The sequence below is a fragment of the Salmo trutta genome, chromosome 17, assembly GCF_901001165.1.
Source record: "Salmo trutta chromosome 17, fSalTru1.1, whole genome shotgun sequence".
Taxonomy (NCBI): Eukaryota; Metazoa; Chordata; class Actinopteri; order Salmoniformes; family Salmonidae; genus Salmo; species Salmo trutta.
The window spans coordinates 22812034-22926425 of NC_042973.1; the positions used below are offsets into that span (position 1 = coordinate 22812034).

The following is a 114392-nucleotide window of genomic DNA, read 5'->3' on the forward strand; positions in this document are numbered from 1 at the left end:
GAACTCGATGATCTTGATATAGCTCGTTATGGAATTATTCAGTTAAGGCTAGCACCTTTCTCAAGGTGATAGAACTCCAGCAAGATAACCGTTCGACACTATCATCGCTATCTAATTGAAATCAATGTATGTTGCAAATCCTCTATTGTTAACCTTAGCTAAATGTTCTCGTTGTTGGTGACACTTTGATTTGATACAATATTCTGGTATTCCCATGCTGTATTTAGGGTTCTGGGTAAAGAGGAGTACATATGAAGAGCAACCTGTTGTTCGGTTCCAGTACCAGGTTCTGATCATTGCAGCAACAAGCACTAGTGGTGACTATGTTGCGTGGAGCACCTTTCCCAATTTTAATAACATGCAAGGGACTAACCTCAGAATTCCTTCTATCTCGGTAAGTATGAATAGTACTATTAAGATGGTGCTTCTTAAGTGACACATAAAGATCACTCACTGATCTCTGGGAATGTTGTGAATGCAGGTGCGAGAGGAAGACCAGAATCAGGATGGGAAGTTGGACCGTTTGAAATTCCGACTTGACCTTCCCCTTCGGTCTGATGAACAAGTGTACAGCATCCAGCTACTACTCACCTTCTCCTACCAGCTGTTTGTATGTCATCGCCCCCCCTGGCCCCCTCATTCAGTCCGACACAATGTCCAATGCATCCACTATATCCATACAGTTCCTCTCACTACTACAGTCTCTTTTTGTATTTCACTTCCATCTGTCTCTCTTCTCTCTTTGCAGAGAATGTCCACTGTGGTGATGCAGACACTGGCCTTTGTGCAGCATTCCTCCTCAGTTCCTGGCTCTCAGCTCTTCATCAGTGGAGATCTGCGGCTCCAGCAGAGAACCCCACTTCCACACCGTGGTCTACACACTGTATACAATGTGAGGGCACATTCTCTCTCTGTATCTCTCTCACACACACAGACACACAACACATAAAGTATTGTTCATTGTAGACATGGCCCTTAACCACAGGTTTAGAATAAAATTACCCTCAATCTTTATATTAACCATTAGGTTACCTGACGCTGTATTAGTGGTAGGGGCAACTTTGACCTACTCCTGCTAGGACTTCAATGAGCACATGTAGCAGATGGGGATCTGTGAAGCTCAGTCTGCAGTCTGAAGTTTTTCCACTTGTGCTGCCAAATAGCTAGATTTATGATGGTGCGACTGGGAAGACGCTTCAGGGTTCATCGGTATCAGCCGAAACAGGTGGAAGTGGCGTGACATCCTTTACACACATACACCCCAACAGATTGTATAACAAAGTATACACTTAAACAAAGCTCCATCATTGTAATATTGACACTACAAGCATTTACTCCCAAAAGTCAAATATCGGTGTCATACTTCAGTCTACCTGAATATGTCATGACAGTGACAAACCTTACGTCCGGGAGTCTTAATCAAATCAAATTGTATTTGTCACATGCGCTGAATACAACAATACAACCTTACAGTGAAATGCTTATTTACAAGCTCTTAACCAACAATGCTTTAAGAAGTTTTAAGAAAAATAAGTGTTAAGTAAAGAAGAGAAGTACATTTTTTTTAATAAAAGTAACAAATATTTAAACGGCAACAGTAAAATAACAATAGCGAGGCTATATACAGGGGGTACTGGTACAGAGTCAATGTGCGGGGGCACCAATTAGTCGAGGTAATATGTACCTTTTTGGTAGAGTTAAAGTGACTATGCATAGATAATAAACAGAGTAGCAGCAGCATAAAAAGGGGTCTGGGTAGCCCTTTGATTAGCTGTTCAGGAGTCCTATGGCTTGGGGATAGAAGATGTTAAGAAGCCTTTTGGACCTAGACTTGGCGCTCCGGTCCACTTGCCGTGCGGTATTAGAGAGAACAGTCTATGACTATGGCCTTCCTCTGACACCGCCTGGTATAGAGGTCCTGGATGGCAGGAAGCTTGGCCCCAGTGATGTACTGGGCCGTATGCACTACCCTCTGTAGTGCCTTGCGGTCGGAGGCCGAGCAGTTGGCATACCAGGCAGTGATACAACCAGTAATCAATGTTTAAATACTGCTTTGTGTACTTAACTTATATTTTGTGTGCTTCTTGACTTATATTGTCCGCTGTTATAATCTAGGTATCAGTAATTGATGGAACAAGTCCGTTTGCAAGCGCATATGATCTTGCCAACATCATTGGATCCTATCAGGATAGAAACTGTAAGTGGGAATTCTCACTTGCCATGTTTCTATAAGTTGATCACTGTTGAGTTGTATCTGATTACACATAATTAGCCCACGTATGTGTTTGCCTGCTATTTCTTTCTCTCACACTTCCTCTTCCTCACACAGTGACAACGTTTCTGTCCTGTCCAAGTCCAGTATGGACTGTGGGCCGAGCTGCTGGTACTCCCTTCCAGATAAATGCTGAAGTCCGCTACCCAGTGGAGGTTGTCAGATATCCTTTACTGTGTGTCTGTGTGTGTATTGAAAAGAATTATGAAAATATACCTTTCACTCTGTTTGTGTTAGATGCAGCCTAACCAGTTTGACAATGCACGTGCTTTGGCGAGTTCACAAAGGCCAGACATCCATGTTTACTTTCCTTATTGTCTCTTTGTCTATATGATTTCTTGCACTGGTATCAATGTTATATTGAATGTTTAGTTTATCTAGGCCTACAAGTGCAGGGAAGACAAATATGATGATGATTTAGATTATTTATTACCATGAATGGCAAGGCCGCTGCTGCTAAAGAAACATGAGACAGACAATGATGGCAACATTAACAGTAATGATAATGGTTAAAGTAATTAAAGGATAATATATATATATATATATATATATAATTTTTTTTTTTTTTTTTTTTTTTAGTATTAAATTGGCAGAATCAGATGAACCTTTTACATATAGAAAGTAAGGGGAAGGGGGGCATGGCAAACACACACAGTATTTCCTTGACTGAGCCTCCACCTATCGGCCTGGGTTCTGGGAGATGATCAAATTTGCCTGGATCCAGTATGTCAGTGTGCTGCTTATCTTCCTCTGGGTTTTCAACAGGATTCAGACCTTTGTCTTCCAGAATCAGGTGCTGCCGACTGTACCTATACCACTCTTGAAACAGCACCACTTTTGATTCAGTGAAACTGTTCGCATCCAATACTGAGGTACTGTGGAGGGAAGAGGCCACATCACCAAACAACTTACAGTACAATGGCCAAATGTTCAGAAGATCAACACGCACACAGGATACAGTATTTTCCTTGCCTTTACATATACATTTACTTAAACATCACTAGTACACATCGCTACACACAAAAAGCATTCAAATATTCAGCTTCATCCGTCCTTTTACATCTGTTGTGCTAATGAACTGTTATGGAGTGATTGATTTTCAGTTAGCTATATAACGTTAGCTGGTGCTGTGTAAATGTTGAAAACAGATTTGTGATTATTTGTGAATGTGGAAAAGAAATGTCTAGGTTTTTTCTGAATCAGTTTTATTTTGTACATAGCTCTTGGCACTGTTAATAAAGCAGTGGTGGAAAAAGTACCTAATTGTCATACTTCAGTAAAAGGTAAGATACCATATAGAAAATGACTCCAGTAAAAGTGAAAGCCACCTAGTAAAATACTACTTGTGTAAAAGTATTTGGTTTTAAATATACTTAAGTATCAAAAGTAAAACAAAGTATAAATCATTTCAAATTTCTTATATTAAGCAAACCAGACGGCACAATGTTTTTTTAATTTACAGATTACCAGGGGCACACTTGGACACTCAGACATAATTTACAAACAAAGCATTTGTGTTTAGTCAGTCCACCAGATCAGAGGCAGTAGAGATGACAACGGATGTTCTCTTGATAAGTGTGTGAATTCGACCATTTTCCTGTCCTGCTAAGCATTCAAAATGTAACGAGTACTTTGGTGTGTCATGGAAAATGTATGGAGTAAAAAGTATATTATTTTCTTTAGGAATGTAGTGAAGTAAAAGTTGTCCAAAATATAAATAGTAAAGTACAGATACCCCAAAACACTACTAACGTGTACTTTAAAGTATTTAAAACGTTAAAGTACTTTACACCACTATAATGAAGTTGTATACGTTTGTACTTTTTCTCATTTTCATTCACTGATGAGATCAGATCGTGGGTAGTCTATATAGTCAGAATAAATACACAGAAGGGTGGAACTGAAATGCATTGATCGACGGGGCTGTAGTGGAGCAGGCCGAGAGCTTCAAGTTCCTTGGTGTCAACATCACTAAGGACCTATCATGGTTCAAACACACCAACATAGTCGTGAAGAGGGCACGACAATGCCTCTTCCCCCTCAGGAGGCTGAAAACATTTGACATGGACCCTCAGATCCTCAAAAAGTTCTACAGCTGCACCATTGTGAGCATCTTGATTGGCAGCATCACCACTTGGTATGGCAACTACTTAGCATCCTACCGCAAGGCGCTACAGAGGGTAGTGCGTACGGCACAGTACATCACTGGGGCCTATAAATCAGGGCCAGAGTGTCAGAGGAAGACCCTAAAAATTGTCAAAGACTCCAGGCACCCAAGTCATAGACTGTTCTCTCTGCTACCATACAGCAAACGGTACCGAAGCGCCAAGTCTGGGACCAAAAGACTCCTGAACAGCTTCTACCCCCAAACTATAAGACTGCTAAACAATTCATCAAATGGCTACCCAGACTATTTGCATTGAACCCCTTTTTTTGCACTGACATTCTTGCACTGGCTCTATGCACACTCACTGGACTCTACCCACAGTCTCACTACACTGACACTCCAACACACACTCACACACTACATACCCTCACACACACAAAACACACAAATGCATATTAACGCCACACATGGACACACCTTCACACTTCATATACGCTGCTGCTACTCAGTTTATTATCTATCCTGATTGCCCAGTCACTTTTACCCCTACCTACATGTACATATTGCCTCAACTACCTTGTACCCCTGCACATTGACTTGGTAGTACTCCTTGTATATAGCCTCGTTATTGTTATTTGATTGTGTTACTATTTCCTTTTTTGTCTTATTTGCTTTATTATTTTTACCTTTTAACTGCATTGTTGGGAAGGTGGTCGTAAGTAAGCATTAAACCTGTTGTATTCAGCGCATGTGACAAATATAATTTGATTTGATGAAAAGTTTTTGTCAATAGTATTAAGCCTTATCTGAGTCTAGATCACAGAGAAGATCTAACCAGTAACCTGTAGTGACGTCAGACTGCATTTGTGTAAAGCCACTGTCTGCCACTTGTAGTAGTTGTTATTTGAATGTGTACATTGACAGCTAAAGCTGAAGCTTGTAGTATTCCTGTTTAATTCATAGCTCCACTTTCGTCCCTCTACAATATGCTTACATTTCAAGGTGTATTAACATACCTGTTACAATGTCAGGCAGGGGTGAGGTATCTTTTAATGCCTTCTCAGTTATGTGATATTTTCATCAGACTAGGTTGGGCTCTGCACACTGTCTGTGTGCTTGTGTGTGAGCTTAGTGATAGGTGTTTGGGTGTGTGTGTTTCTTGAAGGATAATTTAATTCAGTTGACTTGTTTTAGGTAAGTGTGTATTTATGTGTGATTAATGCCAAGCTACAGTTGAAGTCAGAAGTTTACATACACTTAGGTTGGAGTCATTAATACTCGTTTTTCAACCACTCCACAAATTTCTTGTTAACAAACTATAGTTTTGGCAAGCCGGTTAGGACATCTACTTTGTGCATGACACAAGTCATTTTTCCAACAATTGTTTACAGACAGATTATTATCACTTATAATTCACTGTATCACAATTCCAGTGGGTCAGAAGTTTACATACACTAAGTTGACTGTGCCTTTAAACAGCTTGGAAAAATCCAGAAAATTATGTCATGCTTTAGAAGCTTCTGATAGGTTAATTGACAACATTTGAGTCAATTGGAGGTGTACCTGTGGATGTATTTCAAGGCCTATATTCAAACTCAGTGCCTCTTTGTTTGACATCATGGGAAAATCAAAAGAAATCAGCCAAGACCTCAGAAAAGAATTGTAGACCTCCACAAGTCTGGTTCATCCTTAGGAGCAATTTCCAAACGCCTAAAGGTACCACCTTCATCTGTACAAACAATAGTACGCAAGTATAAACACCATGGGACCACGCAGCCGTCATACTGCTGAGGAAGGAGACGCGTTCTGTCTCCTAGAGATGAACGTACTTTGGTGCGAAAAGTGCAAATCAATCCCAGAACAACAGCAAAGGACCTTGTGAAGATGCTGGAGGAAACAGGTACAAAGTATCTATATCGACAGTAAAACGAGTCCTATATTGACATAACCTGAAAGGCCCCTCAGCAAGGAAGAAGTGTCACGACTTCCGCCGAGGTCGGTCCCTCTCCTTGTTCGGGCGACGTTCGGCGGTCGACGTCACCGGTCTTCTAGCCATCGCCGATCCACCTTTCATTTTCCATTTGTTTTGTCTTGTTTTCCCGCACACCTGGTTTGCATTCCCTCATTACTCGTCTTGCATATAACCCTCTGTTTCCCCCCATGTCTGTGTGTGGAATTGTTATATGTAAATGTGCACTCCAGGCTGGTTTGCGCCGGGTTATTGTAACCCGTGTGTGTTTAGTTGTCTGAGTGCCGTGTTTTGTTCGCCTCAATAAAGGGCTCCGTTTGCTACCCATTTCTGCTCTCCTGCGCCTGACTTCCCTGCAGCCAGTTTCTCACCCCTTTTCAGAATTCCACACCCGTATTATGGAGTCAGCAGGAGCAGGTACCCCTGGTAGCGGAGTCGAGGAGCGTGTGCAGCGGCACGCGGCGATGCTTCACCATCTCGGCGCCACCATGGATCGCGTCGACCAGACGATGGACCGCTGGGAGAGACAGGGAGTCCCTCCAGCGCCCCCACCAGCACAACAGGGGTCTCCATTACTCACCCCCTCCGCACCTGGTTCCAGTGGGATTCGTCTCGCACTTCCCAGGGAGTACGATGGGACGGCCGCACGCTGCCAGGGTTTCCTGCTGCAGCTGGATTTATACCTGGCGACCGTTCACTCGGCTCCCTCGGGTCGTGAGAGGGTGTCCGCCCTCGTCTCGTGCCTCTCGGGGAAAGCTCTGGAGTGGGCCAACGCTGTGTGGGGAGAAGGAGATGCGGCGCTGGACCACTTCGAGGATTTCACGTCTCTTCCACCTGAGGCAGGGGATGAGAAGCGCCCAGGAGTTTGCGATGGACTTTCGGACCCTGGCCGCCGGCGCGGGATGGAACGACAGGGCCCTGATCAACCACTATCGCTGCAGTTTGCGCGAGGACGGCCGTCGGGAGTTGGCCTGCAGGGATACCACCCTCACCTTTGACCAGCTGGTGGACCTGTCCATTCGGCTGGATAACCTGCTGGCTACCCGCGGACGTCTAGATCGGGATCTGTCGTTTCCATCCCCCAGCACCACCGCTCTGATACCCATCGAGCTGGGAGGAGACCGGAGGAGGTTCCTTCACGTGCACCATCTGTGGCCGTAGAGGTCACACTGCCGGTCGGTGTCAGGTTGATTCTTCTGGGGGTCGAGGCAGCAGACAGAGCACTCTGGCGTCACCCCAGGTGAGCCGGCACCATTCTCACCCAGAGCCCTCTGTTGCACACCTGTTTTTGCATGTTACTTTTCCTGAGTTTTCCCCGCATTCCCAGCATAAGGCGCTCGTCGATTTCATAGACAGGTCATTCGCCCATAGTTTAGGGATCCCCACTGTTCCAGTGGCTATGCCCTTCCCAGTTCACGCCTTAGACAGTCGACCAATAGGGTCAGGGTTAATTGGGGAGGCCACCGCTATCCTGGGCATGGTGACGCAGGGGGGTCACAAGGAGAGAATCAGTCTCTTCCTCATTGACTCTCCTGCGTTTCCCGTGGTGCTAGGTCTACCCTGGTTAGCTTGTCATGACCCCAATGTTTCATGGCAACGGAGGGCTCTCACGGGGTGGTCGCGATGGTGCTACTATGGTGGAAAATCCAGACCAGGTCTCCACCGTGCGCATTCCCCCCGAATATTCCGATTTGGTTCTCGCCTTCTCCAAGAAGAAAGCGACTCAATTACCACCCCATCGTCGGGGGGATTGTGCGATAAACTTCCTAGGATACCGCATTTCCACCTCAGGGGTGGAGATGAAGAGTGACCGCAGCCGTGCGTAATTGGCCGACTCCCACCACGGTAAAGGAGGTACAGCGGTTTCTAGGGTTTGCCAATTACTACCGGAGGTTTATCCGGGGTTTTGGTCAGGTAGCGGTTCCCAATACCTCATTGCTAAAGGGGGGTCTGGTTTGGTTGCAGTGGTCAGCTGAGGCGGATAGGGCTTTTTGTCACCTAAGGGATCTGTTTACCTCGGGGCCCGTGCTGGCCCATCCGGATCCCTCTTTGGGGTTCACGGTGGAGGTGGACGCGTCCGAGGCTGGGATAGGAGCCGTGCTCTCTTTCACCCGTTTTGTGTTCACCCTTTCTTACAGACCAGGTTCCCAGAATGTGAAGGCAGACGCACTGTCCCGGCTGTATGACACAGAGGAGCGGCCCATGGATCCTACCGCCATACTCCCGGCCTCCTGCCTGGTGGCGCCGGTAGTATGGGAGCTGGATGCAGAAATTGAGCAGAGCCCGCTCCCCTCCAGTGTCACGCTGGGCGTCTGTACGTTCTGTCTGCTGTCCGTGACCGGCTGATCTATTGGGCTCACACGTCACCCTCCTCTGGTCATCCAGGGATCGGTTGGACAGTGTGCTGTTTGAGTGGGAAGTACTGGTGGTCCACCTTGGCTAAGGTTTATGTTTCCTCCTGCTCGGTGTGCGCCCAGTGTAAGGCTCCTAGGCACCTGCCCAGAGGCAAGCTACACCCCTTACCTGTTCCACAACGGCCTTGGTCGCACCTGTCGATTGATTTTCTTACCAATCTCCCCCCTCACAGGGTAACACCACGATCCTGGTTGTTGTGGACCGTTTCTCTAAGTCCTGCCGTCTCCTCCCTCTGCCCGGTCTCTCTACGGCCCTAGAGACTGCGGAGGCCTTGTTTACGCACGTCTTCCAGCACTACGGGGTGCCTGAGGATATAGTGTCTGATCGAGGTCCCCAGTTCACTTCGAGGGTCTGGAGGGCGTTCATGGAACGTCTGGGGGTGATGAAATGCCTATGTATGTTATGTTGTGAATTTGAACATGAATTATGCCCCTATTTAAGATTACTCTGATGTTTTTCGTACGATGTACCCAATGATTAATGAAAACTTGTTTTGTAGGTCTATGTCCTCATTGTGGTTTTACAGACGTGTTTAATACGTCTTATTTACACACTTTATTCGAATATTTATGAAATGCATATTGTTATATTTGGTAGCACTTATTTGTTTTTCCTTCGCCTCCAACCCCTTTCGATGCGTGGAACGGATGTGGATGGGGCTAGGTCTACATAAGGGTGCTTTTAAAGTACAAATGCTCTGACGAAGGCCATGAGGCCGATACGTAAGCTTATTAAAGATCAGTGATACTATCAAGAGCAGTGTGCGGTTTCCTTTTTCTTTCATCTACTAAAGAATGCCTCTCTTTTAATTCAAATGGGCTTTTTTGATTTGGGAAGTGGTGTAAAGTACTTCAGTAAAAAGTATTTAAAGTACTACTTAAGTATTTTTTGCGGTATCTGTACTTTACTATTTATATTTTTGACTACTTTTACTCTACTACATTCCTTATAAAAATGATGTACTTTTTACTCGTTACATTTTCCCTGACACCCAAAAGTACATTTTGAATGCTTAGCAGGATAGAAAATGTTCCAATTCACTCACTTATCAATAGAACATCCCTGGTCATCCATACTGCCTCAGATCTGGCGGACTCACTAAACACAAATGCTTTGTTTTTAAATGATGAGTGTTGGAGTGTGACCTTGGCTATCTGTAAATTTAAAAAAAGAAAATTGTGCAGTCTGGTCTGCTTAATATAAGGCATTTTAAATAATTCGTACTTTACTTTTGATACTTAAGTATATTTTAGCAACTACATTTACTTTTGATACTTAAGTGTATTTAAAACCAAATACTTTTAGACTTTTACTCAAGCAGTATTTTACTGGGTGACTTTCACTTTACTTGAGTCATTTTCTATTAAGGTATCTTTACTTTCACTCAAGTATGATAATTGAGTACTTTTTCCACCACTGGACATGGGAAACCTGTTTACATTGCCAAAGCAAGTTAAATAAACAATAGACAAAAGTGGGAAGACACAAGACATCAACAATAAACTATTAGACTTGAACAATAAATACTGCACTGAAAAATTATTTAAAACGGTAAAGACATTTCAAGTATTATGTACAGTGTGTACAGTGTACAGTGTTTTAGCAAGGTGCAAATAGTAGGGGAAGATAAAAAGATAAATATTGGTGGTATTTACAATGCTGTTTCTGCTCCACTGGTTTCCCTTTTGTCATGGCAACGGGCCACAAATATTGCTGCTGTGATTGCACACTGCGGTATTTCGCCTAACATATATGGGAGTTTATCAATGTTTGATTTGTTTTCAAACTCTTTGTGGGTCTGTGTGATCTGTAAGAAATATGTATCTCTGTGGTTATACATTTGGAAGGAGGAAGTGCAGCTCAGTTTCCAGCTCATTTTGTGGGCACATAGGCAGACCTGACCGTCGAGGGAAGACAGGCTATGTTCCTTTTGATGGTGTAAAAGGTCCTTCTTGCCTTGTCTCTTTAGATCGTTCACAGCCTTGTGAAAATTACTTGTGGTGTTGATGTTTATGCAGAGGTAGGTATAGTTCTTTGTGTGCTCGAGGGCAACAGTGTCTAGAAATAATTTGTATTTGTTGTCCTGGTTAATGGACCTTTTTTGGAACACCATTATTTTTGTCTTACTGAGATTCACTGTCAGGGCCCAAGTCTGACAGAATCTGTGCAGAAGATCTAGGTGCTGCTGTAGGCCCTCCTTGGTTGGGGAAAGACACCAGATCATCTGCAAACAGTAGACATTTGATTTCCAAGTCCAGTAGGGTGAGGCTGGGTGCTGCAGACTGTTCCAGTGCCTTTGCCAATTCATTGATATATACACTGAGTGTACAAAACATTAAGGACACCTGATCTTTCCATTACATGGACTGACCAGGTGAATCCAGGTGAAAGCTATCATCCCTTATTGATTGCACTTGTTCAATCCACTTCAAATCAGTGTAGATGAAGGGGAGGAGACAGGTTATAGAAGCATTTTAAAGCCTTGAGACAGTTGAGACATGGATTGTATATGTGTGCCATTCAGAGGGTGAATGGGAAAGATAAAGATTTAAGTGCCTTTGAACGGCGTATGGTAGTAGGTGCCAGGTGCACCGGTTTGTGTCAAAAACTGCAATGCTGCTGGGTTTTTCACACTCAACAGTTTCCTGTATGTGTCAAGAATGGTCCAACATCCAAAGGACATCCAGCCAACTTGACACAACTGTGGGAGCGTTGAAGTCAAAATAAATAAAAACCTAGGGGATAGGGGGCAGTATTTGCACGGCCGGATAAAAACCCGATTTAATCTGGTTACTACTCCTGCCCAGTAACTAGAATATGCATATAATTGTTTGATTTGGATAGAAAACACCCTAACGTTTCTAAAACTGTTTGAATGATGTCTGTGAGTATAACAGAACTCATATGGCAGTCAAAACCCTGAGACAAATCCTGACAGGAAACTGAAATCTGATGTGTGGATATCACTTCAAACATTTGCCATTGAAACACACAGGGGGTTATGAATCATTTAGCACTTCCTATGGCTTCCACTAGATGTCCCCAGTCTTTACAAAGTGGTTTGAGTCTTCTATGGTAGAAACTGACCCAAAGAGAGGCTGTTGATATTGGTCACAGGGGATGGGCCATTACCATTGTGACGTCGGCGCCCATGGCTACTCTCCCTTTTCGGAACGTTTTGAAAGACAATGCAACCGTCCCCATGGAATCTTATTGGAGCTCTAGTTGAAAACGGCCAAAAGATTTATGTTATACAACGTTTGACATGTTTGAACGAACTTAAATATATATTTTTTGCTCATTCCTGACGACAAGTCCGACGCACATGGTACATTTTCAGTAGCCTTCGGAGCGCGCTAACACTATTGGGACATAAATTATTAACTTTTTCGAACAAAACTACATTTGTTATGGACCTGGTATTCCTAGAAGTGCCTTCTGATAAAGATAATCAAAGGTAAGGGATTATTTACAATAGTATTTTTGATGGTTGATCGTTCCAAGACGGCTCCAACATGTATAGCCTAGACTATTTTTCTGGGCATACCACGTCGTTTATTGCAAAGTGTGATTTCCCAGTAAAGTTATTTTTAAATCTGGCAAAGCGATGGCATTCAAGACATGTAAATATATAAGTCTTTGAATGACAATATTACATTTTAACAATGTTTTCGAATAGTAATTTTGTAAATTGTAGCGCTAATTCACCGGAAGCATTTGAGGGAAAAGATTTTCTGAACGTCACGCGCCGATGTAAAATGCTGTTTTTATATATAAATATGAACTTTATCGAACACAAAATGCATGTATTGTGTAACATGATGTCCTAGGAGTGTCATCTGATGAAGGTTGTCAAAGGTTAGTGCTGCATTTAGCTGTGTTTTGGGTATTTGTGATGCATCTAGTTGCTTTGAAAATGGCTGTGTGATTATTTCTGGCTGGGTACTCTGCTGACATAATCTAATGTTTTGCTTTTGCTGTAAAGCTTTTTTGAAATCGGACGACGAGGTTCGATTCAGGAGAGGTGTATCTATAAAACGGTGTAAAATAGTCATATGTTTGAGAAATTGAAGTTATAGCATTTATGAGGTTTTGCATTTCGCGCGACGCGATTCCACTGGCTGTTGATTAGGGTGGGACGCAAGCGTCCCACTGGCCCAGAGAGGTTAAGAACAAATTCTTACTTACAATGACAGCCTACTTGTAAAGGCCCCCCCGGCTAAACCCTCCGCTAACCCGGACGACGCTGGGCCAATTGTGTGCCGCCCTATGGGACTCATGATCACGGCTGGTTGTGATACAGCCCGGGATTGAACCCGGGTCTGTAGTGATGCCTCTAGCACTGCAATGTAGTGTCTTAGACCGCTGCGCCACTCGGGAGTTCCAACATCGCTGTGGAATGCTTTCAACACCTTGTAGAGTCCATGCCCTAACAAATTGAGGCTTTTCTGAAGGGAGTTGGGAGGTGAAACTCAATATTAGGAAGGTGTTCTTAATGTTTTGCACACTCAGTGTGTATTGAAGAGGGTGGGGCTCAAGCTGTATCCCTGTCTCAACATACGGCCCTGAGAAAATAAATATGTGTTTTTGTTGCCAATTTTAAGTGCACACGTGTTGTTTGTGTACATTGATTTTATAATGCTGTTTCAGTGAATGGTTAGTGAGGGAGGCCCTGCGCTCTCGCTTCCCCAGTTTAGTTAATTTTCATTCCAATCTCTTTTGCATTAGCGTAGCCTCTCCTGTAGCCTGTCAACTATGTGTCTGTCTATCCCTGTTCTCTCCTCTCTGCACAGGCCACACAAACGCCTCACACCGCGTGGCCGCTGCCACTCTAACGTGGTGGTCCCAGCGCAAACGACCCATGTGGAGTTCCAGGTCTCCGGCAGCCTCTGGAACTGTCGGTCTGCGGCCAACAAGGCAGAGTTCATCTCAGCCTATGCTACCCTCCAGTCCCTGGACTTCTTGGCGCTGACGGAAACATGGATTACCACAGAAAACACTGCTACTCCTACTGCTCTCTCCTCGTCTGACCACGTGTCCTCACATACCCCGAGAGCATCTGGTCAGCGGGGTGGTGGCACTGGAATCCTCATCTCTCCCAAGTGGACATTCTCTCTTTCTCCCCTGACCCATCTGTCTATCTCCTCATTTGAATTCCATGCTGTCACAGTCACTAGCCCATTCAAGCTTAACATCCTTATCATTTATTTCCCTCCAGGTTCCCTTGGAGAGTTCATCAATGAGCTTGACACCTTGATAAGTTCCTTTCCTGAGGATGGCTCACCCCTTACAGTTCTGGGTGACTTTAACCTCCCTACGTCTACCTTTGACTCATTTCTCTCTGCCTCCTTCTTTCCACTCCTCTCCTCTTTTGACCTCACCCTCTCACCGTCCCCCCCTACTCACAAGGCAGGCAATACGCTTGACCTCATCTTTACTAGATGCTGTTCTTCTACTAATCTCACTGCAACTCCCCTCCAAGTCTCCGACCACTACCTTGTATCCTTTTCCCTCTCGCTCTCCTCCAACACTACTCACTCTGCCCCTACTCAGATGGTATTGCCCCGTCGCAACCTTCGCTCTCTCTCTCCTGCTACTCTCTCCTCTTCCATCCTATCATCTCTTCCCTCTGCTCAATCCTTCTCCAACCAATCTCCTGATTCTGCTTCCTCAACCCTCCTCTCCTCCCTTTCTGCATCCTTTGACTCTCTATGTCCCCTATCCTCCAGGCCGGCACGGTCCTCCCCTCCTGCTCCGTGGCTTGACGACTCATTGCGAGCTCACAGAACAGGGCTCCGGGCAGCCGAGCGGAAATGGAGGAAAACTAGCCTCCCTGCGGACCTGGCATCTTTTCACTCCCTCCTCTCTACATTTTCTTCCTCTGTTTCTGCTGCTAAAGCCACTTTCTACCACTCTAAATTCCAAGCATCTGCCTCTAACCCTAGGAAGCTCTTTGCCACCTTCTCCTCCCTCCTGAATCCTCCTCCCCCTCCCCCCTCCTCCCTCTCTGCGGATGACTTTGTCAACCATTTTGAAAAGAAGTTTGACGACATTCGATCCTCGTTTGTTAAGTCAAACGACACCGCTGGTCCTGCTCACGTTGCCCTACCCTCTCCCCTACCTCACCTCGCTCATCAACTCATCCTTGACCGCTGGCTACGTCCCTTCCATCTTCAAGAGAGCGGGAGTTGCACCCCTTCTCAAAAAACCTACACTCGATCCCTCTGATGTCAACAACTACAGACCAGTATCCCTTCTTTCTTTTCTCTCCAAAACTCTTGAGCGTGCCGTCCTTGGCCAGCTCTCTTGCTATCTCTCTCAGAATGACCTTGATCCAAATCAGTCAGGTTTCAAGACTGGTCATTCAACTGAGACTGCTCTTCTCTGTGTCACAGAGGCTCTCCACACTGCTAAAGCTAACTCTCTCTCCTCTGCTCTCATCCTTCTAGACCTATCTGCTGCCTTTGATACTGTGAACCATCAGATCCTCCTCTCCACCCTCTCTGAGTTGGGCATCTCCGGCGCGGCTCACTCTTGGATTGCGTCCTACCTGACAGGTTGCTCCTACCAGGTGGCGTGGCGAGAATCCGTCTCCGCACCACGTGCTCTCACCACTGGTGTCCCCCAGGGCTCAGTTCTAGGCCCTCTCCTATTCTCGCTATACACCAAGTCACTTGGCTCTGTCATATCCTCACATGGTCTCTCCTATCATTGCTACGCAGACGACACACAATTCATCTTCTCCTTTCCCCCTTCTGATAACCAGATGTCGAATTGCATCTCTGCATGTCTGGCAGACATATCAGTGTGGATGACGGATCACCATCTCAAGCTTAACCTCGGCAAGACGGAGCTGCTCTTCCTCACGGGGAAGGACTGCCCGTTCCATGATCTCGCCATCACGGTTGACAACTCCATTGTGTCCTCCTCCCAGAGTGCTAAGAGCCTTGGCGTGACCCTGGACAACACCCTGTCGTTCTCCGCTAACATCAAGGAGGTGACCCGATCCTGTAGGTTCATGCTCTACAACATTTGCAGAGTACGACCCTGCCTTACACAGGAAGCTGCGCAGGTCCTAATCCAGGCACTTGTCATCTCCCGTCTGGATTACTGCAACTCGCTGCTGGCGGGGCTCCCTGCCTGTGCCATTAAACCCCTACAACTCATCCAGAACACCGCAGCCCGTCTGGTGTTCAACCTTCCCAAGTTCTCTCACGTCACCCCGCTCCTCCGCACACTCCACTGGCTTCCAGTTGAAGCTCGCATCTGCTACAAGACCATGGTGCTTGCCTACGGAGCTGTGAGGGGAATGGCACCTCCGTACCTTCAGGCTCTGATCAGTCCCTACACCCAAAGAAGGGCACTGCGTTCATCCACCTCTGGCCTGCTCGCCTCCCTACCTCTGCGGAAGCACAGTTCCGCTAAGCCCAGTCAAAACTGTTCGCTGCTCTGGCACCCCAATGGTGGAACAAGCTCCCTCACGACGCCAGGACAGCGGAGTCAATCACCACCTTCCGGAGACACCTGAAATCCCACCTCTTTAAGGAATACCTGGGATAGGATAAAGTAATCCTTCTAACCCCCCCCCCCCCCTTAAAATACTTAGATGCACTATTGTAAAGTGGTTGTTCCACTGGATATCATAAGGTGAATGCACCTGGATAAGAGCGTCTGCTAAATGACGGAAATGTAAAATGTAAATATTTTTTTACCCAACACTGTGTGCCATCAGTTTGTATAGCAGACCCTCATGCCAAATTGAGTCAAAAGCTTTTTTGAAATCCACAAAGCATGAGAATACTTTGCTTTTGTTTGTTTGTCAATAAGGGTTTGCAGTGTGTACATGTGGTCTGTCGTTGGTAAGAAGCCAATTCGACATTTTGTCAGGACATTGTTTTCACTGAGGAAAGTGAAAAGAAAAGGATACAATCTCTCTCTCTTTCTCTTTCTCTCTCGCTCTCTCTTTCTCTCTCTCTTTCTCTTTCTCGCTCTCTCTCTCTCTCTCTCTCTCTCTCTCTCTCTCTCTCTCTCTCTCTCTCTTTCAGTGACACAAACATGCTGTCATTATTTCTCTGTCCTTCTGGTCCAGTACCAATGTATTAGCTCATTTAGCTTGGCAGCCAATTCGGCTGGCCAGTTCAGCAACAGTCCCACCCACTGTAGCTCAATAAAACACTTTATTTCCTTAACTTTCTGCTCAATATTACATTTTTCAATTTCACCACCAGAGAAGGTGTGATGTGCTCCCTTCTGTAAGGAATCTTTGGTGTGTAGTTAAGAGAGATTTTTAACTCAGTAATAGCCTGATATGCTTTATTTCAATCTTCCAAACAATGAGCAGCACAGAATGTGAGTCAGGAACCAGCGATCAGGAACCAGATGCATCCTTTGTGAAGGTGGATTATATTGTGGAAGTTAGTTGAAACTGATCAATCAAGTGTCCAAAATAAGTCATAATGAACCTGTCTATGATCAGAATTATATTAATCTGTGACATTTTAGGTCAGAGTAACCATCCTATAAAGTTGTGCCCAAGGCTATGCAAATAATGCGCATCAGTAGCATATTGTGATTTATTGTGATTTGTGAATTCCAAACAGGCAGTAACAAAGTGGTACAAAAGTTATATTTTATTTCATGGTTATTAGTTATTAAATACCAAATGTTTAGGGGGGATATTAGGCCTACTGAGCCCAATAACTCCCTGATGAAAGTCAATTAGTCTATAATCTACAGGGTAACGCAGTAATTTAATAGGATCTGTATGAGCTCACTTCTCTTTATGCACTGCCTTTCCAACCCAGGAAAGTTTACTTGAAAGGGTTTTAGGTAAGAGATTCCTATGCCACCCCTCTCACCCCTGCTGTCCCCTGCCCATCCCACTGTCCAATGTGGTCTCAAAACCTTTCGTATTTTCCTGTACGTAAATCTGGGATATTCCATTTGGTATGGTGCTTTAAGAGAGCACACCACTTTGTACAGCGCAGCAGATTCACATAGCGGGCTTAGTCTGCTTCAGGTAATGGGCGAAGGTTTGCTGCAATGTGTGTGAGAGAAAAAGCTGACACCAATTTACCCCTGTATAACATAGGACTATAATGTTTGACATAGCATCAAATTTACATCAGGTTTCAAAGGACTTTTGTTTTTTGCATTATATGTTATGGTTCATATGGTATGTATTAATTTGTGAACATCCATCATTCATTTTGTATGATATGTTAGGAATTACAATTCATATGATAGGGTACGAATTGCAATTCGTACCATATGTTACAAATTTGCTAAATGTTTAATATTTTATGAATTTGCAAAACGTATGCTATATTACGAATTCCAATTTGTTGTTCCTAACGTTAGCTTGGTTGCTAGTGGTTAAGGTTAGGAGTTGGGTTAAAGTTAGGGGAGGGGTTAGCTAAAAGGGTTAGGGGAAGGGTTAGCTAAAAGGGTTAGGGTTAGGGCTAACATGCTAAGTAATTGCAAAGTAGCATAAATGCTAAAGTTGGCCATGATGAGATTTGAACACACAAACTTTGGCCTGCTAGATGTTTACATTAGACGCCCACCCATCTACTTTGACCAACCACCCTATTTTTTAAGTAACCTTCTGTCTTATGTAACCATACCAAACGTAACACACCATACACTTGGCTGTGTCCCGGATTTACGTTTACTATGTTACGTCTAGTCTATGAGACCAGTCTGCACTGCCAGGCGCAGCTCTCATGGCCACGTTTCAAAACTCTTTGTAGGCTACGCAAACTAACACTCTGAAGACAGTGGATGTTCGCCTAAAGACCGTGAATGTAATATAACAGTTAGTTTCAGAGCTCTCCTCACTCATTGCGGTCTCGTCGCCCAGCAACACAGCGGAGAAGGTAAAGTATTCCAGCTAAAACTAACAACTGGGACTGACCAGCTCCGACAAAAAAATATTTTTAACGACATTGTTTTATGTATCTGTGGGACACGGTTAACTGATCGCTGTTGGTAACAGTGTTTGTCTACTGTTGTCTGGTATGTAGTTCTGTATGATATTGGATAGTCCGAAGCTACGGATTGCACCCCTACAGACGGCTTAATTTAGGCTAATGTAGGTGAGTTCCATTCAATTTCAGCACATTACTTAAAAAAAAATGTATTCGGTTCTAAAATTAATACAAGGCCTATCTAAAGAATAATTATGTTTTATTATGTATTATTATGTATGAATACATATATACAGTATATGTATTATTATATAGGCATATATATTCCATAGAAATGATGTTAATATGTCCTAAATGTCGACTATTCTTCATTAATTTTAACTGTTCGATGAAGAAAATGTGTAGCATGCACTTGCCCATTGATTTTGGGACCTGTACCCCTTGCCCAATTTACAGACATAGCCTCGACCAGACCGACAGCGTCATTGCATCAATGCTGCATAATACATTCTACAGTCAAACTTTTTTTCATTATGCAATCCAACATTTTTAGTAGATATGTGTAGTGCTATTTTGTTTTAGGTGCCGGGAGCGCAAATATATTTTTTAATTAAGTCATCATTTCTCAATCAAAGTTTGTACCATCAAATGTATTTATAAAGCACCTTTTACATCAGCAGATGTCACAAAGTGCTGTACAGAAACCCAGCCTAAAACCCCAAACAGCAAGCAAAGCAGATGTAGAAGCACAGTGGCTAGGAAAAACTCACTAGAAAGGCAGGAACCTATGAAGAAACCTAGAGAGGAACCATGCTTTGAGGGGTGGCCAGTCCTCTTCTAGCTGTGCCTGGTGGCGATTATAAAAGTACAGGGCCATTAAGACCAGATCGTATTTTTCAAGATGTTCAAACGTTCATAGATGACCAGCAGGGTCAAATAATAATCACAGTGCTTGTAGAGGGTGCAAAAGTGGAGTAAATGTCAGTTGGCTTTTCATAGCCAAGCATTCAGAGGTCGAGAGAGCAGGTGTGGTAGAGAGAGAGAGAGAGAGAGAGAGGGAAAGAAAGAGAGATAGAGAGGGTCAAAAATAGTATGTTCGGGATAAGGTAGTATGTCCGGTGAACAGGTCAGGGTTCCATAGCCACAGGCAGAACAGTTGAAACTGAAGAAGCAGTTGAATATTATAATGGAATATACATAAAAATGCATCCTCCAATTGCAACATCTGCCTATACTCACACATATTGTCTCAAGAAAATGTTATATATTTAAAACCCTCAATCACCAAGTTAGGCATACTTCATTTCAAAATAGGCCATCATCACTGTCAATCCTGAATGATAATTCTTCACATTTTACCAGTGAATTAGAGCCGATGGTGTTAACAAACTATTAGCCTTTCTTGTATTTATTTTGTTTTAATCAAAACATATCTTGCCTAGTGGCACACACTGTTGAGTTATGGCCGCATGAGAAAATAAATGTGCCTATTCAACTTCAGTTAACCATCCTAAAATCTCACCAGAAATTAGGTGTTTTTGGTGTAACAGTAACGTTATAGACCTACTATGCTATGCTATTATATTTGGTTTTGTTATGTAAAATACTCATTCATCATTATGTGATCTTGCAGGACACTTCAGAATATTTTTTCCTGAAATATTTTTACCAGCTCCTTGTATTCTCAAATTGAAAAAAGGCACTCCAGCAGCACTACATCCCTGGATATGTGTCCAACAAAAGTTAAACATTTACGTTTTGTTACTATTTCATACAATTTGATGTATACGTATGCACCACACAGAACACACTGCAACTGCCTCTGCAATGCAATGCTGCAAGGCTAATGCAGCGTTCCATTGGAAATTAATGTACTTCTGGTGTACCAAAACACAATGACGCTGTCGGTCTGATCAAGGTGTTAGGCACTAGGCCTATATATTACATCAATCAATCAATCAAAATCAGTAGATGTCACACAGTGCTATACAGAAACCCAACCTTCAACCCCAAACAGCAAGCAATGCAGATGTAGAAGCACAGTGGCTAGAAAAAAACTCACTAGAAAGGCAGAAACCTAGAGAGGATCCAGGCTCTGAGGGGTGGCCAGTCCTCTTCTGGCTGTGCCAGGTGGAGATGATAAGAGTACATGGCCATTAAGGCCAGATCGTTCTTCAAGATGTTCAAATGTTCATAGATGACCAGCAGGGTCGAATAATAGTCAGTGGTTGTAGAGGGTGCAACAGGTCAGCACCTCAGGAGTAAATATCAGTTGGCTTTTCATAACTGATTATTCAGAGGTCGAGATAGCAGGTGCGGTAGAAAGGGAGGGTCGAAATCAGCAGGTCTGGGACTAGGTAACACGTCTGGTGAGCAGGTCAGTGTTCCATAGCCGCAGGCAGAACTGTTGAAACTGGAGCAGCAGCACGAACAGGTGAACTGGGGACAGGTAGGAGTCATCAGGCCAGTTAGTCTTTAGGCATGGTCCTATGGCTCAGGTCCTCCAATAGGGGAGAGAGAGAGAGAGAATTAGAGGGAGCGTACTTAAATTCACACAGGACACCAGATAAGACACCCACTTTGCCAAAGTGCAGCCCCCATAACACTAAAGGGACATCAACAGACCACGAACTTACTACCCTGAGACAAGGCTGAGTATAGCCCTCAAAGATCTCCTCCACCACACAAGCCAGAGGGGGCACAAAACCGGACAGGAAGATCACGTCAGTGACTCAACCCCTAAAGTGACGCACCCCTCCCAGTGACGGCATGGAGGAGCACTAGTAAGCCAGTAACTCAGCCCCCGTAATAGGGTCGGAGGCATAGAATCTCTCCCAGTGGAGAGAGGGGAGCCCGACAAGTAAACAGCAAGGGCGGTTCATCTCTCCAGTGCCTTGCCGTTCACATTCGCACCCCTTGGCCAGACTACACTCAATCATAAGATATACTGAAGAGATGAGTCTTCAGTAAAGACTTAAAGGTCGAGACCGAGTCTGCGTCTCTCACATGGATAGGCAGACCATTCCATAAAAGTTTAGCTCTATAGAAGAAAGCCCTGCCTCCAGCTGTTTGCTTAGAAACAATAAGGAACAATAAGGAAGCCTGCGTCTTGTGACCGTAGTGTACGTGTAGGTATGTACGGCATTACCAAATCGGAGAGATAGATAGGAGCAAGCCCATGTAATGCTTTGTAGTTTAGCAGTAAAACCTTGAAATCAGCCCTAGCCTTAACAGGAAGCCAGCGTAGAGAGGCTAGTACTAGTCAAGATTCTTGCAGCTGTGTTTAGCACTAACTGAAGTTTACTTAGTGGTAGCCGGAACGTAGAGCATTGTAGTAGTCTAATCTAGAAGTGACAAAAGCATGGATTAGCTTTTCTGCATCCTTTTTGGACAAAAAGTTTCCGATTTCTTTCAATGTTGCGAAGATGGAAAAAAGCTGTCCTTGAAATATTCTTGATATGTTCGTCAAATGAGACATCAAGGTCCAGAGAGGTCCTTCACAGTTTTATTTGAGACGACCGTACAACCATTACATAGCTGACAGGTTTGCATGTTGGGTTAGTTATTGCACACAAACAGAAATTATTAACCTTTTACTCATATTTCACTCTGGTTAATGTTTTACATGATCAAGGAACCACACATGATTTGTTCCTGCCAACCAGTATCACTGGTTACTTTATCTCAGCTCGGTGCAGTCATTTCAGACTTGCAGTCTTCATAACTAGAATACTCATCTGAAAAATAAATAAAACATCTATTCGTACAGAGTAGACTACTTCCTATTTAGTTTACAGTAACAAAACTGTGCTGCACTACACATTCCCTAAGAGACCAGAGCACCCAGGAAAATTTCCACAAGCAATGAAAATGTTCTCCACATACTCTGCCATTGCAGAGATCTGTACATGGAAAATGTTAACATCATGTATCCAGCACGCTACATTTAGGGCACTACCAAATCATTGTTTTATCCAAAGCTTGGAAAGAAAACAAGTAAGCGGCCAGTATGATGCAGGAAAACTTTATTGAACAGGTTATATTTACTTGACAGTACTATTATGTCAGTCATTGCTCAGTTATGACAATTGGGTACTTTTTCCATCCCAAACAAAAAGAAGAAAGAGGCCTTTTGTAATGCAGAGAAGACCTTTTACTCAACGACATACTTATATTACAGAGGTAGGTGCAGATCAGCATATCTAAATCATACAACTGGTTTTCCTCACTCAATATCTTTTACACACACATACACACATACATACACAAATACACACATACATACACACACAGACACATACATACACACACACATACACACACACACACACACACATACATACACAAATACACACATATATACACACACATAGACACATACACACATACATACACATACATACACACACATACATACACACACATACATACACACACATACACACATACATACACACACACACAAATACACACATACACACATACATACACACACACACAAATACACACAAACATCACACACACACACACACACATACATACACACACACACAAATACACACAAACATCACACACACACACACACATACATGCACACACACACACACACACACACAAATACACACAAACATCACACATACACACACACAAATACACACAAACATCATACACACACATACATACACACATCACACACACACACACATACATACACACACACATACATATACATACACAAACATCACACACACACACATACATACACACACACACACACACACATACATACATACACACAAATACACACAAACATCACACACACATACATACACACACACACACACACACACACACACACATACATACACACACACACACACACATACACACAAACATCACACACATACATACACATACACACACACAAACATCACACACATACATACATACACACACACACACAAATACACACAAACATCACACACACACACACACACACACACACACATACATACATACACACATGGGCATGATGTGATTCTCCCCGTCCCTTATGGCGGGCGAGGAGAACCCCTCTGACTGTATAGATGTCTAAGTCGACTGTAACTCCTCCAGCTCTTTCCCTACAGTAGGTAGCCTACAATGTTCCAAAATGGTTAATTGTTCATTGTTGTCTCATTGTTCTAAAACTTTATCTCATGTTCTTTATCTCATGGTCTTTATCTCATGTTCATGTTTTGACATGCTTTAAGATTGTAATTTTGAAAACTTTTTGAAAACTTTTGTCTGCATGTGTGAAGTTCAGTTGCAAAACTTAAGAAGAAAGATGGCTTGTGCTAAATCATTGGTTAGATAGACAACAGTGGCATCTACTGTCTGCTGTCAATGCTTCTGAGCTTTCTCTCTTTCAAATAATAGACTGCAGTGCAAAACAGAAAGAGAGAACAGACTCTACTTCAGCTCTCATTTTAGATGAAAAGCATTATGCAATTCCTGTACAAAATGTAGTGTCCCAGCTGTGTTTTACAAACTGCAAATCATCTGCTCTCCTCCAGTGACTTAGCTATACAGTGGGTATCCACCCCCCATGTTGCATTACAAAGTGAATTGAAATTAATTTAATTGCAAATTTTTGTTGGTCATTGATCTACACAAAATACCATAATGTCAAAGTGGAAGAAACAATTCTAACATTTATTTTGAAATTAATGAAAAATAAAACACTAATATACCTTGATTAGACAAGTATTCACCCCGCTGAGTCAATACATGATAAAAACACATTTGGCAGCGATTACAGCTGTGAGTCTTCTTGGGTACGTCTCTAAGACCTTTACACCCTTGGATTGTGCAATATTTGCCCATTATTCTAGTCAGTATCTTTCAAGTCTTGCCATAGATTTTCAAGCAGATTTAACTCAAAACTATAACTTGGCCACTCAGGAACATTAACTGTCTTCTTGGTAAGCAACTCCATTGTAGATTTGGTCTTGTGTTGTAGGTTATTGTCCAGTGTTTGGTGGGTAAAGCAGATTGAAGCAGGTTTTGCATTTAAGCCCATAAATATTTTCCTTTGCTGTGTTTTTTTCCCCAGTAATACTTTAGTGCCTTGTTGTATACATATGCATGTTTTGGAATATTTTTATTCTAAATATTTGTATTCTTATTTTCACTCTGTTACATAGGTCATTATTGTGGAGTAACTACAATGTTGTTGATCCATCGTCAGTTTTCTCCCTTCACAGCCAATTAACTCTGTAGCTGTTTTAAAAATCACCAATGGCCTCACGGTGACATCCCTGAGCAGTTCCTTCCTGTCCAGCTGCTCAGTCCAGAAGGACGACTGTATCTTTGATGTGTCTGGGTGGTTTAATACATCATCAACAGCATAATGATTAACTTGACCATGCTTAAAAAGCTATTCAATGTCTGATTTGTTATTGTTACCCATCAACCAATCACTCCGCTTCTTTATAAAGGTTTCGGAAAGCTCCCTGTTCTTTGTAGTTGAATCTGTGTTTGATATTCAATATTTGACTGAGGGACCTTACAGATTTTGAATGTATGGGGGACAGAAAAATACATAGTAATGTCAACCCCTATTATTTGTAAAGAACAGGAAGGCCTGCATGTTGTTTATGCGCCCAATTCACTGCTTTATTGACAATGTTTCTATCAGCAACTGTCATGTGACTCCACACCACTCTTCAACGATGAGATGAACTACAAGTTGAAGGCTCTTGTTGAAAGTGGAGACATTACGCAAAAATAATATGAGTTCATGAGAGTAGACATTCCAATCACGAGCGTTATCCATGCCTTACCAAAAAATTCTCAAACGATTGGATAAGCCACCAGGGAAACCTACTGAAGAAATTGGTCTTCAATAAAGACTTAAAAGGTCAAGACCAAGTCTGCATCTCTCACATGGATAGGCAGACCATTCCATAAAAATTAAGCTCTATAGGAGAAAGCCCTGCCTCCAGCTGGTTGCTTAGAAATTCCTGGGACAATAAGGAGGCCTGTGTCTTGTGACCGTAGCGTACGTGTAGGTATGTACGGCAGGACCAAATCGGAGAGATGGGTAGGAGCAAGCCCATGTAATGCTTTGTAGGTTAGCAGTAATACCTTGAAATCAGCCCTAGCCTTAACAGGAAGCCAGTGTATAGAGACTAGTACTGGAGTAATATGATAACATTTTGGGGTTCTAGTCAAGATTCTAGCAGCTGTGTTTAGCACTAACTGAAGTTGATATAGTGATTTATTCGAGTAGAGAGATCAAGGTCCAGATTAACGCCGAGGTCCTTCACAGTTTTGACGTTGTCACGACTTCCACCGAAGTCAGTCCCTCTCCTTGTTCGGGGGGCGTTCGGCGGTCGACGTCACCGGCTTTCTAGCCATTGCCGATCCACTTTTCATTTTCCATTTGTTTTGTCTTTGTTTTCTACACACCTGGTTTCTATTCCCCAATTATATGTTAATTATTTAACCCTCTGTTTCCCCCATGTTTGTGTGCGTGTTTGTATATAATGTTCAGGTCGTTACTTGTTGGCTGGTATTGTTTGCCGTGTTCGTTATTACGCCCGTTATTTACGAGTGACCGGTAATTTCGCGCACCTTTTAGTATTTGTTTTATACTGGTGCTGTTCGTGGAATAAATTACCTTGTACACTCATCTCTGCTCTCCTGCGCCTGATTCCATGCACCAGTTACCCACAGCCTGACAGAAACACGCACCTCAAATGGAGTCAGCAGGAGCAGTTAACCCAGCACTAGGGGTTGAGGAGCGCATCCAGCAGCATGAGGCGATGCTACAACATCTCGGCACCGCCATGGATCGCGTCCTACAGACGATGGAACGCTGGGAGAGAAGAGGAGTTCCTCCAGCGCCTCCACCAGCACCACCAAGGACACCACTGATCATCCCTCCTTCACAGAGGGAGTACGATGGGAAGGCAGCGGGATGTCAGGGTTTCCTACTCCAACTGGAGCTTTACTTGGCGACTGTGCACCCGGCTCCTTCGGGCCGTGAGAGCGTGTCCAACCCTCATCTATTGTCTCTCAAGGAAAGCCCTGGATTGGGCCAACGCCGTATGGGAGGAACTGCCGGTCGGTGCTGGGGAGGTGTAAAAGGAATTTATATCTTTGATGATAATAATCAATAATCAATTCGCCTTGACTAATGCCCAAGGTTTGTAAGACAATGGGTTAAAATAATTAGGCAAGGACTCAGCTTTCTGCAAAAGGTATCTGTAGCTTTTATTCAGAGAACGTTCTCCCGTCCGGATAACAAAACAGTCATTATATAGTTCTTGCTTTCTTACGCACATGCATTTACACACACTGTTGGTGACCTGTCTCCCCCACAAACTTCTCACACTCTTTATCACTCCCCTGATCTCGCCTGTTTCTTTCCCTCAAGATAAGAAATGCTTTGAAGCTTCCACTCCCAGGAACATGTGTCTCCTGGTGTCCCTCGTAATTGCATATACACATTCCTTTTCCTATCACATGGTTCCTGAACTTTCTAGAACTAATCAAACTTATCTATCCCTACATTGATCATTACATTTATTATTCATTAACCATTCTGTATGACTAATAATTCATCATGGTCTATTGATTCATTTACCTTTAATAGATAATTCTCTTATCAATTGGTTGCTGGGGAGGTTCCTCTAGGAGTCGAGGCAGCAGACAGGGCACTCTCGTATCACCCCAGGTGAGTCGGTACCAGGCTCACCCAGAGCCCCCTGTGCGCACATGTTATTGTTTATTCATTTTCCTGAGTTTTCCCCGCATTCCCAGCATAAGGTGCTCCTAGATTCAGGCGCAGCTGGGAATTTTATTGACAGATCATTTGCCCATAGTTTAGGGATCCCCATTGTTCCTGTGGATATGCCTTTCCCTGTGCGCACCCTAGATAGTCGACCATTAGGGTCAGGGGTAATTAGGGAGGCCACCGCTCCACTGGGCATGGTTACGCAGGAGGGTCACAAGGAGAGAATCAGTCTCTTCCTTATTGATTCTCCTGCGTTTCCCGTGGTGCTGGGCCTACCCTGGTTGGCCTGTCATGTCCCCACTATTTCGTGGCAACAGAGGGCTCTCACAGGGTGGTCACGAAAGTGCTCCGGGAGGTGTTTAGGGGTTTCCGTCAGTGCTACTACGGTGGAAAGTCCAGACCAGGTCTCCACCGTGTGCATCCCCTCTGAATATGCCGATTTGGCTCTCGCCTTCTGTAAAAAGAAGGCGACTCAATTACCACCCCATCGACTGGGGGATTGTGCGATAAATCTCCTGGTAGATGCAGCACTTCCTAGGAGTCACGTGTATCCCCTGCCGCAAGAGGAGACGGCGGCTATGGAAACATATGTCTCCGAATCTCTGGGGCAGGGGTACATTTGGCCCTCCACTTCACCTGCCTCCTCAAGATTTTTTTTTTTTGAAAAAGATGGATGGAGGTCTGCGTCCGTGTATTGACTATCGAGGCATCAACCAAATCACTGTGAGGTACAGTTACCCGCTGCCAGCACGGGGTGCGCTTCTTCGTAAAATTGGATCTCAGGAGTGCTTACAACCTGGTGCGTATCCGGGAGGGGTACGAGTGGAAGACGGCATTTAGTACCACCTCAGGGCACTATGAGTACCTCGTCATGCCGTACGGGTCTTCCAGGCCTTTGTAGACGAGATTTTCCGGGTCCTGCACGTGCAGGGTGTAGTGGTGTATATCGACGTCATTCTGATATACTCCGCTACACGCGCCGAGCATGTGTCCCTGGTGCGCAAGGTGATTGGTTGACTGTTGGAGCATGCCCTGTACGTCAAGGCTGAGAAATGCCTGTTTTTTCAACAGTCCGTCTCCTTCCTAGGTTACCGCATTTCCATTTCAGGGGTGGAGATGGAGAGTGGAGGTGGACGCGTCCGAGGCTGGGATAGGAGCCATGCTCTCTCAGCGCTCGGGTACGCCACCAAAGCTCCGCCCCTGTGCCTTCTTTTCGAAGAGGCTCGGCCCGGCGGAGCGAAACTATGACGTGGGGGACCGGGAGTTGTTGGCTGTCGTCAAGGCCTTGAAGGCGTGGAGACATTGGCTTGAGGGGGCTAAACAGCCTTTTCTCATCTGGACCGACCACCGCAATCTGGAGTACATCTGGGCGGCGAGGAGACTGAACCCTTGCCAGGCAAGGTGGGCCATGTTCTTTACCCGTTTTGTCTTCACCCTGTCCTACAGACCAGGTTCCCAGAATGCTAAGGCAGACGCACTGTCCCGAATGTATGACACAGAGGAGCGGCCCATGGATCCCACTCCCATACTCTCGGCCTCTTGCCTGGTGGCACCGGTAGTGTGGGAGCTGGACGTGGACATTGAGCGGGGGCGTTACGTCTGTACGTTCCGTCTGCTGTCCGCGACCGTTTGATCTATTGGGCCCATATGTCCCCCTCCTCTGGTCATCCGGGCATCGGTCGGACAGTGTGCTGTCTTAGTGGGAAGTACTGGTGGTCCACTTTAGCTAAGGACGTGAGGGTTTATGTCTCCTCCTGCTCGGTGTGCGCCCAGTGCAAGGCCCCTAGGCACTTGCCCAGAGGGAAGTTACAACCCTTACCCGTTCCACAACGGCTGTGGTCGCACCTGTCGGTGGATTTCCTAACAGATATTCCTCCATCACAGGGTAACACCACGATCCTGGTCATTGTGGATCGGTTTTCTAAGTCCTGTCGTCTCCTCCCTTTGCCCGGTCTCCCTACGGCCCTACAGACTGCGGAGGCCTTGTTTACACACGTCTTCTGGCACTACGGGGTGCCTGAGGACATGGTATCTGATCGAGGTCCCCAGTTCACGTCAAGTGTCTGGAGGGCGTTCATGGAACGTCTTGGGGTCTCGGTCAGCCTTACCTCGGGTTTTCACCCCAAGAGTTACGGGCAGGTGGAGAGAGTGAACCAGGATGTGGGTAGGTTTCTGCGGTCGTATTGCCAGGACCGGCCGGGGGTGTGGGCGGCGTTCATACCCTGGGCAGAGATGGCCCAGAACTTGCTCCGCCACTCCTCTAATAATCTCTCCCCCTTCCAGTGCGTACTGGGGTACCAGCCGGGTTCTGGCGCCGTGGCATCAGAGCCAGATCGAGGTTCCTGCGGTGGACGACAAGTTTAGGCGCTCGGAGGAGACATGGGACGCCGCTCATGTGCACTAACAGCGGGCTGTGAGGCGTCAGAAAGTGAGCGCAGACCGCCACCACAGTGAGGCCCCGGTGTTTGTACCCGGGGACCGGGACTGGCTCTCGACCCGAAACCTGCACCTCCACCTGCCCTGCCGGAAGCTGGGGGACCATTTAAAGTCCTGAGGGGACTGAACGAGATTTGCTGCAGGTTACAGCTTCCCCCAGATTACCGTATTAACCCCTCGTTCTATGTGTCTCTCCTCAGGCCGGCGTTGGCTGGTCCACTCCAGGAGTCTGAGGTACGGGAGGTTCCTCCGCCCCCTCTGGCGTATGCAGTTTGAGCCATACTGGACTCGAGGCGTCGGGCAAGGGGCCTTCAGTACCTCGTGGAGTGGGAGGGGTACGGTCCGGAGGAGAGATGCTGGGTGCCGGTGGAGGACGTATTGGACCCTTCGATGCTGTCTCCATCTGGATCGCCCTGCGCCTCGTCCTCCGGGTCGTCCCCGAGGTTGGTGTCGGAGTGCTGCTGGAGCCACGCGTCAAGTGGGGGGGTACTGTCACGACTTCCGCCGAAGTCGGTCCCTCTCCTTGTTCGGGCGGTGTTCGGCGGTCGACGTCACCGGCTTTCTAGCCATCGCCGATCCACTTTTGGGGGGCTCGTAGCACTCACCCATCGCCTTGCGGGGGTGAGTGCTACGCCAGTATTCATTGATGACATATTCCTTCTATTCCAGGGCACAGCACAGGAACTTCATACATTTCAGTCCTTCATCAATACAAGCAGAGAACATCTGAAATGCACTCTCACCTTTGATGTGCATGGAACAAGTTTTATGGACATTTTGATTAAGAGGGAGGGGGTTGCTTTAGCACGGACCTATACAGGAAGCCAACGAATGAGAATTCCCTGTTATGCGGAGATAGGGAGGCTCTTTTTCAGAGTTGAAGCTATCAGCCAATACAGTCACATACACAGGATTTGTAGAACACAGTGACTATGACAAAAAATCTCACTGTCTGGATGAGCGCTTTAGACAGTGGGGTTAACCAGAGGATTGGCTGCATGGGTCCGTTACAGAAATATGACCCAGGATGACAGCTTCACTCTCAAACCACCCTGCCCCCCTGACCAACGAGTCCAATGCTTTTTTCAATACCCCCCACTAGGAAAACAGTTCGACCACGTCATTAAAAAAACACTGGCACATATTGAGCACTGACCCATACTGGAAAATACTTGTAAATAAACCAAGCAGGTAGTCTTCAGACGCGGCCCCAACATCAGCTAAATGGTGGTGAGGTCTGATCTTCCACGGCTACCATGTAGCACCTTCCTAGACAATGTGTCGGACGGTAATTACAGATGTGACAGATGTACCCAGTGTAACTTTATGAACAAATGTTCAATCACCCCAATACGCTTACCCAGCATGGCTGTCACAGCATCACAGCACAGCTATCACAGCACAATGTTCAATCACCTCATTACGGACAAGGCCATTCAGATTCAGGGTTTCATCAAGTGTTCTATAAAAAATTTGGTATACCTTATCAAATGTATTTCTGGTTTATGCTATGTTGAAATTAAACAAGCTCTTACAATGCATAGCAGGATAGGAGAACACAGGAGTAATATCAGGACTATTGATCAGAGAAACCTTGTGGCTGCGCATTTAATGTTTGACCTGGTCCACCTGGCAAAAAAATGGCTACAGCCCGCAACCCTCAGTACTGGGGACATCATGGAAAGAATAGTGATTGACCACTACATCCCTGCCTTACCTTACGAGTTAAAGGTTGTCAGCCTGGGCAGTCCCACCACAGCGGACGGAGTGGTGGACCTTGTTGAGAGATGTCGAGCAACTGAAGAACTGCTCAAACCCAGTCGGCTGGACAGAACCCCCCCCCCCCCCCCCCCGAAAGGGAGGCCTCAATGAAGGAGGAAGGAAGACATCTCAACTGCAGACTCCCCGGGATTGGAAAGGGGAAATCCAAAGAGGGGATGGGAAACTTGGGCGTGTTTTCCAACATGAAGCAAAGACAAGTAATAGAGGGGTGGATACTGACATCCGAGAGTGCTATTGCTGTGGTGAAATTGGACACATCGCATGGAACTGTCCCAAGAAGGAGGAACCCATGCAGGTTGACATTTCCAATCTACACCATTGCCATTTCATGCTGCCCATGTCCAAGCCCTCCGCCACCCACCACACCTCAGTCGGGTACAGGTCCAAGGGAAGGAAGTTGATGCTCTTCTAGACTCCCGGAGCTTGGTCTCCCTCATCATGCCTTCACTATTAACCCAGCCGCAGAGAACTACCACTCCAACCATGGACATCACCTGTGTACACGGGGACACCAAAACTTACCCAACCGCAGATTTAGAGATTAACACCACCAGAGGGCAGTTCCGAAGTAACCTAGGGTTGGTTGAGAACCTACCATACCCCGTGCTACTGGATCACGACTGTCCATATTTCAAGAATTGTGGAATGGACTACAAGACAAAGGAGCTGGCTGTGCCAGTAATAGGGCATGCCAGGCATCCTTCACATTTTCCAGTGAAAAGAAAATGAAACCGCTACCAAACAACTCCCTGACCTATGAAAAGAAAATTAGCAAGTTGCTACTTACCTGCCGATTTCCGTAGCCGACACTCGAGTTCTCCTGGGAGAAGAAGGGGAAGGAAATGACTAAGAGGCAGGTAACCCAGTGGGGATAAATGGGCCAGAAATGGTGGAAGGGGAGGAACAGGAAGCGCAGGCCGAAGGGCTTGGAAATTCTGATGCCAATGACATGTTCCCTCCTGAGTTAACACAGTATAGGGGAAGGTTTGGTACTGCTCAGCTGGAAAACCCCACACTACAGAACGCCAGACAGAATGTCAAGGTAATCGATGGGGTACCTGTAAATCCTACTCATGTCCTCACCTTTCCCCATTTTTCAATGAGAAACCATCTCTTATATACCAGTACACAAAGTCCCATGACGTCACCGTGGAGCAGCTGTTGGTTCCTACCCTGTTTTGGCGTACAGTGCTGACCCTGGCCCATAGCCACTTTGTTGGGAGGACATTTACAGATAGGGAAAACACAAGAACGGGTGTTACAACGTTTCTTCTAGCCGGGGGTGTATGCGGATATGGTAAGGTATTGTCAGGGGTGTCCTGATTGTCAGAGAACCTCACCCCTCCCGGATTTACTAAATCCTTTAATCCCATTGCCATTGATAGATACGCCATTGGATATAATTGCTATGGATTTAATTGGACCCTTACCACGGTCGGTAAAAGGGTTTCAACATATACTGGTCACAGTTGATTATGCCACCAGGTATCCCGAGGCTATCCCCTGCATAGTGCCAACACCAAGAGCATCGCCAGAGCTGCTACAGATGTTTTCCAGGGTAGGTTTACCCTGAGAGATCCTGACAGACCAAGGTATGGTGTTCATGTCCAAGGTGACGAAAGATTTATGTAAATTGCTTCAAATCAAACACTTGCGCACATCTGTATATCACCCCCAGACCGACGGCCTAGTCGAGAGATTCAATAGAACCCTGAAATCCATGCTCAGACGGACCATTGAGTGGGATGGGCAAAACTGGGACCAGCTGTTGCCATTTTTGATGTTTGCCATAAGTGAGGTACCCCAGGCATCCACTGTTTTTTCCCCATTTGAGCTATTGTTTTCCCACAGGCCCAGGGGATTGTTAGATGTGATGAAGGAGAACTGGGAACAACAGCCCAGCCCCCACAACACGGTCATAGAACACATTGAAGACATAAGAGAACACGTTTACCAGAATAAAGGAACTGAAGATTTCAACACGGAGTGAACCCCAAAGACCAAGACTGGGGGACTATCCACTGATGACAACGTATTTACTTTGTTTGAGTTTTGTGTATCAGGAACACTGCCGGTACCTGATCTTTTTTTTTTTTTTAATTGGGGGGGGTGGGCTCAAACTTATTAACCTGTCTGGGCTAGGGGGCAGTATTTTCACGGCCGGATTAAAAATGTACCCAATTTAAACAGGTTACTACTCTGACCCAGAAACTAGAATATGCATATTATTAGTAGATTTGGATAGAACACACTCTGAAGTTTCTTAAACTGTTTGAATGGTGTCTGTGAGTATAACAGAACTCATATGGCAGGCAAAAACCTGAGAAAAATTCAAGCAGGAAGTGGAAAGTATGAGAATTGTAGTTCTTCTTTTGATTCTCTATCGAAGCTACAGTGTCTGTGGGGTGACATTGCACTTCCAAGGCTTCCATTGGCTGTCTAAAGCCTTCAGAAAGTGGTTTGAGCCTTCTCCAGTCTCTGGGCAGAGTATAGGAGCTCAGTTACTGAGTGGTCTGCCTAGCAACAAATGGATTGGATATGCGCGGTCATGCGAGCACGCCGTTCCTTCTTTTTCTTCTTGAATGAATATGCTATTGCCCGGTTGGAATTTTATCGCAATTTTACGTTAAAAATACCATAAAGATTGATTTTAAACAGCGTTTGACATGCTTCTAAGTACGGTAATGGAACATTTTGACTTTTCGTCTCTTGTTCCGCGCTCCCGCGTTATGCCTTTGGATAAGTGATATGTACGCACAAAACGGAGGTATTTGTACATAAATATGGATTATTTCGAACAAAAACAACATTTCTTGTGGAAGTAGCAGTTAAAAATACCATAAAGATTGATTTTAAACAGCGTTTGACATGCTTCTAAGTACGGTAATGGAACATTTTGACTTTTCGTCTCTTGTTCCGCGCTCCCGCGTTATGCCTTTGGATAAGTGATCTGTACGCACAAAAGGAGGTATTTGTATATAAATATGGATTATTTCGAACAAAAACAACATTTCTTGTGGAAGTAGCAGTCCTGGGAGTGCATTCTGACGAAGATCAGCAAAGGTAAGAGAATATTTCTAATACTAATTCTGAGTTTAGTTTGCGATGAACTTGGCGGGTGTCTGAATAGCTCACCATGATGGCTGAGCTATGTACTCAGAATATTGAAAAATGTGCTTTCTCCGTAAAGCTATTTTAAAATCTGACACAGCGTTTGCATCCAGGAGTAGTCCATCTATAATTCTTTAAATAATTGTTATATATTTTGTCAATGTTTATGATGAGTATTTTTGTAAATTGATGTGCACATTCACCGGACGTTTTGGTGGGAATACATTTTCTGAACATCACTCGCCAATGTAAAATGCTGTTTTTGGATATAAATCTGAACTTTATCGAACAAAACATACATGTATTGTGTAACATAATGTCCTAGGAGTGTCATCTGATGAAGATCGTCAAAGGTTAGTGCTTCATTTAGCTGTGTTTTGGGTTTTATTGACACGTCCTTGCTTGGAAAATGGCTGTGTGATTATTTTTGTCAATGTACTCTCCTAACATAATCTAATGTTTTGCTTTCGCTGTAAAGCCTTTTTGAAATCAGACAATGTGGTTACATCAAGGAGAAGTGTATGTTTGAGAAAGTTGAATTATGACATTTTGTTGTTTTTGAATTTGCCGCCCTGATATTTCACTGGCTGTGTCCCGCTAGCGTCCCACCTAGCCCATAGAAGTTAAGAAGGAAAGACATTCAATAAATGAACTGTTAAAAGTTAATTTATTGTATTTCTTTCCTTCTTAATGCGTTTGAGCCAATCAGTTGTGACAAGGTAGGGGTGTGTGGCGGTTTCGGCGCCATGATCATGGTAAGGCAGGGTTTACATATACAAACACACACCACCAAAGGGTGAAGGGTTAACACAGTAAAAAAAACTAAATTGATTATTTGATATGCATTCCAGGTGACTACCTCATGAAGCTGGTTGAGAGAATGCCAAGAGTGTGCGAAGCTGTCAAGGCAAAGGGTGGCTACTTTGAAGAATCTCAAATATAAAATGTATTTTGATATGTTATTTCATAGTTTTGATGTTTTCACTATTATTCTACAATGTAGAAAATAGTAAAAGTAAAGAAACTCTTGAATGAGTAGGTGTGTCCAAACCTTTGACTGGTACTGAATGTCACGTTGATTTGTCTTGCCATCCAGGTCTCCACTTGTTCATTTTGTATATATTGATATGAAATTATTAGAGGAACACAAGTAGTTCTTGTAATAGGTCACTGTAATTATATCTACGGCCTGCGCGTAATGGGCGGGTATTCCAACAGTTTCTAATGTAATCTTTTTTTAATGTTGCCTACTGTAGGTTTTAACTCTGCCTCATTTTGTTTAAGTGATAATGCCAGAGAAGCCGTGTTTGTGGAAATCGTGCCAATATATCCTCCAAACACAGGCTTCGAGGGCATTATCACTTTTATACAACGGGTTACCAACATATTCAAATAATGATTTTTATTACAAATGTTATTTTGATGAATTTATTCATACTATTTCATCCTTCCACAAGATATAGTCCCGACACAAATCTAGGGTTGCTACCCACGCCGGCTGGCCAGCTGGTCGTTCGTTCTATCAGTTTGGTTCCCAGAGAAGCGACCCAGTAATTGTCTTTTTGTTCTGTATCTATGGACAAAACCCACTCGTTCGCTCTAAATGTTCCATTGCTTTCTGGAAAGGCAACGTTCTTATACCTTTCTTGCTAGCTAGTCAACTATGGCTAATTTACAGTCACGTCAAACAGTGCATCCAAAATAACAACTGTAGCTGCATTTGTTTAAGCTGTTTTCTAGTGACATTTATTTGGATATATCCATCAGGACACTGTTGTTCAGAGGAGCTATCCAACAACACAGCTAACGCAATCACTTCAAACTGAAGCTGGAAAGACTACAAACTAGCTGCATTTCGTTTCGTTTTAACTTTTTTCAATTGACTTTTCTTTGTATATATCTATAAAAAATGATGCCAGGTGATTCATGATTTCGACTAGCTGAGAAATGCTGCCTGCCTTTCTGTTTCGTCCCGATTCCGAACACGTTCATTACTATGGGATGGCTGGAGATCGAATTGGAATATTGAAACAATGTTGCAAATGTCGGAGACAGACCGCAAGGTTTATACAAATCTCTGCTGTTGAAAACTAAATGTTAGTCTAAAAGAAAGGTTGGATATTGTTTAGATGTTTTTAATAGTGTCGATCAAGTAAAATATTGCCTGGCTGTGCTGATGACAGTGGATTGCGTATTCAGATTGAACAGAGTAAATAGGAATTTTAAAGTCATAGATTTAGCCGGTGGTAACTTATGGAATAGACACTGACTGGAATGCGGTTTTAATCAATCAGCATTCAGGATTAGACCCACCCGTTGTATAAATGTATATAATGCTTTATGACCGTATGTACCTTTTGTGATTAATTATGATGGACTATGCACAAAAGTGAATTGAATTTTTTCCACACCTACCATGCGTCATGTGCGTAATGGTCATGTGAGGAGAAATGTGTACATTTTGGATGTGACCACTCAATCTGTTTGACCTTATGAAAATCTGGTTCGGATCGAAACGTCATCAATAAAGCGGTGAATTGCAGACCTTCCTGTTCTTTAAAGGTATTCTTTATTAGCCCAGCACCTTAGGATGTGCATATGACCACAAACTTTGTCCATGTAATTTATGTGATTTGTTAAGCCAAATTTTACTCCTGAACTATTTTAGGCTTGCCTAAACAAAAGGGGTGAATACTTTTGCAACAACTATATTTTAGTTATGCATTTTTATTTGTAGAATTGTATTCTCACTATGGAGTATTTTGTGTAGATCAATGACAAAAAAAATTACAACTAAATCAATTTTAATCCCACTTTGTTTAGCAACAGTATAGTCTGAATAAATACACCCCTGACCAGAGAAAGGGGACAGTCTTCCACCTGATGGTGCAACTCTAGTCGCTTCGCATTATTTCTGCCTCATGCACAAATTCATGTTGTTTCCATGACCAGAGAAAGTGAAATATTCCTTTATTTGAAAATATACACAAACACGTTGCTAATAATAAAAACAAAAACTCAGGCCTATCAACACATTTGGCTACTCATTCATTGCAGCTGCAGCACAAGTGGAAGAAGGGAGAAGCACATTTTGTAAAAGTGTTGACAGTGCTGAAAAGAAACTTCTTTAACAGTGTGTCTCTGGTCATCGCAGTGCTAGAGGCGTCACTACAGACCTGGGTTCGATCCCGGGCTGTGTCGCAGCCGGCCACGACAGGGAGACGGTGCACAATTGAGGCAGTGCACAAATGTCCCAGCATTGTCCGGGTTAAGGGAGGGTTTGGCTGGCTTGGATGTCCTTGTCCCATCAAATCAAATCAAATTTATTTATATAGCCCTTCGTACATCAGCTGAAATCTCAAAGTGCTGTACAGAAACCCAGCCTAAAACCCCAAACAGCAAGCAATGCATGTGAAAGAAGCACGGTGGCTGGGAAAAACTCCCTAGGAAAAACTCCAGAGAAAGGCCAAAAACCTAGGAAGAAACCTAGAGAGGAACCAGGCTATGAGGGGTGGCCAGTCCTCTTCTGGCTGTGCCGGGTGGATATTATAACAGAACATGGTCAAGATGTTAAAATGTTCGTAAATGACCAGCATGGTCAAATAATAATAATCATAGTAATTGTCGAGGGTGCAACAAGCACGTCCGGTGAACAGGTCAGGGTTCCGTAGCCGCAGGCAGAACAGTTGAAACTGGAGCAGCAGCATGGCCAGGTGGACTGGGGACAGCAAGGAGTCATCATGCCAGGTAGTCCTGAGGCATGGTCCTAGGGCTCAGGTCCTCCGAGAGAAAGAAAGAAAGAGAGAAGAGAGAATTAGAGAGAGCATATTTACATTCACACAGGACACCGGATAAGACAAGAGAATACTCCAGATGTAACAGACTGACCCTAGCCCCCCGACACATAAACTACTGCAGCATAAATACTGGAGGCTGAGACAGGAGGGATCAGAAGACACTGTGGCCCCATCCGATGATACCCCCGGACAGGGCCAAACAGGCAGGATATAACCCCACCCACTTTGCCAAAGCACAGCCCCCACACCACTAGAGGGATATCTACAACCACCAACTTACCGTCCGAAGACAAGGTCGAGCATAGCCCACAAAGATCTCCGCCACGGCACAACCCAAGGGGGGGGCGCCAACCCAGACAGGAAGACCACGTCAGTGGCTCAACCTACTCAAGTGACGCACCGCTCCCATGGACGGCATGGAAGAACACCAGTAAGTCAGTGACTCAGCCCCTGTAAAAGGGTTAGAGGCAGAGAATCCCAGTGGGAAGAGGGGAACCGACAAGGCAGAGACAGCAAGGGCGGTTCGTTGCTCCAGCCTTTCCGTTCACCTTCACACTCCTGGGCCAGACTATACTTAATCATAGGACCTACTGAAGAGATAAGTCTTCAGTAAAGACTTAAAGGTTGAGACTGAGTCTGCGTCTCTCACATGGGTAGGCAGACCATTCCATAAAAATGGAGCTCTATAGGAGAAAGCCCTACCTCCAGCCATTTGCTTAGAAATTCTAGGGACAATTAGGAGGCCTGCGTCTTGTGACCGTAGCGTACGTGTAGGTATGTACGGCAGGACCAAATCGGAAAGATAGGTAGGAGCAAGCCCATGTAATGCTTTGTAGGTTAGCAGTAAAACCTTGAAATCAGCCCTTGCCTTAACAGGAAGCCAGTGTAGGGAGGCTAGCACTGGAGTAATATAATCAAATGTTTTGGTTCTTGTCAGGATTCTAGCAGCCGTATTTAGCACTAACTGAAGTTTGTTTAGTGCTTTATCCGGGTAGCCGGAAAGTAGAGCATTGCAGTAGTCGAGCCTAGAAGTAACAAAAGCATGGATTAATTTTTCTGTGTCATTTTTGGACAGAAAGTTTCTGATTTTTGCAATGTTACGTAGATGGAAAAAAGCTGTCCTTGAAGCAGTCTTGATATGTTCTTCAAAAGAGAGATCAGGGTCCAGAGTAACGCCGAGGTCCTTCACAGTTTTATTTGAGACGACTGTACAACCATCCAGATTAATTGTCAGATTCAACAGAAGATCTCTTTGTTTCTTGGGACCTAGGACAAGCATCTCTGTTTTGTCCGAGTTTAAAAGTAGAAAATTTGCAGCCATCCACTTCCTTATGTCTGAAACACAGGCTTCTAGCGAGGGCAATTTTGGGGCTTCACCATGTTTCATTGAAATGTACAGCTGTGTGTCGTCCGCATAGCAGTGAAATTTAACATTATGTTTTCGAATGACATCCCCAAGAGGTAAAATATATAGTGAAAACAATAGTGGTCCTAGAACGGAACCTTGAGGAACACCGAAATTTACAATTGATTTGTCAGAGGACGAACCATTCACAGAGACAAACTGATATCTTTCAGACAGATAAGATCTAAACCAGGCCAGAACTTGTCCATGTAGACCAATTTGGGTTTCCAATCTCTCCAAAAGAATGTGGTGATCGATGGTATCAAAAGCGGCACTAAGATCTAGGAGCATGAGGACAGATGCAGAGCCTCGGTCTGACGTCATTAAAAGGTCATTTACCACCTTCACAAGTGCAGTCTCAGTGCTATGATGGGGTCTAAAACCAGCGACACCTTGTGGCGGGCAGGGCACATGCACGCTGACTTCGGTAGCCAGCTGTACGGTGTTTCCTCCGACACATTGGTGCGGCTGGCTTCCGGGTTAAGCGAGCAGTGTGTCAAGAAGCAGTGCAGCTTGGTGGGGTCGTGTTTCGGGGGACGCATGACTCTCGACCTTCACCTCTCCCGAGTCCATACGGGAGTTGCAGTGTTGGCACAAGACTGTAACTACCAATATGATATCACGAAATTGGGGGTAAAAATAAAATTACAAAATAAATTTCAAAAATAAAGGCTAGTAGGCTAGTATCAAATTTTGCTGCGGGGTTGTGGTACACTGGCAATGTAGGAACGGTCATTTGAGCTTTCCGATTGGCCAGCGCAGTAGGTACACTTGATTTATCTATTAAGTTCCACCGGGTAGGCAGAGTTTGTACCTCCAGACAAATTAAATGGTTCAAAATGGGAACCCTGACTAACTGGCATGCAGGATTTCTGAATCAAGTGCACTTACTACCAACAGCGAAAGATGAATACAAATTTTAAAAAGCAGCGCATGGCTTTATCGTTGGCTTTTCAACATAAATGTTTGGTGAGCGACTAGGAATACCTTGAAGATCGACCAGTCGATCGCAATTATCCGGTTGGGAACCACTGTCTTAAGATAAATGCACTTACTGTAAGTCAATCTGGAGACGAGAATCTGCTAAAAGACTGAAATGTTTTAAATGTTTTACATACAGTTCTCATATTAGTGTATTGAATTAAAAAAAATAAAAAATAATATTGATGTCACAAATGTTTCATTTGTACATTCCTTTATAAAAAAATGTAAATATTTGTTACATTTTTTGTTTCACTGTATAAAACGTCGCAGTACAACTTATTTCTCGGTGAATAGATATATAGCATTTCGCAAAAAAAACATGATTATTTGTCTCTCTGAAATGAAACCATCAAGTGATATATTTTAAACAAATATGTCTGTCATTAAACAACTCTATGCCATGATTAGTGAAAAACACGCATTTCTTTCATATTTGTTTTTAACAATAAAAACAAATTTACCAATATTTCTGAAGATGTGTATACATAGCGTTTTGGAATGAAACTCTTAATATGCCTCTCCTTATTCTCTCCCTGCCCTTTCTCTCTCTCTCTCTCTCTCTCTCTCTCTCTCTCTCTCTCTCTCTCTCTCTCTCTCTCTCTCTCTCTCTCTCGCACCCTCCCACCCTCCTATAAATTCCCAGCAGCTCACACAGAGAGTCTCCGGCATGCCACGCTTCAGACTGACGCCACCGACTGTGGTGTTCCTGCTGCTTCTGCAGGGAGTGGCCGTGGTGCTACTGTTTGGATGGTATGTCCAGGTCCTCCCTTGTGGTAGCCCTCCTTCCCAGGGCAAGGTCCACGTGCTCCTGCTGTCCTCATGGCGGTCTGGATCCTCCTTCCTGGGCCAGGTGTTCAGCCAGCACCCATCTGTCTTCTACCTGATGGAGCCATCGTGGCATGTGTGGACCACTCTGCAGATGCCTGGAGCCCGGGCACTGCGCATGGCGGTGAGAGACCTGATGCGCAGCGTCTTCCAGTGTGACATGTCTGTCATGGATGCCTACACTCCGGCCCAGCACAACATGTCAGCCCTCTTTATGTGGAGCCACAGCCGTGCCCTGTGCTCTCCCCCTGCCTGCCAGCTCACACCCCGCCACCTCTTCAGCAACGAGACAGAGTGCAAGCGGAAGTGTGACAGGCCTGGCCTGCAGGGGGCAGAAGAGGCCTGTCGGACCTACAGCCATGTGGTGCTCAAAGAGGTGCGCTTCTTTGAGCTGGACTCCCTGTACCCTCTCCTGCAGGACCCCACTCTGGACCTGCGCATCATCCACCTGGTGAGAGACCCGCGGGCCGTGGCGCGCTCCAGGGAGCAGTCAGCCAAAGCCCTAGTGAAGGACAATGCCCTGGTTCTGGAGCAAGGCAACACCAAGGTGGATGACACACAGTACCGCGTCATGCAGGAGATATGCCGCAGCCACATCCGCATCCACGAGAGGGCCATGCTCAAACCTCCAGACTTCCTACGTGGACGTTACAAGATGGTACGCTACGAGGACATGGTGAGAGACCCCTTGACAGAGATCGACAGTATGTATCAGTTTGTGGGGCTGGAGATGACACAGTCGCTACAGGAGTGGATCTATAAGGTCACCCACGGTAAGGGCAAGGGCACCAAGAAGGAGGCCTTCCAAATCACCTCCCGCAACGCAGCAGATGTCTCTCAGGCTTGGCGTACTACTTTGCCCCATGACAAGGTAAGGAACATCCAGGAGGTGTGTAAGGGCGCCATGTCTTTGCTGGGGTATAGGACTGTTGACAGTGAGAAAGAACAGAAGAAACTTGACGTGGACCTTCTGACTCCCCGTGAACGATATCACTTCAGCTGGCTCCCTTCCAAAACTGACAATACGAACAATGAGTAGATCATATTTTCAGAGACCAAATCCCACTGAAATCTATTTGTGGGAATGAGAACAATGCAACTATTCACCATCAGGAGGGTGTTAAAATGGAACTGGAAAAAGGAATGGAGGCCAGTATTGGTTAGGGGTTAATGCAAAGTTCCCCAATAGGTGATCCACGGGACATAAAATATTGTCAAATCACCAGGAAATCAGCTCAAAGTGATTTTAATTTAGGAAATTCCCAAGTATTTCCACTAATAAATAGAGAGGCATACGTGATCGTATCCCAGTGTAATCAAGGTTTGAAATGATTCTGTTTTTGTCAAATACTATATCTGATGATTCTGTTTTTGTCAAATACTATATCTGATGATTCTGTTTTTGTCAAATACTATATCTGTTTGGGATTCTTGCGATCAGTTATTCCGGCCCCCCTGACCATCCGCTCAAGGAAAAATCAGCCCAAGGCTGAATGTAATTGGGGACTCCTGGGTTAATGCATGTCAACGAGATATAGATCTGCTTTGGTTTATGTTTACAGAGACTAATGGTTATGTTGTTTTATTTTCTCAATTCTAATCTTTATGTCATTGTTGTAATGTTCTATAGAGTACTGAAATAATGGTTAGTCTTTGGGGAAGGAATGGAAGAGTTAGGCAGTGGGATACATCTTAAATCACATTGATTTCCAACCTACACATACCGGAACTAGAGATGAAGCCCAGCTCCGTGGCATGATGTTATTCCCGACCAGGGTTTGAGAAGGAGCTGCTGTACTGTAGCCGTCAGTGAAGACTGATGATAAACCCTCTCTCTCAATCACAACCAGTTATGCACAGAATGTATTGTAGTTTGAAGCACCAGATGAAAACACATTTACAAGTTTGCATGTGAGAAAGTGTGCAACTCAGTGTGTGTTTGTGTGTGTGAATGCCTGTGTGTGTGTATCGGTTTGGTGGTCTATGAAAGTGGATTTCTGGGTTTTGTTAGTGTGTATATCATTTTATATAAACAGGTACTCCACGGTTTAGTCCAGGTTTAGACTTAATCCGTGTCCGGGAAACCTTGCAATGAGTGTTGGTCAGTGGCTTTGTTTAACGCCATGAGATCATTAATCAAGAATAGAGTGACCTTTTACATACAACACGGCATTCTTACACTGCAAAACAGTTTTGACACAGCATTGTTAAAAATGAAACAGTGTTATGACTTTGTTATGTCTTTAAAAAGTTTATGCACCCTGCTCTTTGTTTAATTTACATTTCCATAGTGTTGAATATCAATGACATATTTTAACTGAAGGGCATAATTAATTAATAATTAATGTCCTCAAATATAGTTAAATAAAGGTTAAATAACATTTTTTAAATACATATCTTTCTACTTATTATATTGTGACTGGTACTTTTAGGTGAGTCTGCTATGAAGTTTGCTATCCATGCAGTCGTCACACTTTAATATGGCTCCCAGTATAATGTGAACAAATCCCCTGCTATGTAAGTTATGTTGTTATTCATGGGTGTAGAAAAAAATGAATTTGGTTAAAATGATAGTGGTCTGATGCCACCACTTGATTTGACATTCTCACCTAGATCTGGCTATGTTATACTTTGTTTTGTACAAATGACAGTAAGAATGCTTACTGTAGGCAATGCTAATGGAATAATCTTAATTTTCCCAATGTAATTATCTAATAATAACCAGATGATTTTATTTGATTATGGTGAGATGATGATGTACTGGTAATTTCTGAATTGATTTTGTTTGACCTGTTGATTTATTAGCAATAAATATTACATTTTATTAAATTAGTCCTTGTTTGCCCCATATTTTACTCTTTGTTATTTGCTGTAAATAGATTTGGTGGTGTTTGGTTGTGGTACGCTGGACAGAAGGCATGTTGATTGTAAATGAAGACGTATGCTAATTTGCTGGTACAGTAGACCAGGGGTCTCTGTTCTAGCATGACAGCTACTTTTAAAATATGAAACATGTTGCGAACTACACATTTTTTTTCTAGCTTTCAAATAGGCACATTCTTCTCTTCTCCTCTCCCCTGCAACTCTTCTCTGGGTCCTTGGTGTACAAGAGAAAGTAATGCACTGTTTTCTGTCAATATTCCAGGTAAAATAATGGTTAATTAACAACTTTAAGGGGGGCCCTATAAAATGTTTTATATTTTTTTCCAAATTCTGTTTTATATTTTCCCATATTATGATTTCCCGGTTATATTTTTTCTGGTTTTAGATTTTATTTTATTTTTCACTCAAAATTACAAATGCTCATAGAGAAACAACGAAATTATATGTTCTGATTCCATGTCAATGCTTAAATCACACCAGAAGTAAACATTTTGTGTAATTAGTGTAATTCCCCTTTAATTGCGTATTTGATCCTTCAATTGCGCATCTAGCCAGTGAGGAATGTACCACCTAATGTGCCGGTCTAGCAATGGTTCTGTACTGCTGCTGCTCATTTCATGGCAAATTTAGCAAATAACAAATAATAACAAACGATATACACTGCTCAAAAAAATAAAGGGAACACTTAAACAACACAATGTAACTCCAAGTCAATCACACTTCTGTGAAAACAAACTGTCCACTTAGGAAGCAACACTGATTGACAATAAATTTCACATGCTGTTGTGCAAATGGAATAGACAACGGGTGGAAATTATAGGCAATTAGCAAGACACCCCCAATAAAGGAGTGGTTCTGCAGGTGGGGACCACAGACCACTTCTCAGTTCCTATGCTTCCTGGCTGATGTTTTGGTCACTTTTGAATGCTGGCGGTGCTTTTACTCTAGTGGTAGCATGAGACGGAGTCTACAACCCACACAAGTGGCTCAGGTAGTGCAGCTCATCCAGGATGGCACATCAATGCAAGCTGTGGCAAGAAGGTTTGCTGTGTCTGTCAGCGTAGTGTCCAGAGCATGGAGGCGCTACCAGGAGACAGGCCAGTACATCAGGAGACGTGAAGGAAGCCGTAGGAGGGCAACAACCCAGCAGCAGGACCGCTACCTCCGCCTTTGTGCAAGGAGGAGCAGGAGGAGCACTGCCAGAGCCCTGCAAAATGACCTCCAGCAGGCCACAAATGTGCATGTGTCTGCTCAAACGGTCAGAAACAGACTCCATGAGGGTGGTATGAGGGCCCGACGTCCACAGGTGGGGGTTGTGCTTACAGCCCAACACCGTGCAGGACGTTTGGCATTTGCCAGAGAACACCAAGATTGACAAATTCGCCACTGGCGCCCTGTGCTCTTCACAGATGAAAACAGGTTCACACTGAGCACATGTGACAGACGTGACAGAGTCTGGAGACGCCGTGGAGAACGTTCTGCTGCCTGCAACATCCTCCAGCATGACCGGTTTGGCGGTGGGTCAGTCATTGTGTGGGGTGGCATTTCTTTGGGGGGCCGCACAGCCCTCCATGTGCTCGCCAGAGGTAGCCTGACTGCCATTAGGTACCGAGATGAGATCCTCAGACCCCTTGTGAGACCATATGCTGGTGCGGTTGGCCCTGGGTTCCTCCTAATGCAAGACAATGCTAGACCTCATGTGGTTGGAGTGTGTCAGCAGTTCCTGCAAGAGGAAGGCATTGATGCTATGGACTGGCCTGCCCGTTCCCCAGACCTGAATCCAATTGAGCACATCTGGGACATCATTTCTCGCTCCATCCACCAACGCCACGTTGCACCACAGACTGTCCAGGAGTTGGTGGATGCTTTAGTCCAGGTCTGGGAGGAGATCCCTCAGGAGACCATCCGCCACCTCATCAGGAGCATGCCCAGGCGTTGTAGGGAGGTCAAACAGGCACGTGGAGGCCACACACACTACTGAGCCTCATTTTGACTTGTTTTAAGGACATTACATCAAAGCTGGATCAGCCTGTAGTGTGGTTTTCCACTTTAATTTTGAGTGTGTCTCCAAATCCAGACCTCCATGGGTTGATAAATGGGATTTCCATTGATTATTTTTGTGTGATTTTGTTGTCAGCACATTCAACTATGTAAAGAAAAAAGTATTTAATAAGATTATTTCATTCATTCAGATCTAGGATGTGTTATTTTAGTGTTCCCTTTATTTTTTTGAGCAGTATACTTATTACTCATGATATACTTCTGCTAGGTAAGCCAACTTTGCAGTTCACATTTAATTGAGAAGGTTATGGGGAAACTATTTGCTAAACATGGGGTGGGACAATGTCAATGTTACGTTGATTAGATACTGTAGTTGCTGGGAGCCTGCGGTGTCTGATACTTGGGAGATTTATTTATGACCGTTTGCGGTGGAACACTTTCAGAATTGTTTGGAGCTCGACCTGTTGGAGACCTTGTATAGCCCTACCTACCTGACACATTTAAAGGTGAGGCATATTTTTGTGAATGCATGATACAACAGCTCCCTCTGCTAACAGAGATCATTCATTGGCGCAGGCTCTTAGACGCTGTCGGGTAAATGGTAGATACAGATAAAGGAAACACTTGAATAAATGAAGGATGCGATGTATATTGAAAGCAGGGGCTTCCACACAGGTGTGGTTCCTAAGTTAATTAAGCAATTAACATCCATCATGCTTAGTTAGGGTCATGTAAACAAATTCCCAGTTTCCCATTCTTTAGGCTAACATGGCTTGAAGAAGATATCTCAATGAGTTTGAAAGAGGGGTCTCAGAGGAGCATAGGGGGTTTAAAGGGAGTGTGTGTGTGTGTGTGTTTCTCAGTCACCAGATCTCAACCCAATTGAACACTTATGAGAGACTGTGGAGCGGCGATTGAGACAGTGTTTTCCACCACCATCAACAAAACACCAAATGATGGAATGTCTCATGGAAGAATGGTATCACATCCCTCCAGTAGAGTTCCAGACACTAGAATCTATGCCAAGGCGCATTGAAGCTCTTCTGGCGGCTTGTGGTGGCCCAACACCCTATGAAGTATGCATGTTGGTGTTTCCTTTATTTTGGCAGTTACCGTACTTTACAGTGCTTGACATGACCCCCATCTAGTTAAAGTACAATAACTTAGCATCACGGTATTAAGTATAGGGTTCCTAATTGACATTTCAAGTGAAACATTTTTATTTGTCACCTCACCACACTTAAAGAGGTGTTCCAGAGGATGAAAACAACCTAGTTCTTTTTTAAACCTCCCGTTTTGTACTTGATGTATGGCTCATACATGCATAATAAACCATCTGCAGTCCTCTCCCAGAGGAGAAAGGCACATAATCCTTATATTTTTATCTGGCATCATTTAGTGCCTGAGATATGTGCTCGTTCCTAGTGAGCACATGCTTGGAAGCGAGTGGGATTGCCTGGCTACATGCACTTACCATTAGTTATTTTGATAACAGCAAAAATTCATTGAATACTTCGATCAAATCCATGCATCATAAGTTGGAATACATTTAAAATTAGAAGTAAGGTCTGTTAGACCTCGGTAGTTGTTTAATTTCTCTCTTTCAATAGGCTACATTTCTCTGGAAACCAAGCAGAAAATGATGTGCGCTACAGATGCAATTTTATACAGACAAATACATTAGAAGACAATTGTCAAACCGATCAGAAACACTGCTCACAACCTGTATCTCCTAAATGGTGTCGCTGGTGTATTTTGTTTGAATTTTGGAATATATTGCGCAAAAGACTAGAAGGTTTTTACCAGGGGTAAATCACGACATAACACACACAGAACTTTGATGCGCTCGAGAAATGTATACCTCAAACTTTCACCCAGTTTCTAGATAAAATATCACTATACCTTTCTGTTGTCAACCATCCATCCAAATCAAATAATTAATCCATCCAAATCATTACACAACTTTCAAGGAGTAGGACATTTGATGTAAACATATAAGTAGGCTATAACTTTTAAATTATATAAAATGACATCACAATCGCTTGCTTACCATAATCTGTACAACAAGGAAGTAGAGACAAACGAACATTGAGGGACAATGTTGATTGGCAGGTGTAATGATGTCCAATGAGGTTGCAAGGTTAAAGTGTGAGGCGGGATCAGATCGGCACAGCATTGTCTAATGAGATTTTGGGATTAGCCCCCAAGCGTGTGCATGTCTTTGTGCACAACTGCAGGGGCTTGAGAGCAATTATCTGATGACCTAGTACACATCTTTCAGGGACCCTATTGGCTCTTGGGCGCTGCTTTCAGAACTACTGGCTAAAAATATACAAAAGTTATGGAGAGTCTCTTTAACCATATGGATTTTTCTGTTCATAATCAACTTGTGACTTTGCTTGAGGGGGAATGCAGACCTATTTATTTTTGGACCAACTGGTGCATGAATAAATCAAAGGAAAGAAAATGTCAATTTATAACTGTAATATTAATATATTCTTTATAAAGTGTATACAAAAGGTGTATGGAGGGTTTGTGAATGGTTTAAGGCCTATTCAAGCTATGACACATTTTCAAACAATGTTTATTACAAATGTATTATTGATTTATAGACTAGCCTATATGAACAGTCTATAACTACTGAGAGTTAAAAACCCTTTACAAGCTCTGGCTATGTAATGTTGGGCTACAATCGGACCGATTTCCTTGGGCCTAAACATCGGGGGATTGAGTTGCTTATGTGATGTATCCACTACTTCTGTTTGTTTATCTAACAATATGCATGTAAGGGCTGACATTCACAGCGTCGAAGTCGCCACTTCGACAGATTTGTGGGTTTGTTGGATGACGCTCAGGCTGCGTGAGACGGGCGGAGCACAGGGGATGCGGGGATGCACTGCAGCGGAGCGGATCATCTCGGGGACCGGACTGTCAAACCTGAGCGTATGGTCTATTCTCTCAATTACAATCATCTTCAAGGGTTTATCTATCTCTTCGTCATTGTTTACCAGCACTCGTCTGGCTGGTGGTCAAACATTTTCAACAAGATTTTCTCCTTGCAGGTTGATTGCGCCACTAGCGTAAGGTTTCCTCCTCCTGCCTCCTCTCCTTTCCTTGGTGCTGATTGACATTCCTGCAGATCAAAGATCGCTTTAATTTGCTGTTATGGTAACTCGCAGCTGTGGCAGTTGAGTTGGCGTGCTGTGGGGAAGGAAGGAACCCGGAGTGAAAAGATAATGGCCACAGAGCAATGGGATCGGTAGTTTACCGCAGCCATGGCCAGATCAACAAACAGAAGCGCCAAGGATGGAGATTCAAGGGTGTCCGCTCCCACGGACCGGGCAGAGGCTCGGGACCTGAGCGACCCCAGGGAACTGTCTCTTGAAGAAGTGTTGAAATCCTACGAGCAGCCCATTAACGAGGAGCAGGCTTGGGCTGTGTGTTATCAATGCTGCAGCGGGCTGAGGATGCCGCGCCCGGCCACTGTGACAGGTGGAGTTTCCCGGGTGAAGGACCCGTCCTCTATACTCTTACTCAGAGATGGGATGGTTTCCCTACAACAACAGCCCTGCAACAACCGTAAGAGAGCTCTGTTAGCTAATCTAACTTCCTTACTGCCCTTTGCCGTACCAAAATACCTTAATTAACACCAGCCTAGGCCTACAATATAGTCTCATTTATTTTAGGTCTTTCAGTTATTTCTCAATTAATTCGATATTGATTCACTATTTGTATGCTGTAATTTCAACATTCAATATTGTTTTGAATGGGAAATTCACGATCAATGCGTCAGTAGCACTCCCCAACCAGAAATGGCTTGGATTATACGGGTAGGGAAATGATCAATTATTCATACAGTACAAATCCCCCCTTGTATCTGCTAAAGAAGGTTTAGAGTTAGAGGTAGAGGTAGCTTTGTGATCTGTTTCCCATTCACAAGTGATTCGGTTAAAGGATCCCAAGAAAAGAACTGTCCTGAGTGCACTGCGGGGCCGGGGCCCAAAGAAAAACTCGGTCAGAGTTGCTGACATAGCCTAATGAATCGAGCTATGACAAGATAAGATAAAGGATACAACATAGCCTAATGAATCGAGCTATGACAAGATAAGATAAAGGATACAACAGGGAGTGGAAAACGATAGCAGGGTAGTAGATTACGAAATGTTGTAACATTAAGGGTGACTATGGATATTACTTCAACTGAGAGAAAAATATGAAATCACCTTATCACTCACTATGCTAATGTTCTGTTTCATTTTAAATGGGCTACTTTGTAGCGGTAATAAAAGTAGCCTAAAGAAAACGCAGAAATGATATCACAACACATTGGACAAAAACGAATCCAATAGTTTAGGCTATAGATCTGTTGCTGAGTCAGAATTGTATTGGCCAAATGTTTGTACCAAATATATAAATACTTTTTTGTTTTTATTACTATTGCGAAATGACCAAATTCTATAATGAACAATGTAAATCATAATTAATAGCACTGACAGTGATTGATATCCCACTACAGGGTCCCTGTGTTCATCTGGTCTTGGGAGTTGTTTACTTAGGAGGAGTGTTTCTTGAATATTTCTGTTGTCTACACTTATGGAGTCATTTACAGAAGAGAGTCAGTCAATTTAATGAGCGCAACAAAGGACATACTGCATATGTATGGGACATTTGTGTCCTTGCTGATGAGCCAATTATATTGCATTGTTGATGCAGTTGGTCAGTATGGGTATAGTTTACCAGTGTTGGGGAAGCTACTCTGAAAATAGAGTTTTCCAAGCTACCAATTAAAGCTATTCTTAGGAAAAATATAGTTTGCTTAACTGAAGTTACTTTTAAAAGTACTTCCCTACATCCAAACTACTTTGTGAAAAAGTATCATATGTAAATCTGAAATGTCATAGATTACAAATTGCAAGAACAGTCACTTTGGGGTCATACAGCTCTTAGCAAACATTTGGTAAAAATTGGGTTTGACCAAATACAATGCTATTTCTCTGTAAACAAATTAACAACAGACTTTCAGCATGCTTATAGAGAAGGGCACTCAACATGTACTCAACATGCACTGACACAAATGACTGATGATTGGTTCAAATAAATTGATAATAAAAAGATTGTGGGAGCTGTACTGTTAGATTTCAGTGCAGCCTTTGATATTATTTACCATAACCTATTGTTGAAAAACTAAAGTGTTATGGCTTTTCAACCTCTGCCATATCGTGGATTCAGAGCTCTCTATCTAATAGAACTCAAAGGGTTTTCTTTTTAATGGAAGCATCTCTAATGTCAAAAATGTAAAGTGCGGTGTACCGTAGGGCAGCTCTCTAGGCCCTCTACACTTTTCTATTTTTACCAATGACCTGCCACTGGCATTAAACAAAACATGTGTGTCCATGTATGGTGATGATTCAACCATATACAGTATGCATCAGCAACCACAGCTAATGAAGTCAACAAAGAGTTGCTGTCTTTTTTTAAATGGGTGGCCAGTAATAAACTGGTCCTGAACATCTCTAAAACTAAGAGCATTGGCATTTGGTACAAATCATTCATTAAGTGCTAGATCTCAGCTGAATCTGGTAATGAATGGTGTGGCTGTTGAACAAGTTGAGGAGACTAAATTACTTGGCGTTACCTTAGATTGTAAACTGTCATTGTCAAAACATATAGATTCAATGGTTGCAAAGATGGGGAGAGGTCTGTCCGTAATAAAGAGATGCTCTGCTTTTTGACACCACACTCCAAAAAGCAAGTTCTGCAGGCTCTAGTTTTGTTTAATCTTGATTATTGTCCAGTCGTGTGGTCCACTGCTGCAAAGAAAGACCTAGTTAAGCTGAAGCTGGTCCAGAACAGAGCGGCATGTTTTGCTCTGAATTGTAATCAGAGGGCGGATAGAAATACTATGCATACCAGTCTCTCTTTTGCTAAGAGTTGAGGAGAGACTGACTGCATCACTTCTTCTTTTTATAAGAAACATGAATGTGTTGAAAATCCCACACAGTTCTGACACACACACTTATCCCACCAGACATGCCACCAGGGGTCTTTTCATAGTCCCCAAATCCAGAACAAATTCAAGAAAACGTACAGTATTATATAGAGCCCTTATTGCATGGAACTTCCTTCCATCTAATATTGCTCAAATAAACAGCAAACCTGGTTAAAACACATAAAGCAACACCTCACAGCACAACGTCTCACCCCTATTTGACCTAGATAGTTGGTGTGTATGCATTGATATGTAGGCTACATGTACCTTTTTAAAAATGTATGTAGTTCTGTCCTTGAGCTGTTCTTGTCTAATGATGTTCTGTATTATGTCATTCTGTGTTATGTTTCATGTTTTGTGTGGACCCCAGGAAGAGTAGCTGCTGCTTTTGCAACAGCTAATGGGGATCCTAATAAAATACCAAATACCAAATATAGTACTGCATGTTAACAGAATGTGCAATTTAGCTTATTATCAAATAAAATAAAATGGTGTTTGTCACATGTGCCGAGTACAACAGGTGTAGACGTTACATTGAAGTGCTTACTTACAAGCCCTTAACCAACAATGCAGTTTAAAAAAAAGAAAAAAAGAAATAAGAATAAGAAATAAAAGTAACAAATAATTAAAGAGCAGCAGTAAAATAATAATAGGGAGGCTATATACAGGTGGTACCGGTACAGAGTCAATGTGTGGGGGTACTGGTTTATTGAGGTAATATGTACATGTAGGTAGAGTTATTAAAGTGACTATGCATAGATAATAAGAGAGAGTAGCAGCAGCGTAAAAGGGGGTGGGGGTAGCAATGCAAATAGTCTGGGTAGCCATTTGATTAGATGTTCAGGAGTCTTATGGCTTGGGGGTAGAAGATGATTAGAAGCCTCTTGGACCTAGACTTGGGGCTCCGGTACCGCTTGCCATGCGGTAGCAGAGAGAACAGTCTATGACTGGGGTGGCTGGAGTCTTTGACAATTGTTAGGGCCTTCCTCTGACACCGCCTGGTATGGAGGTCCTGGGTGGCAGGAAGCTTAGGCCTCAGTGATGTACTGGGCCGTACGCACTACCCTCTGTAGTGCCTTGCGGTCGGAGGTCGAGCAGTTGCCCTACCAGGCAGTGATGCAACCAGTCAGGATGCTCTCGATGGTGCAGTTGTAGAACCTTTTAAGGATCTGAGGACCCATGCCAAATATTTTCAGTCTCCTGAGGGGGAATAGGTGTTGTCGTGCCCTCTTCACGACTATCTTGGTGTGTTTGGACCATGATAGTTTGTTGGTGATGTGGACACCAAGGAACTTGAAGCTCTCACCCTGGTCCATTACAGCCCTGTCGATGAGAATGGGGGAGTGCTCGGTCCTCCTTTTCCTGTAGTCCACAATCATCTCCTTTGTCTTGATCACGTTGAGGGAGAGGTTGTTGTCCTGGCACCACACGGCCAGGTCTCTGACCTCCTCCCTATAGGCTGTCTCATCGATGTCGGTGATCAGGCCAACCACTGTTGTGTCATCGGCAAACTTAATGATGGTTAAACACAAAAACAATGTTTCAAATGAAAATTAGGCTGGTCTGATGCCGAAAAAGAAAGGAAATGATTGCCTACTTCACCCATATTTAATTTTTGCTAAAAAAGTAGTGTGTAGTTCCAGTAGTTAGCTACACCACTGCATGGCAAGAAAAGTAATTAACTACTGAAAACACTACCTAGATTTTAATTATTTGAACTACCAACAAGCTACTGGAAAATGTAGTTAAATTACTAGTTGAACTACATAGGTCACTACTCCCCAACACTGCAGTTTACTTATGTACAGTTTACTTTAATCACAGATCACAACCTGTCTGGTCATCACAATTAGGCTACTTAACCTCTGCAAATGAGTGAGTAATGAAGATAATGAAGTAGGCTACAGGGATTGTTGGTTCAGGGTCAAGGTTACTAAGGGTGTGCTTTATATTATACAACGGGTGGGTCTAATCCTGGATTCTGATTGGTTAAAACCACATTCCAGCAGGTGTCTATTCCACAAGTTACCACTGGCTAAAACTATGAAGTTGAAATGCCTATTTACTCTGTTCCATTTCACTGGGCAATCGACTGTCTCATCAGCCCAGCCAGGCAATTTATAAACTTGATCTCCACTGTAAAAAGCATCTAACATTATCTCCAATTTATTTTAGACTAGCAGTTGATTTTCAACAGCGGAGGTTTGTATAAACCTTGATGTCTGTCTCTCTGACATTTGCAACATTGTTTCAACATGGAAATTTGATCTCCAGCTATGTAATAAACATGTAGGGAGTCCGGTCGAGACAGACAAGCAGGCAGCTTTTCTCAGCCAGTCGAAATCATAAATCAGCTGGCATCGTTTTTATGGAGATATACAGTACCAGTCAAAAGTTTGGATACACCTACTCATTCCAGGGTTTTTCTTTATTTTCTACTATTTTCTACATTGTAGAATAATTATAAAGGCATCAAACTATGAAATTACACATGTAGTAACCAAAAAAGTGTTAAACAAATCAAAATATATTTTATATTTTATATTCTTCAAAGTAGCCTCCCCTTTCCTTGATGACAGCTTTGCACACACTTGGCATTCTCTCAACCAGCTTCACCTGGAATGCTTTTCCAACAGTCTTGAAGGAGTTCCCACATATGCTGAGAACTTGTTGGCTGCTTTTCCTTCACTCTGTGGTCCAACTCATCCTAAACCATCTCAGTTGGGTTGAGGTCGGGTGATTGTGGTCTTCTGATGCAGCACTCCATCACTCTCCTTCTTGGTCTGACGGAAACATGGATTACCACAGATAACACTGCTACTCCTACTGCTCTCTCCTCGTCTGCCTACGTGTTCTCGCATACCCCTAGAGCATCGAGCCAGCGGGGTGGTGGCACTGGAATCCTCATCTCTCCCAAGTGGACATTCTCTCTTTCTCACCTGACCCATCTGTCTATCTCCTCATTTGAATTCCATGCTGTCACAGTTACCAGCCCTTTCAAGCTTAACATCCTTATCATTTATCGCCCTCCAGGTTCCCTTGGAGAGTTCATCAATGAGCTTGATGCCTTGATAAGTTCCTTCCCTGAGGATGGCTCACCTCTCACAGTTCTGGGTGACTTTAACCTCCCCACGTCTACCTTTGACTCATTCCTCTCTGCCTCCTTCTTTCCACTCCTCTCCTCTTTTGACCTCACCCTCTCACCTTCCCCCCCTACTCACAAGGCAGGCAATACGCTCGACCTCATCTTTACTAGATGCTGTTCTTCCACTAATCTCATTGCAACTCCCCTCCAAGTCTCCGACCACTACCTTGTATCCTTTTCCCTCTCGCTCTCATCCAACACTTCTCACTCTGCCCCTACTCGGATGGTATTGCGCCGTCCCAACCTTCGCTCTCTCTCTCCTGCTACTCTCTCCTCTTCCATCCTATCATCTCTTCCCTCTGCTCAAACCTTCTCCAACCTATCTCCTGATTCTGCCTCCTCAACCCTCCTCTCCTCCCTTTCTGCATCCTTTGATTTTCTCTGTCCCCTATCCTCCAGGCCGGCTCGGTCCTCCACTCCTGCGCCGTGGCTCGACGACTCACTGCGAGCTCACAGAACAGGGCTCCGGGCAGCCGAGCGGAAATGGAGGAAAACTCGCCTCCCTGCGGACCTGGCATCCTTTCACGCCCTCCTCTCTACATTTTCCTCTTCTGTCTCTGCTGCTAAAGCCACTTTCTACCACTCTAAATTCCAAGCATCTGCCTCTAACCCTAGGAAGCTCTTTGCTACCTTCTCCTCCCTCCTGAATCCTCCTCCCCCCCTCCTCTCTCTCTGCGGATGACTTCGTGTAACCATTTTGAAAAGAAGGCTGATGACATCCGATCCTCGTTTGCTAAGCCAAACGACACCGCTGGTCCTGCTCACACTGCCCTACCCTGTGCTTTGACCTCTTTCTTCCCTCTCTCTCCAGATGAAATCTCGCGTCTCGTGACGGCCGGCCGCCCAACAACCTGCCCACTTGACCCTATCCCCTCCTCTCTTCTCCAGACCATTTCCGGAGACCTTCTCACCTCGCTCATCAACTCATCCTTGACCGCTGGCTACGTCCCTTCCGTCTTCAAGAGAGCGAGAGTTGCACCCCTTCTGAAAAAACCTACACTCGATCCCTCCGATATCAACAACTACAGACCAGTATCCCTTCTTTCTTTTCTCTCCAAAACTCTTGAACGTGCCGTCCTTGGCCAGCTCTCCTGCTATCTCTCTCAGAATGACCTTCTTGATCCTAATCAGTCAGGTTTCAAGACTGGGCATTCAACTGAGACTGCTCTTCTCTGTGTCACGGAGGCTCTCCGCACTGCTCAAGCTAACTCTCTCTCCTCTGCTCTCATCCTTCTAGACCTATCTGCTGCCTTTGATACCGTGAACCATCAGATCCTCCTCTCCACCCTCTCCGAGCTGGGCATCTCCGGCGCGGCCCACGCTTGGATTGCGTCCTACCTGACAGGTCGCTCCTACCAGGTGGCGTGGCGAGAATCTGTCTCCGCACCACGTGCTCTCACCACTGGTGTCCCCCAGGGCTCTGTTCTAGGCCCTCTCCTATTCTCACTATACACCAAGTCACTTGGCTCGGTCATATCCTCACATGGTCTCTCCTATCATTGCTACGCAGACGACACACAATTAATCTTCTCCTTTCCCCCTTCTGATAACCAGGTGGCGAATCGCATCTCTGCATGTCTGGCAGACATATCAGTGTGGATGACGGCTCACCACCTCAAGCTGAACCTCGGCAAGACGGAGCTGCTCTTCCTCCCGGGGAAGGACTGCCCGTTCCATGATCTCACCATCACGGTTGACAACTCCCTTGTGTCCTCCTCCCAGAGTGCTAAGAACCTTGGCGTGACCCTGGACAACACCCTGTCATTCTCCACTAACATCAAGGCGGTGACCCGATCCTGTAGGTTCATGCTCTACAACATTCGCAGAGTATGACCCTGCCTCACACAGGAAGCGGCGCAGGTCCTAGTCCAGGCACTTGTCATCTCCCGTCTGGATTACTGCAACTCGCTGTTGGCTGGGCTCCCTGCCTGTGCCATTAAACCCCTACAACTCATCCAGAACGCCGCAGCCCGTCTGGTGTTCAACATTCCCAAGTTCTCTCACGTCACCCCGCTCCTCCGCTCTCTCCACTGGCTTCCAGTTGAAGCTCGCATCTGCTACAAGACCATGGTGCTTGCCTACGGAGCTGTGAGGGGAACGGCACCTCCGTACCTTCAGGCTCTGATCAGGCCCTACACCCAAACAAGGGCACTGCGTTCATCCACCTCTGGCCTGCTCGCCTCCCTACCTCTGAGGAAGCACAGTTCCCGCTCAGCCCAGTCAAAACTGTTCGCTGCTCTGGCACCCCAATGGTGGAACAAGCTCCCTCACGACGCCAGGACAGCGGAGTCAATCACCACCTTCCGGAGACACCTGAAACCCCACCTCTTTAAAGAATACCTGGGATAGGATAAAGTAATCCTTCTAACCCCCCCCCCCCCCAAAAGATTTAGATGCACTATTGTAAAGTTGTTGTTCCACTGGATATCATAAGGTGAATGCACCAATTTGTAAGTCGCTCTGGATAAGAGCGTCTGCTAAATGACTTAAATGTAAATGTAAAATGTAAATGGTCAAATAGCCTTTACTCAGCCTGGAGGTGTGTTGGGTCATTGTCCAGTTGAAAAACAGTCCCACTAAGCGCAAACCAGATGGGATGGTGTATCGCTGCAGAATGCTGTGGTAGCCATGCTGGTTAAGGGTACCTTGAATTCTAAATAAATCACAGACAGTGTCACCAGCAAAGCACCATCACACCTTCTCCTCCATGCTTCACGGTGGGAATCACACATGCAGAGATCATCCGTTCACCTACTCTGCGTCTCACAAAGACACGGCGGTTGGTACCAAATATCTCAAATTTGGACTCATCAGACCAAAAGACAGATTTCCACCGGTCTAATGTCCATTGCTCGTGTTTCTTGGCCCAAGAAAGTCTCTTCTTATTATTAGTGTCCGTTAGTAGTGGTTTCTTTGCAGCAATTTGACCATGAAGGCCTCAGTCTCCTCTGAACAGTTGATGTTGAGATGTGTCTGTTACATGTATTTGGGCTGCAATCTGAGGTGCAGTTAACTCTAATGAACTTATCCTCTGCAGCAGAGGTAACTCTGGGTCTTCTTTTCCTGTGGCTGTCCTCATGAGAGCCAGTTTCATCATAGCACTTGATGGTTTTTGCGACTGCACTTGAAGAAACTTTCAAAGTTCTTGATATACCACCGCTACCTTGTCACAACAAAACTGATTGGCTCAAACACATTTGAAGGAAAGAAATTCCACAAAATCAACTTTTAACAAGGCACACCTGTTAATTGAAATGCATTCCACATGACTACCTCATGAAGCTAGTTGAGAGAATGCCAAGAATGAAGAATCTAAAATCAAAAATATATTTTATGGTTACTACATGATTCCATATGTGTTATTTCATAGTTTTGATGTCTTCACTATTATCCTACAATGTAGAAAATAGTAAAAATAAAGAAAAACCCTGGAATGAGTAGATGTCCAAACTTTTGACTGGTACTGTACAAAAAAAGGTCAATAGAAAACAGGTAAAAACGAAACGAAATGCAGCTAGTTTGCTGTCTTTCCAGCTTCAGTTTGAAGTGATTGTGTTAGCTGTGTTGTTGGCTAGCTCCTCTGAACAACAGTGTCCTGACGAGAGAGCACATCTTCTATGCCAGGTGAAATTGCGCATCATTAGCTCATTGTTACGGATATATCCAAATAAATGTCACTAGAAAACGATCAAATGCAGCTACTTTTCTGATATTCTGGCTGCACTGTTTGACGTGACTGTAATAGTTTTCTTTGATGCACTTTTACAAATGTTTAACTCCCTGTGCGTTTTTTTTAATGTTTATGTCTTCTTCCCCATATTTCTATGACAACAGATTCCAGGTCCATATTTTGAATGTGGGGGAAATCACAGGGGCAGCAAACATAAAACAGCTCCAAAAGAGATGGAATCTTGAAAACATTGCCTGAAAGAGAAATAACTATCATCAACTGACAGACACATGATGAAAGAATGTTCTCTCACGAGACACTGGCCATGTCCGAATACCCATACCAGCGTATGTGACATTTTGAAAATAGTACTCCGAATGCATCATCTAAGCACGTCAATTTATCTGATTATCAGCTGTTGTCAAACACGTGAGTCTGAAAAAAGATGAGTGAATTCTACCAAAGATGATGCATATGCTGACAAGACATGTCTCTCCGCCCTAACAATAGGAGTCGTTGTCCACAAAGCGGCCGGCGGGCTGTCTAGCTCCTGCCTATCCTTTCTTTGGATTGGTGGATACATCTCATTATTGTAATCCTTTTTTGAATATTCAATGAGGATTGTTGACGTCAACCGCTTGTATTCACTGGAGAGAGATGCTATGCTACTAGCCCCATACCATGAATATGCATTGTCATCTTGAGACAACTCCGAAATAATGTGTTTTTTCTCAAAGTTGCCAGGAAGTCACGTGTCCTACTTATATCAGTAGACTCCTAACAACTTAAGCATTACGAAACTTCTATTCGATCAAATTAACCTCACCTAGCAAATAAGCCATTCATTTTTGTTGTTGACCAAATTCGACACTCTCTTTGACCTCCATACAAAAACTCTTTGCTTGGTTGGTGAAACAATGAAAAAAGCCACCTGCTGAAGGGAGACAGATATTCTCCGGAGTTGGGCATCTCTCTTTTCGACTCTCTGAAAGTACTTGATCAAATGCCAAATGAGTATGCAGTTTAAGTATGTAGCATGCTAGTATGGGTACTCGGACATGGCCACTGTCTGTGTCATTGGTTACGTGAATCTAACCGGCCATAATGAAACCTATCTAACTGCTTCAAAAAGGATCTATTACTCAGCTTCTGAGGGGCTTGAACAGAAATGTCTTCACCCTCCTGAGAGAGAACAGTACTATGACTGTGTCAGGCCAACTCTTTGTCCACGGTGCAGATCTATTCAGACAGGCTCTGTTTATCTGGACCTAGTCCTGCTTTCAGCGCTTTGTTCTGGACAGAAGTAGCATCACTGAGCCCTCACCCAGGCCTCTCCACTAGTCTTGGGTTCTGCAGCACTAATGTGCTGAACGTGTGGTTTCAGGCCTCCCGGGTGTCATTAATGACATCTGAGCCCTGCGCTTCTCTGTACACGCAGAAAACTGAGCCATTGCTGGCTAGATGAGTTGTGACTGCAGCACATGAGATATATAGAATTTGACGACTATAGAATGAAAAATGCGCATTCTAGAGTCATACGGGATCAATGGTGGGAAAATTTCGCATTTTGTCAGCATTTTCTACTATACAGTGCCTTCGGAAAGTATTCAGATCCCTTGACTTTTTCCACATTTTGTTAAGTTACAGCCTTATTCTAAAATGGTTTTAAAAAAAAACATCCTCAGCAATCTACACACAATACCCCATAATGACAAAGCAAAAACAGGTTTTTAGACATTTTTGCAAATGTATTAAAAATAAAAAACAGAAATGCCTTATTTACATAAGTATACAGACCCTTTGCTTTGAGACTCGAAATTGAGCCATTGATCATCCTTGAGATGTTTCTACAACTTGATTAGAATTCACCTGTCATAAATTCAATTGATTGGAAATTATTTGGAAAGGCACACAACTGTCTATATAAGGTCCCAAAATTGACAGTGCATGTCAGAGCAAAAACCAAGCCATGAGGTTGAAGGAATTGTCCATAGAGCTCCAGGACACAGATCTTGGAATGGGTACCAAAAAATGACTGCAGCATTGAAAGTTCCCAAGAACACAGTGGCCTCCATCATTCTTAAATTGAAGAAGTTTGGAACCACTAAGACTCTTCCTAGAGCTGGCCGCCCGGCAAACTTAGCAATCGGGGGAGAAAGGCCTTGGTCAGGGTGGTGACCAAGAATCCTGTGTGGAGATGGGAGAACCTTCCAGAAGGACAACCATCTCTGCAGCATTCCACCAATCAGGCATTTATGGTAGAGTAGCCAGACGGAATCCATTCCTCAGTAAAAAGCACATGATAGCCCGCTTGGATTTTGCCAAAAGGCACCTAAAGACTCTCAGACAATGAGAAACAAAATTCTCTGGTCTGATGAAACCAAGATTGAACTCTTTGGCCTGAATGCTAAGCGTCACGACTGGAACAAACCTGGCACCATCCCTACGGTGTAGCGTTTTGGTGACAGCATCATGCTGTGGGGATGTTTTTCAGTGGCAGGGACCGGGAGACTAGTCAGGATCGAGGCAAAGACGAATGGGAACAAAGTACAGCGTCATCCTTAATGCTTAATGAAAACCTGCTCCAGAGCGCTCAGGACCTCAGACTGGGGCGAAGGTTCACTTTCCAACAGGACAACAACCCTAAACACACAGCCAAGACAATGCAGGAGTGTCTTCGGGACAAGTCTCGGAATGTCCTTGAGTGGCCCAGCCAGAGCCCGGACTTGAACCCGATAGAACATCTCTGGATAGACCGGAAAATAAATGTGAAGTAAAGCTCCCCATCCAACCTGACAAAGCTTGAGAGGATCTGCAGAGAAGAATGGGAGAAATTCTCCAAATACAGGGGTGCCAAGCTTGTAGCGTCATACCCAAGAAGACTTGAGGCTGTAATTGCTGCCAAAGGTGCTTCAACAAAGTACTCAGTAAAGGGTCTGAATACTTATGTAAATGTGATATTTCATTGTTTAAAAATAAATAAATTAGCCAAAATTTTGAAAAACCTGTTTTTGCTTTGTCATTGTAGATTGATGGGGGGGGGGGCGATTTAATCAATTTTAGAATAAGGATGTAACCTAACAAAATGTGGAAAAAGTGTCGAGAGGTCTGAATACTTTCCGAAGGCACTGTATATCATATTGTCTAATCATATTCATAAAACGAGTGGTTCGAGCCCTGAATGCTAATTGGCTGAAAGCCGTGGTATACCACGGGTATGACAAAACATTTATTTTTACTGCTCTAATTACGTTGGTTACCAGTTTATAATAGCAATAAGGCACCTCGGGGTTTGTGGTATATGGCTAATATACCACGACTAAGGGCTGTATCCAGGCACTCCGCGTTGCATCGTGCATGCTAACAGCCCTTAGCCGTGGTATATTGGCCATATACCACACCTCCTCGGGCCATATTGCTTAATTTTACCCATACAATTCAAAGTCAAAGGGGCAATCTGGGATTCAAACAACAACAAAGCTGTGTGGGGGGATGTAACCGCTCTCAAATTCATAGATCGAAATTATCGTTTTAACCATGTATTGTATCAAAAATGTGTGAGATGGATGGAAAACTCTAGACCCTATTAGGGAGGAGCGCAAGCATAAAACAGTGTTAGTTATGCAGCTGCATGCCTACTTTTTTGTCTTCATAGATGACACAGACGGACCTCCCCTCCCACCTATCGCAGAGCGCCAGGTGAGTTTCTGAACCCATCATCCCCACCTTGTAACATACAACACACTGTCATGACAGGTAAATGTCAGTCTCTCCTCTCTTCTCAACTATGATGCCACCCCTGCTTTGCCAGTCTTCATATATATCTTTCAAGCAGCCCTCCAGTCCTCTCTATCCTAACAGCTTGTTGTCCACTGCTATTTATTTCCTTGATCACCTGAATCTGTCTCCTCAGCTGGTCCAGTCTCTGGGCGTGGCCATCTACCAGGCCCTGGACTGGGGTCTGGATGACAGTGAGGAGCGGGAGCTGAGTCCTCAGCTGGAGCGGCTCATTGAGCGCATGGCAGGGGGAGATCACATCCTGGGGGCTGACTGTGGTGGTGGCAACGGAATTACAGATGAGGGCTACAGTGGTCAGGAGGAGGAGGAAGAGGAGGGAGAAGAGGGGTCTATGAGGCCAGTGGGTACATTACGCCAGGTGATGACACTTTGCGCTTCCAGACTGGCCAACCCTGCACTTGCCCCTGAGCACTACCAGGCCGTGTGCCGAGCCTTGTTTGTTGAGACTCTGGAGCTACAAACTTTCCTGACCAAAATCCGAGATACCAAGAAGGTATGTTCCTGATTTTGTTTATACCAGAGATTACAGATCACTCACATGTAAAGCACTGAAATCATTCTTAACTGAATAGTGGTGTTATTATCAGTGTATTCTCATTTCTCTGTAGATGTTGAAGAAGATCAAGACAGACGATCCTCAGGAAGATAGAGCTGAGATTGATGCACTTAAACACACAGACTGGGTGAGAAGCAGGGATTGTGTGTGTTTGTCTGTGTCACTGTGTGTGTATATGAGGATATGTGTATGTACTGTATGATCCTTCATTGGGTTGATGGGGTGTGTGTGTGAGGTACATGAGTGTGTGTGTGTGTTTCAGACTCGTCTCTGGGTCCAGTTGATGAAGGAGCTGAGACAGGGGGTGAAGCTGAAGAAGGTGCAGGACCAGGAGTTTGACCCTCTGCCCACTGAGTTCAGCCTCACACCCTTTGAGATGCTCATGCAGGACATCCGCACCCGCAAGTTCCAGCTGCGGAAAGTCATGGTGAGCTGGGTATTGATACTGATAAGAAGACTCTTGATCAATGGATCAAGTAGTTATTTCTCCTGTATTTATGTCCCAGACCTCACTCATGTTCCCTCTGTAGGTGGATGGTGACATCCCTACGCGGGTGAAGAGAAATGCCCATGAGCTTATTTTGGACTTCATCAGGTCTCGCCCTCCACTCAAACCAGTGAGTGTCCCTTTCACTACAATGTATTTTGTTGACGTGACTGCAGTGTGGCTGTGGCAGTACCTTGTGTGTCACAAGGTGTCATAGTCTGAGACTGGGTAATGTGTGTCTGTGTCTGTTTCTCCTGTGTTCTCAGTCTGCCTGTGTGTTGTGTTGTGTTGCATGTTAGGCGTCAGAGCGAAACCTGCCCCCCCCTCCTCAGGAGAAGCAGTCCCTCCATGAACGTGTCCTGGCTGAAATCAAACAACAGCGCAAACTGAAACCTGTGGACCCACCCAGCTCCAAAAGATGTATGAACATCACTGTCACTACATTAATACTTTGAGCTACACATGTAGTATGTTCATATTGTGAAATGTATTCTAAGCGAAATGTGTTTGAGAGTTCAGTGTTTGTGTGTTGTTTCATTCGCCAGCGTTTGGCTCCCTGCCCTGTCTGGCACACACTTGCCCGTGTGATTTCAAATCTACTTCCTGCATTGACCTGTCAGGCTCAAAGCCAGGGTCCCGCCCCCCTTCTCGTCTTCGTGTTCTGCTCAAAGCCCCTACTCTTCAAGAGATGGAGGAGATGAACATGTTGGAGGTTAGACGGAAAATAGAAGAGAAACTATATTGTTTTCTCATTTAAATGTACTACCTCTTACTGAGAAATAACAACTACAACATCAGTCATGTTTTCCTTCCTGCTCCTCCTCCTCCTTCTCCACCACCTCCTCCTCCATCACCTCCTCCTCCTTCTCCACCACCTCCTCCTCCATAACCTCATCCTCCTCCTCCACCACCTCCTCCATCACCTCCTTCTCCTCCACCTCCATCACCTCCTCCTCCTCCATCACCTCCTTCTCTTCCTCTACCTCCATCACCTCCTCCTCCATCACCTCCTTCTCCTTCTCCTCCATCACCTCCTCAACCTCCATCACCTCCTCCACCTCCATCACCTCCTCCTCCATCACCTCCTTCTCCTCCTCTACCTCCATCACCTCCTCCTCCATCACCTCCTTCTCCTCCTCCTCCACCACCTCCATCACCACCTGCTCCATCACCTCATCCTCCTTCTCCACTACCTCCTCCTCCATCACCTCATCCTCCACCACCTCCTCCATCACCTCCTTCTCCTCCACCTCCATCACCTCCTCCTCCTCCATCACCTCCTTCTCTTCCTCTACCTCCATCACCTCCTCCTCCATCACCTCCTTCTCCTTCTCCTCCTCCATCACCTCCTCAACCTCCATCACCTCCTCCACTTCCATCACACCCTCCACCTCCTCCACCTTCTCCTCCTCCCCCCTCCTTGTCCCCCTCTACCTCATCCTCCTTACTGTTGTCCTCCTGTCTTGTTGCTGTTGCAGGATGAGGAGTCTCCAGACAGTGGGGAGCTCTGCCGTGCTGAGAGTTTTCCCACATCTATGAAACGGGACCGCTCCTTCTCAGAACACGACCTGGCTGAGCTCAGGGGGGAGATGCTCCCCTCTCTGTCCGACTGCACCCATCTGGAAGGGGCCGTGATGCGGAGGAGTGAGAGACCATGGTTACACGTGCTCTCAGGGGCTGGGCCACCCTCCACGCACAGAGGTCAGTATTGGTCAGCAGAGGGAGACATTTACTGTAATATGTATTCATGTGATACTGCAGAGCCACTCATTAGACTACTTACGGTAATATGGTTTATGAAACAGATATATTGGTATTTTTGTCATGTCAAATATTTATTTGTGTTAGAAAGCAAGCCTGACAAAAAATCATCTAATTGCAATCGAAAAAACATTAGTCTAAACTGTTTAAAAAAAAAATGCAATAGAGGATTTTGTAAACACTTTTGAACAAAGTTTGTTGTAGTGTTTATATCTTATTCAATGTCAGGAGGCAATCACATATAGGCCTAATGTGTGTCAATCCATTCCGTAAATTGCTTACAATGATTTCTTGCTCAGGTTAAAAGGCGTTACTGCTGTGTGTTATTTCATTTGAAGGGTTTTGTGATGGATACTAATCAACTTATAAAGACGTACAGATAGGAACTAGCTCAGTAAAATGCTAGAAGGACAACAGTTAATTGGTTTGATACATGTTTTTCTGTCATATCACAACCACCTTATACACCCCTTCATTTGTGATATATGTGTTTACCGTAGCTAGGAGAGGACAAAAACAAAGGTGGTTCAGCGACGTCTCCTGTTCTGCCACTAGGGGGAGGTCAACCCTTTCTCATCACACACATGCCAGAAATGTCAACAATGTCATCATAAGCAGCTGGTTTACATTAGCCTACATGTAGCCTGCTGTTGTTTTCTAGTTTTCTGGTCCTCACTCTAACCCGGCTCTAACTCGCTCTAATCTTAGCTCTAACAAGGCTGTAGACTCCTATGGTCTGGTTAGACGCCATAGGAGTCCACACATTTATTTCTCAGGGTTACGTAGCGCCTTCTTCCTTTCCATTTTGCATAAAGACAGGTGAGTCTTTCAAATACCAATTCCTAGGTTGGTACTTAGTCTTAGAGGTTATATCCTGTAGAAAGTATTTCTACTAATACCTAGCCTACTTTTTATTTCCTCTGGCCCCAATTTAGTTCCTCTCTTGAATGTTAGAAAAACTGACCTCGTATCATACTCATCAAAGATCCACTGTGATCTGATTTGCAGCATGTGTTAAACCCCACCAAAAACAAATAGATAAAACATGTCACGACTCATTTATCTAATTGACAGCTAATTTATGTAGCATACACTTTTGGATGATCAGAGCTCTGACACAATAGAAGAACATGGACTGTGATTCAAAGCTTCTCTCTCTCTCTCTCTCTCATCTGTGTCTCCATCTCCCTGTTCCCAGCCTCTCTTCCTGTGCCAGGCTGGGTGCCACCCTCCCCTGCCCGTCTCTCTCTCAGCTCAGTGAATGAGACCACAGAGGGAGCTGAGACCGGCTCCAGTTCTCGGAATGGCAATAAACACCAGTGGATGGTGAGTGGCCCATTATCTTTGATAATCTCTCCACACTGGGTGCTCTCTGCTCCACTTCAACCTGGCCTGCCCATTGAATTATACTAGCTAACTTCCTCTACCTACTCCCTCCCGCCCATCTCTCTCTGTAAGGAGGAATTCAGTCACCCAGTGGAGAGTCTTGCCTTAACAGTGGATGAGGTCATCAATGTGCGTCGTGTGCTGGTGAAAGCAGAGATGGAGAAGTACCTACAGAACAAGGAACTGTATTACAATCTTAGGAGAGGCAAGGTACAAGCAGTGACGTCACATCCTTTGGTAGCGTTCTCTCAAAGCCTTAATAGCAAGGTTCTATCTACAGTATGATATCGTTCTCTCAAAGCCTTATGAGCGAGGTTCTAGTATGATAACGTTCTCTCAAAGCAAAATGTATGAGCGAGGTTCTATCTACAGTATGAAAATGTTCTCTCAAAGCCTTATGAGTGAGGTCCTATCGACAGTATATGCATGTGTCTCCCAGGTGTGCTGTTGCTGCAGAATTAAGTTCCCCCTCTTTTCCTGGCCATCCACCTGCCTGCTCTGTAAAAGGTGAGTACACACTACACAGTATGTAGTATTATATTAGTACATGCTCCTTTTGTAATAACACCATAATCAAGTCATTTAAACTTGGTCCCTCTCTGCTCAAGAAGCACAATAATAATGTTTTTGACATACCATTGTGGGTTTGATTGAATAGTGTTCTATGTGTTTTTGGTAGTGTAATTCAGGGGATTCTTAACTCTGCCCCTGTGGTTCTCTCTCCTTCAGGTCTGTCTGTGGATTCTGCAGTGCAAAGGTATCCTACAGTCCCCTTTTCTTTGTCTGTGTAAATGCAAATTCATGTTCTTTGAATGTGTAATGTTTTTTCAGTGCTTTTTGTTAATGTTGTTTGTATTGAAAATATCTATTTTACAACCAAATGTATCTAACATATTCTGTGTTGGCTCATAATATTATTCTGTGCTTTTAATTATGTCAATTATTTTGATCTATGCCTTAGTCACCAGACCATTTGGATTTGTGGTTCTGTGCTATGTAGGTTTGAGGTCTGGGCTGTTGAGTTTGTTGTGTGAGATTGTAGTTTGTCTGTGCTGTGTAGTTCTGTGTTTTGTAAGTTCATGGTTCTGAATACATTTTGTGATTGTGCCTTGAGGTTCTGTTGTGTGTTCTGTTGTATGGGATGCTATATGTGTGTATGGTTATGTTTGGTGGTTCCTTGCTTGTGTTTGTGTACAGTGATGTTCTGAGTTGTATGAGGTTATGGTTTGGGTGTCGTGTCTGTGGTATGTGGCTGATGTCTTGTGACGTTGTTTCTCCCTCATACACATAGCCCTGTCTTTTCTCATATTTCTTAATCATATCAAGTCTGCCATTTCCTCTTCACTTTCTGCCGATATGATCTCACTAAGTTCTTTAAACGTCCTACTTCTCCTCCTACTCCTCCTCTTCCTCATCCTCCACCTCACCCATGCCTATTTTAACTCTCTGCTTTCCCTCGCCCTCTGCCACAGATGAAGATTCCTTCCAAGAAGATGGCCCACATCCCAGTCTACACTGTGGGCTTTCACAGCAGCCCAAAGAGCCATGGTCGCAAGAGTGAGGTCTACAAGTGAGTCTTATCTGTCTGTCCGTCTTCATGGCCACTGAACTGTCTTTAACTCAGCAGAAGAAGTCTTTGCTCACCCCAGCCAATAGTAATTTACATGCTCAATCTAATCACTGTCCTTCCTCTAGATCTCTCAGCATCTGTTATATAATGCCTCTGCTTCATCCAGATCTCTAAGCAGCCTTTATGTAGTAATTACCCATCTGATTGCTCCTCAGTCCATCTTTAACATCCCCCTGCAAACCCCTACAGATGGGAAGGGCCTGGAGTTGTTCCAAACCATGTGACCTGATCTGGAAAAACTCCAGGCCCAGAAGGTTCCTCGTCATGTTATATACTGAGTGCTCCCCTGATGGATTGTAACACCTCGCTCCCTCTCCACAGATCTCTGTGTACTCTCTCCCGCCGGTCTGTGGAGGAGGAGTTCCCCCACCTGTACACCAGTGGCTGCAGCCTGCGGGATGTTTGTGCGGACTGCACCAAGTTTGTGGCTGATGTCATCTCGTCCAGCCGCCGGAGCCTGGACATCCTCAACAACACTCCCAAGAGGGAGAGTGCTACGCCCAAACCACAACCCCAGCCTCACACATCACCACAGCCACCCACCTTGAAGAGAAAAGACAAGTGAATAGATTGACTGTTGGTTTACCCCGCTTCCTTAGCAGGGTTGCCCCTGTGCTGCACTACTAACCCACTCAAAACACCCCACCATTCCCCCAGCCTGCAAGTACCCCCTCCCACTGCTGAAGTGCTTGTTAAGGGTTGTTTCTCTGCCTCCTCTGTAGAGAGGTTCATAGGACGTGGCCTAGGGACAACATACAAGTCTGCCTTATCACACATATATTGACTTCACTCCCTGGTCTAATGCACAAGCAGAGAGGAAAGGCAAAATACGAGGGAGGAGGAAAGAGGTGCGAGAGTAATTGATGAGGATGATCGGAAAGAGGAGATATATTTACTGTAGGAGCCAAGAGTTTAAGGTGTAGGGTAAATATTTAGCTCCCTAGTTGCCTTGTTTTAGTTATGAATGTAATATACTCTTTTAACACCAAAATAACACATCTTACATTGACACACCTTCTCAGAACACTGGATTTTTTTCTGGAATGTTAAAATGACACTATGGCATTCTGAATAGAAGATATATTTATTTCACTATAAGTATTTTTTTAGTTTAGAATGTGCTTGGATTATCTGTGGTCCAACTTGATGATGCATGGTGGCACCGTCTGTCCGACTGTCTGAATGTAATTGGGTCCTAGAGGGGTGAAAATGGTCCTGGAAGGGACCTGTCCCATTGGCACCAAACTGGACTGGACTCCCAGCCTCCTATCTCTGCTGCTTTAGAATGACATGAAGCCCCCTCTCTCACCCTCGATGGTCCTGTGCGATCTGCTCAAATTTTCCAAACACCCAGTAAACCTCAACTGCAATAAATCTAATGTAAAAAGGAAGTCCTACGTCTACAGTGTGGATCTGTCCATCTGCTCTCTTAGAAGGCTAGGGAAGCCTTAGACTGTAGGTATATTTCTATAAAACTGTTGTAGTCTAGTCTGCTTGTTGACCTTAAGCTACCATGAGAAGATCTAAAGTTTGTTAGATAGTTTAAAATGTCAATGAATTGTTCACTAATATGCTATAGCCTACATGTTAAATGCTATTATCATTCGTTAATGGATTAGAAACACCTATATAAGAAAGTGTCTGTTACAATTTAATAGACGGGATAATAGAGCCCTATAGTGAGAAGAGAGATGGACTAGCCTTCGGAAGATTTTAAAAAAAAGTAGGCCTACATGTCTGGGAATTTCTTGACACCCCGCCTCTTTCATGAATAAGTAATTTGAGGTTCCATTCATTGGCTGTTTCTGTCATCTGGCTCCGAGTTTTTACTCAGCAGGCGGCCCGCTTCAGCACCCCAAATGAAGAGGGAGTCCATCAGAGGCATTTGTTCCCTTCCACTTTTTTTTGTTGAAACATTTTCCTTCAATCTGTGCGTAAGTGGGTGTGTCAAATGTAGTGTAGGCTAGTGCTTGGGTAGCCTACGCACTCTGAAAATAGGAAAAGTTCATCATGAGTTTAGTCTGAAATCTACCGCGGACTACCAGGATGGCTGTCTGGACACGAGCGGACAAAAATGGTCAATTATACCTTTTGCTCCGGGACCGCTGGATTCGGGTAGCGGCCGAATTGACCCGCGAGACTTTCACATTAACGGCCGAAACAGAGATAAGCGGACACGGGAACAACTTGGATTACACCAATTCAGCGGGCCTGCGGAATGGAATGTCTAACGGAAACGACCCGGGTTTAGCGTCGGGAAATTCGAACCGTGGTCCAACCTCAAACCCAGAGCAACATCCGAACCATGGTGCGCTAGGACGAAGCGGTAGCCCAGCGCGCGGGGGCATCAACCGGGGTCACTACGACGGTTTTAATAGCCCCAGCTCTGGCAAGTATAATCGTGATAACGGTACGAACTCTGATTTTGGCAGCCCGGGGTCCAGTTACGGTAGTCCTGGATCTAGCTTCAGTTCCAGACATGGCGAAACTTCCATCAATTTAGAATCCGGCGCATCAGAAGCTGTGCGTAAAGTTCGAGTTGTAAAACAAGAGTCTGGCGGGTTGGGGATCAGTATCAAGGGTGGTCGGGAAAACCGAATGCCCATCCTCATATCCAAGATCTTCCCCGGACTTGCAGCTGATCAGAGTCGGGCTCTTCGGGTCGGCGACGCGATCCTGTCAGTCAATGGAAATGACCTCAGGGAGGCTACGCATGATCTAGCGGTGCAGGCTCTAAAAAAGGCCGGGAAAGAGGTTACGCTTGAGGGTAAGTTTCCAAACGCAATAGCGGGGATTTGAGAAGGCCAGTCAATCTGACAGCAGCCTTCAGTAGTAGCCAAAACAATGTTCGCTTTATAGCCAAATGCGACTTTATTCTGCCTCTTTCTTAGAAGATATCGCCAAGGATGCAGCTGTGGGACGAATATTGCATCAGGAAATAGACACACAGAAATACCTAAAATAAGATAATGAGCAGCCAGTTAGATGAACTGATTGATGACCAGGCTACTTTTTCATTTATTTTCAACGTAGCCAGAATTCTGGCCGTGGTTTTAGGCTACAATGTTTACTTTCTAGCACATTGCCAGACCACAGCGCATAAACTATATGCTACAATGTAACAAGTTCACACTCCACAAGCATTGATGGGATTTTATAGGGGGCGGTATCATCAGACTCAACGTAGCCCATCTTTAGGCCAATTGTAAACACGAAAGTATTGCACAGTGGTTACAAAATTAGCTACATTGTATTTGTGGCAGTGGATTATTTTAGATAGGTCATTGTATGCTAAAGCGGTGAATCATCACGTTTGTGTGCTCTTATATTGATTTTAAGAGCACTTCAGTGTGAAGCCCAGGGTTTGGAAACAACTGGTCAGGGGCTGAAATGCACTGTGGGGTGGTTAATGTTTTGCAAATGAACCCTGCATGAATACTGAATAAGGTTGGATGTAGAGATGTAGTTAGTGTGACGCAGTTTTGTCATTTAGCAAGTCAAATGAGTTCTCACTATAACCCCCAAAATAAAGCAGTATTTTCTGCTTCTCGTCTGAAATGGGCCTAATAGTCCAAAATAACTTTGTGTAATCTGTCTCTCCATTACGGAAAACCTGGGATTTTGTTTAAGGAATGTCCCAGTTGCCTGTCACTGTTTGTTAGAATGACAGGGAGTGAGTTGTGGTGTTTGTAAATGGACCCCAATTCCAATCTGTCTGCATTCTCCTCATCCTCTGAAGGTCAGAATGAGGTTTAAATTTCCAGACCAATATGTAATGTACACAATACATCAACTCTAGATATTACAGCAATTAGTAACTTCACATTCCTCAACCAGGTTGCTTCCCAGGCCTGTGTAAAACTCTCACACAGGCCTGGATGTTGTGTTTCTAACTAATACTTCACCGTTCATAATAAACATGAGCTCACTGTAATGGACATGGACTAACGTCATTCAGTTAGTACATTGGCTCATGGCTGTCTCGTTTAGTTTGTCTGCTCGTTGGTGGATAGAGGAGGAGGCCATTGTCTGGTTAAAAGGAAGAATAAGAACACTACAAAGAGACAAAGACTGTATTCATAAAATGGGGACAGGCCCGATTAGAGACAGTTATTTTCTTTTGTTCACAAGCCAAAACTTACTGACCAATGACCACTGAACATTTCACTTGATTCTGCAATGCATCATAAAAGCCACCACATATGAAGTATGAATCCAGGTTAATATTGTATGTCATTAATTTAAATAGCACTGTCGTTATTGATTAATATCAGTGGAAAGGCACATTTGCTCTCCAGTCTCTCTGTCTCATCGTTTTTTCAAGTTGTCTGTGTCTGTAAACAGAGATGGATATCCACAGAAATATCTGACCATAACCTACTCAGCTAAGACATTTGTTTGTGTGATTCATTGCAGGGACAGTGTAGCAGCATGTGCACTTTATAATGTTTATTTTTTTAATCCACATACTGGATATATACAATGCATCTGCCAAACGGCATGCCATCCTTTTGTGATCCAGGTCAGGGTGAAAAGAGGCGAGGAAGGGGATAGGTGTGTGTGTGTGTGTGTTTGAATGGGAGCAGCAGAGGGAGCTTTTTTGAGTGGGGGGCAGGTGTGTATATTTGAGGGGAGCAGAGGGAGCCTCTACAACTCCCCCCCCCCCCCCCCCCCCCCCCCATCTGGGGAGTCTGACACACTGTTCTCATTAAAGGCCTGGCAGCACACAGCCTGCGTCAGGGGGAGGGGGAGAGAAAAGAGGGTGAAGCTGGACAAACCACAGGGGGATTTTGGTCAAAAGAAAAACAGTGGTAAGGGTCTGTGGTGTAACCGATCACTTAAAGCCATACCCGGGTGAAGGCTACAAGAAGAAGAGAGCAAATGTCTGCATGATCAATCCATGGGGGATTGAACCTCAACTCCTTCAGCCAAATATAAGTTGGAGTCAGACAGATTCCCTTGGCTCTTCTCCCCTTCCTCCTCTGTCTCATTCCTCTGCATTGCTGTGGGCATATAGGTATGGAGGGAGAGAGACAAACTAGCTCCAGCTATGTGTGATGGCACCTCTAGGCACCTCGTCTCATCTCTCTCAATCTCTCGCTCTCTTCTTTTCATTCTTTCTTTCGTTCTTACACACACACACACACACACACACTGTCCTCTGTGTACTGCCCTAATTAAAATCTGAACTGAAGCTGAGTGACAATGCTGACAGTTCTAATGAGATCTTTAAACAGCACCAGAGAGGGACAGTGAGAGCAGCTTCTGGAACCAACTATCTGACTCAGAACTTTTCACAAAGTTTTAACTCCATGTTGGGTGTGGGACACACTTTCTCCTCGTTCAGTTCAACAGAAAACTCTGCCATAAAACACCAACTAGCCCAAACATCCTCCTTGTTCCACTGCAGTCTGCACTTACTCAAGCAGAGTGTTGGCAGATGGAGATGTAGTGGTAAAGCTCCAAGTCTCCAATATGTATCTTCCCTCTGAATGCGAGCCAGTGTCATAATGTCTTTGTCACCTATAGCTCAACGTATCATTGCTAAAGAATATCCATACAGAGACCAGAGCTACAGTACAGTGGGGACGTAGGAACACAGACAGAACCTGTACTTAAATATACCATGACATTGATAAGCACATTGGAACACTGCAGTGGGGTTGTGACTGGAAGAAGTCTTGACTGAGCATCTTTACAGTAAATGTATAATTACGTTAACTTGATTGGTTATTTATTACTCCTCACTAAACCATGTGGCGGTGTGTATTGGGCATATGCCACTATGGCAGTGAGTGTAATCTTTATTTTGCTCCATCAGGATTCGCAGTGTGACTGTAGCAGGCTCTGTCCATCTTGATTTCTTCCGGGTTGGGTTTGGGTAGGGGTTTCTTCATGCTCTAGCTCATGTCTAGAGGGCCAGCCGCTTCGTGAAACACATACATACACACATAGAGTACATATCCACACCAAAAGACTTGCAGAAATATTTACTGACACTGTTAGTAAGAACAGTGTGGTTTGCAGGGTCGGGGAAATGGGTTCCAATCCTTGACCTAGTGCCTCACCACTACCTCTACCACTACCTCCCTGTTTCCATCAAATTACACACACACACACAGTCCACCCATATTCATACTATATGTTTGGGCCAATTACTTTCACAACCCTAATCCTCTCCTACATGCAACAATTACCTCATCTTTTCAGCTCCTCATATCGAGTTTCTCAGTCAGAGCAGAGCGACCCAGAGGACAAACATACACCAGTAGAGGAGAGAGAGAGGAGAAGTGGAATAGGCCGCAGGACCAAATTTGGAAACTGAATTCGTGATTTCAGTCAAAGCCATTCTTCTCCAAGCAGCCGACCTGCCAAGCACACAACTGCACCGCCAACTATCCTACTCAGAGCAACTCCACAGGAGACTAATACATCTTTATAAGACAAGCATTACTCTTTAATTGAGCGTTGCAACTTTTCAACCACAGTCTGAAACATGATCAATCGTGTGTTGCGTTTAGACACACTTTTGTACAACTTGAGGTCTATGCATAATTAATCACTAATGTTCTTTATTTTGTGTCTTTCTGCGTTTCTGTAGTTAAATATATCAGAGAAGTTTCCCCACTGTTTAAGAAGCCCTCCTTGGTGGCAGACCTGCCGTGGGATGGGGTGCATCCTCAGTCCCCCAACTTCAGTGGCAGTGAGGACTCTGGGTCCCCCAAACACAGTGGGGCCAAGGACAGGAAGGTCATCCTCCTCAAAATGTGCTTCATCAGCAGGAACTTGACTATGCCTGACCTGGAGAACAGGTAAGACCTGCATTGCGTGCGTGTGTGCAATTGAAATGTGGCATAAGAGGGAAAATGGGAAACATAATGAGATTGTTGGTTTGGTATGTTTTAGTAAGATAATGATGAGGACTGTTGACTTCCAAAGGCTCTTGGAGCTGCACTCTCCTGATGGCCAGCATACGGTAGTGATGCGCTGTAAGGATGGCCCCAGCGCCCACTCCTGGTTCACAGCCATCCACACCAACATTGCTGCCCTGCTGCCCCAGACTCTGGCCCACATCAACTCCTACCTGGGTTCCAGCACCACTGGGTCACACCCCCAACTCAAACACATCAGCTGGCTGGCAGAACAGGTACTGCACTCATATAGGCCTTTAGAATAAATTACACAAACACACAAAATATTAAGCGAAATAATCCAATTGAAGTACTGTATGCTGCTGTCAAATACACGTATGTACAGATTCACACATACAGCATTGTGTAGTGTTGTTCAGCCTTGTGTAATAGTGCATGTGTACTGTGAAGAGTTTTATAAATGGGTCACTGTGTTTGTTCTGAACTTTCAGTTGTGATATTCTGTAGTCTTTTAAATGTGCTGTCTTATATGTTGTGCGAATCAGAATGTATTTAAAGTGCAGTTTACATGGGTCACAAGTCACAGCACAGGTCACACATAATTAAAAAGAACAATAGAGACAACACAATTGAAGAAAGGTCAACAATGGGGGAAAAGAGAAACAGCTGAACAAAATGAATGTAGCAAATAGTCCACAGGGCATAGCAGCATGGGAGTAATAGTCCACAGGGCATAGCAGCATGGGAGTAATAGTCCACAGGGCATAGCAGCATGGGAGTAATAGTCCACAGGGCATAGCAGCATGGGAGTAATAGTCCACAGGGCATAGCAGCATGAGAGTAATAGTCCACAGGGCATAGCAGCATGGGAGTAATAGTCCACAGGGCATAGCAGCATGGGAGTAATAGTCCACAGGGCATAGCAGCATGGGAGTAATAGTTCACAGGGCATAGCAGCATGGGAGTAATAGTCCACAGGGCATAGCAGCATGGGAGTAATAGTTCACAGGGCATTGCAGCATGGGAGTAATAGTCCACAGGGCATGGGAGTAATAGTCCACAGGGCATAGCAGCATGGGAGTAATGGTCCACAGGGCATAGCAGAATGGGAGCTAATGGTCCACAGGGCATAGCAACATGGGAGTAATAGTCCACAGGGCATAGCAGCATGGGAGCAATAGTCCACAGGGCATCGCAGCATGGGAGCAATAGTCCACAGGGCATCGCAGCATGGGAGTAATAGTCCACAGGGCATAGCAGCATGGGAGTAATAGTTCACAGGGCATAGCAGCATGGGAGTAATAGTCCACACGGCATGGGAGTAATAGTCCACAGGGCATAGCAGCATGGGAGCTAATGGTCCACAGGGCATAGCAACATGGGAGTAATAGTCCACAGGGCATAGCAGCATGGGAGCAATAGTCCACAGGGCATCGCAGCATGGGAGCAATAGTCCACAGGGCATAGCAGCATGGGAGCAATAGTCCACAGGGCATAGCGGCATGGGAGTAATAGTCCACAGGGCATAGCAGCATGGGAGCAATGGTCCACAGGGCATAGCAGCATGGGAGCAATAGTCCACAGGGCATAGCAGCATGGGAGCAATAGTCCACAGGGCATAGCAGCATGGGAGAAATAGTCCACAAAGTGGGTAGCGGTGCAGTGTCAGTACACCATGTTAAATGTATAGATATTGTCTGTGTGTGTTTTTAGTTGGCCATGTTGGGGGTTGACAGGAAGCACTTTGAGACAGAACCAAAGGAAGCTGCCGTTGCATTAACTTTCCTCTGGGCCCACCTAGCATGACACCCACACCACTACACAAACAGACGTGGAAAATCTCATCAGAAATTACATAAGCACTTTGACACACTTCTCTCATGCTGTCTGTCTTTATGGTGTAGGTCCAGCTGGATGGTGGGCGGCACCAGTTCCGACCAATCGTCATGGCACTGACAGAGAAGGATATCCTGCTGTTTGAATCAGTGCCATGGAACCGCGAAGCCTGGTCCACACCCATGCTCACACACCCACTACTTGCCACAAGGTAGGACAACAAGTTTGCAAGCCAGAATTAGAATGTAGGTTGTATTTCTCTTTGTCTGTCTCTCTCTATCTCTTTCTCTCTGCCATTTTCACTCTGCGATGTGTTGGCATTTTGTTATCATAACTTATGAATCACTGTAAGCTCTTTAAAAATCAGTTGTGGGAAGAGCAAACAGTGAGTTGATATAACCTTGTGGTTTGTTCCTGTTTCTCTGTAGACTGGTGCACTCTGGCAGTGCCCGCAGTTCCCCGGCGCAGGGAGCAGACCTGGTGTTTGCCACTCGGACGGGTACAGGGCGGGGCATCGAGTCCCATGTGTTCCGGGTGGAGACACACTGGGACCTGTCCTCGTGGACCCGGGCCCTGGTGCAGGGGGCACATGCTGCTGCAGAACTCATTAAGGAGGTCTCCATTGGTGAGTGTGTGTGTCTGTCTGTATGTCTAATGTTGGTTTGTCTAACTATCTGCATATATTATTGAGTGAGGCTTTGGAATCACATGATTCACTTCTCACAGTGATACAGGAAGTGGTGACAGAAAAAAGTGAATGTACCAAAAACACCAGTGGGGGAAAAAAGTTGTAAAGGAAGAAGCATAGTCAGTTGGGGGAATGTTTCCACTCAATAGAGAACAATAGTTGGCTGCTAGTATGTGCTGGAAATGTTCAGTCTTTTCCTTCCCTATTCCACTGCAACACAAACATGTTCAGAAACTCTTTCACACAGGCACATACTGTTCCAATTACACACACACACCCACACACACGTTTACTTTGCAGTACTGTTCTCACACTTCCCTCCCTCTGTACCTCAGGTTGCATGCTGAACAGGCAGGACGTTCGCCTCATACTGCACTATGAGAAGGGCTTCACTGTGACCCGGGAGCCAGGAGAGTCTGCAGGGGGTGCTGTGCTCTTCAGATACCCCTTCGAGAAGCTCAAGATGTCTGCAGACGACGGGATCCGCAACCTCTATCTGGACTTTGGAGGTCCAGAGGGTGAAATGGTAAGCTACATCACTGTTAGAGTGCAATGGTCTAAAAGTTCATTGACTGTATTGATTAATGTACTGTTTGTATTTTTTATCTTGTCTCTTTCTTTCAGGTGTTTGACCTGCACTCTGGCCCCAAGCCCATGGTGTTTGTTCTTCATTCCTTCCTGTCTGCCAAACTGACTCGTCTGGGCCTGCTGACGTGAAGAGGGAAGAGGCTGGAGTCGGGAACATATCCATAAATATTCTTATTTTTACTATGTATCATTCATCACAGCCTTCCGATGTACTTTTGGCTATTTTTTTATGTACTCTGTTCTTGTCAGGCAAATGAGTGATTTTGTGATGAACAGAGTACAAGTTTGTTCATATGAGCATGTGTACATGTAATTGGGTTTCCAAGTTGATGACTGCGTGTGAGTGGCCTAGAGCATACTGCCAGAATGAATGGGTTTATACTTTTGCATTTCTGTTGGCTTTATAGAGTGCCTGTTACCCAAAAACTGATTATCTAGCACATTATCCAAAATGACTGTTATAATCAGGATTGCCAACTGTGCCTTGTTACATGTAGTCATAAATGCTATTTTTAGTGTGTGTGTGTAAAAGTATTTTTTATTTTCAAAAGGTAATAGGTTTTAAAGCAAAGTAAGCTTTCAACAACATGCACAGCAATAGTAGTATTCTTATATGGTTAACATGCTATTTCTGTACTGTTTTTCAGTTAATTATTTTGTATGTATATCCTATGTTTAGCATGACTTGACTATGAAAATGTGATGCTATTTTTGAGCATTTACAAAACCATGGCGTAACGCCAGTGACCCCTGTCACCTGCCTCAAAGTCAACCTGCCCTCCAGTAGGATAGTCACACTGCCAAACCATTGTCCCATGCTGCCTGAGAATACCACTTCCCTTTATCACTCCCTTCTGCATTAGCCCTAAGCCAATGCTTTCTATTAAAGCTCATGAGGTCATACCTAAGCTTCTTTGCCTTTTTCTGACCTCATATTTTTCTGTGATTCCTGAGGAAGTTGCATACACACCATGTAAACATAATATTTACTGTCAATAGGCATCCACAGTAAAGTCACTGAGCTACAAGCTGTCTGCTAAGTGTTCTGGGGAATGTTTCCATCCAGTACATAATTAAAATAAGCGAAATATATACCTATAAAGAACGTTCAAAGATGTTCATTCAGCACTATGATATCTGAGAAAACACCATTTCAGCTGTAATATGGTACCTCATGTCCATTTAGTGAAAGGAAGCTTTGGATGCTTTTACTAGCACAAATGGGATGCTATTCTTTTATTTTGTTTTATCCCTGTATAAGCTTATCATCTTGCTGTATGTGACCTCTGAGTCCTACATATGTCAAAGCTCTTTTTCAGACCCTGCTGTACCACGTGATCACCCTAACAGCTTGTCTCAGTATGTAAGCGGATACTGTAAGTGGGGCCTAGTGGATGCTGCCAATTCTATGACTGAACTCTATCCCAATTCAGTCTCTGTAGGCCTACTTCTAATAATGGACATTTTTATCAATACCTGAACTGTTCAATTTCTAGCTTGATAGCCACCTTAATTTACCCATGAATGTATCTTAATTAGCATTTCACAGTGTCAAACTGTCATATCTTTCTCTTTTGGTTGTTTGTTTTGAGCTATATACTGTTATTGCAAAGAAACACTTTTTCTTTTTTTTGTGAAAGGGTTTTTTAACCAAAGTTACATGTGGCAGCTTGCATTCCACACAATCATTTAGCAGAGAAAGCACAGGAGAAACCCTGCTGCTGCAAACCTGTTATATGCAAAGTATTTTAGACTTCCAAGCCTGTATTAAGATGTATGATAATAATGTAATAATCTAAAATGTAAATATCTATAAGAATAAAACATGTTAATGTCCAACTGTAACACATGGATTTGATGTCTGTCATTGCAATGGAAAGAAAGCTGGTTCAGAAAAGCCTAACAAAAATCGATTTCGCAATACCGTGCCACTCCTCTCTTTAATAAAAGAATAATAATCTGACTCAGTAATTATCCTGTCCGCTAGGCGTCACTACTTCTGTTTTTCTTCTCTTTCATGAGTGACGCAGACGCTGCATGAATGTCTGTAGTTACCACTAGCTACGGTTGTTGCTGTTGCCTGGGCAGTGGCTGTCAAATAGGCTAGCGAAGCTACCTTTGTCATGATTTTGTAGCAACACCTCTCCTGAAAATATAGCAACCATATTTTGAAAGATACCTTGAATTAGCATCAGAGACGCTGGGCGAAGAGCAAAAGACTGAGATGAAATGACAACGTCAACATTACAGGTAGCAAAACATTAGCTAGCTAACGTTCGCTACGTTACTTGCTAACTTGTGTCAACAAAATCTAGCTAATGTTATCACCATTAGTTTACTAGCTACACTATTATACATTCTGATTAATAGTTACCAGTCAACTTGTTATTGAACTGAATACTGTAGCGACAACAATAACACCACATTTTCCACTGTTGGTAGTTTGACCATTGACACAAATAACTGTTACGAGGCCATGTATATTGTAATGGTATGTCTTGCAAACAAAATAGTTTGCTAGTCAAGTCTAGAGAGTACTAGCAGTTATTAGTCTGTAAATATCAGATATAATCTGTTACAGTTTATGGATTCCAACCTTAAAGGTAAATCTACAGTTTATTTGTTTGGTTTGACCCATGGTCTGAACCTGGACTCCCCTGTTTCATTTATATGGTTCATCCCTTCCTCTCTTCCCTCACACAGAAAGCGATTGATCTTGTGACCAAAGCCACAGAGGAGGACAAGAACAAGAACTATGAGGAAGCCTTGCGCCTTTACCAGCATGCAGTGGAGTACTTCCTGCATGCTATCAAGTGTGAGTGTGAAATGTAATATTTTTCTGTCCATAGTCCAATTTGTTTAAGCATTCAGAGTAGAAATTAGGTTGTTGTTTTGAAGGCAAAAAGTAATGTGTTTTGATCTCTTCTTCCAGATGAGGCACACAGTGACAAGGCAAAGGAGAGCATACGTGGGAAGTGTATGCAGTACCTAGACCGGGCCGAGAAACTCAAAGATTTCTTGAAAAACAAAGAAAAAACAGGGAAGAAGCCTGTCAAGGAAGCACAGAGTAATGATAAGTATGTTGCCACACATCTGTTCACACAGACACTGTCCTACATTAACACAAGCATACCTAGGAAATAACAATTTGCCAAACAGACAATATGAAGGAAAAAGGAAACCGCACACTGCTCTTGATAGTATCACTGATCTTTAATAAGCTTACGTATCGGCCTCACGGCCTTCGTCAGAGCTTTTGTGAGTTTTTTTTAATTAGCACCATTATGTAGACCTAGCCCCACCCACATCCGTTCCACGCGTCGAATGGGGTTGGAGTCGAGAGAAATCAAATAAGTGCCACATAGTCACCGGCACCAAATAGTTTGTTTCACATTACACATTCCTTTTAGGAGTGACAGTGACAGCGAGGGTGAAAACCCAGAGAGAAAGAAACTGCAGGAGCAACTGATGGGTGAGTGTGTGTTTCTCTCTTTCACACACCAGCTGTCTAAACTGTGTCTGTGATGTTCATGAGGGAAATTAACTTTGATGCTAAACTGATCCATGTCCTGGTACAGGTGCCATTGTAATGGAAAAGCCCAATGTCCGGTGGAACGATGTAGCTGGGCTGGAGGGAGCTAAGGAGGCCCTGAAGGAAGCTGTAATCCTGCCCATTAAATTCCCTCACCTCTTCACAGGTTAGACTGCCTTTTTTCCCCCTCACATATCTACTCTCTTTCTCACTATCTTCTGCATGGACATGTCACCATAATGATATAATACTGTATGTGTATTCTGTCTATTTGTTCATTATACTTGAATGTATCTCTGGTTGCAGGCAAACGCACTCCATGGAGAGGGATTCTTCTCTTTGGACCCCCTGGGACTGGAAAGTCTTACCTGGCCAAAGCAGTAGCCACAGAAGCCAACAACTCCACCTTCTTCTCTGTGTCATCATCAGACCTCATGTCCAAGTGGCTTGGAGAGAGTGAGAAGTGAGACATCATTTCTTATTTGTAATTCTACTGTTCATGTAAATCCCCATTATGCATCCATACCTGATTGGACAAAAAATAAATTCTCACTGATACTTATGTATCAAATCTAATTTTATTTCTCACGTGCTGAATATAACAGGTGTAGACCTTACCGTGAAATGCTTACTTACAAGCCCTTAACCAACAATGGAGTTTTAAGAATTTTTTTAGTAAATAAACTAAAGTTAAAAAAACGCACTCCATAACAATAATGAGGCTATATACAGCGACTACCTGTACCGAGTCAATGATCGAGGTAATTTGTACGTGTAGGTAGGGGTAAAGTGACTATGCATAGATAAACAGCGAGTAGCAGCGGTGTAAAAACAAAGGGGGGGTTAATGCAGATAGTCCGGGTGGCCATTTGTTTAATTGTTAAGCAGTCTTATGGCTTGTGGATAGAAGCTGTTAAGGAGCCTTTTGAACCTAAACTTGGAGCTCAAACGGTAGCAGAGAGAACAGTCTATGAATTGGGTGACTGGAGTCTTTGACAATTTTTTGGGCCTTCCTCTGACATGCCTATTATATAGGTCCTGGATGGCAGGAAGCTTGGCCCCAGTGATGTACTGGGCTGTACACACTACCCTCTGTAGTGCCTTATGGTCAGATGCATAGCAGTTGCCATACCAGGCGGTGATGCAACCCGGTCAGGATGCCCTCGATTGTGCAGTTGTAAAACTTTTTGAGGATCTGGGGACCCATGCCAAATCCTTTCAGTCTCCTGAGGGGGAAAAGGCATTGTAGTGCCCTCTTCATGAATGTCTTGGTGTGTTTGGACCATGATCGTTTGTTGGTGATGTGGACACCAAGGACCTTGAAACTCTAAAACTGCTCCACTACAGCCCTGTTTATGTGAATGGGGACGTGTTCGGCCCTCTTCCTGTAGTCCACGATCAGCTCCTTTGTCTTACTCACGTTGAGTGAGAGGTTGTTGTCCTGGCACCACACTGCCAGGTCTCTTACATCCTCCCTATAGTCTGTGTCGTCGTTGATCAGGCCTACCACTGTTGTGTCATCAGCAAACTTAATGATGGTGTTGGATTCGTGCTTGGCCACACAGTACAGGAGGGGACTCGGCACACACCCCTGATGGGACCTTGTATTGAGGATCAGTGTGACAGATGTGTTGTTGCCTACTCTTACCACCTGGGGACAGCCCGTCAGGAAGTCCAGGATCCAGTTGCAGAGGGAGGTGTTTAGTCCCAGGATCCTTAGCTTAGTGATGAGCTTTGTGGGCACTATGGTGTTGAACGGTGAGCTGTAGCCAATGAACAGCATTCTCACACAGGTGTTCCTTTTGTCCAGGTTGGAAACGGCAGTGTGGAGTGCAATAGAGATTGCGTCCTCTGTGGATCTGTTGGGGCGGTATGCAAATTGGAGTGGGTCTAGGGTTTCTGGGATAATGCTGTTGATGTGAGCCATGACCAGCCTTTCAAAGCACTTCATGGCTACAGACGTGAGTGCTACAGATCAGTAGTCATTTAGGCAGGTTACCTTAGTGTTCTTGGGCACAGGGACTATGGTGGTCTGCTTGAAACATGTAGGTATTACAGACTCAGACAGAGAGAGGTTGAAAATGTCAGTGAAGACACTTGCCAGTTGGTCCATGCATGCCTTGAGTACACGTCCTGGTAATCTATCTGGCTCCGCGGCCTTGTGAATGTTGACCTGTTTAAAGCTCTTGCTCACATCGGCTACGGAGAGCGTGATCACACACTCGTCCGGAACAGCTGGCGCTCTCATGCATGCTTCAGTGTTGCTTGCCTCGAAGCGAGCGTAAGTATCCTGTTGAATGTTTGTGCCTCTCTTTCTCTCTCTATCCATCAGACTGGTGAAGAACCTGTTTGATCTTGCCCGCCAGCACAAGCCCTCCATCATCTTTATTGACGAGGTAGACTCGCTCTGTGGCTCCAGGAATGAGAATGAGAGTGAGGCAGCCCGGCGGATTAAGACTGAGTTCCTGGTACAGATGCAAGGTGAGAATTTAGACTACAGTCTATACCCACTCCCCACTTTCTGCCAAGACAGCTTTTAGACTTCAGATCAAACAAACACCCCATCAAAGAGGACTTAACTTAAAAGTCTACTGCATCAGTTGACTTGACCTTTCCGATTCAATGCGTAACATGTTCTATATAAGCAACAGGCTTACATAGTCTTCATTCCTACTCTCTGATTGGCAGGTGTGGGCAACAACAACGATGGAATCCTCACCCTTGGAGCCACTAACATTCCCTGGGTTCTGGATGCTGCCATCCGTAGAAGGTCAGTGATCAATAAGGGGGCAGGTTGGGATGGGATATACAGTATGTTTGTTGTTTAACAGATTCACAAAAGTAATGATAAAGCCTGAATATTTGTTTATACTGTCTACCTATTAATGTAGATTCCATTGAGTGGAAGACCAGTCCTGGAGTTTTCTTGAAATGTTTGTAGAACAGTAGATAAGCACTCAAAATGGGAAATGTTTTGTGTTGTGATGTTCAAGCAAAAATTATTTCCTAATGGATACAATAGTCATGGTCAAGCATTCTCATCAGAATTATGTCACTGTCAGGTTTGAGAAGCGTATCTACATCCCTCTCCCAGAGGAGCCCGCCAGGTCCCAGATGTTCCGGCTGCACCTGGGCAACACGCCCCACAGCCTGAGTGACGCAGACCTTCGTCAGCTCGCCAAAAAGACAGAAGGCTACTCCGGGGCTGACATCAGCGTCATTGTACGAGATGCCCTCATGCAGCCTGTCAGGAAAGTGCAGTCAGCCACACACTTCAAAAAGGTAATTTATACCCATGATGTTCCCTCTAATTTCTTCCTCGCTGAGCAAATTTCAGGTCTGAATTTGTGAAAATTCAGTGCAACTTCCAGTGCGCGTTTACTGTGAACACTGAGGCTGTACCTGCTTTAAGTTAGTTTTAACAGTGGCCAAGTAGGCTACTGTGACTATTTGCTCATAATGTAGGTCTACCAGAGTGGCCTACCATCAAAAACAATGGTGGAAATACGTCCCATAACATTTTTAACGTTTAAATAGCTGTTCTATCATTCAGCCTACAGTAGCAGCCAATGTGTGGTATTCAATGTAGGCCTACATTCCATTGGAAAAAAAACTTAAAAAATGCAGGGCTTGACATGAACTTGTTTATCCACTTGTTCTTTAGACAAGGTGAATGAAAATGTTGTTTTTGATACAAGAAACAACTTTACAAAATCAAATGCATTATCATTCCCATATCATTATTAAAGAGAATCAGACCAATTATGCTACCCTCTGCCTATTGGCTACTTAGCTTATTCAAGCCTGCCTCAAAATACAACACTGCCCCTAGCAAAAGATATGAACAAAATGTGCTCATGTGGCTAAATGCAGCTCTTGCTTTGATCTCAAAACAAGCCCATCTACTCAAGACCACAGCTGGTAACACAGTCCAGTTCATAGTAAATAGCACGGATCCATATATGGCAATGGTCTATTTGCATAAAGGCCTACTGCAGCTCTGATTGGCTATGCCGCACAGGTCTGTGTAGAGTATGGGCTGGGTCGTGTGTAATAGAGTCCTACTCCGATGTGTTCTACCTACAACAAAACATCCTCCGTAGTTCGTTTTGTTTAAGTATGTTGCATTGAAAGTGGCTAATATTGAGTTGATTTGATCACAGTAAAGAGAAAGGTTGATAGTGTTCAGAGTGGAAAACTCTAGAAAGTTGAGTGAAGTTCAATCTTGTGCTTCTCTCCATGGGCTGATATTTCTTTTGCACTCTGCGCGGCAGTCCTGGGGAGCTGCGCGGCAGTCTCGGGCCCGCATGCAGATTAGATGGAACATTGCCCATGATATAGTAACTCTATTGCAGTCGACTCTTGTACACTACACTAAAGGTGTTTCTCTTTCTCTGCTATTAAGGAGATTTAAGAGTTTGTTTGTTGTGGTACTCAAGGTGCGAGGGCCATCCCGTGCCAACAGTCAATTGATGGTGGATGACCTTCTGACCCCGTGTTCGCCTGGGGACCCAGCTGCCATAGAATTAACCTGGATGGATGTGCCTAGCGACAAGCTGCTGGAACCCATCGTCTGCATGGTGAGAAACATCCACAACAGACACTCATATTTTGCTTACACATTCAGGCATTACACTCATATTTGTACAAATACTGAACAATGCTAATGGTTTGTCCTCTGCCCTCCAGTCTGACATGCTGCGGTCACTGTCCACCACGCGTCCCACAGTCAACAGTGAAGACTTGTTCAAGGTCAGGAAGTTCACAGAGGACTTTGGACAGGAGGGCTAAGAGGTCCTGGTCAGCCAGAGGCTTCACTACTCCTTACTCTGTTTGTCCTCTCAAGCCCCATTCATACAACCTCCTGCCAAGAAGTAGCTACAGTACTACCACACTACAAACTTGGATTTGTTCGACTAACCTGCATTGGCAAGAATGAAGGAGAATTTAACCTCATACCATTTCCCTCCGATCATACACTATTGCAGTCCTGAAGACTGAGACTATATATTTTTTGCCATCCTGCACTTTAAGTTGTTAATCATTATGAAGGAAGGGTGAAGAGCTTTTGAACAATTACATTTAACATAGCTCTTGTCTTGCATGTGTGTAAGTCATAGGCTGTGTTTAAACAGGCAGCCCAATTCTGTTTTTTTTTTTCACTAATTTGTCTTTTGACTAATCAGATCAGCGCTAAAGATCTGATGTGAATGGTCAAAATACCTATTAGTGGAAAACAATATCAGAATTGGGCTGCCTGTTTCAACACAGCCTTAATGTATGTCTTGTGTAGGAGCGCTCTGCTTTTAAATTAATTGAGTTGACTGAGCATAGCTACCCCCTCTCCCAGTCCCCACTAGAGCTGCCCCTGTTACAGGCAGTGTTACTTACACTATTTATTTTATTATATTTTATCTGGTCAAGATGTGTTGAGTGACTGAGGACCCAGCTGATCATTGACTGGGAGAGGTGTTTACATTTCACTATTTCTCTGACATGTTATGTGAATGAAGATGGGGACAAGAGCCCTTTTCTATTTCTGGATCTGAGCACTGAAAATAATAGTTCCATGACAGACATGATCATATTGTTCCTATATGTCATAATAGTATTGCTGTGTCTGTATAGTTGGGGGTGTCTGTTCTGGACCCAAAGGGGATCTCACTGCAGTTACACATATCCATGATAACCTGACTTAGTAAATCCAGAATTCTAAAATAAAAAGATGTTTGTTATTATTCCATTTCAACTTTACATTATCCATGTTATTACAGTTGAAGTCGGAAGTTTACATACACCTTAGCCAAATACATTTAAACAAAGTTTTTCACAATTCCTGACATTTTATCCTAGAAAAATCCCTGTTTTAGGTCAGTTAGGATCACCACTTTATTTTAAGAATGTGAAATGTCAGAATAATAGTAGAGAATTATTTGTTTCAGCTGTGGGTCAGAAGTTTACATACACTCAATTAGTATTTGGTAGCATTGCCTTTTTATTGTTTAACTTGGGTCAAATGTTTCAGGTAGCCTTCCACAAGCTTCCCACAATAAGTTGGGTGAATTTTGGCCCATTCCTCGTGACAGAGCTGGTGTAACTGAGTCAGGTTTGTAGGCCTCCTTGCTCGCACACACTTTTTCAGTTCTGCCCACAAATTGTCTATGGGACTGAGGTCAGGGCTTTGTGATGGCCACTCCAATACCTTGCCTTTGTTGTCCGTAAGCCATTTTGCCACAACTTTGGAAGTATGCTTGGGGTCATTGTCCATTTGCTTTAACTTCCTGACTGATGTCTTGAGATATTGCTTCAATATATCCACATAATTTTCCATCCTCATGATGCCATCTATTTTGTGAAGTGCACCAGTACCTCCTGCAGCAAAGCGCCACCCCATGCTTCACGGTTGGGATGGTGTTCTTCGGCTTGCAAGCCTCCCCCTTTCTCCGAACATAACGATGGGCATTATGGCCAAACAGTGCTATTTTTGTTTCATCAGACCAGAGGACATTTCTCCAAAAAGTATGATCTTTGTCCCCATGTGCAGTTGCAAACCGTAGTCTGGCTTTTTTATGGCGGTTTTGGAGCAGTGGCTTCTTCCTTGCCGAGCGGCCTTTCAGGTTATGCCGACATAGGGCACGTTTTACTGTGGCTATAGATACTTTTGTACCGGTTTCCTCCAGCATCTTCACAAGGTCGTTTGCTGTTGTTCTGGGATTGATTTGCACTTTTCGCACCAAAGTACGTTCATCTCTAGGAGACAGAAAATCTCTCCTTCCTGAGCGGTATGACGGCTGCGTGGTCCCATGGTGTTTATACTTGCGTATTATTGTTTGTACAGATGAACGTGGTACCTTCAGCAATTTGGAAATTGCTCCCAAGGAAGAACCAGACTTGTGGAGGTCTATAATTTCTTTTCTGAGGTCTTGGCTGATTTCTTTTGATTTTCCCATGATGTCAAGCAAAGAGGCAGTGAGTTGGAAGGTAGGCCTTGAAATACATCCACAGGTACATCTCCAATTGACTTAAATGATGTCAATTAGCCTATCGGAAGCTTCTAAAGCCATGACATTTTCTGGAATTTCCAAGCTGTTTAAAGGCACAGTCAACTTAGTGTATGTAAACTTCTGACCCACTGGAATTATGATACAGTGAATTATAAATGAAATAATCTGTCTGAACAATTGTTGGAAAAATTACTTGTCATGCACAAAGTAGATGTCCTAACCGACTTGCCAAAACTATAGTTTAAGAAATTTGTGGAGTGGTTGTAAAATGAGTTTTAATGACTCCAACCTAAGTGTATGTAAACTTCCGACCTTGACTGTATATAGCAGATCACTGGCTAATAAAAAGACTACAACCTTTATTTATTTCTACCCATATTTTTGTCCACAAGTTTTGAATCAGGTCATTTAAACATATACATGTGCTGCCTTTCCCATTGATGTTGCTAAACTTTCCACACACATTAATTTGAAAAAGCAGTTTATTAAAACTAAATCTACAATATTCATGGAATTTCATGAGATAAAAAAATGTCTATGTACATGAATACAGCAAACCAAATCCTATTGGTTACTTGAACCTGCCAAAGACTGCCAAAGGTTAACCAACATCCATTCAAAAAACAAAGCAACATTGGTGAATTAAATTGAACTGATGCATGTTAATCACATACTTTTGGATATTAATCAGACACACAGTGAAAGAAATAGGATTTTGCAAGAAGTAAATGAAGACTGAACTGTGGAATACTTGAAAGCTTACCATCACCCCATTGATTTGGATAATTACTGCTAGGTAAATGCATTTATGACAACACGTTTTTACAACCAGGTGCATAATCCGTGTAGTAGTAAACATTAAGATATTCATCCATTTATTGAAACTGCGATCAAGAATGTTAATGAAGTTACACTTTATTGCGTTTCGATTGGCTCTCTACAGCTGGGGCTGCCCTTTTATTGCGATGATGAGGGAAGGTTGGCATCAGGTCAGCCTCACAAGCTAAAAAGAGAGACAGACCTTAATCACTTCTTTAATTCCACAAACACTGTTCCAATCATTTCTGTCATATAACCCTGAGGCCACACTTACGCAAAGGTTTCTCCTTAAAGTAGGAACTCTCCAAGCAGTCCTTAGCTGTGGCCCTAACAGAGAAACACTTGTGAGCCATGCAGGAGTGAAAGGAAGTATACTGCACATGTGTTAATGGAAGGTTTCTGTGTAAATATGTGAATGACACAATGTGTAGAACTGTATACAGGTCTCTTCATGTATGTATGTATGTATGTATGTATGTATGTATAATGCTGCGCAGGTTTGTTCTCTGGTAGTTACCTGCGTAGAGGATTGTACATGAAGAGAAGGTTGAGTAAACGCAGCCCTGCATCAGACAACCAGGTGAACTTATTCTTCAAATTGTTGTATGGTTGTTTCCTCAAACTGTACTGTCCAACTAGGGGAAGACGAGTGAAGCCCTGAAAAATGTTAACAACAGACAGGTTAACCAACAATATCCTTTTTTTAGGGAGAAACTACTATCATTGGTTGTTGCATATTGTAAAATTAATCAACATTAAAGTGACTCAAATTAAACTTATGGAATGGTAAAATCCTAAATTGAGTGATTGTTTAGGAGAAAGTAGTACTGAGCGATTGGTTTGATTTGGGGTCAGTTTTGGTTAGATTATAAAACAACGATTTTCAATTTGAAAATGTTTTTTAGACATCAAATTCCCTATGCATTATGTGGGTTGAATGCTGTAACACAGAATAAAACAATAAAAGTCCCATGATGGTAGTGACTGTCCATTACTGCTTATCACTTATTAACCATCATTATTGACATTACTTTAATCAAATATTTCAGTTGTGTATATTATTACATTTGTTTTATTTGATGACTTATTTCATTCCAAGTCATCATCTCATCTCTATAGATCTGTTGCCTATGCTGTCTGACAAAATCACTATTTTAGTAGTTCTTCAAAGTAAATAAGGCAATACCTCGAAGCAACTGCTCTATGTATCCCTTCTTGATCGTGCATTCTTCTGTCTTTTATGTAGCAGGCATAAAAGAAACACAGACCGGACAAGTAGCCACGTAATGGATTATGGTCATTGTAGTTAATGATCAAGTTTTCTGCGCTAAAACCATGTAGAATATTGGCCTGTTGGAAACTACAACTCCCTACTACGTCACACAGTTTGGGCATGATCTGATTTATCTCTAGAGAGACTGCAGCGCAGTGTGCGCATTGAGCTCACAGAAAACCCCTAAATTAAATGGAATTCAAATAATTGAACCCATGTAGGTCAATTACTCTATAAAAATTAAATTAAATAAAAAACCACTTTGGTTAATCGCTCAGCACTAGCAGACATTCATTACCGGCCAGATGTTTTCATTAGGGGTACCCAGCAGCTGCACTATGAGGTCCACCTGTTGGATCTCAGAACCCCCTGGCAGCAGAGGTTTATGTGCAAGCAGCTCAGCCAGGATGCAGCCCACCGCCCTGGATAAATATGAGATACAGTATGTTCATACAGATGGTATGGTAATAAACATTGGTGACTGTGCCATGAAAATACTCTCTGGAGGGTTGATGTATGGATGGGAGGGGAGATTCTCTGCTAGAACAGAGGTTTGGATCCTATTTAGAACAGAGAGGATCCTATTTGGAACAGAGTAAAGTTCACTAACTGAAAGGAGACAACTACATACATGACATAGACAACTCTCTCTGTATGTTAAAGCTTGTTTGGAGGAGAGGGAGCTCTGTGATAGTGACAAAACTCTAAATAAGTTTAAAAGGATCTGTGACCCATGTATCTTATGTGTATGGACAAAATGGAGACTTAAAACAAATTACCACATGTCTAAGGCTGTGGTCTGAGTCTTGGTCCCTAGGAGGAGCTCTGGGGCTCTGTACCTGGAGCGACAGAAATAACAGGAGCTGATGAGGCTCAGGGAGGGTTAGGGATCAGCGCCTGAGGAGAAAGTTGAGGTTGAAGGACTGACTCACCACAGTGTCACCACCCGGGGCGTCATAGGCTGTAAGGGGATACCGTAGCAACGTGCCAAGCCAAAGTCAGCTGGACAGAAAGGGAAACATTAGCACAATCAACCATTGACAGAAGCATGTTTTTACACACACAATAACTGACAGCTGTTGAATAATGCTGTAAACTATGTCAAACTAATTGTTCTGCACATTGCTAATTGTTATGCATGTTACACTATGTAAAACATTCACTATCAGAAGTGAAAACAGCACAGTTAAAAGCATTTTGTTTACAACAGTGCAATTTTAAAATCATTGAGGTATTGTTGTTCAGCGAAAGGACATGCGTAGTGGAGTATATGCATACAGACGTAATCCAGGAGCACAGCGGTTGTATGGTGATGACTCACCAATCTTTACACAGCCTTTGTCTGTCATCAGCAGATTGGACACCTTCAGATCCCTGCCACAGTCATGCCATTTAATAAAATAACCATACGAATCACAGCAAACTAAAAGACCACTACCGTCTAAGCATTGAAAAACTGCACTCAAGAGTACACATTACAAATTCATTACAGAATTCAGATCCATTATTACAATAAAATAAATATATCCCAAAACAGACTGGATATTCCATCCTAAATAACAGCTCAAGTCTGAGATATGGAGTCTGACAGTGAACGAGTCTGACCTGTGCAGAATGAAGTTGAGGTGAAGATAATCCAGACCTCTCAGCAGCTGCAGAGCTATACACTTCACCTGAAGGAGAAAAGTGAGACATTTCAGCACACAGTTCTCTAAAATAATCAATGTTGTGTAATGTCAATACAGTAGAAAAACAAGAGGACATTCATTAATACATAATACTTTTCACTGTTGTACCTGTGCCTCTGAGAACGGTGTTGGCATGTTTTCCAGCAGACTGGCCAGGTCCTGCTCACAGTAACTCATAACTAGGAAGAGACTGAGCAGATACACACAGGTCAATTACTGATGAGTAGGCTACTGAATACAGTCAACCAAGATGGGACAGGTAAATACTGAATACACCCAAACTAAAATACTATGGAACAACAAAGTTGAGTTACTGTAGAAATTACAACTTAATGTACAATTGTAAACTGTGACACCAGCATTAAATAAAAGTATGTGAACAAATGTTTTTATCTGTTAAGAAAGAGTAGGTCTAGGCTTAATCATTTCTGAAGATGTTATCATTGCATATTGAATAAGGGTTCCAGTATATTTAGAGGGGATGTGTGTGTACTGTGAAGGGGGTACTGCGAAGGGGGTACTGTGAGGAGTGTACTGTGAAGGGGGTACTGTGAAGCGGGTACTGTGAAGCGGGTACTTTGAAGCGGGTACTGTGAAGGGGGTACTGTGAAGCGGGTACTGTGAAGCGGGTACTGTGAAAGGTGTACTGTGAAAGGTGTACTGTGAAAGGTGTACTGTGAAAGGTGTACTGTGAAAGGTGTACGCTGTCACCTCTCCAGGTGACTTCCCACCACCACCTCCTTTAACTCCACTATGTTGGGGTGTCTGAGTTTGAGCAACAGGGTGATCTCTCTCAGACTACTGATAGGGATCCCTGTGTGTAGAACAACACCAAGTCAAACAAACACAGAACATAACAAAGGCCATAAATAACAGAGATAACCTAATAATATGATGGAAATGTCTGAAAACTATTGTATACTTTGCTAAAAGCAACTGAAGCAAGGCAAGTGGCTGAGAACCAAGCTGTAAGCCTACCATCCTTTTCCTTGTCCATCCGGACCTTCTTTAGTGCTACAATATCATCAGACCTGGTGTCTCGGGCTCTGTCTGTGAACGGGATACAGTGTTTTAACCTAGGCTTACAGGCACTTACAGACAGTCGTACAGTATGAAGTGTTCTTACCGGTAATTAAATAAGGCCTAATCTGTGTTGCTCTGGACAGTACTGTGAATTACACCATCTAATAATCTCTTTCTAAGAATAGCCGCCAATCCTGTGTTAACAGATCAAGGATAACTTACACACAATTCCATATGTTCCCTCGCCGATTCGGTTCAGTTTCTCAAACTCCTTCACACTCCTACAGTTCCCAAACTGACAGAAGAGAGGAAATGCATGCTTTTTCAAGAATTGATCAATTCCTTTGCAATTATTCCTAATGCCATCTGCAACTTTTCTTTATACATAAATTGTGGGGAAAGGTGTGACAATGCAGCTTTTAAACAGTTGAAGTCGGAAGTTTACATAAACAAGTTTTAATGACTACAACCTAAGTGTTTCAACCACTCCACACATTTCTTGTTAACAAACTATGGTTTTGGCAAGTTGGTTAGGATATCTACTTTGTGCATAACACAAGTAATTTTTCCAACAATTGTTTACAGACAGATTATTTCACTTAAAACTCACTGTATCATAATTCCAGTGGGTCAGAAGTTACACTAAGTTGACTGTGCCTTTAAACAGCTTGGAAAATTCCAGAAAATGACGTCATGGCTGTAGAAGCTTCTGATAGGCTAATTGACATCATTTAAGTCAATCGGAGGTGTACCTGTGGATGTATTTCAAGGCCTACCTTCAAACTCAGTGCCTCTTTGCTTGACATCATGAGAAAATCAAAAGAAATCAGCCAAGACTAAGATTAAATTGTTTAACTTGGATCAAACATTTTGGGTAGCCTTTCACAAGCTTCCCACAATAAGTTGGGTGAATTTGGCCCATTCCTCCTGACAGAGCTGGTGTAACTGAGTCAGGTTTGTAGGTCTCCTTGCACGCACACACTTTTTCAGTTCTGCCCACAAATTTTCTATAGGGTGGGGTCAGAGCTTTGTGATGGCCACTCCAATACCTTGACTGTTGTCCTTAAGCCATTTTGCCACAACTTTGGAAGTATGCTTGGGGTCATTGTCCATTTGGAAGACCCATTTGCGACCAATCTTTAACTTCCTGACTGATGTCTTGAGATGTTGCTTCAATATATCCACATAATTTTCTTTCCTCATGATGCCATCTAATTTGTGAAGTGCACCAGTCCCTCCTGCAGCAAAGCACCCCCACAACATAATGCTACCACCCCCGTGCTTCACGGTTGAGATGGTGTTCTTCGGCTTGCAAGCATCCCCCTTTTTCCTCCAAAACATAACAATGGTCATTATGGCCAAACAGTTCTATTTTTGTTTCATCAGACCAGAGGACATTTCTCCAAAAAGTAAGATCTTTCTCCCCATGTGCAGTTGCAAACCGTAGTCTGGCTTTTTTTATGGTGGTTTTGGAGCAGTGGCTTCTTCCTTGCTGAGTGGCCTTTCAGGTTATGTCAATATAGGACTTGCTTTACTGTGGATATAGATACTTTTGTACTCGTTTCCTCCAGGATATTCACAAGGTCCTTTGCTGTTGTTCTGGGATTGATTTGCACTTTTCATACCAAAGTACGTTCATCTCTAGGAGACAGAATGCGTCTCTTTCCTGAGTGGTATGACGGCTGCGTGGGCCCATGGTGTTTATACTTGCGTACTATTGTTTGTACAGATGAACATGATACCTTCAGGCGTTTGGAAATTGCTCCCAAAGTTCTATAATTTTTTTCTGAGGTCTTGGCTGATTTCTTTTGATTTTCCCATGACGTCAAGCAAAGAGGCACTGAGTTTGAAGGTAGGCCTTGAAATACATCCACAGGTACACCTCCAATTGACTCAAATGATGTCAATTAACCTATCAGAATCTTCTAAAGCCGTGACACAATTTTATGGAATTTTCCAAGCTGTTTAAATGCACAGTCACAGGAAACTTCTCACCCACTGGAATTGTGATACAGTGAATTATAAGTGAAATAATCTGTCTGTAAACAATTGTTGGAAAAATTACGTGTCATGCACAAAGTAGATGTCCTAACCGACTTTCCACAAATTTCTTGCTAACAAACTATAGTTTTGGCGTGGTTGAAAAACAAGTTTTAATGACTCCAACCTAAGTGTATGTAAATTTCTAACTTCAACTAATATATATAAATATATATACATACATACCTCAACCAATATACATCCCCCCCAAAACAATCTGGTCACACAGATGGAAAAGGGGTGTTAATCTACTAGAAAAAGTCTTAGAAATATAAAAGGTATTAGAAATAAATCACAACACAATCATGTTGAAGTAAAGCCCCTTGCCAACTAATATCAACATTTATATAAGGTTTTGTAGGAATGATTTGCCTTCTGTAGTAAATTGGTTGAGAAACATATCTATATTTGTTTTATTTAACCTTTATTTAACCAGGCAAGTCAGTTAAGAACAACAATTCTGTTAAGGGGTGTTGATCCACTTCACTTACTCTAGTTCCATAACCAAAATAGATTTTTTCAAACTCAAGGTGTCATATTATAGCTGACACCCCATTCTTTCTGCAGACATATTTTAATCTTTATTCGAATGAGATATTTAAGAGTTTTTGGAAAACGTGGTCACATAAACAACTGAAGGAGATTTTACTGTCATTGTGTTACAAAATGTGGATCTGCACTGTTTCTCAAGTAAATGTATTTGAGTAAAATGTTCACTTCTGCATATAGGTGTATTGTTTGTTAAACTTTACGATCAATGGTATTAGCTTGGCATTCATTTTAAAGTTAAAAGGTGAGTCTCAGCGTCACTGTTAACTTGGAATTGCCCCATATCACTTTCTCAGCACTGTGCCGTTTGATACAGCCAAAATTAACCTGGCTGGGATTCATAGGGATCGCCCAGACAGCTTTGTCTAGGTCACAGAGTTCTCAGGACAGGACATTCCATTGACGGTGTGAATGGACATCAAAACAAAGCTTTTAGGCCGGCAGCGTCATTGCGTAGCAGGGTTTGCGAGAGTGACGTTCCAAATTAAACTGACAAGGCACCCGACTTGCAATCGTATCAACGTATGCGTCCAGCTTATAAAATCGTTTAATATACATTCCGACTAAATGAAGTGGCGTCATTTGATGGATCCTTGCTGTCCATTAGGGTGCCGGTAATTTGTTAAAGAGTACGTGGCCCACATAACAATAAAATGCCCACTAGCTAGTAGCTACTGTATGCATGTTGCTTACCCTGTGTTTTTGCGGTACTGTGAACGTTCTGTTGTTCTTGATCGACTTCAGCTTTATGGGGTCCGGGTCAGTATCTGCAGCGTTCTCCATTGTTATTTGGACGCCCAAGATGATGGTTCATTCGCCCTTTGCTGTACTATGATGACAGAAAATGCGACCAGTACGCGAATATACGTTAAGAAACATTCAAAACAGTATGAACGGCAGGAAACCACACACTCGATGCCTTGTCTATTAAATGGACGACTACAAGCTTTCCCGGGGTTCAAGACGATGAGCTGCGCTTCCCCTCAGAAATTAAATTACTTTGTTTATTTACATCTATTTAGAAATTGCTTTTTTCCCCCACAAATATGTCCATATCCACTTGAATCACTCCTCATATTAATTAAATGGTGCAATAATATCCCCACTTTTTCTAAGGCTGGGGATAAATGACAACAAATATTTGTAATGCATCCAAAAAGCACCAGAAATGACTTTGTTCCTCAAATCTGTCCATATCTATTTCCACTTCTTATAATGGGTTACTGCAATTGGTACGTCTAGCACTCCTCTAGCACAGATGAATAGGGAATCATTGGCTCAAGGGGATGGCAGGCCTGTAGTATTTATGTGACCTTACTTTTTCCAAAATCGTTATGCCTTGTTAGTGATGGCTCTACCAACACAGATTGGTTGCCTTCTAGGTCGTGGCTCCTTGTTTGCCTCCTCTATAGTTTTGGTGGGTGGCTGAGCATAGAGGTCCTCTTTGGATGGGGCAGTGACAATTATGGCAGGGGGTATGAATGAAGAGGGGGAGGAAGTTTCACCAACCGAAATCTCTGCTGGAGAGGGGGTTGGCGTACTTGGCTCTATAACTAGAAGATGAAGAAGTGAACATTGTCATATCATTTAGTTTCTCAAAGCTAATTAAGGCATGTATAAGTTATATTCTTCAGAAAGTGAAATAACCAACACGTGGCAGGAAATTCCACCTTTAATGTAGCAATTAAATCTAAAAGACTTCTACTTTCAGCAACTTCCTGTATCATATGTAGCCAATTCAAGTATCACTCAACGGTTTCACAATCGTGAGGAATCTGAGTGAGTTGTCTTCATTTGTAGATATGAGTAAGGGTGATTAGGGTTGTTATAATAATACCAGTGGAATATCGTGCCTCAATAGTGTCACTGATTGTTCTTGGGGATCGATCAGTGTAATGCAAGCACCTTTAAATTGGATTGTGCTAATTTCTTAAGAGTGTTAGAGGGAGCATCATTCAAGGAACAATAAAGATTAACCTCGTAACAACAGCTGCTATCTACTCATTCATGTGTTAGTAATTTTAACTGTTGAAATATTTGTAAACCTGAAATACTACAGTTATTCTTTACATTTGCAAGGATTTATGTTTTTGTTTTCAACTTAAGGAAAACCAATAGAATAGTAATGTCTTTGTCCCCTAGCAACAACCAAAAAGGTAGTCTAAACTGTAACTTTGTATAATATTTTCATAGTGCTCATAAGCTTTCTGACTCAAAGGTCTTTCTCAAAGCTTACAAGAAAATAGTGAATCAAAAAGAAGATGTGTACACTTAAAGTGGATGGGTTTGCATTGAAAACACTGAACACATGTTCACACTGGTAGGCTATCTGCTCCCAAGAATACTTTATAATCTGTTTATTGGCCACTGACAGTAAACAATGATGTTCAAAATGTTTGTTCTCTCTCAATTTATGTAATTATTTTAATACAACAGATTTATCATAGACATTAATTAAGGGTTGTGCAATTTGCAATAATCAAAACAAATAACTACCATAAAGAGCTTAAGCCTGGTTGCTTACCCTCATTTGCTTGCTGGCTCACTGCAGACCCCATCTGACATTTGGTCAACACAACCTGCAAGTATCCATGCTTTGTCTATTGGTGTGTCTGTCAATGCCTGGGGCATTACTCAGACAGCACATCTCTCTCTCTCTCTCTCTCTCTCTCTCTCTCTCTGTCTCTCTCTCTCTCTCTCTCTCTCTCTCTCTCTCTCTCTGTCTCTCTCTCTCTCTCTCTCTCTCTGTCTGTCTCTCTGTCTCTGTCTCTGTCTCAATTCAAGGGGCTTCATTGGCAATATATGTTTACACTGCCAAAGCAAGTGAAATAGATAATAAACAAAAGTGAAATAAACAATAAAAATTGTACAGTAAACATTACACTCACAAAAGAATAAAGATATGTCAAAGTTCATAGTATGTCTATATACAGTGTTGTAATGATGTGCAAATAGTTAAAGTACAAAAGGGGAAATAATTTACAATGGTGTGATTGCACACTGGTATTTCAACCAATAGATATGGGAGTTTATCAAAATTGGATTTGTTTTCTTATTCTTTGTGGGTCTGTGTAATCTGAGGGAAATATGTGGCTCTAATATGGTAATACATTTGGCCGGAGATTAGGAAGTGCAGCTCAGTTTCCACCTCATTTTGTGGGCAGTGTGTACATAGCCTGTCTTCTATGAGCCTTCTCAGAGCATACCTTTAAATAATAGTTTATGCTTATGATTTGGGGAGGTTGATAGTGTACTTTGGAGTGTGGACAAGGGGTTAAAGAAAGCATCATGTCATGTGACTAACAATAATGGCCTCTTCCATTTAAGCTGCAGCAACAGAAAGGCTTCTCTCACGTGACCTGTTCTGAATAGGCAGAGTATCCCATACGCGTCTTTTTTCCCCCCCAATCGAGGTTAGCCAAAGCCGCGCCCGTTTTTAGATAGGGGCGTATCCCAGCCTACATACGTCCACGTCATTAGTCAAAAAGTTTGGACGTTGCCACACACATACCTACTTGTTAACAAAATGAAGGAAGTTTCCGTTCAAATTGTCCATAAATATTTTCCTGTCAACCACTATATGAAGAAGTTTAAGGAAAACGTAAACTCAAATTGTACCTTTTGTAATGACCTCCCAGAAACAGTGTTGCATCTTTTTTGGCATTGTATTCAAGTAAGGAAACTGTGGCAAGAAATCAGTAGATTTATAATTGAACACATTTATGAAGATTTTACTCTATTGTGAAGAGATGTGCTGCTTGGATTCTTTACCAACGATAGAAATAAGCTGAAACAATTTTATGTAATTAATTTCATTATTCCTTGGCCAAATGTCATTCACAAATGTACATTTACAAACAAAACTCCACATTTTCTTAACTTACAAAAAGAAATTGAACTATATTTTAAGACAATTAAATACTCTACTAACAAAAAAGCTGTTAGAATTATACGTGTATGTATGTCCCTTAAGGTCTTGAGTAATGTGATATTGTACCCCCTAGCCCAATTGTCTTTTGTATATTATTTATATATACTTGTGTTCCCACATGTACTTCCAGTATGGATTTGTTGTTGATAAAAAAATAAAAAACATTTAAAAAGAAGAGAAAATCAGGCACGTGCGGTGAGTGCGGTGAAAATACAGGAGCCCACAACCGTAGGGCTCTCCAGAGAGTGGTGCGGTCCGCACAACGCATCATGGGGGGCAAACTGCCTGCCCACAGGGCAATTTTGGACCCCCTTGTGGCCCCCCTAAATGTGGAGTGTGAAATAATTTTTACATATTTTTACTGTTGTTCTTTTTTTACATCCGTTATTATATAGTGGCAACGCGGAACACTAATTTAACCCACACATTTTCTAGAGGGACGGCTTTAGGCGGAACACAACAGTATCGTACCACATGCAAAACGATATGACAACAATAACGTCTAATGTAACTGGCCTCTCTAACAGTACAACTGGCCCCAGCTTGGCCCCCCCAGTTGAAATGGTCTAGAACCGCCACTGTAACACAGTGAGGCTGCTGCCTACATACAGACTTGAAATAATTGGCCACTAACAAATGGATCACTAGTCACTTTACTAATGACACTTTAATAATGATGTTTACATATCTTGCATTACTCATCCCAGATGTTATATACTGTATTTTCTACCATCTATTGCATCTCGTCTACGCCGGTCGGTCATGTCCCATCCATATATTTATATGTACATATTCTTATTCCATCCCTTTACTTAGATTTGTGTGTATTAGGTAGTTGTGGAATTGTTAGATTACTTGTTAGATATTGCTGCACTGTCGGAACTAGAAGCACAAGCACTTCGCAACACTCGCAATAACATCTGCCAACCATGTGTACGTGACTAATAACATTTTCTTTTCTTTTATTTAGAGGGAGAGCTAGTCTGTTCAAGACCCCTTGGGTGCTGCCATAGATTTATATTAGAAGTACCCATCCAAGAAGGCTCAAGGTCATTGGCCACAGATAAAATGACGTCAAATCACGTTATATCTACCATCGCTTTGATTGGACTGATCATGTCAACATCATACTTTTAAAATCTTAGCTAACAAGCTAGACATGAAGTCATCATCATGAATTACGTTGACAATCTACTGGCAAATCCTTTTCAATCCTTGTCATATGAAGATAAATTATAGATAAAACATATCGGAGCTCATCGGCCATTGGACATGAACACAAGTCGGAAATCGCAAATTCAACAATGAGTGGTTTGGAAGGAATCAGTGGCTAACTGCAAGCGTTGCAAAACAATTACTATTTTTCTTCCAGTGCTTGCTATTCAGTGGAGAGGGTGTGTGGTCCAAGTCTGGGTTTAAGAATTTAAAACATCTGTCTGAAAGGGTCTCTTTTCCAAGCTTAAAATAATAAACATTCACACGCAACAACATGGACCAGTAAATGTTTAATAAATTGTCCATGCTGTCAATCCTGCATGACTTCTGCTGCATTCAAAACAACTGGAAAATTGGAACTGGGAAATCTCAGATTTCAGTGAGTTCAAGACAACTGGAAACTCTGAAAAAAACGACCTCTGACTGGGAAAATACGTTTTGAACTGTCATCCAATTTGGAATTCCAAGTCGGGAACTCGGGCCTCTTTCTAAATCAAATCAAATGTTATTGGTCACAAACACATATTTAGCAGATGTTATTGCGGGTGTAGCGAAATTCTTGTGTTCCTAGCTCCAACAGTGCAGTGGTATCTGACAGTGCAGTAATATCTAAAAACGATTCACAACAATACACACAAATCTAAAAGTAAAAGAATAGAATTAAGAAATATATAAATATTAGATTGAGCAATGTCAGAGTGGCATTGACTAAAATACAGTAGAATAGAATACACTATATAGATATGAGAAGATCACTGATGTCATGATTCAACCTTGTTTTTTCCCAGAGTTCCCAGTTGTCATGAACACACCAGAAATCCAGAGAATGCCAGACTTTGATGACAAAGTTGAATTTCAAAATATGCCCGCAACTTGGACCGCCGTGCCACCTTGTTCAAGTGAGCACAGCACAACAACGGTGAGTCCAAAAATGTCTTGTACGCTGCCGCCTAAATTATGTAATATGCCAGGGAGATATGTATACTGTAGCTAAGAAAGTAGTACTAAGTGTATGTTGTGTAGCTGTTAGTAGCCCATGTGCCTCACTCACCCTAATAATTTGGTCCCTTTTCCCCTCATAATTTAGCTTACTGTTATGACTTGGTGCTGCACATGTATCCTATAGTCTGTTTTAGAGAAATGTAATCATCGAATATTGTAAGATGTTTCATTGTCTGCTTACATGCCTCCTTTATTTATCCCACGGTTCTGACTTGGTGTACAATGAGAATACTGTAAGAACGCCCATGTTCTGAATTCTGTTGCTGTACATTTCAAAAGTGCTGAAGAAATAGTTCTATTGACTATGTCCATCCTAGCTCTCTCATTAATGTCTTAATCGAAATTAGGGATTGCCTTTCATTTTCTCATCATCCCCAGGGCCTTATGCCATAGTTTGTTTATCTCAGTTGTCTGTAGAAACCACATTTATTTAACAAAGTCAGCCATATCAGCTATGTTTTTTTAAAGGCAGTAAATGAGGCTGAATAAACTGTTTCGCTGCCAGACAAGGCTCCGCTGATAGCCAGGTGTACCAGTGGTACACCTGGCTATCAGCTGTCCCTAAAGCACAGCTGAAAAGGAAGCTGTGCTTTAGGGACAGCTTTATGTAGGCCCTAACAGTTTGTGGGCACCGTTTGCCACCGTTATAGTGCAATTAATGTATTGTTTAGTGTTGTGTTGTGGCTTTGCTGTCATGCATCTAAAATTGTATTTTTTTTGTTTGCCCCACCAATATTTACATCCTAATATCGCTACTGGCTGTGGCGATATTGAGGTTCATTCTTCTCATATGTTGTTGTTAGAAACGGTAACTAGTGCTTTTTGACAGCACGCTTTTGACTGCACGCGCCTGGCTGAGGTTCTCTGAATCTATCCAATCAACGCTCTCATGCGCTTGACCAATGACGTGGACGTATTTAGGCTGGAATACGCCGCTAGCGGAAAGGGGGCGTGGCGTTGGCTAACCTCCTTTGGGGAAAGAAAGACTCATCACAAAAACAGAATATCAAAAACATTAAGGAAATTAGCTCGTTGTCAAACTAAAACAAATGTTTTAGGTCAAGTGAAGGCACGCTGATATGGATGGTAAGTCGTTTTCGACTTGACGAGATTGTCAATTTACTTTGATCTTATGTCGTGCGTTATAGTGCTAGTTAGCCGACATAAACTAGCATAAAGGAAAAGCTTGGCAGCCAGTCGATAAGCTAAATGTTATGATAGCTTGCTACTAGCCTAATATTCGTTTATATTAGATTTTACCAAATATACACGTTTTATAGCTAGCTATTAAAATCTCACTGCAAGGTCATGTCACCAGAAGCTAGACGAGTATTCAAAGAAGAAACGTTAAGGTTTAGACGAGTAACGTTAGCTACATGGCTATTGACGAGATGATTTTTCTAAACTGTCTAGATGCCTAGATAGCTAGCTATCTTCCCGTTTTCATTTATTTGTAGATAGGTGGCTAGCATTACGTGTGTTATCGCCATTGAAATGATCAGAACGCGTTGACAACTTATACAATTCTATGATTTTGATCAAGACACATATCACTAGCTAGTTGCCCTCAGACTGTCATAGTCGTCATTGCACACTGTTAGCACAAAGTATTCCAGGCCCAATGCACTGGGCTGTATCTGTGTATCACCCCTCATCCCATTTTTTACTTTCTTTCTTTCAGACACACTCTTCCAACTGAAGGTATATAAGAAATTAGCCATTGTCTTTGTGGAGCTTAAACATAGTTAATAAACATTTTTACACTGTAAAATGTCTGCTTATACTTCTCTAACAGTTTACAGCAAAACAGCTTGAAAAACTTGCCAAAAAGGCAGAGAAAGATTCCAAATCTGAGCAAGCCAAAGTTAAAAAGGTGAGTAAAGTGAGGGCTTTCTGAGAAATAATGTAGGCTAGAACATGGTTGTGTGTAGTAGACTTTTGTTTTCTGATGCAAAACATTTTGCTATATGGTTTGCACTGGGCCCTACTGAACGCGACCCAGGTCAGGGGTATACAGGGTGTGGTATGGTTCAGTGAAGGCTGCTGAGGTGAGGACGGCTCATAATAATGGCTGGAATGGAGCAAATGGAATGGCATCAAACACATGGAAACCATGTTTGACGTATTTGATACCATTCCACTGATTCCGCTTCAGCCATTACCACAAGCCCATCCTCCCCAATTAAGGTGCCACAATCCTCCTGTGGTATTACAGGATCAGCAGTCAGTCTATCCCAATAGCGTATAAACAACATTATTGTTGAAAATAGTTGCCAATAAATAGTTAATTTAACGTAATAATTATTAGGCATAAGCGTTAAGTGTTCAGTTGGCGTCTGACTGGACAGGTCGAATAAAGATGTGTGCAGCACATTAACCAGCAGGTGGCAGTGGAAGATCATGGTTGAGGCTGCACCAGTCCATTACTGTCCTAAGGATTTAAACAGACGACCAAGGGCCATATGTATCAAACGTCTCAGAGTAGAGATTGCTTATTTAGGGTCAGTTTTGCCTTTTTGATCACAATTAATAAGATTACATGGACAGGGGGGACCTGATCCCAGAATTGTATTCCTACTGTAAGAGGATTGTTACACATGCAGCCCCCGAACTTGTTTTCATAGGCAACTGAACTGACTTTTAGTGTGTATGTTCGTCTCACCAGGCTCTTCAGCAGAAGAATGTGGAAGTTGCCAGAGTATATGCAGAGAATGCCATCCGTAAGAAGAACGAGGGCCTTAATTGTCTGCGCATGGCATCCCGTGTTGATGCTGTTGCCTCCAAGGTCCAGACTGCTGTCACTATGAAAGCGGTGAGTCTATTCCCTCTGCCTAATCATAATCATATGTTAATATCATCCAATTGTGTGTCTCACATTAGTCATTGTCATCTTTTCTCTTGACCCCCAATCTCAACCATCCTCGCTACTGGCTACTTTCATAGAGATGCACTCTCTGTCCTACCTTTGTGTGTGGCACTCCTGTGTTTTATATCCCTAGGTCACAAAGAATATGACGCAGGTCACCAAGGCACTGGACAAAGCGCTGGGTTCCATGGACCTGCAGAAGGTGTCTGCTGTTATGGACAAGTTTGAGACGCAGGTCCAGAACCTGGATGTTCACACCTCGGTGAGTAGCACAAGTTTATAGAAAATGTTCCTCATCTATACTAAACAAAAATATAAACGCAACATGCAACAATTTCAAAGATTTTACTGAGTTACGGTTCAGAGAAGGAAATCAGTCAATTGAAATAAATTAATCAGGCCTAAATCTATGGATTTCACAACTAGGCAGGGGTGCTTTCATGGATGGGCATGGGAGGGCATACGCCCACCCACTTGAGAGTCAGGTCCACCCAACTGGGTGCCAGGCCTAGCCAATCAGAATTAGTTCTTCCCCACAGAAGGGCATTATTACAGACAGAACCCACAGGTGAAGAAGCCGGATGTGGAGGTCCTGGGCTGGTGTGGTTACACATGGTCTGCGGTTGTGTACTTCACACACAGAGACGCGTATAAAGCTCTCCCTCGCCCTCCATTTGGTAAATCCGACTACAACTCTATCCTCCTGATTCCTGCTTACAAGCTACAATTAAAGCAGGAAGCACCAGTGACTCGGTCTATAAAAAAAAGTGGTCAGATGAAGCAGATGCTAAACTACAGGACTGTTTTGCTATCACAGACTGGAACATGTTCTGGGATTCTTCCAATGGCATTGAGGAGTACATCACATCAGTCACTGGCTTTATCAATAAGTGCATCGAGGATGTCGTCCCCACAGTGACTGTACGTACATACCCCAACCAGAAGCCATGGATTACAGGCAACATTCGCTCTAAGCTAAAGGGTAGAGCTGCCGCTTTCAAGGTGCGGGACTCTAACCCGGAAGCTTACAAAAAATCCTGCTATGCTCTGCGACGAACCATCAAGCAGGTAAAGCGTCAATACAGGGCTAAGATTGAATCATACTACACTGGCTCCGACACTCGTCTTATGTGGCAGGGCTTACGCTGCCCAGTGACACAAGCCTACCAGACGAGCTAAATCACTTCTATGCTCGCTTCGAGGCAAGCAACACTGAGGCATGCATGAGAGCATCAGCTGTTCTGGATGACTGTGTGATCACACTCTCCGTAGCCAATGTGAGTAAGACCTTTAAACAGGTCAACATACACAAGGTTGCGGGGCCAGACGGATTACCAGGACGTGTGCTCTGGGCATGTGCTGACCAACTGGCAGGTGTCTTCACTGACATTTTCACATTTTCGCAGGTGTCTTCACTGACATCATGTCCCTGATTGAGTCTGTAATACCAACATGTTTCAAGCAGACCACCATAGTCCCTGTGCCCAAGAACACAAAGTTAACCTGCCTAAATGACTACAGACCCGTAGCACTCACGTCCGTAGCCATGAAGTGCTTTGAAAGGTTGGTAATGGCTCACATCAACACCATTATCCCAGAAACCCTAGACCCACTCCAATTTGCATACAGCCCAAACAGATCCACAGATGATGCAATCTCTATTGCACTCCACACTGCCCTTTCCCACCTGGACAAAAGGAACACTTATGTGAGAATGCTATTCATTGACTACAGCTCAACACCATAGTACCCCCAAAGCTCATCACTAAGCTAAGGATCCTGGGACTAAACACCTCCCTCTGCAACTGGATCCTGGACTTCCTGACGGGCTGCCCCCAGGTGGTGAGGGTAGGTAGCAACACATCTGCCACGCTCATTCTCAACACTGGAGCTCCACAGGGGTGCGTGCTCAGTCCCCTCCTGTACTCCCTGTTCACCCACGACTGCATGGCCAGGCATGACTCCAACACCATCATTAAGTTTGCAGACGACACAACAGTGGTAGGCCTGATCACAGACAACGACGAGACAGCCTATAGGGAGGAGGTCAGAGACCTGGCCGTGTGGTGCCAGAATAACAACCTATCCCTCAATGTAGCCAAGACTAAGGAGATGCTTGTGGACTACAGGAAAAGGAGGACCGAGCACGCCCCCATTCTCATCGACGGGGCTGTAGTGGAGCAGGTTGAGAGCTTCAAGTTCCTCGGTGTCCACATCAACAACAAACTAGAATGGTCGAAACACACCAAGACAGTCGTGAAGAGGGCACGACAAAGCCTATTCCCCCTCAGGAAACGAAAAAGATTTGGCATGGGTCCTGAGATCCTCAAGGTTCCACAGCTGCAACATCGAGAGCATCCTGACTGGTTGCATCACTGCCTGGTACGGCAATTAAATCTCGGCCTCTGACCTTAAGGCACTACAGAGGGTAGTGTGTACGGCCCACTACATCACTGGGGCTAAGCTGCCTGACATCCAGGACCTCTATACCAGGTGGCGTCAGAGGAAGACCCTAAAAATTGTCAAAGACTCCAGCCACCTCAGTCATAGACTGTTCTCTCTACTACCGCATGGCAAGCGGTACCGGAGTGCCAAGTCTAGGACAAGAAGGCTTCTCAACAGTTTTTACCCCCAAGCCATAAGACTCCTGAACAGCTAATCAAATGGCTACCCGGACTATTTGCATTGTGTGTCCCCCCAAAACCCTATTTTTACGCTGCTGCTACTCTCTGTTTATCATAAATGCATGGTCTCTTTAACTATACATTCGTGTACATACTACCTCAATTGGGCCGACCAACCAGTGCTCCCCCACATTGGTTAACCGGGCTATCTGCATTGTGTCCCACCCACCACCCGCCAACCCCTTTTACGCTACTGCTACTCTCTGTTCATATATGCATAGTCACTTTAACCATATCTACATGTACATACTACCTCAATCAGCCTGACTAACCGGTGTCTGTATGTAGCCTCGCTACTTTTATAGCCTTGCTGCTGTATATAGCCTGTCTTTTTACTTTTGTTTTATTTCTTTACTTACCTATTGTTCACCTAATACCTTTTTTGCACTATTGGTTAGAGCCTGTAAGTAAGCATTTCACTGTAAAGTACCTGTTGTATTCAGCGCACGTGACAAATATAAACTTTGATTTGATTTGAGGCCGGTTGGACGTACTGCCAAATTCTCTAAAACAACGTTGGAGGTGGCTTATGATAGAGAAATGAACAACAGCTCTGGTGGACATTCCTGCAGTCAGCATGCCAACTGCACGCTCCCTCAACTTGAGACATCTGTGACATTATGTTGTGTGGCAAAACTGCACATTTTGGAGTGGCCTTTTATTGTCCCCAGCACAATGTGCGCTTGTGTAATGATCATGCTGTTTAATCAGTTTCTTAATATGCCACACCTTTCAAGTGGATGGATTATCTTGGAAAAGTATAAATGCTCACTAACAGGGATGTAAAAGAATTTGTGCAAAAGAAATGTGGGAGAAAAAAGCTTTTTGAGCGTATGAAACATGGGACCAACACTTTACATGTTGCATTTACATTTTTGTTCAGTGTACATAATGGTTGTACTCCTAATCAATTTCATTTCTTGAAGTCATTAGTTTTCAAGCCTCTTGTTCACGTGTCCCCTTCTTCCCTAAGACCTCTAGCTCACTCTGCCTCCTCGACCATTATCCTAGTTCACTAAACCCTTTATCTCAACATGCATTACTGTACCCTTCTGTATAATTGCATTAATTGTGAAACAACATAAACCCACTCACCTATAGGTGATGGAGGACTCTATGAGCTCGGCCACCACACTGACCACGCCCCAGGACCAGGTGGATGACCTCATTGTCCAGATAGCAGAAGAGAGTGGTCTGGAGGTGATGGACCAGCTCAGCCAGCTGCCTGCAGGAGCCACCTCATTGGGAGAGAGCTCCTCACGCTCACAGCAGGAGAAGGAGGACCAGCTGTCTCGCAGGTACCCTAACAATGCAGCTTTCACTGGTTACTGTGGGACATTTGGCTTGTTTTCTAAATTAAGGAAATGTGTTGACAAGCTATTCTCAAATTATTTGACTGTAAAGTAGTGTAGATTCTGGCTAGATGTGTTAGTGCTATGATGGATCCCCTTTCTAATTATGCATAGTGATATTCCAATGATCAACATGCACATACACCAAAGATTTTCATATAAATCAACAATTACACTTTTATTTACGTTGCAGGTTGGCTGCTTTGCGGAACTGAACATATCTCTCAACTATTCGCTTGACAGATGGAGGCTTGACAACCGCTTGGAAACAAACAGCTGGGAGCTGTTTGATTCTATCAAACTGTTGATACCGTGAGGACCTAATGAGACTATTGATTTCCATCCTCACGTCTATTTATATACACACTCACACTGTGGTGCTGAAAATACCACCTGAGAAGGCATGGGTCTCTCTCTTCCTCTCTCTCTTCCCCCTCTGTCTCTGTCCGGCTCTTTCATTTTCTGTTGCACTTCTCTTTTTTTCACCTTTCATTTCCCTTTTCCCATATCAGTCTTTCCATCTCTCACTCATTGTCTTATATTAATTAGGGATCCCTCAAATCAAAATAAAGTGTTAATTGTCACATGCTTCGTAAAACAACAGGTGTAGACTAACAGTGAAATGCTTACTTACGGGCCCTTCCCAACAATGCAGAGAGAAAAAATATCCCCCTTGGTTAGTTGTACTTGTGAATTTCAGTACATTGTCACGACATAGTTTTGGATGTTTATTTGAATTGTGAGTGTTTTCCTGAGAACATGAAGAGTTTTGCAAAATGTCCAAATAGTATATTGGAAAAAGGTGTTTTAAAACAGACACATTTGTGTAATATAGGGAAGCTTGGACCCCCAAAAGTTATTTATCTGGATTTTGCCTATCAGATAAGATAGAATGAATAGAACGGACAAATCATTGACTTGAATGGGAACTATTATTTAGAGTGCTCTGATGTTTCCCAGTTTGCACTCTGTTCGGCACTAAACCACAGACATCTCTTGACACACTGTATTGACAACACTAACAAACAAAATTAAGACACACTGTTGTCTACTGCTTTTTCCCAACTCTTAAAAGAAATAATCCTCTGACATAATGTCATTATTTCTGTATAGAGGGAGGACAATTCTCAGTCATATTTTTTGTTTTCCTGATTATTTCTGTTAAAATAGATTGCTAATTCATGCCTATGTTATTTTGCTTTGAATATGTATGCCTTATTGGAATGCAGGTATATGCATAGGTCTTCTCCTCTGTGCCTGGATGTATCTAGTTAGACATATAGTGATTGATCCTATGTAAGGTTTTAATATCGAGGTTTTGGGACTATAAGGTTCCATCTGCCAAAAGAATATTCTGAGATAATTGGCTTTAAAGTTCCGAACCCTCATTGGTTTGAAGTGTGTTAGCAATTTTTATCTTGTATTCTTTTGAATTTAACAACATGAATGGGGGTATTTAGAGTACTATATAGGTAGAGAACATTGAACCGAACAAGGCTATGTCAATGACAACATTTTGACAAGTGCAGATAGAACCTTTAAAGTCCCGAACCCTTGAATTATGTTGCCATATAACACGGATGTCCCCTTTCTGTCCACATCACATACAAACCAGATATTTGGCTTCTGTAGCTAAGACATTTTGGGAATTACATTCCTTTCTTTTATTTTACATGGGAATGGTTATTAATACTCAAAGTTATGCAAGTTTTGCAGTATTTTGGTATATTTAGCCATCTGATATGAACATTTTGTAATTTCAACACTCAGGAAATGACAGCGGCAGATGGCACCACGAGCAAACTGATAGACTTCTGGCTTGTCCTATGGTTGCAGCATTTGTAACCAGGAAACCGTGTAACCACGACATGAGTTCAACCATCAGACTGTGGGTGCTGTTTCAACACATCCTCAAATGCATGTTTCACTCTTTGCCAAAATAAGCTCACATACTGAAGAGTTCGTGCTGTTAAAAAATGATCTGTGATGCTGTGAACATTTCTCTGCAGTACTGCTTCACACAATTATTTTGCTTCCTTTTCTGTGTGGAGTGATGGTCATTATTATTAGCCTTTCAGATTATATAACATGCTTGCCGCCAGTAAATATTGTTTGTGTTATGCATTCATCTGGTGTAAACAGGTCATGTTGTAGGTAACTGTTGATGTCAGAGAGACACACTTCTTATACTGTACATGCCTACTGTACAGCTTCAAAGTAAACCTAATTTCTCCCTGTGGTCATGCTAAAACAAGGGTCTAAATTGTCTACAGTACAATGGCTTCAGAAAGTATTCATACCCCTTGACTTATTCCACGCTTTGTTGTGTTACAGCCTGAATCCACTCAGGAACATTCAATGTTGTCTTGGTAAGCAACTAAGGTATAGATTTGGCCTTGTATTTTAAGTTATTGTCCTGCTAAAAGGTGAATTTGTCTCCCAGTGTCTGTTGGAAAGCAGACTGAACCCAATTTTGCCTGTGCTTAGCTCTTCTGTTTCTTTTAAGTCCTTGCCAATGACAAGCATAGCCATAACATGATGGAGCCACCACCATGCTTGAAAATAGGAAGAGTGGTACTCAGTGATGTGTTGGATTTGCCCCAAACATAACACTTTTTATTCAGGACATAAAGTTAATTTCTTTGCCACATTTTTTTGCAGTTTTACATTAGTGCCTTATAGCAAACAGGATGCATGTTTTGGAATATTTGTATTCTGTACAGGCTTCCTTCTTTGCACTTTATCAATTAGGTTAGTATTGTGGAATAACTACAATGTTGTTGATCCATCCTCAGTTTTCTCCTATCACAGCCATTAAACTCTGTTTTAAAGTCACCATTGGCCTCATGGTGAAATCCTTGAGTGGTTTCCTTCCTCTCCGGCAACTGAGTTAGGAAGGATGCCTGTATCTTTGTAGTGATACACCATGTAAAGTGTAATTAATAACTTCACCATGCAATAAGAAAAATGTCGATGTCTACTTATTTTTATGTTGACCCATCCACCAATAGGTGCCCTTCTTTGTGAGGCATTTGAAAACCTCTCTGGTCTTTTGAGATTGAATCTGTTTGAAATTCATTGCTTGACTCAGGGACATTACCGATAATTATGTGTGGAGTACAGAGATGAGGTAGTCATTCAAAAATCATGTTAAACATTATTATTGCACACAGTGAGTCCATGCAACTTCCTATGTGACTTGTTAAGCACATTTTTACCCCTGAACGTATTTAGGCTTGCCATAACAAAGGGTCTGAATACTTATTGACTCAAGACATTTCAGATTTTCATTTCTAATTAAATTGTAAACATTTCTAAAAGCATAATTATACTTTTGACATTATGGGGTATTGTGTGTAGGTCAATGACAAATCAAAATGTTATCAATTTTAAATTCAGGCTGTAAAACAATAACATTTGGAACAAGTAAAGGGTGTGAATACTTTCTGAAGGCACTAGGTGTGGATGGAATCTTAACAAGGGCTTTTTTTCCTGTGTCTATTGTGAGGTATACTATATGCCCTGTGGCTCTTAACAACTGTCACTCTGCGAAATGTCTGGAGAGCTCTCCAGTTCAGCAGGTTGTTGGCTTAAATGCTTTCACAGAAGACCAGACCTCTCCCTTTTTTCTTGAAACCTCTGAGTCATGAGTCAAAGTAGGCCACATACTGCACAATAGATAACTGCACTCTTATCAATACAATGAAAGTGGCTACACTCACTATCTATGATCGATTGAATAGCTTTCTCAGAAGAAATACTGACTGGACTCACTTAACCTATTAAAACGTCAGGTAAGACACTTCATGCTATGAATCCATTCATCTTATGGGATGTGCCCTTGCTGTTCAGAGAGCACAGGGGTTCCCTTACATCATACAAATGGTGGTATCAAATTTCACAATTGCATTCGTGTGTACGAACGTCCCATCAGCAATACTTAGCAGTGACCTGGAATTGGATACCGTGTAATGTGTGTGTTCATGGTCGCTATGTTTTTGCTCAGTGATCAAATATGCAGCGGTCCAAAGATCAAGAGAATTTGATAGTGAAACATGTTCCTGTAGTGGCTCATCAAACTTCCGTTGCAGCATGGTCTCATGGACTAGACATGTTTCTCCATAGATAAAACCATAAAGGTTACAAAATCTCAAGATGCCTACTACTTTCAACCTAGATGTTCTATAGCACACAGAGGATGTGTTATTCTAGAGCTCACCAGACATAAAATATTTGGTACTAGAACAGACTAGCTTGAACACATTAAATCCACCCTTCTGCTCGACAAACATACCAGGTGCTCCCCCTCT

General features: G+C 43.4%; 7 protein-coding genes across 12 annotated transcripts in view; 6 read left to right on the plus strand and 1 right to left on the minus strand.

Annotated features, from left to right (window-relative positions):
- Positions 1 to 3530, plus strand: part of tmem231 (transmembrane protein 231) — a 4096-nt gene extending 566 nt beyond the window's left edge. Inside the window, exons 2-7 of the mRNA XM_029696195.1 lie at positions 228 to 394; positions 482 to 610; positions 749 to 892; positions 2116 to 2197; positions 2330 to 2435; positions 2951 to 3530. Of these exons, the coding sequence (XP_029552055.1) occupies positions 228 to 394; positions 482 to 610; positions 749 to 892; positions 2116 to 2197; positions 2330 to 2435; positions 2951 to 3113 (791 nt within the window). The 3' untranslated portion in view covers positions 3114 to 3530. The remainder of the gene's footprint in view (positions 1 to 227; positions 395 to 481; positions 611 to 748; positions 893 to 2115; positions 2198 to 2329; positions 2436 to 2950) is intronic.
- Positions 3531 to 18493: 14963 nt separating this feature from the next.
- chst6 (carbohydrate sulfotransferase 6) lies at positions 18494 to 42954 on the plus strand. 3 transcript variants are annotated; one of them, XM_029696198.1, is made up of 3 exons: positions 18494 to 18641; positions 18789 to 18860; positions 41636 to 42954. In XM_029696198.1, the coding sequence occupies exon 3, from the start codon at positions 41657 to 41659 to the stop codon at positions 42851 to 42853; it is 1197 nt and encodes a 398-aa protein (XP_029552058.1). In that variant the 5' UTR covers positions 18494 to 18641; positions 18789 to 18860; positions 41636 to 41656; the 3' UTR covers positions 42854 to 42954. The 3 variants fall into 3 exon arrangements, with proteins under 3 accessions (XP_029552058.1, XP_029552057.1, XP_029552056.1); XM_029696197.1 differs by lacking the exon at positions 18789 to 18860 and having other exon boundaries at positions 41633 to 42954; XM_029696196.1 differs by lacking the exon at positions 18789 to 18860.
- A 6617-nt stretch (positions 42955 to 49571) lies between these two features.
- spire2 (spire-type actin nucleation factor 2) lies at positions 49572 to 70511 on the plus strand. Of its 2 annotated transcripts, XM_029696201.1 has the most exons (16): positions 49584 to 49641; positions 49761 to 50277; positions 63158 to 63201; positions 63416 to 63793; positions 63909 to 63983; positions 64119 to 64283; positions 64387 to 64473; positions 64643 to 64763; positions 64889 to 65055; positions 65822 to 66044; positions 67303 to 67430; positions 67563 to 67700; positions 67930 to 67997; positions 68220 to 68247; positions 68963 to 69060; positions 69442 to 70511. In XM_029696201.1, the coding sequence occupies exons 2-16, from the start codon at positions 49974 to 49976 to the stop codon at positions 69683 to 69685; spliced, it is 2268 nt and encodes a 755-aa protein (XP_029552061.1). In that variant the 5' UTR covers positions 49584 to 49641; positions 49761 to 49973; the 3' UTR covers positions 69686 to 70511. The 2 variants fall into 2 exon arrangements, with proteins under 2 accessions (XP_029552060.1, XP_029552061.1); XM_029696200.1 differs by having other exon boundaries at positions 49572 to 50277.
- Positions 70512 to 70957: 446 nt separating this feature from the next.
- LOC115151883 (beta-2-syntrophin) lies at positions 70958 to 80949 on the plus strand. The gene is made up of 7 exons (XM_029696202.1): positions 70958 to 71887; positions 75722 to 75932; positions 76060 to 76267; positions 77897 to 78039; positions 78257 to 78453; positions 78852 to 79042; positions 79141 to 80949. The coding sequence occupies exons 1-7, from the start codon at positions 71167 to 71169 to the stop codon at positions 79231 to 79233; spliced, it is 1764 nt and encodes a 587-aa protein (XP_029552062.1). The 5' UTR covers positions 70958 to 71166; the 3' UTR covers positions 79234 to 80949.
- Positions 80950 to 81124: 175 nt separating this feature from the next.
- Positions 81125 to 88360, plus strand: vps4a (vacuolar protein sorting 4 homolog A). The gene is made up of 11 exons (XM_029696203.1): positions 81125 to 81354; positions 81808 to 81919; positions 82037 to 82181; positions 82515 to 82576; positions 82683 to 82802; positions 82943 to 83099; positions 84969 to 85117; positions 85325 to 85406; positions 85699 to 85918; positions 87076 to 87216; positions 87326 to 88360. The coding sequence occupies exons 1-11, from the start codon at positions 81334 to 81336 to the stop codon at positions 87425 to 87427; spliced, it is 1311 nt and encodes a 436-aa protein (XP_029552063.1). The 5' UTR covers positions 81125 to 81333; the 3' UTR covers positions 87428 to 88360.
- Positions 88361 to 90104: 1744 nt separating this feature from the next.
- On the minus strand, positions 90105 to 98192 carry cdk10 (cyclin dependent kinase 10). 2 transcript variants are annotated; one of them, XM_029696206.1, is made up of 14 exons: positions 97726 to 98192; positions 96670 to 96700; positions 94666 to 94738; positions 94399 to 94470; positions 94132 to 94234; positions 93529 to 93610; positions 93338 to 93405; positions 93054 to 93106; positions 92665 to 92734; positions 92512 to 92571; positions 92031 to 92154; positions 90977 to 91116; positions 90734 to 90786; positions 90105 to 90643 (listed from the first exon to the last, which is right to left on the minus strand). In XM_029696206.1, exons 4-14 carry the CDS (start codon positions 94415 to 94417, stop codon positions 90549 to 90551), a joined length of 867 nt encoding a protein of 288 aa, XP_029552066.1. In that variant the 5' UTR covers positions 94418 to 94470; positions 94666 to 94738; positions 96670 to 96700; positions 97726 to 98192; the 3' UTR covers positions 90105 to 90548. The 2 variants fall into 2 exon arrangements, with proteins under 2 accessions (XP_029552066.1, XP_029552065.1); XM_029696205.1 differs by lacking the exon at positions 96670 to 96700.
- Positions 98193 to 104076: 5884 nt separating this feature from the next.
- On the plus strand, positions 104077 to 112320 carry chmp1a (charged multivesicular body protein 1A). 2 transcript variants are annotated; one of them, XM_029696208.1, is made up of 7 exons: positions 104077 to 104266; positions 104862 to 104881; positions 104991 to 105053; positions 105846 to 105992; positions 106180 to 106308; positions 109832 to 110028; positions 110276 to 112320. In XM_029696208.1, exons 1-7 carry the CDS (start codon positions 104260 to 104262, stop codon positions 110295 to 110297), a joined length of 585 nt encoding a protein of 194 aa, XP_029552068.1. In that variant the 5' UTR covers positions 104077 to 104259; the 3' UTR covers positions 110298 to 112320. The 2 variants fall into 2 exon arrangements, with proteins under 2 accessions (XP_029552068.1, XP_029552067.1); XM_029696207.1 differs by having other exon boundaries at positions 104081 to 104266; positions 104976 to 105053.
- Positions 112321 to 114392: the final 2072 nt, after the last annotated feature.

Bases quoted from the DNA above. Each gene is read 5' to 3' on its own strand.
- chst6 (XM_029696198.1), top strand. From the start codon at position 41,657: ATGCCACGCTTCAGACTGACGCCACCGACTGTGGTGTTCCTGCTGCTT.
- spire2 (XM_029696200.1), top strand. From the start codon at position 49,974: ATGGCCAGATCAACAAACAGAAGCGCCAAGGATGGAGATTCAAGGGTG. The intron at 64,474-64,642 runs GTGAGTGTCCCT...GTTGCATGTTAG, and splicing joins CTCGCCCTCCACTCAAACCA to GCGTCAGAGCGAAACCTGCC. The intron at 67,998-68,219 runs GTGAGTACACAC...TCTCTCCTTCAG, and splicing joins ACCTGCCTGCTCTGTAAAAG to GTCTGTCTGTGGATTCTGCA.
- LOC115151883 (XM_029696202.1), top strand. From the start codon at position 71,167: ATGGCTGTCTGGACACGAGCGGACAAAAATGGTCAATTATACCTTTTG. The intron at 71,888-75,721 runs GTAAGTTTCCAA...GCGTTTCTGTAG, and splicing joins GAAAGAGGTTACGCTTGAGG to TTAAATATATCAGAGAAGTT. The intron at 75,933-76,059 runs GTAAGACCTGCA...TGACTTCCAAAG, and splicing joins ATGCCTGACCTGGAGAACAG to GCTCTTGGAGCTGCACTCTC.
- vps4a (XM_029696203.1), top strand. From the start codon at position 81,334: ATGACAACGTCAACATTACAG. The intron at 82,577-82,682 runs GTGAGTGTGTGT...GTCCTGGTACAG, and splicing joins ACTGCAGGAGCAACTGATGG to GTGCCATTGTAATGGAAAAG. The intron at 87,217-87,325 runs GTGAGAAACATC...TCTGCCCTCCAG, and splicing joins TGGAACCCATCGTCTGCATG to TCTGACATGCTGCGGTCACT.
- cdk10 (XM_029696205.1), bottom strand. From the start codon at position 97,815: ATGGAGAACGCTGCAGATACTGACCCGGACCCCATAAAGCTGAAGTCG. The intron at 92,572-92,664 runs GTGAGTCAGTCC...CTGTCGCTCCAG, and splicing joins CCCCGGGTGGTGACACTGTG to GTACAGAGCCCCAGAGCTCC. The intron at 90,787-90,976 runs GTAACTACCAGA...TTTCTCTGTTAG, and splicing joins ATGTACAATCCTCTACGCAG to GGCCACAGCTAAGGACTGCT.
- chmp1a (XM_029696207.1), top strand. The intron at 104,882-104,975 runs GTATATAAGAAA...CTTCTCTAACAG, and splicing joins ACACACTCTTCCAACTGAAG to TTTACAGCAAAACAGCTTGA. The intron at 105,993-106,179 runs GTGAGTCTATTC...TTATATCCCTAG, and splicing joins CTGCTGTCACTATGAAAGCG to GTCACAAAGAATATGACGCA.